This window comes from Lepidochelys kempii, chromosome 3 (assembly GCF_965140285.1).
Source record: "Lepidochelys kempii isolate rLepKem1 chromosome 3, rLepKem1.hap1, whole genome shotgun sequence".
NCBI classification, from domain to species: domain Eukaryota; kingdom Metazoa; phylum Chordata; order Testudines; family Cheloniidae; genus Lepidochelys; species Lepidochelys kempii.
In genome coordinates this window covers 158,385,367-158,529,545 of record NC_136382.1, presented here as the reverse complement: position 1 = coordinate 158,529,545, position 144,179 = coordinate 158,385,367, and the positions used below count along the sequence as shown (strand labels likewise).

At 46.1% G+C, this 144,179-nt stretch overlaps 1 protein-coding gene across 3 annotated transcripts; it reads right to left on the bottom strand.

Annotated features, from left to right (window-relative positions):
* Positions 1 to 30,577: 30,577 nt before the first annotated feature.
* Positions 30,578 to 142,911, bottom strand: ITPKB (inositol-trisphosphate 3-kinase B). Of its 3 annotated transcripts, none has more exons than XM_073338694.2 (8): positions 142,561 to 142,906; positions 138,168 to 140,186; positions 57,614 to 57,713; positions 56,627 to 56,840; positions 47,595 to 47,799; positions 38,404 to 38,505; positions 36,998 to 37,069; positions 30,578 to 33,665 (listed from the first exon to the last, which is right to left on the bottom strand). In XM_073338694.2, exons 2-8 carry the CDS (start codon positions 140,010 to 140,012, stop codon positions 33,450 to 33,452), a joined length of 2,754 nt encoding a protein of 917 aa, XP_073194795.1. In that variant the 5' UTR covers positions 140,013 to 140,186; positions 142,561 to 142,906; the 3' UTR covers positions 30,578 to 33,449. The 3 variants fall into 3 exon arrangements, with proteins under 3 accessions (XP_073194795.1, XP_073194793.1, XP_073194794.1); XM_073338692.2 differs by lacking the exon at positions 30,578 to 33,665 and adding an exon at positions 33,674 to 35,229 and having other exon boundaries at positions 142,561 to 142,911; XM_073338693.2 differs by lacking the exons at positions 30,578 to 33,665; positions 142,561 to 142,906 and adding exons at positions 33,674 to 35,229; positions 142,078 to 142,398.
* Positions 142,912 to 144,179: the final 1,268 nt, after the last annotated feature.

The following is a 144,179-nucleotide window of genomic DNA, read 5'->3' as shown; positions in this document are numbered from 1 at the left end:
GGCCCACCTGATGATCACTTTAGATAAGCTATTACCAGCTGGACAATGGGGTGGGAGGAGGTATTTTTTCATATTCTCTGTGTATATATAAAGTCTGCTGCAGTTTCCACGGCATGCATCTGATGAAGTGAGCTGTAGCTCACGAAAGCTCATGCTCAAATAAATTGGTTAGTCTCTAAGGTGCCACAAGTACTCCTTTTCTTTTTGCGAATACAGACTAACACGGCTGTTACTCTGAAACCAGTCCGAATACTGACACTGGTATTTTCAGCCCTGCAGCATGAGCCCCGTGAGCCTGAAACTCACTGCTGTGGCTCTTTTTTCTGTTGTGTAGACGTACCTTACGGTGCTACAGAAAATGGTGGTGGTGATTCCGTAGGCCATATTCTTTCCTGTGATTTAGTGCTTAACCAAAGCACCAGCACAGGGCTGTTTGAAATGCTGTTTTTCAGATGAGCTAACCTGGTCAGTGAAGGTCTCTTTTTTTGGTAGGAGTTTAGCCCCTTCTGTCCTAACCAAATTCCAGCTTGGGGAATAACATTTTGCCTCTTTGATTCTGCAGAATCTAGCTGGAAAATCTGTTTTTCCACCTCATATTCTAAGATGCTATCTACTCTTGCTGTGAGTGATTAATTGCTATGCTTCACCCCAGATGCGGCTGCATTTCAGTGATGGATGAAGCAGTCCCTCTGCAGTTTGAAAAGTTCTGTGGCTTCCTTCTGGATGCAAAATATTATATGAATATAAGATCGTTATTGTTAAAAATAATAATCTGGCTAATTTAATGCAACAACAGTGCAGACCAAAAAATAATAAAATAAACTCAAGCTGTGATGAAACTTCACAGGGAGAGAATGACAAACACGCCAGTCTTTTGCCTGGCAGATTATCTACAGGCATTCAGACAAGAAAATAGCACTGTTAGATGCAAAGTTTCAAGAAATTGAAGAAGCAGATGAGAATTAAGTAACAAACTCATCAAGTGTGCAGTAAGAATCTTATTTAATATCATGAGCTTCATCTGTTACAAGCTCTGCTCTCCTTTCTGTGGCTCTGCACCAGACACCTCTCTTTTCAGTGGCTGTCACCACTGAGGCTGTTTTACACCCCAGAAACGCCACTACTGCTGAGATCGGGACTGTTGCAATCTAAGCCTCCTTTTAGGCATCAGCTCCCCTCATTTGGTAGTTAACATCGTAAGGGCCCCAACAGAAAGGAAAAAGAGGCATTGGTCACATTTTTTGGCATGGGCCCAGAAAGTTCCAGGCTGGGCTGGTAAAGTTTGCATCAGCATTGAGTAGTAGTGAAACCCAAGTCTATGAAAGTGTCTTGCATCAGTGTTTCACTTAATTCAATATATTAAGCTGCATAAAAATAATTTCCCACTCAGGCAGAGATCTCTGTCTATGGTGCATTCTTCAGATGAGATTAACTGCTAGCGGAAGCACATTCCGTTGAGATGTGACAGCTGGGGTGGGGACATGTTCTGCACAACAGGACTGAGAATTAGCTGTGTTCGCTAATGTAACCAACTTCCTCCCTCGCATGTTTAATGGTGCTACAGAGTCCACAGCACACAAATTACCAAATCTGTTAGCACACCAGAGTCCCATGCTGATGTTAATAAGCAAACTTCCTGAATAATATAGCTCTACAGCCTACCTGCCGTGCTTAATATTATAGTTCTCCCTTGGTATCCAGATGTTCTTTGCAGCCAAAGGATTTTTCTGATACAGGAACATGTATTTTGTAGAACCAGACTGCCAGAGTTAGCCCTGATGTACTAACTGAAGCCAAACTGAGTATGTAAGGGTATGTCTACACTGCGTGGTAAATCTGGATTCACGTCACCCACACTTGCAAACCTGTTCTTTCCAGGCTCCCACTTGAGCAGCCACACTGCATTGCTATGCATGCCACATACTGGTGCAGCCATAATGTGGTGCACAGACACGAGTCAGGCACTCTGGCTTCTGGGGGTGTATCCCAGAGTTCTTAGCTCCCTGGCCAGCTATAGCCATTCTAGGACTTGATTCATGATGTATTGTGGGAGAACTTTTCTGTCCACCCCATGGCTCTTGACCCAAAGTACTCTTAACCTGCACTTGCAAAGTAAAATATCTACTATAAGTGACTTGGCTGTGTGAAACCTTTCAGTAAGAGCAGAAAAAAAATCAAATTCCAACCCCTGTCCCAAAATAATGGTTGTAACACTCATGGGATCTACTCCGGGATTATTGTTAAAGTAGCTCATTTTAATGTTAGCCCACTGTACATTTGATATGAAAATTTGCTACCAGAGCCAGGCCATGGATCCAGAACTGGTGAGTGACTGTCTCTGGGGGGGAGGGATAGCTCAGTGGTTTGAGCACTGGCCTGCTAAACCCAGGGTTGTGAGTTCAATCCTTGAGGGGGCCATTTAGGGATCAGGGCAAAAATTGGGGATTGGTCCTGCTTTGAGCAGGGGGTTGGACTAGATGATCTCCTGAGGTCCCTTCCAACCCTGATATTCTATTATTCTTGCTGTCATTTCCCCAAAGTAGGCTGGCAAAAACAATGTTCCTAAAATAATTGCTAGCTGTGAGACAATGGACTTCCCAAATTGCACTAGGGCTATCGGTAGGACTCGTGCCCATAGTTTATCCTCCACAAGAAGCAAATGAGCACATAGGTCACAGAGGTATCATTACACAGACTTTGTTGGCCACAGAGTCAGGTTCGTGGGCACCAACGTGGGAGGTACTAGCCGGATGCATGTTGCCAGGGTTTTGCAGAGACCAGGACTTCACCTTCATGGACAAGCAAGGATGTTATGCCCTCCAGAAGATGACATTATTATAAATGTAGCCTCTGTCCTCACAGTTATTCAAGAGACCCCCACATACCCTCTTCTGCCATGGTTTATGAAATGGTCCCTTGGCCTCAGAAGGCCTGGCAATGCAAAGATCAGTTAAATGCTCAGTAGCTGCAGGATGGCAGTGGATTGCACATTTGGCAGGAGGAAGTCATGCTGGTGCTATACGCAGTGCAACTGCTAGAGTCTCCTGGGACATCAGATGAAGTGAGCTGTAGCTCACAAAAGCCTATGCTCAAATAAATGGGTTGGTCTCTAAGGTGCCACATGTCCTCCTTTTCTTTTTCCAGATACAGACTAACACAGCTGCTACTCTGAAACATGACCCTTGAGTTTTCCTTACCCCTTCTGGAGCATTTTGCACATATGGGACTTGGTTGCACAGGAGCAGACTGTAGTACTGGGTAAATTCCACTGTTCCATGAACTGTTCATTGCTTGGGTCATGGGCCCAACAGTTCCTGAATTGTCCTTTGGGTGTATAAGCTGCAAGACATGGTAATGTGATGGGGACTGAGCACAGAATGTCCTGCTGCATTTCATCCTTTATTCTTTTCCTTCTCCCACATTGGTTGAGCATCCACTCCCCCAAGTTCCTAGTCCCTCAGCTCTGCCCAGTAGAGGTGGCAGGGCCTGCCAATGAAAGTGAAAGAGCAAATTATTGTCTGGCCATGATAAAAAAACAAACAAACAAGATTTCTACTATTGTTTAGGGGCTTTGTCACTGCACAGGAGGAGACTTTTTATCATTTGGTTTTATTTTATTCATCCTTTTTAAACTGTCCTTTTCAGAAGCTCCAGGAAACCATGACCCAAGGCAAGAAACATTATGGTAAGAAGAATAAAATTAATTACATTCATAAAAAAAAGTCTCATTAAATTATTTTCCCATGGCCAGGGGGAGGTATCCTGTGAAGGAATCGGTTACTAGCTTAGCTTTTACCATCCTTTCAGGCAGGGCAAGCACTGGAAGACGTTTGTGTGCTAGACGTACCTTAGTGGCAGCGAGGGCTTCCATTCCAGGCCCAGCGAAGGAACGCCATCCATCTATGCTAAGGAATTTTTGTCTGCATCTGGTAACTGACCAGCACGCCTACAAATGGAAGGGCTCATGAGCTACTGAGTCTGCCCTAATAAGTATGCCTGAACCTGGAATGTAATCGACACTCCTGAGTGAGAAGTTTGCATGCATCCTCAGTCAAGAATGGGTGAAAATTGGTGGCAAAATCAGTAAGATGCTAATGTAGGATGGAGACACGTTACATTGCTCCAATTTGGACTGATAATCCAGGAAGCCCAGGACATTTCAGCTGCACTGAGAGGTCGTCCCATTGTGGCTGGCTTATAAACAGAACCGTACATGCAAAAATATGAATCAGTGCTCTGTAAGGCTAATACCCCAACGTGTGCTTACAATCGAACAGCGTGGAGAGGAAGGGTTACATGCTGAATAGCTGTGTCTGAATGAGGAGGTTGCTTCTGGTTCCTAGAAGTCAAGTGGGAAGTTTGGGGACAGAAGGGCCAGGACACACAGGCCCAGGGGACTGTGGAATAGCACTGACAAACTCTTAGAATCTGAGCATGACATCCTGGGCTTCTGCCACCGCTACACTGCAAAGTTAGTGGGCTTGCACATGTGCTACAGGGGGACACAGACTCAGACCCATACCTCTGGGCGAGTCAGGGTTCCACTTGTGTCAGAGAGCTCTCTGTGTGGACGGTGCAGGGGTTTCGGCTGGAATAGAGTCAGAGCTGGGGTTCACTATGCAGTGTAGACACACCCGAACAGAATTAATTACTGACTGACATTTCCACACAATAGGTCACATCATCCAAGGCTTTGTCCATACAAGGTGTTTTGAAAACATTTCCCACCCTCACCAATATGGATGCAGCGCCACCAGTGATAGCAATGATGGGAGCCCTAGTGTAGACGAGTCCCCTACACCCACTAGTCTTGTTAATACCATGTCATTTAGATATGTGCTGAGTAGGGTTGCATGCTATGGTGTTAAAATGCCAGCAGCAATAGAAGCCCAGTGTGCCCTAGAGCTTCCAACATTGCTTCTGCCAGCAGAGCTGTACTGGTGTTAACAGCAGTTGGAACTTTTAGTGGGGAAAAGTCTCGTGTAGCTACAGCAAGGCGGCCTGTGGATGCTTGAAACATTTTACTGATGTGCGGCACAAACATGCTGGGATCTTTTCACCCATCACTGAAATGCAGCCACCTCTGAATGGGAATGTGGCAGCTGTTAACAGCACACAGCAACGTTACACACCACTGAGGAGAGAATTCTGTAAAGATTACTGCCACACACACTCTACTTGAGGCTACCTGGCAGCCTCGGCTATTGCAGAGTGCAGCTGCCTGCCTTAAAATAGGTCAGACTAGGAAGACACATAATGCTTCTGTACTCTGCACTGGCTGCCAGTGCACCTTCTGGTGTAATTCAAGGTACTAGTTACTGTCTATAAACTCCTCAGTTGTCTATTATCCCAGAGCTTGCTTTCCCCCCCATTCCTCACACTGATACCTGTGCTCAGAAAGTATGCCTGGCCTAAAGCTACCGTGTGGGGGTGCCAGGAGAACAGAGCACATCTTCAGGTAGGAATTGACTCCCGTTAGAAACACATCTGAGCCGAAGCCTGATCCTGTTCAGATAGACACCCTGCAAAATTGTCTTTGTTCAGTTTTCCTTCCTGCCCCCAATCTCCTATTTTCATCCTGGACTATTATTGTTCAGCTGGCTTCTCTGTGCTGCTCATTGGCCTGAGCAGTGCCCGTCTCAGCAGAGGCTTGGATGCTCACTCACAGACAAGGATGTTCCACATCACCAAGTTTGGATACCCTTGTTGCCCCATTTCTACTTCTGACAAGTGCCAACAAAGCCACCCTTTAGCTAAGTTAACATCAATTGAATACCCGACTCTTTATTTAGAGCAGGAGATTTCCGCTGCCCTCTGTGATCTCTAACATCAGGGGAGCCAAGCACAGAGCAGGCAACTGCTTTGGTGACTGGATCAAGGACCCAGAGAAGACCAAGGCCTTTATCCATTCCAAAGCAGTGCCACAGAAAAGCTGGTAAGGATCATTGTAGTTGACAGTCCCCAACTACATATACACAGGACTCTCCTAACAAGCAGCAATTCAAAATAATCACAGGAGTTCTGCTGCACAATATGATCAACGCTGCTCAGCTCTGGTGGTCTTGCCAAATAACCACAAACCAGGATTCTTTCCTACAGTGCTCAGAATGGATGGATCTGAAGTCAATGGACCATTAAAATAATCCAACAGGTATGCGGCGGGTGTCACGTATGCTAGAATCAGAACCTGGTCTGACCAGTGACCCACATGCAAAGCGGGGTATTTTTTTTTAATCACTTCCAAGGTGGAGTTGGAGGACCTGGTACATTGCACTTCCGCTCTGCAGAGGCTCAAGAAAATGCCCTGGGTTTGCAGTGTTGAATTTGTGCTTGTTTACACAGGTGCGGTCAGGAAAGTTACGACGAGCCAACTACAGCGTGAAGAAGTCAACATGTGCAAGTTAAAACACATTTACCCCTGAAAGAGAGCATCCTCAAATGAAGTTAAGTGCTTTTGGTTCACTGTAACTTAATCCTCCTCCAAGGAAGAGAGCTTCTACCTGGAAGTTAATGCGCTTTAACTTATTTACATTGACATCACCCCTTTAATTGATTTGCCTTAACTTTTCTGCATGTCTCAGGGAAACAAGCCAAAGAGAGCAATGAGACATATGGAGAAGTGTGAGGAAATATCATTATATGTCTAGTTGCCATAAGAAAAAGACCACGCAAGGAAGTAATTCTATGAGGAATCGAAGTCACAGAAGAATCATTTTGACAGTACACTCATAGAATCATAGAATATCAGGGTTGGAAGGGACCTCAGGAGGTCATCTAGTCCAACCCCCTGCTCAAAGCAGGACCAATCCACAATTAAATCATCCCAGCCAGAGCTTTGTCAAGCCTGACCTTAAAAACTTCTAAGGAAGGAGATTCTACCTCCTCCCGAGGTAACGCATTCCAGTGTTTCACCACCCTCTTAGTGAAAAAGTTTTCCTAATATCCAACCTAAACCTCCCCCACTGCAACTTGAGACCATTACTCCTTGTCCTGTCATCTTCTACCACTGAGAATAATCTAGAACCATCCTCTTTGGAACCCCCTTTCAGGTAGTGGAAAGCAGCTATCAAATCCCCCCCTCATTCTTCTCTTCTGCAGACTAAACAATCCCAGTTCCCTCAGCCTTTCCTCATAAGTCATGTGTTCCAGACCCCTAATCATTTTTGTTGCCCTTCGCTGGACTCTCTCCAATTTATCTACATCCTTCTTGTAGTGTGGGGCCCAAAACTGGACACAGTACTCCAGATGAGGCCTCACCAATGTCGAATAGAGGGGAACGATCACGTCCCTCTATCTGCTCGCTATGCCCCTACTTATACATCCCAAAATGCCATTGGCCTTCTTGGCAACAAGGGCACCCTGTTGACTCATATCCAGCTTCTCGTCCACTGTCACCCCTAGGTCCTTTTCCGCAGAACTGCTGCCTAGCCATTCGGTCCCTAGTCTGTAGTGATGCATTGGATTCTTCCGTCCTAAGTGCAGGACCCTGCACTTATCCTTGTTGAACCTCATCAGATTTCTTTTGGCCCAATCCTCCAATTTGTCTAGGTCCCTCTGTATCCTATCCCTACCTGCCACTATATCTACCACTCCTCATAGTTTAGTATCATCCGCAAATTTGCTGAGAGTGCAATCCACACCATCCTCCAGATCATTTATGAAGATATTGAATAAAACCGGCCCCAGGACCGACCCTTGGGGTACTCCACTTGATACCGGCTGCCAACTAGACATGGAGCCATTGATCACTACCCGCTGAGCCCGACAATCTAGCCAACTTTCTACCCACCTTATAATGCATTCATCCAGCCCATACTTCTTTAACTTGCTGACAAGAATACTGGGAGACCGTGTCGAAAGCTTTGCTAAAGTCAAGAAACAATACATCCACTGCTTTCCCTTCATCCACAGAACCAGTAATCTCATCATAGAAGGCGATTAGATTAGTCAGACATGACCTTCCCTTGGCGAATCCATGCTGACTGTTCCTGATCATGTAAGTGCTTCAGGATAGATTCCTTGAGGACCTGCTCCATGATTTTTCCGGGGACTGAGGTGAGGCTGACTGGCCTGTAGTTCCCAGGATCCTCCTTCTTCCCTTTTTTAAAGATTGGCACTACATTAGCCTTTTTCCAGTCATCCGGGACTTCCCCCATTCGTCACAAGTTTTCAAAGATAATGGCCAATGGCTCTGCAATCACAGCCACCAATTCCTTTAGCACTCTCGGATGCAACACATCCGGCCCCATGGACTTGTGCACGTCCAGCTTTTCTAAATAGTCCCTTACCACCTCTTTCTCCACAGAGGGCTGGCCATCTACTCCCCATGCTGTGTTGCCCCGCGCAGCAGTCTGGGAGCTGACCTTGTTCGTGAAGACAGAGGCAAAGAAAGCCTTGAGTACATTAGCTTTTTCCACATCCTCTGTGACTAGGTTGCCTCCCTCATTCAGTAAGGGGCCCACACTTTCCTTGGCTTTCTTCTTGTTGCCAACATACCTGAAGAAACCCTTCTTGTTACTCTTAACGTCTCTTGCTAGCTACAACTCCAGGTGTGATTTGGCCCTCCTGATTTCATTCCTACATGCCCAAGCAATATTTTTATACTCTTCCCTGGTCATCTGTCCAATCTTCCACTTCTTGTAAGCTTCTTTTTTATATTTAAGATCTGCAAGGATTTCACCGTTAAGCCAAGCTGGTCTCCTGCCATATTTACTATTCTTTCTACACATCGGGATGGTTTGTCCCTGTAACCTCAATAGGGATTCCTTGAAATACAGCCAGCTCTCCTGGACTCCTTTCCCCCTCATATTATTCCCCCAGAGGATCCTACCCATCAGTTCCCTGAGGGAGTCAAAGTCTGCTTTCCTGAAGTCCAGGGTCCGTATTCTGGTACTTACCTTTCTTCCCTGTGTCAGGATCCTGAACTCAACCAACTCATGGTCACTGCCTCCCAGATTCCCATCCCACTCAATGAATTGTCAATAATTAGTATATGCTAGTTAACTTTTATTGCTCTGTCCATTTGCAAAGGCAGTTTTGGTCCAGTCCCATTAAATATTACACAGTCTTCAGCACAATGAAGGCTGTGACAAAGATGCTGCAGAAGCTCTAACTTACAACTAGCATACCTCAGCTGACAGACAGAGGCACTTGTCTTTTGCGTTTCAGGGGATGACTCCATACATCTTTTATTTTTATGACACCTTTTATGATTGGGCATTTATTTAAATATCTAGAGGTGCATCCATCCCCAGGTCATTAGTGATCAAAAGCTGTTGCCATCTTGGTGTCAGTCCAGCTCTCAATGGAAGTGTTCACACCATAAAAAAAACACCAGCACTATGAACACCAACTGGAAAGCTTGGTGTCAGTCTCCAGAGAAAGGCCATGGCATGAAGAGATCCTTGAGAATGAGCCACCCTCCACATTTAGAGGCAATTGGGCAGGGGTAGGGGCGGGGCGGGGAGGAAGGATGTCTACAGGAAGGCTATATTGCTGTCGCACATGCTGTAGCTGTTCTGAAGATAAACAGAAAACTAGTTTCCTGGGCCCTCAGCCCACCACCACCGTCTGCCTGTCTCTTGACATATTACAACAGGATTAAAGCGGTGCTGTACTTGGAATCTAACTCTATGCCCACAACAGGGTCAGCATCCTGGAAGTCCATTTACAGGGACACAGTTAGACCCCACCCAAAGTTTGACTGGATCTCCTGACTTGGCTATAGTTGTATTTTAGATGGGGCCTTAAGAGAAGATGCTTTAAGTTGCTGTGCTCATTAGGTTTGTGCATTAGCAGAAAGGCCTGTTACAGTTTCCAGAGGGCTCAGCTCTTTTATTTAGCGTCATGTGGAGGCCAGCCTTCTCCTGTGGCCTACAGGACAGGCTATTTTGGCAGCAACTGCAGTCTGAAGCCCATGATCCTATTAGAATGACATCACTTGGGATGTCAAGCAGTCACCTGTGTTCAGTTGTATTACCTGAGCCATTTGTAAAGGAAATCAAGCCTTAACAGAGGCATCTCTGTTACTGTGGCAACAGTGTTGCCAGCTGGAATGAATGGGGTTAACCTGTGTGTGTGTGTGTGTGTGTGTGTGTGTGTGTGTGTGTGAGAGTGAGAGAGAGACACACACGGAGCGAGCATGAGCATGTCTGTTTGTGAAGTCATATTTAGATAGACTTGAGACATGCTGGAGGAACAGTGCGGGGTGGTTGTTAAAGTTGTCCGAGGCGTAAAGGCCGCCCTCCAGAGAAGAATGCAGGGCTCAGTGAACACTGAGCAGAACAGAGACTTGCTTACTGCAGCTGAGAGAAACTCTGGGTTCAGCAGCCAGAATGAAAATATAACTGATATACCCACGCTCATTTTTTGTTGTCACCACCACCACCACCACCAGGGCAGAGTCGGAATGTTTGCTTTAGCTCTGCCCATGCCATACCTGGCCAGTGGTGACAGCCAGACATTTTCCAGAACTGACATGAGTTCCCAGCACTAAATTTACACAGAAAAATTGTGTTGGGGGGGGAGGGGGAAGAGGGCTGAAAAGGATAAATTGAATAAATAAATAAATAACTCCACCGTATTTCTCTGTGTTCCTGAACAGGGTAAGGAAAGAAAACTTTTTGTTTCCAGTCTTTTTTAATTGTCTTATGAACCTGACAGAGCTTTTCAGGCATGCATGGTACCGCCCTTTACCAGACTTGGAGTCTAGGGAGCGCAGTTTCATAACCTAACTACTACATTTGAGCCATCACTTTTGTTCTTTGTTCTCGAGTCTTTGTTTGCCTGGGTACTGCAGCAAGCAAGCGCCTTTGTTTCTCCCCAGAAGGTCTTGTCTTGTCAGGGCCGGGGGGAGGAGCAGCAGAGTAAAAATAGACAAAAACAGGACCATAGATTCCACTGGGAAAACAAATAAATATGTCGCTAGGCCTGGAAGCTTGTCAGATAATCACTGTTAACTCCTCGAGTGGGAGCCTAAACTGCCTGATGCCTGTGCGTTTATTAATATTTTGTGGCAAGGAACAACAAAAAGGAGAAATCTTCTCCAAAGCACAGAGGTGCTGATGGCTGGCGAGTTTCACAGGCATGTCCCCATATCTGCGGCTGCCCCTCACGCTCCCCTTCTGCCATCTTCAATCCCCACTTTGGAGGCAGTACACAATAATAGCCGGTCTTTCTCTTCTCTAGCAAACATAGATCTCACCATGACAAGAGCTTGTTAATCCACATGCTTCAGGGCAAAAGCTGATCACCAAAAACTGCCAGGGAAACAAGATCCCCTCATTCTCCCATCACACCAACAAGAGCCATCTTCTGTATTTGGTATAGTATTGGGACATGATGGCTATTCCAATGGACCAGAGGCTGTAACTGCAATGCATGTGGGAGACCCACTAATGTCAACTGGAGCCGTGTGGAGGAGTTCCGGTCAGATATTAGCTTGCTGCAGCAGGCGCTCTCTCCCCCCACAAAAGGGTCCAATTCTTACTATTCTACAGAGACTAATATTCCTTGGCAGCCTGTGTGAAGTACTTTGCATTGGGAGAGGTGACGATTTGGTTCCCATGGGCCCCTGGGACAGCAGCAGCCTGCTTCAGTTCTTTGGCACCTCTAGTGACCTCTTTGGCTGAACAAGCAATAATGCTGAACTCCAGAGATTGTCCTATGGACCCCATTTCAGCCAGAGGACATTGGCTGGCAGAAGAGGGAGAAAGTGAGAGGACCCTTCTATGAACAGTCAGGCTACTCACTCTCTGTGTCATAGAATCATAGAATCATAGAATATCAGGGTTGGAAGGGACCCCAGAAGGTCATCTAGTCCAACCCCCTGCTCAAAGCAGGACCAATTCCCAGTTAAATCATCCCAGCCAGGGCTTTGTCAAGCCTGACCTTAAAAACCTCTAAGGAAGGAGATTCTACCACCTCCCTAGGTAATGCATTCCAGTGTTTCACCACCCTCTTAGTGAAAAAGTTTTTCCTAATATCCAATCTAAACCTCCCCCACTGCAACTTGAGACCATTACTCCTCGTTCTGTCATCTGCTACCATTGAGAACAGTCTAGAGCCATCCTCTTTGGAACCCCCTTTCAGGTAGTTGAAAGCAGCTATCAAATCCCCCCTCATTCTTCTCTTCTGCAGGCTAAACAATCCCAGCTCCCTCAGCCTCTCCTCATAACTCATGTGTTCCAGTCCCCTAATCATTTTTGTTGCCCTTCGCTGGACTCTCTCCAATTTATCCACATCCTTCTTGAAGTGTGGGGCCCAAAACTGGACACAGTACTCCAGATGAGGCCTCACCAATGTCGAATAGAGGGGAACGATCACGTCCCTCTATCTGCTCGCTATGCCCCTACTTATACATCCCAAAATGCCATTGGCCTTCTTGGCAACAAGGGCACACTGCTGACTCATATCCAGCTTCTCGTCCACTGTCACCCCTAGGTCCTTTTCCGCAGAACTGCTGCCTAGCCATTCGGTCCCTAGTCTGTAGCTGTGCATTGGGTTCTTCCGTCCTAAGTGCAGGACCCTGCACTTATCCTTATTGAACCTCATCAGATTCCTTTTGGCCCAATCTTCCAATTGGTCTAGGTCCTTCTGTATCCTATCCCTCCCCTCCAGCGTATCTACCACTCCTCCCAGTTTAGTATCATCCGCAAATTTGCTGAGAGTGCAATCCACACCATCCTCCAGATCATTTATGAAGATATTGAATAAAACCGGCCCCAGGACCGACCCTTGGGGCACTCCACTTGATACCGGCTGCCAACTAGACATGGAGCCATTGATTACTACCCGTTGAGCCCGACAATCTAGCCAGCTTTCTACCCACCTTATAGTGCATTCATCCAGCCCATACTTCCTTAACTTGCTGACAAGAATACTATGGGAGACCGTGTCAAAAGCTTTGCTAAAGTCAAGAAACAATACATCCACTGCTTTCCCTTCATCCACAGAACCAGTAATCTCATCGTAAAAGGCAATTAGATTAGTCAGGCATGACCTTCCCTTGGTGAATCCATGCTGGCTGTTCCTGATACTTTCCTCTCATGCAAGTGCTTCAGGATTGATTCTTTGAGGACCTGCTCCATGATTTTTCCAGGGACTGAGGTGAGGCTGACTGGCCTGTAGTTCCCAGGATCTTCCTTCTTCCCTTTTTTAAAGATTGGCACTACATTAGCCTTTTTCCAGTCATCCGGGACTTCCCCGGTTCGCCACGAGTTTTCAAAGATAATGGCCAGTGGCTCTGCAATCACAGCCGCCAATTCCTTCAGCACTCTCGGATGCAACTCGTCCGGCCCCATGGACTTGTGCATGTCCAGCTTTTCTAAATAGTCCCTAACCGCCTCTATCTCCACAGAGGGCTGGCCATCTCTTCCGCATTTTGTCATGGAGGTATTTGATATGTGGGATTTTTAAAAGATTTTTAAAGGGACTTTGTCAACTTTAAAATCATGATGGGTCACAGCGTATTACCTTTTCTTGGGCAAATGGTCCCACTGGCTTCAGTGGGACTATTCACATGAGCGAGAGGTGCTCATCTGAACAAGGGCTGCAGACTCAGGCCCACAGGTGTTGGGGTTTTTTTCTTTTACGCAAATGCTCCTACCTGTAACTAAGAGCATCTTCAGATTGTTAAAACTGAGGGAATTTTAAACAGCTAGTTTATGTTTCACCAGTTACACTGGTTGCTTCCTTTGTGGGGGTTTTTCAGCTCCAAAATTGAAAATAAACTCCTCAGTTTCACTTTTGTTTGTAGTTTAGTTTCCAGTCCAACCTCAACTTCCCATGCACTAACGTATTAGTTGTTTGGGATACAAAACTGCCTATGAATGTTTATTTTAAAACTTCTTTCCAGTGGATTTTATTATTGGGTTTTACAGAAATATTTTTATGGGTCTTGTGTTTTGTAAAAGCTTATTTTTGCAAAGCCTAAATTTTAGACCTAATTTGACATAACTATGTCCCTTTTGTTTTATTAATTAAATAGCCAGACTAGAACAGTCCCGTAGTTCATTCAGCCCAGTGTCCTGCCTCTGACAGTGGCTAATGCCTTAACTGTCAGAGGAAGATGTACGTCTCATATTGAGCAATTAGGAAGCACCCCCATTTTTAGTTTGTATGTATAACTTGATTATTCTAACTCCTACTAAGCTAAGTAAAATTTCTCCAAAGAGTCAGAGAAATCATAGAACTGGAAGGGACCTCAAGAAGTCATCTAGTCTAGTCCCCTGCACTCAAGGCAGGACTAAGTATTATCTAGACCATCCCTGAAAACGTGTGTGTCCAACCAGCTCTTAAAAATCCCCAATGATGAAGATTCCACAACCTCCCTAGGCAATTTATTCCAGTGCTGGACAGTTAGGAAGTTTTTCCTAATGTCCAACCTAAACCGCCCTAGCTACAATTTAAGCCCATTGCTTCTTGTCCTGTCCTCAGAGGTTAAGAATAACAATTTTTCTCCCTCCTCCTTGTATCAACCTTTTATGTACTTGAAAACTGTTATCTTGTCCCCTCTCAGTCTTCTCTTCTTCAGTCTAAACAAACCCAGTTTTTTCAATCTTCCCTGATAGGTCATGTTTTCTAGACCTTTAATCATTTTTGTTGCTCTTCTCTGGACTTTTTTCAGTTTGTCCACATCTTTCCTGAAATGTGGTGCCCAGAACTGGACAAAATACTCCAGTTGAGGCATAATCAGTACAGAGTAGAGTAGAAGAATTACTTCTCGTGTCTTACTTACAGTACTCCTGCTAATACATCCCAGAACAACGTTTGCTTTTTTTGCAACAGCATTATACTGTTGACTCATATTTAGTTTGTGAACCACTATGACCCCCAGATCCCTTTCCACAATGACTTCCTGGGCAGTCATTTCCCATTTTGTATGTGTGCAACTGATTGTTCCTTCCTAAGCGGAGTACTTTGCATTTGTCCTTATTGAATTTCCTCCTATTTACTTTAGACCATTTCGAATTTTAATCCTATCCTCCAAAGTACTTGCAACCCCTCCCAGCTTGGTATCATCCACAAATTTTATAAGTTTACTCTCTATGCCATTGTCTAAATCATTGATGAAGATATTGAACAGAATCAGGCCCAGAACCGATCCCTGCGGGACGCCACTTATTATGCCCTTCCAGCATGACTGTGAACCACTGATGACTACTCTCTGGGGATGATTTTCCAACCAGCTATGTACCCACCTGATAGTAGCGCATCATACAGCTTTTGCAGTGGCTTTCCAAAGCTGTTTGTGATAGCAACAACCAGCTCCTCTGCACAGCTTTGTGGTATCCAGACTAATTAAATACAGGTGCAAGCTAAAACACTGGTTACAACAATCTGTCACCTTACATTGTTGCCAGGCATATCTAGGCAACAGATATACAGCAACTCATATGGACTCCAAGTTAGCCCATGTTCATACACTCAGCTAATTAACCTGCTTAGTAATGGCATTAACAGGTTGCACAAATCATCTAATCATCAGTGTAAAATATTTCTGTACTGCCACAAGGCAAGTTTTTTTCTGACCCCAGTTGTGATTAACTTATGCCTTGAGCCAGGAGAAACGAGAAGCCTTGTAATTTTATCTTGTAACTGCACATGCTATTCTTATGCACATCCGTGTCCTAAGCCCTTTTTATATCTCACTAGGCAAGTCACACATGACAGAATGTCTTAGGAGTTATTAAAAGCTTTGCCAAGTTCAGACCCTTCTATTCCTCTCACATTCTAGGCTCTGTTTTCTTTTCCTCTGACTTCCTTCTAATTGAAAGCAGCTTTAGCCCTGGAAGACAGTTCTGAAAGGGCAGGAATAATTGTGTGTGCCTGTATCAGAAAGGCTCATTGGTGCCAGTTGGCAAAGGGTTCACTGCTCTGTGTCAGCAACTCTTCTCAGGCCTGACAAACTCACTACACTAAACACATAGTATTTATCTATAAAGAGCCACATGAGATCTTAAGTGAAAGCCAGGATCACGCTGATCGTTAATGTCATTGTGAAATGTATGTCCTGATGGAATTTAAAAGGTTATGTCTGTGCACTGAAAATATGGCCTTATAGCGGGTGTCAAGGTGGTACTCCACAGCAGAGGTGAAAAACTGGTCTCCTGCCAGACCAGGGAGCTGACTTCCAGCTAAGCACAAGCAAGTCTCTATCTCATTGGTGGGGGGAGGAGTAAGAAGGTGACTCAGTCTTGGGCACCCTGAGAAGCCAACAGAGTGCTCCAGGACACTGTACTGTCACCAATGGGAGAAAACAGAAGGTCCTTGACATTTCTGGTGGAATCCCCCTTGTCATAGTTTGGTGGCTGTGGCCCCTGCATCCTCATGTCCCCCCAGCCCATGCCCAGACACAGTTCCCGCTGTCCCTCTTTTTCTCCCCGCTCTCATCTTATTTCCATGTTGTCTGAGTTTCTTTCTCCAATTTTTGGCTCTTTTTCTTGTTTTGCTCCCCATCCTCCACCTACTGCTTCTAGCCCCACTCTCCTGCTCACCTGGGGCCATATGCTGCTAGGCTTACCAACTTTCTAGTCCCACAAAACTGAACACCCTCGCCCCGCCCTTTCCCCTAGGTCCCGCTCCTTCCCCACCCTTTCCCTGAGGTCCCGCCCCTGCTCACTACATTCCCCCTCCCTTGGTGGCTAGTTCTCCCCCACCCTCACTCACTTTCACTGGGCTGGGGCTGGGGCAGGGGGTTGGGGTGCGGGAGGGGATGAGGGCTCTAACTGGGGGGGTGGGCTCTGGGGTGGGGCCAGAAATGAGGGGTTCAGGGTGCGGGAGGAGGCTCCAGGCTGGGGCAGGGAGTTGGGGTGCAGAAGGGGGTGAGGGCTCTGGCTGGGGGTGCGGGCTCTGGGGTGGGGCTGGGGATGAGGGGTTTGGAGTGCATGAGGGGGTTCCAAGCTGGGGGGGGCAGAGGGATTTGGATTGTGGGAGGGGCTGCAGTTGAGGCAGGGGGTTGGGGTGTGGGAGGTGATGAGGGCTCTGGGGTGGGGCCGGGGATGAGGGGTTTGGGGTGCAGGAGGGTGCTCCAGGCTTGGGGGGCTCAGGGCTGGGGCAGGTGGTTGGGGCTCAGGGTTGGGGTGTGGGCTTATCTTGGGCGGCTCCCAATCAGCGGCACAGTGGGGGGGCTAGGGCAGGCTGCCTACCTGTCCTGGCACCACGCAGCACATGCCCCAGAAGCAGCCAGCAGGTCTGGGTCCTAGGCAGGGGGCCAGGAGACTCCACACAGTGCTCTTGCCTACAGGGACCGCCCACCCCAGCTCCCATTGGACTGCAGAGCCAGTACACGGGGTGGGGGCAGCGCACGGAGCCCCGTGGTCCCCCTGCTTAGGAGCTGGACCTGCTGGCCGCTTCCAGGGCACAGCATGGTGCCAGCCAGGACAGGTAGGGAATAGCCTGCCTTAGCACCGCAGCACCGCCGACCGGACTTTTAACCAACCCACATTGAAAACCGGACACCTGCCCACCATGCCCACCATGGACTATCCAACAGCAGCTCCATGGGGAGGTCAACATGCACATGCTCCTGTGACTGGGCTGAGGGTTGAAGTGAAGCAAAGCTTGGGCCGGCAGATTGAGCCTGAGCCTTGTACCCTTGAGGTGATGCTGTTGGCCACAGTGCTAGGTACTGTCACAGAGTAACACATCCCTGTGCTGCAGACAGACACAATTACTAGATAAATCTCACACCTGCAGACACCTGCAGAGGTAGGACAAGAAAACTGACCTTCAACTCCAAAAGCAGAGGTCTGTACATTTAGTCCCCTAAGTGACCTACTAATATTGTTAGTTATTTATGGGCCAGCCACCAGAAGACACCATGTCTCTCCCCCCTGGTGTACATCAGAGCAGGAGCAAGGCCTGCAACTTAACCCACATGATAGGGCATGGTCACAACGGGCATGGATTAGATCCAGTATCAATCAGCTTTCCTCAGCCCTCACTGCTGCTTTTCTGCCCTGTACCAACCCTGTCCCCCAATAAGTCCCACACAGACCTGCAGGCACAGCCTGTCCCACACCCAGCTCCTGAGGGCTCCTCTTGGCCTGCAGCCTCTCAGTGGTTCTTGACTAGCTGTGAGGCTGCTGCTTCCCCACAGAGTCTGGCCACCTCCTGGGTCAGGCTCCGTCCCCTGACCTGGCTAAGGAAAGGGATATGCAGTGAGGAGGGAGCAGATGGGAGTTGTAGTTCCTTGCTTAGCAGATCCATCACACATCAATGGCCCAGTGTGATAGGTGGGCACTGCACATTCTGCTCACTAAAAGCAGAGGTTCCCTCACATCCAGGTCACTCTGGCCCCGATCCCACCGAAACCAAGGGGAGGAGTTTTGCCATTGACTTTGACAGGACTGAGATTTGGCCCGATTAGTCAGTTCCACTGTAAAATCACTGAACCCCAAATTCACTCAGCTCCCATGGACTGCATTTAACTCCCCCACAGCTTTCACTTTCTATTCCACCAAGCTTTCCCCTTGGGGCAGAGGCCTGTGTACAGCAAAACCATCCTCAAGAAGCCACCACTAAGCCGGCATCAACCTTGCACATCCTCTCCCTTTAAAATGATGCCCTGACCCAACCCCCAGATGTTGTCAGCAAGTGGAGCGCATGCCAATTCCAGCCCTAACTTGTAGCTTTCGGAGATGGCTCTTTTTTCGTTTCAGATGAGGTTGGTTTAACTCTCGCATACATCACTGACAGGCCTTTAAACAAGAAATATTTGTATGTTTTTTGGGGAAAAAATTCATGAGAATAAAGGGCCTCCAAGCTTTCTGAATTCCCACAGACCATCCAGAGCTAACCATAGGGCTTCAGCAGTTGCCTTTGGAGGGATCATTTCCCTTAGGATCAGAACCTGAAAAAAATCACTCCTAACCTCAACACAACCTATTTATTGGCAGTACATGGGGGAGTTGGTATCTGAGAGAGAGACGAGGCTTTGGCTTTAGGGCGTATGCTTCTAAAGAAGCCAAAAGCTGCATCTGGATGGCATGGGAAAGGTGGAGAGGGGAGTGGGGAGGAGAGGAAGAAGGTAAGAGAAGAAAAAACATTGTTGTTTTTTTCCTTCTCTTGCACTTTCAGATGTTCAATGGCTGTTCATTTTCTGCCCCCTCACCCGCGTGTGGGATCTTTAGTCCTCCCTGCAGCAAATACCTTGGTCAGGTAGCGTAAGCCTCAGCAGACTGCAGTTCCAAGAGCATCTAAAGCTCTTTTTTCTTTCCATATCTGCCTCCGTTTGGTTCACTCCTGAAACATCTTATTTTAAAGTCAAGATTACAAATAGAACATATCGGTCGTTCTCATAATTAAAGCTATTGTAGGCCACCCACAAGGAGTTACCTCCCTTCAGGAGATCTGCTAGAGTGGGAACAATCACGCCAGCACCATGCAGAGCCAGTCACAGGAGAACTTTCTTTCCCACTCCCTTTTTATAATGCACAGATATAATGCTGGTGACAGGTGCTGCACAGACAGTGCCAGAGAGTAATGTCCTTTTGTTAGCCCGAGAGTTCCTCTTTGCTAAGGAGAGACACACATCGCGTTCTTTCACCCTCTCTCCCTCAGACCTTAATTTTGTTCCTTCTTATTTTCTTTTGAAAAGGAAGGATCTTGTTGCTTTCTGTGTTAATAGAATATTATATAGAAATCTATAATAATATATAAAGAAATACAGTATATTTCTAGGTTTCAGAGTAACAGCCGTGTTAGTCTGTATTCGCAAAAAGAAAAGGAGTACTTGTGGCATCTTAGAGACTAACCAATTTATTTGAGCATGAGCTTTCGTGAGCTCATGCTCAAATAAATTGGTTAGTCTCTAAGGTGCCACAAGTACTCCTTTTCTTTTAGTATATTTCTAGTTATCCAAAAGTAATCCTACTTACCCAGATCCACAGTATGTTGCCCACATTGGCTGAGACACTTCCATTTATCCACATGCCCAGTTTTGGATCTCCCCCAGGCCTGTCAGATAAACAGCAGGGTAACAAGAGGGGAATTCAGAGATTCCAAGTCTACCATTCAAATCAGCATTCAAAGCACATTAGTGAGGCAGTGTGATCTAACGGAGAAGACAAATTGAACTGGGAATCAGGAGACCTAGTTTTTCCCCCCAGCTTTACCACTGGTCTGCTGTGTGACCTGGGGCAAGTCGTTTAACCTCGCTGAACCTCTGTGTCACTTTCCACTCTTTGTCTGAGATTGTAAGTGCTTAGGGGCAAGGCCTCTCTCTGTGTGTTTGTACAGCATCTAGCACAATGGGGTTCTGATCTCACTTAGGGCCTCTAGGCATTACTGGAATAAATTACAGGAGACAGGACAAAGCACTAGAAAATTAAAAGCATCAATTGTGTCCTGGCAAAGGTGGCAGCGTTATGGAATAGCTCGGTGGTGCCCAACCTTATTACCCAGGAGGGCCACATAAATCTAAGCGCAACCTTGAGTGGGCCAAACAGATTCTACCTATTTTAATAAGCTTTAAAGTCACCTGTATTGATTTATATTTATATTTTAAACTGAAGCCTGAGCCCCACTGGCCGGGACTGACAGCTGGAGTCCAGCTGCCTCGGGTTGACAGCCAAAGCCCCATGAAATACTCTGGTGGGCCGTGTACAACCCATGGGCCCTAGGTTGGGCACCCCTGGATGAGATGATGCAAGAGGCTGATAGATACCTCCTCAGTTGTTTTCTCCAGTCCTTCCCATGATGGAATTTCAGCACACGCCTCTTAAGAAATTGCTCCATAATGAGCACAACTTTTAAAATGTTTCTTCTGGGTCCAACCTGACCTTCCACATTTCCCCATCACTAACGGAAACCTACCTCAACTTGCATTCCCTGGGCCCTTGCTAGGAACTTACACCAAATATTGTCCGGAGTTGACATTTGTGTTCCACAACCCTGTTGTTCGTTCCCCCTCCCCTCTACAGGGCTGGTTTCTGACTGGGATCAGAAGCAGAAGGGCCATGACACTACCAGGAAGGCTGAAATTTTCATTTTTAATACTTTTTTGACCCAAAAAACCCCATCAAATTTCTGGAGGAAGTGTCAGGTTTTAATTACATTTTTTCAGATATTTCCATAGCTTTGTTTCTGTTTTCAGTAGTCTGGTTGTTGTGGGAGGCAGCCGCCATTTTGTGTTCAGTTCAGAAGTAGCCTGACCCACTGGTGAGAGATACCATGCTCTTATGGAAATGTTGGTTCTTTTTCCTTGACTTAAAATTAAACAGTCAGACAGACAGACAGTAGGGCCCAGTTCCTCAAAGGGGTTTAGGCATCTAACTCCCACTGAAATCAATGGGAGTTAGGCACCTAAATACCTTTGAGGACCTGGGTCTAGCTACCTGCTGAATGAGTGAGGGCCTGTGTGTGTAAACACCAGTTCACAGCCCCATGCCTCTCTAGTGGCCCTCAATTGAAGCACTTACCGTGTACCCTTGTTGCCAAGAAAGCCAATGGCATTTTGGGCTGTATAAGTAGGGACATTGCCAGCAGATCGAGGGACATGATCATTCACCTCTATTTGACATTGGTGAGGCCTCATCTGGAGCACTGTGTCCAGTTTTAGGCCCCACACTACAAGAAGGATGTGAAAAAATTGGAACGCGTCCAGCAGAGTGCAACAAAAATGATTAGGGGACTGGAACACATGACTTATGAGGAGAGGCTGAGGGAACTGGGATTGTTTAGTCTGCGGAAGAGAAGAATGAGGGGGGATTTGAAAGCTGCTTTCAACTACCTGAAAGGGGGTTCCAAAGAGGATAGAGCTAGACTGTTCTCAGTGGTAGCAGATGAGAGAACAAGGAGTAATGGTCTCAAGTTGCAGTGGGGGAGGTTTAGGTTGGATATTAGGAAAAACTTTTTCACTAGGAGGGTGGTGAAACACTGGAATACGTTACCTAGGGAGGTGGTGGAATCTCCTTCCTGAGAAGTTTTTAAGGTCAGGCTTGACAAAGCCCTGGCTGGGATGATTTAATTGGGGATTGGTCCTGCTTTGAGCAGGGGGTTGGACTAGATGACCTCCTGAGGTTCTTTACAACCCTGATATTCTATGATTCTATGAAGATTAAAGAACATCTTGTAGGTTCTTGTGAGACCGGGAAGTCCAATCATCTCCGTTCACAAGAGTCACTGGCATGCCACATGTACTTAGATACTGTAAAGCTGTGTAAGGAGAATACCACTGTGGAGCCCACGGGTATCCCATGGGTAAAGGTCTGTGACAGGGTGAACTCACCCTGCACTGGACAGGGAAGGGTTAATTCCTCACTGTGGACAGGGAAGGGTTAATTCCTCACCACACCCCCACATCCTACCGGGCATGTTCCAGGTGTAGCAGCAGTATAAGAGGGAGCAGCCTGGCTCAATCTGGGCTGACCTCTGGAGAGGAATGATGCTCCTTGCTGGCTTCTGCCCAGAAACCACTGGAGCCCTGGGCCGGAGAAGCCAGAGGCGCCGAGGCCCGCACGGACACCCACCTACCTGCGGACACCTCAGGGAGGTCCGAGCTACAAGGAATTGCACCGGCCAAAGAACCCAGAGACACCAAAGATGCCCAGATCACAGACTGGAGTGACAACGTAGGAAGTAGCCCGGGCGGGATAAGCCATTGTCCCAAGGCCAGTCAGCGTCTTGCGGAGGGATCCCCACCGAACCAGTGGTGGGCTCACTCGCCACTGCAAGAGCCCTGGGATGGGATCCAATGGAGCATGGAGGGCCCGGGTCCCCCTACCTGGCCGCCACCCCACTTCCCCCCGGGTGGCAGCCCACACCTCCCGCCCCCCAAGCGGCCACTAGACCCTATAGCCCCGCCCAGAGGGCTACCCTACTGACTCTTTTCAAAGTAGCAGCCATGTTAGTCTGTATTCACAAAAAGAAAAGGAGGACTTGTGGCACCTTAGAGACTAACAAATTTATTTGAGCATAAGCTTTCGTGAGCTACAGCTCATTCATCAGATGCATTCCACATACAGACTCTGGCAGCTAGGCCATGTAACCGTGCCTAGAAGGTGACCCTATTGGCTCCAGCTGCTAGGCCATACAGCCCCACCTGGAGGGCAACTTTATAGACTCTGGCTGCTAGGCCATACAGCCATGCCTGGAGCGGTATCTCCATTGACTCGGGCCGCTAGACCTGGCTGCCAGTGAACCCAGTGGATCATTGATGACTCTGGCCACCAGCCGTTACTGCTCTGTAGCCTCGGAATATCTCTATTGACTTTGGCCATTGGACCTTACTGCCTTGCAAACCCCAGGGTACCCCTATCGACTCTGGCCGCTAGGCCTTGCTACCTGGCAGAGAAGGGCTACTCCCCCCCCCCCCCACGTCCCCGGACATGGGTCATGTGCCCCTATTGCCCTGTGGAGCAAGGCGATTCCATAGACTCCAGCCAGTGGGCCTTAAAGCCCTGCAGATCAGGCATCTCTATGGACTCCTTAGGTCTCATGGCCTGGAGATTGAGGGCAGCTTGAAGGACAGGGTGAACTCAGGACAATTGCTTCTTTTGATACAGTGAAGTACGTTCACAAAACCTGTGATGCAAAAATAGTCCCCCTGAGGGTGGAGGGAGAAGTGTAAGTCTGAAGATAAAACCTGCCTGTAGAAAATAGACACACCCACACAGATCAGCAGGTTGCTCAGACAATAAAGAAGACTAAAATAACCCCACCTTGTAAATCTGTGGAGCTTGGTGTTCAGAGAGCTCTGCACCAGCTGGGATCGCTCAGCCCGGCAGTGTCTGGGCTGCAAGCATAGTGCCTCAGTGCATCTTGAGCTAGGAAAAGGTGAGAGCGCAGCTGCGGCAGCCACTTGTCCCACAGGAAGGTCTCATACTTTCCTGCACCAGGTGTTGCCAAAGTGCAGCTCACAAGCGAAATGCACCCTGTGTTCTACATGTGGCCGCCACAGCTTTATCATGGAATATGGCCTGTGGGAGATGACAGGTCCTGACCTGCAGTACTGCCAACTCCAGGGGTTTAAACAAAAATTTGGAGTTTGGCTTAAAAAACCCAACATTAGAAAAACTTTTGGGGCTCTATTTGATTTCTGGTTTGAGCCCTTAGGCATCTCATTACAAGCTTTTTCTAGCCTTCATGACTGTAGAGAACTTCCTTTTTTAAAGAAAATGAAAGATGAGAGTCTCACATAGTCACATGACTCCAGGCCCTGGGGCTTTAAGAAACGCACCAAATAAATAGAGTGTGCTTTGCAATAAAATGGTGAGGGCTGGCACAACTGACACCACAATGCTTCAGCAGGACTGGAACAGATGAGGCCGTGCTCTGCTCCATATGATGTAGCCAGCAGGCTTCTGGGAAGCTGCCAGCATCACCATTAGTTGGGCAAAACAGCCTAGCTGCAGGGGAAGGACACCACCCTCCAGACTACTCAGAAGAGACCTTGACAAGCCCCATGTCAGAGCCAGATTCAGCCCGTTACAGACTGGAGGATGAGTTTGCCCAAGTAGCAGCCACCCATCATTTTGATCTACCCTTATTTTGCTACTGATGGGCTAGAAAGATCCACACATCACACAAACAGCATTTCAGAGACTAGAGAAAGTCAGGCTTCCAATCTGAGGCTGGACTAGAGTGCAGAGTCACAAAAGGAGGGAATACAAGTTATGAGCGCAAGAAGGTCACTCTGACCCCCATGTCTCAGATGGCTGTGGTAGCTCTACCAAGCTAGGTGTTGCACAGTAGACAGCAAGCTCCAGATAGAGTGGACGTTCTTGCTCTCTCTATTGCCTCCAACTGGTACAGCACAGCAAAACAGCATCACCTCCCAAAGTACAGCACATGTGTGCTCATCACAGCTCTAGCAGGAAGCGAGGCAGGATGGGGGTGGAGGTTGGTTTTGTACTAGGCAGAAGCTCTCTAGGGAAGCAGGAAGGTGCTCTCAGGATAATATCTATTCTAGTACAGTGCCTTGTTCAGAAGCAACTGTGAGTCCTTAAAAAGAAAAGGAGGACTTGTGGCACCTTAGAGACTAACCAATTTATTTGAGCATAAGCTTTCATGAGCTACAGCTCACTTCATCGGATGAGTCCTTGTCATTATCACATGATACCTTCCATTGTGGCCTCTGAGGCCAACTAATGTGCTTAAATTGAGTGGAAGGGAGCACCTCTATGGGCAGGAGGACAGCTTAGTATTGTTAGTCACTCAGGCCCAAATCCTCAGAGGTATTCAGGCTCCTAACGCCCATAGAAATCAATGGGAATTAAGCATCTAACGACCCTGGAGGATCTGGGCCTCAGCTCTTGGTCTCTTACAGAGCACTTAGCAGCTGTAATCACATTTGGCCATTACTACCCTAGTCAGGATATGAGCTGGGGCCTTGGCAGTTCCACCCTCCAATGCCAGCCCCTAAACCATCCATCCCCATCCCTTTATTTTATAGGACTTAAAATACCAAACTCATGCTCTCTCTCTTTGGAGGTTCACTCCTCTTAGCTGGCCACTCCAAAGGTGCTCTCTGGGCAATCCTAGCCCACTAGAGACTGCTCTCAAACCTGATATCGGGGGAGGGAAAGAACAGAATGGCGGTTGATGAGAGGGGAATGTGGAACATAGAAGGGAGAGCTGCTGACTAGATAGAGAATAGGAAAGTGGGAAGAGAAGGTGGGAGAAAGGCAATATACTGTTAGAATGAGAAATTCAGCCTCTCCCTTCCCCGAACTGGCAAAGGCCATCTGCCACTTTCCAGATATCTGAGAGCTTGTGTATAGCAGGTGTGGTTCATGCATTTCTGAGGAGGCTAGGACTCCTTTTAGTCCAGAACTATGAGTTTATCTCAGCCAGGTGAATTCCATCATCATTTCTTTCAGCCCAGGGCCCAGAGTAAGGGATGAATGTTTCAGATCACAATGCCTTGGTAGATATTTTTCATAGATTAATAGGAATGAAGCATTGCCATCTCTTGGCTTTACTGTGCAACAGCAGACATCTGGGAAGAGGTGTGCTTTAAGCCAGCAGGGATTATGGCTCACTGAAAACACATCATGGGTCAAAAATGCCATAGGCTGGTGGACGTTTGATTCTATTGCAGATGGGACAAAATGCCCAAGTCTATCCTACTCAGTTGGGAAAGTGATTATTTTTAACATGTGCTTTTGTAGGGTTTTTGCAGGGGGAGGCGGCAGAGGGTGGGGGGATGGAAATGGCGAAGAGTGCACTCCCCCAAGCCTCTGGTCTGCTGTGAGTGTTCCACCTCATCAGCCCAGTCATAAGAGGCTCAGGCCCACTGTCTGCCCCTTCCAGGATTGTCAACAAACCCAAACAAGCTGTCGCATAGGTGGACTAAGGTTCTGTTCCTTTGGCGGGCTTCTGTTAAGCTGCAGCCCCAACTAGGCTTACAGGCTAAAGTGGAGTAGTCTCACTAAAGGTTAGTCAGCAGCATCAGGCCCACCCTTTAGGCAGGGGCCAGCAGGCAGCAGTCACCCAAGGACCTCTTTCCTTTAGCCAGCCATCTTACCAGAAGCAGACAACTAGTGGTCTAGTCCCCCACCAACTTTGCTATTTCCCCCTCTTTTTCAGCTCCTCCCTCCATTTCTGTGTGACAAGGTGGGGCCACCTGTGCCCCCATTAACTCTGTGTTACCCAGTGTGCGGTTTATATACTCCAACACAGGGGGGAGTTGTGAAATGTGTCATGATAGCTCGGCACATTATTAGGAGGCCAGGGGAAGGAATACCACACTTCAGGCCAGACTTGCTGGCTCAAAACCAAAGAGCATAACTGTAGTGTTACCCCCATGCTGGTCACACATGCCAGGAACCAAAAGGTTAAATAATAAGGCTTTGCCAAGCTTGCTAAAGTCCTCGTATGGAAGGTGCCTTAGGAGCCCTAATCCCTCCGCTAAACAGTTAAGTGTCCTCCCGGCTTTACAGATCACAAAATGGAGACACAAAGGTTAAGGCCCTGTCCCATGTCGCCAAATGGCAGAGTCAGGAATAGCGCTCAGATCTCCCAACGCCTATGCTGACGCTGTCCGCTTGGTTTTAAACATCCTACCAGCACCTTAATGAAAAGGTCTGAATATTAAAATAATCTGAAAAACCCCTACATACCACATGTCTAAGGGTGTTTTCTTCCTGGCCGTGGCTGAAGGCTTTTGGTTGGGGCCACCACCCAAATCTGCTCAGACCCGCACCTTACCCCCATCCCTTTCTCTGTGCATGTGTGTGCCTAGGAGCAGCCAGCACTCAGCCCTTCTGAAAAGCCAAGTCAAGGCCCAGTGCTTTCCGATGGCAGCATGACGCCCACATTCAAGGCACTACTGACAAGCCATCAGAGTTCCCATCTCCCCACTCCAGCCACGCCCCAAAGAGAGAGGGGTTTCTGGGATAAGACTGATTACAGGCTGCACAATGCCATTCCTCACCAGGTACAGCAGCTGCACTGGAGACACAAGTGACTGATGACATTTCATCGAACAGTGGCTTGAGTGAAAGCATTAAAGGCACTGTAACCCACGCCTCAACCAAGGCACGAGGTGCCTCTATGCCACAATGCTTCGACCATCATGTCTACACATCAGTCCCTGAGGAATTTGCAGTGTTACACACCTTCTTGACAACTGTTTGAAATAGGCCATCCTGATTATCACTACAAACGTTTTTTTTTTCTCCTGATGATAATAGCCCACCTTAATTGATTAGTCTCCATACAGTTGGTATGGCAACACCCATTTTTTTCATCTTCTCTGTGTATATATATCTTCCACTGCATTCATCCGATGAAGTGAGCTGTAGCTCACAAAAGCTTTTGCCCAAATAAATTTGTTAGTCTCTAAGGTACCACAAGTACTCCTTGTTTTTTTAGCATGAGATGCTGGAGCAGCTGGTTCCTCCATGGGTAATTACAAGTGACAAGGTAAACGTCACCTTGTCAGCTTCAATATCCAAGTAAGATGCTGCTGACCAAGAGAGTCAGGGCTCTCTAGGCTATTCTACACTCTCAGTTTTCAGTTAGCCTGACTCAAGGCTCAGACAAGGCAGACCACCACAGATAAGCCCTGCATTTCCACGGGGAGGGGGGAGAGTGATTAACACATCCTAGTTATATCACTTAGCGCATCACTCACATTCTCACAAGATTTTAACATATATCACATGCTAACCTGCTATCTTCTCCCCCTTCTCTCTTACACTCTGAGTGAGTGCCTGGTGCCAGCCTCAGGCCTGTTCAAGAGCTGGGAGGAGAGGGTTTAAAAAGCATTTGTTTCAGCTTTCTAACTAGGGAGGGGGGCTAAGAGAGACTGTAAAATTTGCCGTTAGTGGAAATGTAGAGCAATACCCTCAGTTTACAAGAACGTACTCGATAAGTCTTCCCAAAAAGAAAAGGAGTACTTGTGGCACCTTAGAGACTAACCAATTTATTTGAGCATGAGCTTTCGTGAGCTACTGCTCACTTCATCGGATGCATACCGTGGAAACTGCAGAAGACATTATATACACACAGAGACCATGAAACAATACCTCCTCCCACCCCACTCTCCTGCTGGTAATAGCTTATCTAAAGTGATCATCAAGTTGGGCCATTTCCAGCACAAATCCAGGTTTTCTCACCCTCAGAGTGAGTTTGGGGGGGGGGGGGCTGGGAGGTGAGAAAACCTGGATTTGTGCTGGAAATGGCCCAACTTGATGATCACTTTAGATAAGCTATTACCAGCAGGAGAGTGGGGTGGGAGGAGGTATTGTTTCATGGTCTCTGTGTGTATATAATGTCTTCTGCAGTTTCCACGGTATGCATCCGATGAAGTGAGCCGTAGCTCACGAAAGCTCATGCTCAAATAAATTGGCTAGTCTCTAAGGTGCCACAAGTACTCCTTTTGTTTTTGCGAATACAGACTAACACGGCTGTTACTCTGAAACCTGAGATAAGTCTTCCAGTATACTAGCCCAGAATTTAACAAGGTGTATGAAGTGTTCAGGCAGGTTGGAGATTTGAGACTCAGAGGGCTGGAACGTCCATTTGGAGAATGCAACAGATCAAGGCAGACTACAGGTAGGCATGTTTTCTGCCCTGCCCTGCTCTAAACTGAAGCGTGGGCGTCAGATTTGTACGTAGTACTTTGCATTTTCAACTCCCGGTAAAGCTGCCAGCATTACCAATCTGACCTGAGTCAACCCCTCCCCTCCTTCAAAACAATCATGATGGAAAAAAATCTCTCACAATGTAGTAAAGCATAGATTTACGGTGTTTTATTTGCCATCTGGTTTGAGCCTTTAGGGTGCTCTTCACGTCCATTTCCAAGCTCCTCTCTACAACTATGAGGTCTAGAAAGTTTTTTTTTTAAATGAAAGCCGAGATTCTCACCTGTCTCCAGGAGCTACGGTTATAAATAGAGCATCAAATATCCCCAGACTTGCGATAAAGAGTTGGCAATACTGATATATTAGTAATTCTCAGGGTCTACATGATGTAGTTAAGTATTGTTATACCAGAGTTCACTCTATGGTGTGTTACACATAGTCTTACAAGTTTCTTCTTAGCATGCAAGCAAGTTTGCAGTTGGAATAGAATGCTGTGTTAATTTTCTGATACAATTTCCTTTGGGGACCTTGGCAACCAGCAAGGGAGTTTGAGCTCTCAGTCTTTTGAACTCAGTCCTTAAGGCAGAATTGCTTCCAGGGAACTGAGTATTGGTGTTTTGGCCAAGAGTCCTAAAAGGCAACAGCCTGCATGCTGTTTATGATCAACTCTATTCAAAGACTGGTGTATATCAAACAAGTTCTACTAAGGATACACCCAGACTCTACATCACTGATTTCTCCTCCAATGGGAACACTTGGCAGAGCAACAGTATTTTTACCACCATTGCCTAGATGGGGAAAGAGAAGGGGTAAGGGCTTTGTGTAAGGGCATTGCGATCTCCTAATGGATTGAGGTTGGAGCTAGGAGTCAGCAGATTGGGCAATCATCCTACTTCTGATGCTGACCACCTGGGAGACCCTGATCACTGGTGCCTCATCTACATAGAGAGGCTAGTTCTGCTTACCTACTGCAAATCGGTTGTGTGTGTATGTACAGAGGGGAAGTGAGAGGACAGACTGATGTGAACATGTTAGAGTATGTGGCCTACAAAGGAACGCTTGGTTATCCATGGTTTCTCCTTGTCCAAAGCAGAGATCAGAGACAAGGGTATAAAGAGGGGCTTGACAGGAGCCGCAACACATTGGGAAACAGCTTGAGTGGCGGTTTCTTTGATTAGGATCTTTCCAGACAAGCAATGCTGGGAGGTTGTGAGTGCAGTAGCCATTGTCCCTGACCATGGGCAAATGAAAGCTCTACTCCCCACAACCACAGACATCTGGCAGCCAAGATCCCTACAGGTTTGGTTTTGGTTTGCCTCCCAGATGAAGTCTGATTTCCCTTTCATGTAAGTTCTCCCCCACCCACCCCTAGTTTAGGATCCGATTCTCCTCTTACTTACACCCAGTTTTACCCCTGGTACAGGTGTATCCAGGGACAGAATCAGGCCCTTAATGAGCGGGTGCTCACAGCAGGACAGGTCCCCTTGAGTTACTCCAAGGTTTGATGACCTGGAATGAACTCTTCCTTTGCAACCAAACATAGCTGGTTTTCATATGCCTTTATTTGGAAGTTATAGGCTCTTTACAGGCACTGTGCGTTGGTGTTTCAGTACAGTTCAGATTTACTATGCATCACCCAATGACTGAGGGGGGCAGGGCGGGAGGAATACCTCACAGCAACAGTTCCAGCCTCCAGGTAGGCATAAGACATCTGGGGAAACAATGTGCTTCTTTCGAAGCCACAAAGCAAGGAATTGGGTTTACAAAACAGACTTTAAAATAATATACATATACAGGAGCAATGCAAAGCTAAACTGCAGCTAAAATTGGTACATATCTAGGCTGCTGCTCAAAGCCCTTTCTCCAAAGCTGGAAAAGGACATTTTAAAAACTAAAAAGACAGGGTTTTTAAAAAAAAAAAAAAAAAAGATTCCATGCATTAAGTCGTAGTGTTTTGTGCAATTAAGAAGGAATGAAAATAAATATAACTTAAAAACCTTTTCCATGACACTAATGGAATAGGGGCAAGTTCATAAGGCACTTCCACAGGGGCTACTCTATGCAGCATAGGAAACCTGGGCAAAAAGCTGAACAGTGCAACCATTTACAACTATATGCTCAGAACTACAGACCTGTGCCTGGTGAGATATGAACTGAGAAAGTCTGACGAGATTTTAATCTCCACGAGAGAGACTTGTGCACGGCTAGGGAACACCAGATGGCTGAGTGGGCCCCTCCCCTCCCCACACACACCTAGCGCCGCAGTGAGGGTACCTTCCTGACGCAGGAAAGTTGCACCCATCTAACTATTGCAGAGCGGGCTGATAGCATCGCTGTTGGGGAAAGAGATGAGACAATGGTCTTTCGGAGTTGGGGGTGGGGAGGAGAAAGGTTCATAACTTCTGCCAGACTCCTGGCTAGCTTGTATTATTCATGGAACAAAAGCTGCAGGATTGTTCATGACCCAAGCTCAATACTGTCCTTATGTCCTAAGTTCTGGAGAACTCCAAGCTCTCCAGGAAGAGCAAGAGGCACCAACAGCCTTCCCCTCCCACATCAATAGCTGACCTTTAGCAAGCTAGCTCTGCTAAAAGCATGCTGCTTAGTTCAAATGTTCCAGGAAGTTAAAAATTAGCCTCCACCCTAAATAGAGAACTGGTTGTTTTCACAAGCCTTGAAGCAGAAAGGCCACGTATACATCCAATTTAGGCAGAGCCAATTAGGGAACAATTTGTGAAAACCAGAGCTGGATTTAGTGAGCTACATGGGTAACAAAGGGGGGGGGGGTGAAATTGCCTTAAATCCCTTTGTCTTACCCAGTAAAACTGAGGTGATAACCTTGAAAGCTGCCTCCCTGCCCTAACCTCCTCCATATAGCCCTGCAGATATGAGAGCTCTCAACGCACACCACTAGGGGTAGGTTGTTTGCACATATGAAAGAACCCTTTTAGACCAATTAATGCAATTCTATTTGAGATGTAGCCAGGACTGGTTCTAAAAGAACCCATAAGTACGCCTGGCATTTGCTAATCGTAAGGGCTCGTAACAAGGATACTACAAAAGACGCTCAAAGGCATTGAAAAGTACTGGAGACCGCTCCCCCTGTGAACTCCCTTCTGACCCAGATTTACCAGGGGTTCCCATTCCCTTTTGTACACCTGGCAGTATTAACCTTACACAGCACGGAGGACTGCTTATCTGATTATTGCTAGGAAATATCCACCAACCCTGAAGCCTTTTTAAAGTTTCATAATGGTCCCATAGTCACTTTTGCTCTCCTTCAGCCTCATCTGAGGCTTCAAGCCACATGGTAGGCCACCATCCCAGCTTAGGAGGGTTGGCAGTTGCTCCTATAATGGGAGCAGGATCGCTGGAGACAGAAGAGTAATCTCTTCCTTGTTGTCTAGGTTCAGACTATTGGTTCCACAGCATTCTCAGCCAGTGCTGGCCTACAAGGTCTGAGCATCAGCCTCAGATCGTCACGTGCCAGCACACTGCCCTACTGCTAAATTGCTCAAAGGCGATTTCAATTCGAAGATAGGCCGATGGTAAACATCTACAGCTGACAACGCCAGCCCACCACAGTGGTTAGAGGGAAGCTCATCAACCAGCACAAAACAGGTTAGTAAGAGCCACAGTTATACTACACTTAGTTATTGACAAGAACAGACTTTGCAATTCCAATGGCCACTCAAAAATAACGGAACAATCACAAGTGGGTAACAAGGTTGCTCGAAGAGAGAGAGAAACCTAGATCTCCTAAGGAGTCTACACCTCTAGCTTCCTAGGACGAAGGACGTTATTAAATGTAACTAAACCTCTCCCAACCTGGTGTCCCTGCCTTCACCTTCTCCAGAACACTTAAAATGGCAATCTAAAAGCTATGGAGTCTTGCCGGCTTGGAGGATGGTGTGTTACCAGCACCAGCCACTAGAGGGCAGATGCTCCTTACAGATGAATACGTTCTGTCATTCGCTTAGCTGGAAGGGCTTTAATTACACAGTTCAGGAGCAACAGAACTCAGGGTTCGGACACCATCTTCGTTCAACTGGAGGGCATGTCAGCTGCACAACTGCTCACTACATAAGTTCTTGTTAAAGAGAGATGGACTAAGAACCAGAAATGCTATGGAAAGAGCATGCGTTCGCCTAGCCAACCAGACCACAGTTGCTTGCTGCTCAGGCGCCCGCGATGAGCAACACGATCTGCTCCCATCTACTGAGCAAAGCCAAGGCTTCAAGTTCAGCGTTTGTTCTGGCAGGCGATCTACATATGTACAAAAACTAAAAACCACCTTAAATAGGGAAGTGATAGCTTTAACATGGGCGGGGGGCTGGAAAGTGTCTTGTAGTGCAGTTCAGAAGAGTCAGTTTGAGGGGCGGGATGCTGGGTAGTGGTGGAATTGGACATATGGCTTTAATGCAGGTCCTCGCTCTGTGACAGTTCCATTAGGATCTTAATGAGGTTGTCCAGCCCCCAGAGGTAGCCATCCTCTCTGTTCCCTTCCACCCATGGCACGTTGTGCTGGAGGAATTGTCCCTCTGGCAGTGGTGTGGTTTTCCCAAAGTCGATCATCCAGACTTTGGCCTGTTCCTTTTGGTCGTGAATGAAGAGGAGGGAGCTCCCAATTACCTGCAGAGAGAAAAGACCCCAGTAGTCATGCTTCCAGTTTTAGACAGACACATATGCCAGTCAGGGTATTGCTGCTTTTGTGGTCCCACTCCCATTATCTAAAACTGCACCTGCAATATTTTACGCTCCAGTTTTTGCATGTGCAAAAACTTGGATTTGTGCACACCAGCTGCATTTGCACATGCAAATCAAACATCTAAACTCCCTGATTTACTCACAAGGCACGGATTTTGTGCATGCAAGAAGCTTTGCCGAAGAGAGGAGCATGAAACTTTGGGCATATAAAATTGCAGCTGCAAACTTCAGAAGCCAAGTGGAGGTTCGGAGGGGTGGGGGGAGGGAGTGGGAAGACATAGGGCTTGTCTTCATGGGGACCCTCAGGAAAGTTAAGACTAAAGGTATGAAGTTAATGAACATCAGTTAAAGCACATAAAACCACTGAGTGAACGCTGCCATTCAGAAGTAAAGTGGCCTTACTGGACCTTAATCCTCCTATTTCTAGAGTCTTCAAAGGAGGATAAAGATACAGCAAACGTAGGCCACTTTAAACGAGAGCATCCGCTCAGGAATTCATGTGCCTTCACTTACGCCCATTAATGTCATACTTGCATTTGATCTGTCTTAATTTTGGGGTGTCCCTGCATAGCCAAGCCCTTTGCATCAGCATTTAGAATAAAGCTCTTCACAAGCCAAGTTCCTTATGGATGATCAATGCCTGGAATTAAGCTACACTCACTGGGTCTGCATCCTATGCTATACAAACACTGCCTCAGCAATTGTGCTTAAATTCTTGAATACAAGTTTCACACAGACAAAATGTTCCCTCCCTGACTGATGCTTCATCCAGTAACACTCAGAAGAGAGCCTGGGATAGGTTTCACCAAGGCTCATGGCCCCTGTCAGTCTACCAGGAGGTGACAGGACAGTAGGGTAACAGCCATCCCTTCCGTGAGCTGCTGCCACCACTACAAGGGGCTGTTTCACACTCTGATAAGCCTGTAGACAATGAAACCCTGTCCGTCCTCAGTGTGTGCGCATGCATCTCTCCCACTGAATCCAACAAGCGTTTGGGAGGGCATCCGTGTGTAGAGTTTGGCTGTGTATTACTTTAAGAAAGCTTTCCTGAAGAAGGTAATCCTTCTGCTGCAGCTTCCCCTCCTGGAGGAATCCCTACCAGGACAGCCAAGGAGAAGGTGGAACAGAGCTCACACAAACTCATGCAGAGAAGGGCCCCCTTTGCACTTCTCCTTCCTTTAATACCTGGCCTTATTTCCAGTTTGGCCTGGTGCTGAATATCCACAGAGCTCACTGACTCCAGTGGGAGCTGTGGGTGCTCAGCGCTTCTGAAGAGCCTGTGATATTTGCTTCCCCTGCTGGGCCAAGACAGCCCAGGTATGCGGACTTTCAGATCCCACTGCCTGGCCTGCCTAAGGTGTTCCCCAAGGTTCTTACCCGGTGCTGGGTTTGAGTCAGTCTTTGCATCAATACTGTGTTTCAGTTGTGCACATGGATGCCTGGATCGCATTTCATAATCCTCACTGCATAGTTTTGCCTCACATAGCTTCTGCTTCCCCAGTTAAAAAAGAATTCAGTCAGCGCATAGGCCTCAATTCAGGAAAACACTCAAGTAAGCTTCCCACACAGAAGCCTTTTACAGAGTCAGGGCCATAATAATGTGTCTCCCAGGTACAGTAGTTTGATGGACTCTATACTGATTTGCACTATTGCTATTCATGGTAGCAACGGTTAGCGCAACCCCTACAGGAGCAGCGAAAGTGGGCACTTCAGCTAGCCCCTCGAATAAGGGCCTAGGAATGCAGATGAGACTTGGAAGCTAGCAGAGAAAGACTCACTCAATTGTAGGAAGCCGTTCTTGAACCATGAAAGGGACTGAAGAGCAATTTGTTAGCTGGAAGGGATCCTAACAGCAGAAATTAGACTAACAAGACCATCTGACCAGTCACCAGACTGGTCAGAAGATGTTCCATGTTAATCACCAGTTCAAGACAGCATGGGGGAAGTGCTGGAGCCTAGCCCGTCCCCTGAAGCAGTCCCCAGGAAAGAATAGTGATGTAGCTCTAGAAGAATTCAACCAATGTCAGCATTTCGAAACAGAAGTGCTACCGTGTTTGAAGCATCACCCATTTTAGGTCTGCCTATAGAAAAAAAGTTTTTAAATGGAAGCATGTAGCGTTTGCACAAGTTGTTATAAATTTACATTTGTGAGGAGGCTTTCTCCCTCAGTGCATTGGAGCTTTCCCAGAGAGGTCTGGGAATGAATGCATGTCGGAAGCACTCCTTTCCACTCTGATAGCCCCCCTTTGCCCTGAAGGACCAGTTTCGCTTTAAAGAAATTACTCCTGCATAACTGCTTCATTCTCATCTCTTTGGTAACTGAGTTCTGAAAAAGCCTGCTCTTCCCACTCTCCAGAGGAGAACCTCAGCAACAGAACTCAGCAAAATTCGGAGTTTCTATCCCATGGAAAATGCTGACTTTTCAATATTTATTTTAGTCCCAACCCAGACTGAAAAGTTGTTATTTTGAAGTTTCCTGTGGAATGGAAATTCCAAGAGATTTCCATTTGGAAATGTCAAAATCCTTTGTTTCAACATTGGCTCAAAAAACAAAACAACCCCCCCCCCCAAACCCTGACATTGCTGCAATCTAAAGGTTTAATTTTGGTTTGTTGAACTGACCCAAAATCCTTTGTTTCGAGTAATTTCAACATTTCAATTGCCCTGAGACTTGTGATGTAGGCACAAAAACATGTAGGGAAAAATATGGAAACTATTTTCTGACAGAAAGTAATTCTGACAGAAGATCCCTGACCAGCTCTTCCCAGCAAGCTCTATAAGTGCTGTTTTGAGATACCTCAAAGGATGCTGGGAGAGTATCTGAAAGCATGTTTGAATAGCTCATGATGATGGATGCCAACCATTATCTGGAATTTGCACTTATGTAGACTTTAGTACATATATATATGATAGAATAGCTAGAAATATTCCTGAAGTCATATATAAGCATAAGCATTCTGAACAAACATTTAAACATGAGCTCCTGGACTAATAAAAATTGATGGTCATACAATTTAAAGATAGCTGTCACTTAGTGTCAGATGTGACAAGGTTATATCAAAGTCGTAAGTCATATGATCTCCCTGCAGGTACTAAGCAGACAAACCTATGAAAATACACATTTGAGAATAAACTCAAGTTTTAGAAATGTATGAGTTCTAATATTGACTATATCCCTTTCTTGGACAGAAACTACACTGTATACATAGAGACAGATCTAGCTAAGCATCATCTCAAGGGAGAAAGGCAAGTTTTACCTCATGGCATTTAAAGAATGGCGATGTCTCCAGAGTTTCACGGATCCCCTTCAACCGATTAAGGTAACCGTTCTGGAATGATAAAGAAAATAAGCTATAAGCACTACTGCGAATTCAAGTCTTTTCAAGCAAGTCATTGGTAAGACTTAGAGAGGGGTGTGTTAGACTAGTAACCTAGCGAATTTCTGGAATCCTTCAAAATCCCCTTGCTAATCACACCAATGTTCCTGGTCTAATCCAAAAAGCAGGCTAAATTATAAATATTCAAATACATACAGTACTGGCTAACTGTGCTTCCAGCCCCTCTTCTAAGAGGAGTCAAATCAACTGCTCAAACTCTGGCTCTGGTGGGAGGTTGCAGAGGGGTGGACTTCAGGAGGTTAGCAGTTTGACTGATTAGATTCACCTCTCATTAGCCCTAGCCTTAAACAGTGTCAAAGTGGTTTGAAAGGACTCCCAAATCAGTCTGCGTACATAGGAGCAATTTGGCCAAACCAGAGCTGGGCAGCGTCATTTACAGATCCAAGAATAAACCCGTTAGCTAACATCAAAGTAAACAGGCAGGTATGAAATTGGCAGTGCTAAGAGTCAGGTCATTTAGAGTCATTCGCTAGTAGGCTTTATATGGTAGGGCCTAAAACGGAGCTAGTTTATCAAATTGCATATTTCACCCAGTCTATGTAAAACATTTACAGCTAACCAGCTAGTTCACCTAGCAATGCGCAGCAGCACCATTTGGCATGTGGAGGATACATGGGTTTGCAGCGCTCAGGCCCAGGAGAGGGATGGCTACAGACAAGATGTTCCCCTCCCGCCCCCCCACCCCCAGCGCCCCTGGATGGCTGGGACACTGGGCACCCTTACAGCCTGCCTTATGAGGCAGCCCACAGTATAGGAAGGAAATCTTCTCCAGCCAAGCATCCAGAGATCAGAGGTAAGAGAACAGATGGAAAGGTCCGGTCTTTCTTCACCAGCCCCAGCCAGTACTGTTGGGAGCCTGCAGCCTCTTCTCCATATCTACAGCAGACTTCCCCTCCCCTGGTTTAGCCTACCAAGCCTACCCTTCTGCGTCTGTCCTCCAGCAGTGGATGGTTTGGTAATCCTACTAGCTGCCTGATATAATCAGTTGCCTAGCGCAAAGTCTGAGTGTCGCCATTACAGCGAACAGCGTGTTCTCTCCTAGCCTCTGCTTACCCCTGCACCATCTCCAGGCTAGGAAGTGGTCTCTACTTTGCCCTTTTGGTGCTATTTTCCAATAGGCTCGGCACAGCAGCAGCAAGGTTAATTCTGTGGTCCTTGACATTAGGCAATGCACCAGCAAGGCAAGAGTCTAGAGGAGGAAGGAGCCCATCCTCGCACCTGGCAGGCATTTGGGCAATGTCGTCCTAATGCAACTGCTGACTCACCAAAATGTTACGGTTTCCTTTAGTGAATTCTCTGAAGGCCTCTGTGACCTGTTCCTTTGTTCTTGTCTTCTTGAAATCCCGGTTCACTGAGCCATCTTCTTTCTTAAAAAGGGAGAGAAATCCAGACACATTGTCATGAGAGCGGGCAGTTAGAGGTGACTTGTGTTTGAAACGCTGCTAGGCATGTCATGAACCAGAATGCAGACTGGCCTCCTTGAGGGCAAGGGGACAGGTGGCCAAGATTCAAGTAAGTGCCATGAAATAATAATAAATAATACCTACTCTTCCATAGTGCTTTTCAGCTAAAAGTGCTTTACAGTGGGAAGTAATATCACTATCCCTATTTTACAGATGGGAAAACAGAGGTACTGAGAAGTCACGCAGCAGGGCCAGTGACAGAGCCAGGATTTGAACCCAGGTCTCCCGAGTTCCAGTCTAGTGCTCTATTCTCTAGGGGGTAACAGTCCTCTGCTTATGGAGGGTCAGATGCAGTGGCTATTTGCCTTACTGAAGATGTCAGAAGATAGACTGACCTGCCATTCAGCTCTTGCAGCCAACTTCAGTATTGCCCATTACTTAATAAAGAATCTTAGCAGAAACTGCCCAGTGTCACAGAGACCTGCCAAGGCCACTAACGACATGGGCAAGTTACTGTCCAGGGACATAGCACTGACTGACCCCAAACGCAGGTCCTAGAAGTAAGTACCACTCATTTTTTTGCCATGTAGTTCCTGAATTTCTTCTCCCTGCTTTCTCTGACCAGAATGTTTAATAGCCAGTGGCTGCCTCTTACTGTATTCTTGCATCAAGAAGAAGCAAGCGTAAAAGTTGTGCTAGAAAACATCTGAGGATGGAGGGAAGGGATAGGTAGACATTTCCCAGAAGGGGACACAAAAATCCCTGGGTAGCCAGTCTGATTTGAAACACTAGGGCAGCTTTTGGATGGGAAGGCATAATGCAGGCTGCAGCAGTTCACACATAGGCCCTGGGCATACCCACTTTACTCCCTACTGAAAACTGCAAAAAATGGTGGGTCTGCAGGAAACCCAGGTCCCTGGCCCATTGATAATGGCCAAGAGTCATAAAAAACGCCTGCCTGTCAGCTTTTTATGATCACCTCTGTGTTCAAGGACCGGGTCACGCAGTGTAAAAACTCAGCAAGTTGTGCACACTCTTCCCTCCCACTCCAGTTGAGCAGCATTGCTATCTGAACATCTCACCTGCTCAGGCTGCACCCAGCCTAGCCCTCAAAGGGACCCAGCACACCCTCCCAGCTGAACCGGCCTGCTTTCATCTGCTCCTGCTCAGCAGAGGAAACAGCCAAATGGCTCAAGGCCAGATTCCCATCACTTGGCAGCGAGCGGTACTTTGCTCCAGGAAGGGTCCCCTTGAAGTCAGCTACTCCACATGAGCAAGGATGTCAGAATCTGCCCTGGAAGGATTTCTTTAAGCATCACTGTCAGACGAAGATCCACAGTGGAGGCTTTGTGACCTATGTAGGTTGACCATAGATTGAAGAGTCAGGTCAGGTCTATCATTAAATATCTTCTCTCCTCCCAAAAGCCACAGAGCAGGCAATAAAAGGAGTTGCAAGAAAAAAAAAAGATGCAGTGGTCATGAATAGGCATCTCTAGCTTTTACCCTTGACCTAAACAAAGTCTGATGTAGTGAAGAGGTAAGTGTTAGGCCTTTTTTCCTTAAATTTCTCACCATTGCTAGGAATGGTGCAGCTCCACAGTGGTAGGAGGTAGACAGATTGCCAGCATGTTTCTCATTCGGTCATCTAGGCCTGTTCTGAGTGAGGTGGCTGTGGGGCACCCATGGTTGAGCTAGTCTATTGAGATTATGGAATCCTCATCACTGGAGGCTTTTAAGAACAGGTTGGACAAATACCTGTGAGGGATGGTCTCAGTATACTAGGTCCTGCCTCCGTGCAGGGAGCTGGACTAGATGGCCTCTCAAAGTCCCTTCCAGCCCTACATTTCTGTGTTCTATCAATAGCAATGGTGGGAAATTTTAAGAGAAAAGACATAGCCCAAGAGATTACATCCCAGGATTAGAGTTAACCACGGTTAAGTGCTCAATTTAATGGAGCTCTGTGCACAGCATGACAGAAATAGCAAGATGCCTCTGCTCCAAGGAGCTTACAGGCTACCAGGCAGCACAGATACATGCAATGCCAGACTGACAGTAAGGCAAATGTCAGATGTCAGGCACCAGTAGTGAATCAGCACAATACCCTTGCATGTCTGCGTCAGCACACTTCCCAGTAGAACTTTGTCCCAAAAAGGCACTCTTCTCCTACTATTCTGTTTCCAAAGGTCTTAGGGAAGGAAGTATGCAAACATCTGGAAGTCAAAAGATTGGGGTTCCATTCCTGCTCTTCCATGGACTTCCTATGGGATCTTTGCCAAGTCGCTTAACCTGTCTCTGCTTCCATCCCTTAGCTACAAAATGGGGGTGATGAAGAGTCTCCCAAACAAATTAAGAAAGCTATTGTGATGCTAAATCACTTTGAGAGCCTCAGATGCTGTAGAAATGAAGAGCATAGATCAGGTTCTTTCATTGTTTGTTCAGATTCTATAAACCACTGGGTAACCAGAATTCCCTTTGGGACCCGCACTTCCTGGATGTAGAGGCTAGTTTTAAAGTGTGTCCTATACACACAGCTTTGTTTCCATAGTCTAGCGCTCCATGAAGGATGACTTGTTTGCCCACAACACTCTGAAAGGATGGGAGCCGGAAAGACATCCTGTTATGCTGGGGAAGATGAAGTAAGAATGAAGAACTGGATCAGAGGATGAGGGAAGGAACAGAGTACAATGAATATCCTGTCCTGTAGCTTTAGATGTCCTTATAAAGTCTTCCCAGGGGCGTTCCGAGTATTCAACTGAGCACCATTCCCACAGAGTAAGGTACTGACTGCGGACAAGACAGTAAACTCTGAAATCAATCAGAAATGGAAGGTGAAATATGTGTGTGTACAATGCATGAATTGTTGGGGTGTGTAGACTGATCACGTAAATCAGTGTGCCAAATTTAGTCAGTAAATGATATGCAAATGTAACCCACGATTATGCACATTATGTAAATGGCATTAAGCAATAGTAAAACCTATAACTATGGATGATGAACAATCTCTCTTGCTAAAGTATGCTCAGTGGAGTGGATCTGTGCGATGTTCCACCTGTGCAGGAAAACTGCTGTTTGTGTGCGTGCAATTGGGAGCCATTTATAATGCATAAAGCCCTATGTGGTTTGGGACATGACAGCCTGAGATCATCTCAGGGCCTGTGCACCGTTGCAGGTGGCCAAGATCAGAAAAGTCATGCTGACAGAATGTGTGCTCTGAGAGAGTGGGGAAGTACCTTCAGAGGACGTTTGCTTGCTCAGCAACTTGCTCCTTCTTGTTTTCCAGAGGGAGAGTTCCCTGGCTACTATGCATCAGTCATATGAGCCCTTATACCAAGGTTTGGAAACCTCCCCCCACCCTGCCCCTTGGAGATGACAGATACCAACCTGGAGAAGGGCTATCACACTAGTTTCACATGTAAACTCCAGTACAGCCTTGCACAAAGCACTCAAGAAAGGAGGTGTATGATTACGAGTGGAGTCTTACATGCAGCGAGAAATAAATGGAACTGTGGATGGGCTTTGAGATAAGGCATTAGCTCAGTTTCAGAAAAGCCAGCTAGAATATTTATAATGCTGCTCCTATAATTACTCCCCTCCTGAAGTTTTCTCTGAGTTGCCAGGCACTGCTGTGGTGTTTTCAATAGGCTTGATATTTACAGGTGTTTTAGCCCCAGGGAGTTAATCTTTACAAAGAAGAAATATAGAGCTGGTTGATGGGCCACAGCAACTGGGCTTTCCCTGCCACCACCCCCACTTTAGCACCAGTTTTAGCCTACAGTAACTTTCGCATTAAGGCTAACTTCTTCTGTGAAATCCTAGAACTTGCAGTCAGCAAGATCAGGTTGCCATGTTCTTTCTTGAAGGGTGTTTGGGTGGGATTTTCAGGAGCCTAAGGAAGTTAAGTCAATGGAGTTTGTGTGACTATATAAATGTGTATACATCAATACAGCAGTGCACTATGCAGAGCATATCCTTCTGAGAGTGACTAATGCCTCAGGGTAGTTTTAACTACCAGTAGAAATGGGATCCATCTTGAGGTTTACCCTGGTTATTTTGGTAAAATCTGGCATTCCTAGCTTTTTCAATGCAGGAAAGCACCACTGTCCCCACTGTAAAGACAAAGAAATGCAGAGCCGGTAAGTGACTTACGGTCACCCAGCAAGCTGGGGACGGAGCTAAGAATGGGACAGGAACTGGGTTCCCAAGTCCCAGTCTTGTGGTCTGCCTACTAGACTCCGTTGCCTTCCTTTTGAAACTTGATACATTGACTAAGGGTATGTCTTCACTACCCGCTGGATCGGCAGGCAGCGATTGATCCAGCGGGGTTCGATTTATCGTGTCTAGTCCTGTACCTGAGCACCACAAGAAGCACAGGCAGAGTCGACGGGGGGAGAGGCAGCAGTTGACTCACTGCGGTGAAGACACCACAGTAAGTCGATCTAAGTACGTCGACTTCAGCTACGTTATTCACGTAGCTGACGTTGCGTAACTTAGATCGATCCCCCACCCCCTAGTGTAGACCAGGGCTCAGGCTCTCTTCATGCAAATCTCCACCCCACAACACTCGGCCTATTGATACTGGCACACAATTCTCAGTTACTTCAGTGGGAGCTGCTCGTGCCGATCTGAAAACAAGATTTAGCACAAGATCTTCTATATCAAGATATCCACTACAGACAACTTAAAGACAATCCTGACAATCCTGTTTTTCCAGGAAGATGTCCATAGTGAGAAAGTAGGGAGGGAAAAAACAAGAACTGTCTCTCAGTAAAACTTTCCTAAGTTTCCCCATGAGGCTTCGATAGCAGCTTCAAGATACTGAATGCCTGTTCTCAGCAGGGGATGCTTATCCAGCTATGAAACAAGCAAAGTAATACAATTCAGCAACATTTGCTCTGTGTAACACTTCAGCTTATAGGCAGGGGAAAAGATCTATGCCAGTAACCAAAGTGAAATGTCAGTGCTATAGATTGGAGGGGGGGCGAAATCTAGGAACTGAGGAATTAAGGAGTATTACAGTAATTAGAGGCAAAAGACTCAATTAGATGAGTCCATCCCCTTGCGGTATCTCTATACATAATCCACGCATGCAGCCCAGAAAACTATGAACAGACAAATACACTTGATCTTAGCAAGAGGACAGAGAGAAGCAACAGACGAATCACCATGTGCAAGATTTAGTCCTAATTGATCCAGCTACTTTTTAGTTTTAGTCGGGGGTGAAAGTAACTGAGGCCACTTACCGGTACAGGGCGGGGCGGCTCCAGCCTCTGGAAGGGGCAGGGCCTCAGGTGGAAGGGGCGGGGCTGGGCGATCAGCATCCCCCAGCCAGCCCTTCCAGTCCGGCTGGCCTGTGCCGCCCAGGGCTCCCGTGTTGATTTAAAGGGCCGGGGCTCTGCACACCGCTGCTGCTACAGCGGCAGTGGCGTCTGGAGCCCCAGGCCCTTTTAAATCGCCAGCCCCAGGGCAGCTGCTCCCTTTGCGCCCCCTCCCCCACCCGTCGGCGGCTGGGGGGGCCAAAAGGGGTAGGATCATTAAAGCGCCAATGGGGGGGGGGCAGCAACATTAAAGCGCTGCAGCGGCAAAGGACCATCCCTGCCCCTTTTGCTTCCTCTGTCGGTGGCCCTGCCAGTACGGACCCTACCAGCAGGGCCGCCGACAGAGGAGGCAAAAGGGGCAGGGATGTTAAAGCGCTCCCACGGCAACGCTTTAATGTGGGCTGGGTACGGGCCGGTGTGGCTTCTTCCCGGTACACAGGACCGGCCCCTACCAGCTCACGTTCACCCCTGGTTTTAGATTCATAACGTACACCAGCCAAAGAGTGACAGTTACAGCAATGGGAAATGGGTGAAGGGTTGTTCAGATTAAGGGCTGATATAGGGAACTGTCTGAGTGGGTGGAGGGAGCAAAGAGGAGGGGATTTAGTGGTGTTTTGAAGAGGGCTGGGAAAATCAGTCAAATGGGACAGTTCTCCACAGCCAGTAAGAATCAGCCTCCAATAGAACTGGAGGGGAAGGGGGAAACTGAGCAGTGGTCAGAACTGGTGGAACAGATGAGGGAGTGTGGATTATGGCAAGACGATAAAGGTTTTGAAGGGGGAAGGTAGCCACTGGTGGAGGACTCTCAGGAGAGCAACTATGCTGCAGCACACCAACCATGCTGAAAAAATGATTATTCTTACTTTAGCCCCTTTCAGCAAGTCCCTGAGTTACACAGACAGATACAAATGCAATACCGCCCTCTGGTCATGAATCTTGTTGCATCAATTCAACCTCAGAAAGGCCCACTCTTCTCACAATGGGATCGCCTTCATTGCTCGGCATTTGTCCAATAAAAAACATTTGCTAGGAGCATGGGTTGAAGTGGTCCAGTCACAGCAGTTCAATAAGAAGGTGCTTTTCAATGGGGCACCGTCTTTGCACCAGAATGTATGCTTGCATTTAGCCCCCCATTTTCCAAGTCTCTCAACCTTGTGGTTGTGAAGCCCTCCCTAACGTAAATGGATGCAGTGACGCCTGCCCAGTTATGCAGACAGCCTGAAACAGCAGCTGTGAGAATGCTGACTGAGTTTTAAATCCGATGCCTAGTGACAATACAAATAATCTCTATGTCAGCCATTTTCCCGTTGATCAAAGAGTGTTAAGAAAACAGGGCTGTGATTACGAGGATCTCCACAGAATACTGAAGGAGCAGCTGGGGTTGCGGGTGTCAGTTGGAGCGAGTGCCACTACTCGTTTTAACCACCACTTACCATTTGTTTTAACCTCAGCTTGTTTTAATCAGTCTGACCACTGGTTAGTGGATCTGAACTCTTAATCCCTTCTGCCCTTCTCCCCAGTTCAAAGCAGGGTTTCCTTCATTTTAATTCAGTTCTACAGCTATTGGATGTTTATCTCTAGTAAAGGGTTTGAAAGCGCCTAAGACCCATTAACTTGCAATGAGACTTATGTTTCTAAGGCCTGATCTACACCTAAAAATGTGATCAATCTAGCGGCATCGCTAAAGGCTGTGAAAAATTTTGTGCCCTGTGCCACATAGTTAGAGTGACATAACCCCCACCGTAGAATTCTTCCATTAGCCTGGCTACCACCTTTTCGGAGAGGTGGATTACCCACACTGATTACCTACCCCTTCTGTTGAGGTAGGACGCATCTACACTACGGTGCTACGGCGGCACAGCTGCAGTGCTTTAGCTGTGCCGCTGTAGTGTGGACATACCCTCGGTCACTTAGGGCTTGTCTTCACTGCAAAGTTGTAACTTGTTCCCCATTCACACATACAAACCCTTCACTCGAGTGTGGTGCTTGTAAATCAAGTTGGCTGGCCCATAAGGGGGCTCAGGCTGCAGCTCGAGTTAGCACAACTCATTAGCTGTTCACATGACCATCCTGTAGTGTGGATGAAGGCTAGTTCCACCTATGTGCCACTAGTCCTCCAATGCCTTCCCATAATTCCTCTCCCCCACCCAACCGTCCTCATGAAGGGACAGACAAGCTCCTCCACAATTCACTGGGAGATAATTCATAGAGTGGCTCTGCTTAACTGCAGTGCCAAGAACTGTGGGACGGCCTCCAGAATTCTTAGACCCACACACGAGTGAGTGCAGCACCTGAGTGGACAAAGCAGCTCGCATGCTATTTTGCAGGGTGGCTGCTCTCACTCAAGCTAGGCTAAAATTGAGAGAAGTAACTCAAGCGTAGATAACTCAAGTTAATTCTGCAGTGAAGACACGTCCTTCAGCACTTTTGCAAGAGTTACCCATTGTGTTTAAATGAGAGACAGAGCATCCTGTTACGTGGGAGAAGAATCTCCATAGCCCCTGATAATGATCATGCCTTGATACTGCAATCTGAGATGGGCACAAACTAAAACCCACATTCTGGTTTGGATCAAGGTTTCAGCTCAGAACTTTAGCACGACCATTCCAGACACCAAAACAGACACCCTGAGCTTTGGTAAAGTTCAGCTCCATTTAGGCTTTTGCTTCCCTCCATTATAGAGACTGGCTCATGTACTAAAAGGATTGGATCATGTTTTTGTCTGGGGGAGAGGGGAGGAGAGGAACAATCTACTACAGTTGTAATTTCATAGATGCAATTAGGATCCCAGCCTCTGCATTCCAAGAAGTGCTGCAAAGTCAATTAGACAAGCTGCCTCTAGAGGGCAATTTTAAGCTGCTAGGATGTTACACAGCAACTATTACTCTAGGGCCTGGTCTACACTTACAAGTTGGGTCCACATAACTACGGCACTCAGGGACGTGAAAAATCCACACTCCTGAGCGCCATAGTTAAGCCGAACTAAGCCCCAGCATAGACACAGCTATGGCGATGGAAGAATTCTTCTGTCAATCTAGCTACTGCTATTTGGGAAGGTGGATTACCCACATAGACAGAAAAAATATCTTCCATCACTATAGGAAGGGTCTACACTACGGCGCTCCTGTGGCAAAGCTACATGGCCTCGCTTTTCAGTAGTTAGAGCTGCTAGCTCTCTAGTGCCATCAGGGACGGTGGCAGTCAGTGAAACACGAGTCAAATGTGCAGAGCTTTTACAGAGGACTTATTTGTCATGCAGACTTTCCCCAGTTTACTTGTGCCTTTATCACAACATTTCACTCCTCTCTTCTACAACCATATCTCGAGAGACCGGAAGGGGAAGGAGCAGAAACAAATGCTGCTTTGAATTTTCAGGTCACAGAGGTGGATCACGATTTTTTTAAAAATATCTCTAAAGTTTGGAACGGGCTCAGTTCTCTGTTATTGGGGCAAGTTAGGACCCAAAAGTTTAGTCAAAGCTTTGCCTGCTGTTTTGGGTGGAAAGAGCAGTTTTCCAAGGTTCCCCTCAGAAGCCATAAGATGGCATAGGACATCTTGAAATGCCATGAGCCTGGTTCAGAGAGATTGTTTTTTGTGCACATTTCACCAAGTTTGGCTACAGAAATTTCATGCTACTAATAGGGGTTGTAGGAACTTAATACTTCTCCCAGGCTAGTTTTCCCAAGAATCCTACCAGTGACCAGTGTTATGGCATGGAGATGGGTCAAGCAGACTCACCTTTATCCCCTCGATTCTGAATCCCAGTGTTGCTGTAGAACTAATGGTCTCCCTCCACTGCATGTATCGGGGCTTGGTTACTGCATGCAGGGCATTCTCCTCCTCGGTTGGGGCATTGGGATCTACTTCAATCATCTTCTGATACATGTCCTTCCGCAGGTTTGGCTTCTTTCTGGCCTTTGTTAGCTCTTCCTCCAAATACGTTCTGCAAAGGAGGCAGAAAGATTATTAGCAGTTGACGTTAATAGCACTGAGGAGGGACGGCACTCCTTACTAAGGGACTGATCCCCCAATATAGTCCGTAACAGGAAGTCCAAGTGCCTTCAACTCCCATTGACTTCACTTGGAAGCGAGGGCACTCAAGGTCCTCACAGGACTAAGACCTAAAAAGGCAGTGTCATACGGGCAATTTCCAAAGAACAAGAACCCCCAACACCTGGGGTTGCAATAAATGTGTATACAGGCCTCAGGCCATGTAACTCATGAACAGGTTCTGCAAACAAAAACTCAACATTAGCAACCTGAGACGCGGTACAGGAAAAGTCCATCTGCTACCTTCAGTTACACCAAGAAAGCAGATACTGAAGGCAAATGCAGCATACACAGAAAAGCTTTTTTATTTCCAGCACACCTGCCATCATTCAGAGCTCAGCCCACAGACAAACATTACAATTCAGGAGCAACCCCAAAATGGTCCAATTTATAACATGTTCCAAGGGCTGGCTCAGTAGGAGCTGCTCTGCCATTTGCAGAGAGGGGCCAAGAGAAACACAAGACACTTGTACTGCAGTAGTGCCTAGAGGCTACAGTCAGAATCAGAGCCCTGCTGTGTCAGGCACTGCATAGTTAGCAACAGTCCTTGCCCCAGAAAGCATGTACCTGAGATAACAGAAGATATCCAGGGAGTAGCTGCCTATAGAGAAATGTGAAGACATTAACCTACATAAGACTTGTTTAACTGATCCTGCACAGTTTAGTACCCCAACCTTTCACCCTGTTGCAAATACTTCAGACATTCTGAATTTACTCAGGATTCAAAATTAATATGGCTAAAATCAGATTAGTTCCTCCACTCAGCCTATCCTTGCGGCCCCACAGTTCCCTCCTGACAGGTATGAGTGGGCTATGGGGACTGAGGCAGGCCAGTAATACCTCTGCCAGATCTATTCCAACACAGCTACCCTCCTCTCACTGCGAAATATCTAACAGGACTCTGGTACATTAGATGGTGTCATCTTCTGATCAATGGGTAGAGTTTACATAACTGAGAGGTAACTCTATGGGGATTTGCTGAAGCAAGTCAAAGATATCAGGGAAACAGATGACCATGTTCGGTCCTGGATAAATACTGGATAAGCTTAGGATGCCGCTGATGTGGTATTTAAGAGCTGTAGGTTTTCTCCACCAACGGACCGGTCCTGTGAGGTAGTAAGCACCTCTCCTGTCCAAGTCCTGCCACATCTTCCTCTCCCTCATTCCAAAGATCAGCCTTCAGCTAAAACTGTCTGGGCCCTAGGGTGACCAGACAGCAAATGTGAAAAATCGGGACAGGGGGTGGTGGCAATATAAGAAAAAAGACCCAAAAATCAGGACTGTCCCTTTAAAATCGGGACATCTGGTCACCCTACTGGGCCCTCACCACTCCAGTTACTGTAACCTCTTCTGAGGCCCCCCACAACACCCCCTCCAGCCCATACAGAAACTCAGTCAGTGGGATCATTTTCCATGACCATTGATCTGGCCACTGCGCAACTGCATCAGGTTTTTGCAATCACCTTCAAGGCCCTACTTCCACTCAAGCCTCAGACCCTTAACGTGCACCAAATCAGTGTCATCAACGAGAGGGGGGAGGTTTTCTCTTTCACTCAACCCTTCTCCTCTGGAATAACTTAGGAGCAGATTACTCAAGGTTTGTCTTGGATAACCAGTTTGGAACGCTGAGCAAACCTAAACAAGGAGTTATTCTCCCGAGCTAAATGAAGCTTTCAAAATGTGCTCTGTCAACAGACCATGTGCCATGGAAACTGACACAATTCAAAAAGAGAGAGAGAGAAGTTGCTACATCCCAACATTTGACTGTTAACAGCATCTGATGTTCCCTTTGAAAATCAGCTGACATGCTTTGATTTTTGTTGAAGTCTGTCTTGTGCTTTTTGGTACATGACCCTTCCCCCTCACCGCACACCACGTTGTGCTGCAGCAAACAGGGTATTAAACAGGATGTTTTCATACAAAGCTGTTTCAAGATAGCTTAGTTCATCTGGCATTAGTCTGTTTCAGTTGGACTATCAAGGAGGCATAAACCTGTTCCCACTCCTGTAAAATGCAGAGCAGAGTGAAGAGGTGTAACTTTGAACAGGTCTGTAGGATTCATAATGAAAAACAATGAGACAACTGGGAGGGGTTGGAGTGTGTGTTCCTCCATTGGACATATATGTCCTTTTCCATAGATTTTTATTGTTCTGGGTCCCATTTATCTGAAATTCTGTTCTCTGAAGAAGACATACAGAGTGTTTATTACCCTTGCTGTGGATTTTGGCCAGTCATCTCACAGTGATAACTGTGATAAATCGGGGAATTGGCAACAAAGTCTTACAGCTGTTTTCAGTCAGCCTCCAGACAGATGTAAGCTGCCACTTCCTAGAGAAACCCGCGGGTGGAGAAAGGGCAGGCGCCTCTAGGACAGGGTGAAAATGCTGAGATAGGATCTGCTCAGTCACAAGCAACAGCTAAGACCTGCCTTTGGATAAGTCCCTCTCAGAACAAACACTTTTGCCATCATCTGTTGAACTAACAAGATCTGCTAAGGAATAAACTCTGTGCCGGGTTTGGCTTCTCCACTGCTCTTTATGAAGGCCCTGTTGTCACAGTTTACAGCACTGGTTTGGGCTCTATAGGTGGGCTTGGAAGGATTTGATTTTTATCTGCAAACGTCCAATTTCACTGTACACACACACACGCACAAAGTGACACAAAAAATCTTTCCATCAATGATCAACAACATTTATAGCTCGGCCAAGTAAAAAAACTGCCGCTTGAGAACGTACTAAAGTCTGATTTAAGGATATTTACTTCACATATTTTGACGTGTGATGTTGACAATTTGTGTTTTAATGGTTATGAAGGTTGAACTTTCTGTATCTCAATGTCTATTATCATGAAATAATTATTTCTAACACCTCCATTGTTGCTCTCCACCCCCGGCCCCAGCCCCAGAATTTCCCACCTCTGTGAAAATTTAAATAGCTAACAATAGAAAAAATGCTTACAAATACACATTGGTGATATTATCCATCGAAATTATAATACATACAAATCAAATTCTACCCCTTCCTCTGGTAGCAGAGACATTCAATAACCTTCACCATTTGCTGCTTCCTAAACAGAGGACTTGTTCATGATATCTGGCCTTAATCTTCCAACTCATGGTTCCCCCATCCTTCCCCCCAGGACTTGCCCCCAATGGTAAGTTTCACTCTAGAAACACATGTGAATCAGTATTTCACAAGCTATAATCCTCAAAGCCCACCTGAAGTAGTAAAGATTCTAAAAAAATCATTTAACCTACCCCGTGAAAATGCATCTCGCTCTGGGGCAGCCATTTAAGAGTTTAGGAGAGCAGATGGAAAGCCACCCAGTTGAAATGCAGCAGGAAATCAGGAAGGCAGAATGTAATTACCACAATGTGAATCTGGCCAGAACACAGAGGTTATTCATAAAGTCCAACCATATCTAATAGCTACAAGGGATCAAAACCTTGATTTTACATCTCCAGAATAGCAGAACAGGGCCTTCTAACACAATTGTAGGAAATTGCTTTGACACTGACTGAGCAAAAGCATCATCTACTGAAATTCCACTCCCTATAGCAGAGGTGGGCAAACTTTTTGGACCAAGGGCCACATCAGGGTATGGAAATTGTATGGCAGGCCATGAATGCTCATGAAATTGCAGGCTCTGGGGTGGGGCCAGAAATGAGGAGTGCAGGGTGCGGGAGGGGGCTCCGGGCTGGGACACTTGGGGTGGGGTGCAGCGGGGGGGGAGGAGGGCTCCAGATGGTGGTGCAGGCTCTGGGGTGGACTCGGGGATGATGGGTTTGGGGTGCAGGAGGGTGCTCCAGGTTGGAACCACGGGTTCGGAGGGCAGGAGGGAGATCAGGGCTGGGGAAGGAGGTTGGGGTACGGGGGTGTGTGGCTCAGGGGTGCAGGCTCCGGGAGGCACTTACCTCAAGCAGCTCCCAAAAGCAGTGGCATGTCCCCCCTCTGGCTCCTACATGGAGGTGCAGCCAGGCGGCTCTGCTGTGTGCTGCCCCATCTGCAGGCACCGCCCCTGCATCTCCCATTGGCCGTGGTTCCCAGCCAATGGGAGCTGCAGAGGCGGTGCTTAGGGCGGGGGCAGCATGTGGAGCAGAGCCCCCTGGCTGCCCCTATGCGTAGGAGCCGGAGGGAGGTCATGCCGCTGCTTCCGGGAGCCGCGCAGAGCAGCCCCCGACCCTGTGCCCTGGCTGGAGCGCTGGAGCGGGGCAAGCCCCAGACCCCGCTCCCCAGCGGGAGCTCGAGGGCCGGATTAAAATGGCTTGTGGGCCGGATGCGGCCTGTGGGCCATAGTTTGCCCACCTCTGCCCTATAGCATGGTTTTTGGAAGTCTCTCTGCCAGCTACTGTCTCAGTTCAATCCTGTTTTGTACTGGGATCCTGTCAGAGTCGAAGTAGTTTGGTATGGCAGATTGGATAAACCAGCAAGACACAATGAAGCAAATAACCCTGCTGTATCCCTTCACATCCAAAGACCAGTTACAACAAAGCTATTCTCTTAGGTAGCTAAGGACTAGCTCTCTGCAGATGGGCCATGCTTTCTTTCTGTTTTGCGTATGCCCAGGAAGTGGTGCTCAATGGGTGCTTTACTTCCACATCTCAAGTAGAACGCAAGGGGGCGTGTGCTAGAGAGAATATGTGGGACGGGGTTTATGCGTATTTCTCATGGGACCTTGCTAGGCTAGATTATATCTGTTTCAGAACCAAGGCATCTGATCACATGGCAGGACATTACCAGAGCCTCCTCTCTTTTAAAACCTCACCTGAAACGAAGTGGCGAAGGGCTGTGGCTTCAGTTAGCATGTGACTTTTGGGTGGGAGGAGGGAGTGGGCAGTATGGTCTGAAATACTCCCCCTCCGAGCATAGTGAGGAGTCCAGAGTCTCTTAATCTGTGGATACCCTTCCCTCCCCCTCTCAGTCTCCCCTAGGCTTTATCCATCACTTTATCCTGTGCCCCAACAAATTTGATTTTAGGTTGAAGGTAACTGGAGGAGGCCGCTGCCTTCCAAAGCAAGGTAATATTGCTTCTCACTTGGAAAGAAGAAGGGTGGTAAGGCGTAAACAAGCAGTCTCTTCCTGCACCCACAACATTGCATGGTTTGAGAGTAGCAGCTGTGTTAGTCTGTATCCGCAAAAAGAAAAGGAGGATTTGTGGCACCTTAGAGACTAACAAATTTATTTGAGCATAAACTTTCATGAGCTATAGCTCACTTCATCAGATGCATGCAGTAGGGAGTACACTATCTTCACAGCACTGCTAGAGTGGGAAAACCCACAGCTCCTGCTTGGCTGGGAATAGCCAACAGCTCAGCTCAGAGGAATGCTTTAACCTTCTGTGGTGCAACATATTTGAGGAGATAAGCCTGAACCAAAATCCCATTTCTGACAAGCCAGAGTATACGTCTCAATCCTTTGGTTTGGACCCTTGCTATCTAGATTCTGAAATCCTCTGCTAGCCACTGAACATTGTAAACTTCATGTAGCTGCAATTATGGGTATAAGCCTTATTTTGTATTGTGGTAACACCTAGGGACCCTGAGCAGCTATTGTGTTAGGAGCTGTACACAGCTGGAAGTAGACAGTTCTCTCTTTATTTTGCTAGCATGTGGAGGCCGCAGTCAGCAAGCCAGGTCCAGTACAGATGCAGCCACAGCACCGCAGCTGCCTAGCCACTGTGGAGATCCTGTCCCAGAGGCATTAAGAGTTGAAAATGCAATTTGCTTTCCTCATTGAGCCTCCATTGGTAAGCTTTAGTGTGCACCTTTTTGCACCATTATGTATATTTTAACACAAATGCTGTTTTGACTCCACTGTATTGCAGATCTCCCCTGAAAGTCAAGCTCTAGCTACCCGCTCGGCAATCACATACAGATGATTTTGCCTAATTCCACCCACTGATAACAGTGTGGCAAAGGGATATACAGCCCCTTTCACAACTTCCTGCACTGCTGTAGCCTCCTGGCTTGTCAACGACACCAGCACAGACCAGGCTTAGAGGTCTTACTGCCAGTGCAAGCAAATTTTAAGGAAATTATCTTCCGTAACCTCCTTGACGAGGATGTGCTCTTTTGGGCAAAGCATTGGTTAACCCTGCTCAGAATATTTTTCTACTTGTTCATGCAGTAACTTGAACTTCATTCCCCTTCTGTGAAGCAGAGGCCAAGCAAAACAGTGCAGCAGAACAGCCTGCCTCCTTTCAGAGATACAAAGAACAGCATATAGGCAGAGATACTAGGACAGTGGGTTTTCTTGTGGGGGCGTGTGAACAAGATTTAATTAAAAAGAAAAGGAGGACTTGTGGCACCTTAGAGACTAACCAATTTATTTGAGTATAAGCTTTCGTGAGCTACAGCTCACTTCATCGGATGCATACTGTGGAAAGTGTAGAAGATCTTTTTATACACACAAAGCATGAAAAAATACCTCCCCCCACCCCACTCTCCTGCTGGTAATAGCTTATCTAAAGTGATCACTCTCCTTACAATGTGTATGATAATCAAGTTGGGCCATTTCCAGCACAAATCCAGGTTTTCTCTCCCCCCCCACAAACCCACTCTCCTGCTGGTAATAGCTTATCTAAAGTGACCACTCTCCTTACAATGTGTATGATAATCAAGGTGGGCCATTTCCAGCACAAATCCAGGGTTTAACAAGAACGTCTGGGGGAGGGGGGGGTAGGAAAAAACAAGGGGAAATAGGTTACCTTGCATAATAACTTAGCCACTCCCAGTCTCTATTCAAGCCTAAGTTAATTGTATCCAATTTGCAAATGAATTCCAATTCAACAGTTAATTGTCAGCCCAGGGGACAGACCCACTCCCCATTTCCTTCAAGTTACACTTCAACCCTGCCTCTAGCTTGGAGACTGCCAGCATTCCATTACCTGCATTCCTCCCCCACCCCCTCTGGAGGGGAGTATGGGTTTTGTGTCTGGCAGTCTGACATGCCAGTTCATGTTTCACATCAGGAGTTCAAAAGGGGAAGAAGAAGAAGAAGGAAAAAAATAAATTCCTCTCTTCCCTCAGCTTTTCCAGAAAGCATAAGCATCTCTACCACATCTAAGCTTTAAGCTTGTCCTTCACGGGGATCTAAAATCCAAGCTGGCTAGTGGTTTATATCTGGCCTGAATCTGCATACTGGCTTTAGGTTTCAACATAAAAACTTAAGAACCTGATCCTGCAATGCTTGCCCATGTGTAATCCTTACTCATTCAAATAATCCCATTGAAGTCAACAGGACTAGTTCCATGATTAAGGTCTGCATAGCTAAGTGTTTGCAGGATTGAATTTTGATAGTTCGTATATGGGTTCCAAGAAAGACTAGTTTCAGAGTAACAGCCATGTTAGTCTGTATTCGCAAAAAGAAAAGGAGTACTTGTGGCACCTTAGAGACTAACCAATTTATTTGAGCATAAGCTTTCGTGAGCTACAGCTCACTTCATCGGATGCATACTGTGGAAACTGCAGAAGACATTATATACACAGAGACCATGAAACAATACCTCCTCCCACCCCACTCTCCTGCTGGTAATACTTTTCTTTTTAAGAAAGCCTAGGATACTTATGCTCACTCTTTGTGAAAGGCTTCAGGATTCACTGATGAAGGACAGAGTAGAATATTACATACTCATTTCAGAGTAGCAGCCGTGTTAGTCTGTATTCACAAAAAGAAAAGGAGCACTTGTGGCACCTTAGAGACTAACCAATTTATTTGAGCATGAGCTTTCATGAGCTACAGCTCACTTCATCAGATGCACTGTATCCCAAAGAGCATGCAAGAGCAGGTGAGAAGTAAGGGAAAGGATTAAAAGCTGTTTGAACTCAGATCTAAAGTGGAGAGTCTCAGGCAGAGATACAAGAAGGCTGACAGCTAGCACCAAGGCCTTCGCTGCAGCTTGAATGGGCTACAGCCACACATGGAGTACACATATGCCCCGATGTTTTCATTGGGGCATCTCCCAGAACATGAGCTGTCCTGATAGACCTTGTCTCAGCACGCTAGAATATACTTTGATAGTGTAAAACATTAGGTGGTAAATGCTGTTCTTCCTTCAGAGAGGGGTGCAACTCCCTGGTGCTCTTCACCACAGAGCCAGAGGCGGGTGTGCAACAGCACTGCTTGTGTTTTAGTCTAGGTGTGTGATGTCCAAGAAATGCTACCCCTGCCTGGACTTAAGGCAACTTGTGGTGGGAGCTCCCAAGCAGGGCTCTCTCACTGTGTCTCACCTCTTTTTAAAGCTGCTTCATTCAAGGATCTCTATTCTGACCCCTATACAACTCCTGAAATGTGCCCCCCCCCCTTAGATCAGTGCCCCTTGTGGCTGAGAGAGCAGGGCAAGGTACTGTCTCAAAAGTGCCACCCCCAGACCCCTGGAACAGAAATGGGCTACTAGTGCAGACTGATGCAACAGCCCCCTGCAGCTCCAAGCAATCCACTTTCACAGTACACTACAGTCACCAGCCTGTGACTGCAGGAGTCTGTTCCACCATTTCCCAGCCCAGGTTTCCTCTTGTGTCTCCCACCCACACCCGCTTGGCTTCCCTCTCTAGAGCCCTGGGCAATAGTCATCTATGGCCAGGTGAGCCTGTCAGAGTAGCCAGTTTGCTCTGGATAGTCTTTACTCGGGTATTATGTTGCTTTAAGCACTGGATTTGGATTCTTGAACTCAGGCTGCTCCTTTCTACTCAGTTACAAGCCAATGCACCTAGCAGCACTAACCTGACTCCCATCTTGCAGTCCATAACGCAGGGGGAGTCAAATTCAGCCAGCAGGTCTTCCATCTGATTGTACCGCTCCCCATCCTTCACCACGTCTCCATGGTAGGCAGGAACAAAGGGCTTAAGGACATCGTTCATCAAGCGGTCCAAGCACCGCTGCTCAGATTCACAGTGCTTCTTGAGTATCCTGCCATTGGCTGCAGCCTTGAAGCTACCTGAGAGACAAAAGGCAACACAGTGCTTACTCGGGTGCAGACCCTTCACAGAGGAAAGCAGGCAGATAGTCATGAAGCCTCAAGCCCCTGCTGACATCCCCACCCAGAACAATCAAGGCATAATGAACTGCTACTGAGTGTTACATAAGAAAAGGAGGACTTGTGGCACCTTAGAGACTAACCAATTTATTTGAGCATGAGCTTTCGTGAGCTACAGCTCACTTCATCGGATGCATCAGTATCAAAAGTTAACAGGATCTGACATGACAGACCTCAAGTGAGAGTCAAAGCTATATGTACTACTCTTACTACTCATTTGAGGGGACTCTATCACTCCTTTCCCGGCCCCCGAACCACTGCCTCTAATCATGGTAGCTTCCAGGGCCTGATGAAGGAGAGTAACACCCCCACACATGGCTAAGCGGCAGAGTTTGAACTTGGAACCTTCATCAGCCGAGCACAAACCTCTACTGCTTGAGTGACAGGAGTAACTCCAGCATCGGGCAGCAGGGATAACACTACACTTCACAAGCATGCCCACACTGGGATCTCCTTCATCTCCACATGATGCAATGTAGCATTTAGATCAGTCCCTCCCTCAAGGCCCTGCTTCCCCAGAGACAGATTCAAGGTGAGCACTTAATGAGTGTCACAGAGACAATTGAGGCCAACACAGCTGATTAACTGAACAATCAGGAGACTTCCCAAATCTTCATTAGTCTCACACCATGGAGGGTTCCCTTGATGACACGGCACAGCTCAACCTTCCATACCTGCATGCCCTGCTAGTTGAATCCAAGGATACTTTTTCTTGAAGGACATAACAAAGGGGGACCACTGCACCATATTTTTGATCTTCCGCCATGACTTGCTCTAAGGAAACAGAGAAAGGCATATAGTGGGTCAATTTTTTGCTGTTCATAAAGCTGGCTCAGAGAGCAAGTTTGTGGATTTTGGGGACCAGGGAAAAGAAAGACAACACTAAAGGGTGGAAGAGAAAGGAGCACAGGGAACACTGTTCCTCACCTTTCTCTTCTGCTCCTGTGCCAGGCTGGGCTAGTAGCAAATAAGTCACTGGATCTCAATTATCAATTCACATTGGCATAAATCAAGAGCGACTCCATTGAAGTGAATGGAATTTTAGTTTTACACGGATGAAAGCAGAATCAGGCTGACTGGCTCAGGAGAGTACCCATCTGCATTACGTACAGGAGAGTCACCTGCTATCCTCTCTCTATCTCTTAAATTTCCCCTTTAGGAGAGGACAGGCTGTCAGCTCATTTCTGGAGTGCACCCTGGACAGCTCATGAGTTAGAATTCTAGGAGTCCTAATAAGATTTTGCAGGTATGCCAGCTTTTATCAGGCTGGCAAAACTCCACTTCAGATCCACAAGCGAGAAGCCTATTTTTGTTCCCACTGGAAGACAGCTGCTTTGGTCATTAAGTACTGAGTCCGTGAGTGTCTGATTGATGAGCCAAACCCAAGGAGTCAGCACATTTGAGAAAACAGTTCGCTTCTGACATATGGTATTTGTTGTTAGATAGATTTATTAGTATAAATACTTGTGTGAACCAAGGCGGGGCTGTACTCAAACATAGGAAAGCCTCTTTCAAAGACGCAGTCTTTCCTGAAGAAAGTTGTTTTCCCTAGATTGTTCTGATGGAACACACAGCTAGTAAGAGGCAGAGATATTTCTTATCTCAATACCAGAAGGCTGTGCAAACAATCTGTGCAGGCTATATACAACAACAACAATGGAAAAATGCCTAATTGCACAAGATGAGACAACCGGTGCTTTTGTCCTGGCGTCTCGGGAGCAATTGAGTTCAGCTTGGAAGTGCACATTAAAGTTACCTTCATTTGCTCAACCTTAAAAATGCACGTAGGAGAGCAGCTAGCTCATTCTCTACAGTCTGGAGAACCAAGTTTCATTCCCTATCGGTCTGCAAGGGGTGAACGAGCAATCCAACATCCCCAGTCCTTACGGCATTTACTTGGGGTGAAGTCACAGGCCAGAGCCAGGCACCTAATATTGTAGCCAATGCATTTAGGGAGAGGGAATTGATCTGGGTACAGAAAACTGGTAAAAGTTTTTAATTTCCTAAGCCATCCTGCTGAAAGTCACCGTTGTATGAGTTTGGACCACTGCACACATCAAGGTTGCTAAGAGCAGCTGTATGAAGTCTTAGCAACAGAGAAACACAGATGTGGGGTGGCCACTTATCTGAAGCTCTGAACTCAGTTTTGAGACAGCAGGTTCTCTTACTATCTTGGTGTGATTTGATAGAGTGCAGGGCCATTGGCATTAGAAGTATTAACATTAAACCACAAGAAGCATGCACTAGATTATGCCATTTAAGCATGGACCCAAGGAAGGGGGAGTGTGAATCTGCTTTGCCTCCAGGGGTAGCCATATGCAAGAGAGAACAGGCTGCATCAGATTTTAGACTGACCTTACAAAGGGAGTAAGGGTGAGGTAGGGCCAGGTACCCTTAGAATCACAGAATCATAGACTTTAAGGTCAGAAGGGACCATTATAATTGTCTAGTCTGACCTCCTGCACAATGCAGACCACAGAATCTCTCCCACCTGTAACAAACCTGTAATCTCTCCCACTCCTGTAACAAACCCCTAACCTATGTCTGAGCTATTGAAGTCCTCAAATCGTGGTTTAAAGACTTCGAGGTGCAGAGAATCCTCCAGCAATTGACGTGTATCCCACGCTGCAGAGGAAGGCGAAAACCCCCCAGGGCCTCTTCCAATCTGCCCTGGAGGAAAATTCCTTTCTGAACCCAAATATGGCGATCAGCTAAACCCTGAGCATGTGAGCAAGACTCACCAGCCAGACACCCAGGAAAGCATTCTCTGTAGTAACTCAGATCCCACCCCATCTCACATCCCAACACAGGCAACTGGGCATATTTACCACTAATAGTCAAAGATCAATTAATTGCCAAAACTAGGCTATCCCATCATACCATCCCCTCCATAAACTTATCAAGCTTAGTCTTGAAGCCACCACTGCTTCCCTTGGAAGGCTGTTTCAGAACTTCACTCTGATGGTTAGAAACCTTCGTCTAATTTCAAGTCTAAACTTCCTGATGGCCAGTTTATATATGTTGTTCTTGTGTCCACACTGGTACTGAGCTTAAATAATTCCTCTCCCTCCCTGGTATTTATCCCTCTGATATATTTATAGAGAGCAATCCTATCTCCCCTCAGCCTTCTTTTGGTTAAGCTAAACAAGCCAAGCTCTTTGAGTGTCCCTTGTGGGACGTAGTGAGAGAGCAGTCCCTGCACTCCATGGGGTGTCAGGCTCTTGTATGGGATGCACAATGGAGGGAGGGGACAGGGAGGAGGACAGGGAGATGGGTGTACCATCTCTCCTGCCAGAGTGCATGGATTGGTCACTAACCCTCCAAGTAGTTATTGGGGAATCAGGGGTGTCAGTCTGGTCCTGGGCTTGTTTATAAACCAAACGTTTGTCAAGGAAGCTTCCAAACCATTAAGATCACCAGGGTCCTTGGTCTCTTTTGCACTTTGCTGTTCAGGATTTAATTATTCAAGCTGCAGCTTTGTCAGGTTGGATCAAGAATGCAGAAGGCAGCTCCCTACTTGACATGTGGATGAATGCTTTCTTTCCAAGTAAAATGCCAGAAGTTGTGTGCTTTGGCTGTTCTTTGTTCTCTCTTGGCAGAGTGCACAGGGGCTTTCCCCCTCCTTTTGTTTTCAAAATAGTAACATTGAGTTCTGATTGTCACTGATTGATTGATTGATTGATTTAAAAAAGGACTCCAGTCTGCAAGTTAGGCTTCAGATCAATGCGACCCAACTTGTCTAAAATAAAAGGGGGAATCCTCCCACCAAGGCAGAAACATAAGTCACTCAGTCCCAGGATACAAGCCAAGGCAATGATTGTTCTCGAGCCAAGATTTTGTTTTTCGGTGCTTAGAGGTTTATAGCAAAAGCCTTGATGGATTTCAAAGCATGAGCTAAACGATGCCAAGTGACTCCTGGAGTATCCCAATGCCTTCCCCAGCAGAGGCTTTGAGAGATATCCAGATAAGTCTTGCTCTGTCAATTCTGTCTGATTTCTTCCCTTACACCAGAACAGAAGGCCTTATTAGCAAAGAAAATAGAGTTCTCACAACTCTGGGATGGGCTAAACCCCTGCCCCTGGCAACTGTTTAACCTGTTGTGCTAACTAGCGGGCACTGAACCGACAGAGTGCACTTTCTATTCAGTTAAGCAAGATAGGGACCTAATGGCCAGCTGAACCAGGGTCCAGTGTTGCCTGTCCTCAGCATGTCTACAAAGCACAGCACATTCCTGCTACTTTACATCCCCAGGAAATGGTTCAGATGCAAATCTAGGACAGGTGTTTGCAAGCCACACTTAAGTGCACAACCTGTTTTTAGAGTTACTGCTTTTCCAGCAGGCTTGCACATACTACACAGTACCTCAAAACCTGCCAAGCAGTCAGACCCTTCATCCAATCAAGGAGGTGCCACGATGGGGGGAAGAACCTAAAGTGTTACTGAGTGGCCTTGTATTTCAGGGGCGGAGATGTTTACTTGGAGCGGCTGTGCAGAGGATTTTGAGTAGAGTGGCAATGTTTGTATCAAGCTGCAGAAGTCAGCTCTTGTTAAATTCAGATGACCTTGGTGAAGCAGGAGTATACTTGTGTGCCTATTGTTAGGATATAGATATTCAGGCCTGTCTATAAAGGCCTATACTCTTAAGAATTTAGGTGTATTCTTATCACTTAGCTAGTTACAGAGGTATAAAAGAAAGAATCAAAATCACTGTCTGCTGGTGTAAGGGCCTTCTCTTACTGTGACAGTCTGAGGCCCTGTTCTCAGGTTAACATCTCTGGCTAAGCAGCAGAGGCAGCCATAAGCTGGGAAGCGACTGGTCACATCCTCACATTCCAAACTAGTCACATTGAAATAAGGCAATATGGAGCTGTTGGAAAGGTGATTTGATCTATCACCTCCAGAGAAAGGGAAGAGCCTAGAGGATATAAAAGGAAGTTTAGTTTGATAGTTTTCTGTTTGGTAAGAACTCACTTATCAATAGACACAGCTGGGAAACCCTTATGTCTTTATAGATGTAGTTGTGAAATCCTCACTTCTGTATTGTTTTGTTATTATAGTTCCCACTTTGCTATTGTTTATTTGCATGGTCTCTGTCTGGTTCTGTGATTGTTTCTGTCTGCTGTATAATTAATTTTGCTGGGTGTAAACTAATTAAGATGGTGGGATATAATTGGTTAAATAATCATGTTACAATACGTTAGGATTGGTTAGTTAAATTTCAGTAAAATGATAGGTTTAGGTAAAGCTATACAAGTTTTACTATATAGTCTGCAGTCAATCAGGAAGCAAGGGGGAAATGGGAACGGAATGGGGTGGGAAAATTGGAGTCATGTTTTGCTGGGGGGGGGATGGAAACAGGGACACAGGTAAGGCTCTGTAGTGTCAGAGCTGGGAAGGGGAACACTAAGGAAGGAAACTGGAATCATGCTTGCTGGAAGTTCACCCCAATAAACATCGAATTGTTTGCACCTTTAGACTTTGGGTATTGTTGCTCTCTGTTCACGTGAGAAGGACCAGGGAAGTAAGTGGGTGAAGGAATAAGCCCCCGAACATCTGTGACTTGCTAGAGTTTTCTATGGGGATATTTGGGAAATTTCAGGCCATGATTTGCAGCGTTTCTAGTGTGTGGAAATAAGCAGCCTGTTATAGCTTCAGCTTATCAAATACCATGTGACGTACCCAATGTCACAGTCCACCCCACTCCTCAGGAGCCATTTCTACCTGGTTTCTCAGAGGCAGAAATTCACTTGAGGTCTCCCAGTGGTGACAAGGGCAGTGTAAGAACCTATACAGAGTAGAATAGAAAGGTGAAGTGACTTGTCAAGTCCCCAAAAGAACTAAGAGCTAGAAGGTGAACTCAGGAGTTCCTAACTCCCAGTCCTGTGCTCGGACCCCTAGAGCAACCTCTTTAGTTTACATCCTTAATAAGTCTTTGCATTCTGCTATCAGGTTGGTGCTGGTTCTCCCTCATCTTCCTCAGGTATTTTCCAAACACCATACATTAGCCCACCATGCCTCTCTCTTGTTGGATAGTTCTACCAAGGAATAGTCGTTTGGATCGTTTCAAGCATATCCTCAAGACTAGAGAAGACAGGGTGTGCTTAGTCTCTATTCCTTTGGGAGCCATCTTTATTTTATATTTGGCCTGTGATAAGCACTTCCCAGCTTTACAAGGAAAAGTTTGCTTCACCAATAGAGATCTCTTGTGCCATCAGCCCAAGGCCTTCAGTGTATTATTCGCAGCCCAGGATGCCAGAGCAGTTTGTTTTGCTGGCTAGCTCACACAGAGCTCATTTGATTGGTTAGGTGAAAAACAAGTGTTTGGCTTCTCTGTTACTGTAGTGGTTAACAAGTAAGAATTTTTGCCAGGGACAACTGCCCTACTGAACTGGGGAGCTGCCTGACACTTCTGTCCACTGTAAAATGAGATCTAACATCTCCTGGAGGAGACACGGATTATTTTACTCTGTCAAGATTCACTGTGACCACAAACCTTTCCATGGCCCCAGAAACCACAAACTTTCCCACTCGGGGGGTTACTCTCCCAGCCTACTTTTCACCCCACAGCTTTCCCCTTCCCTATTCCAATCTCCCACATGGCTCCAGGCTTCTCTGCCTAGGTACACAGCGTCCTCATCCAAAACACATCCTGACACAAGGGGGGCTCCAGGCCCTTGGAGTGCCCAAGCATTCCCCCCAACACACACACACACTCCTGCTGGCACCCGCGAATGGGAACACAGCAGTCCAGGCAACAAGGTTTTTTAAACAGGCCCTTTGGTGAGGCGTTCCGTGGAAGAGCATCACCTCCAAGCTTTAATGTAACTGTTTTATTTGTACTTCAAGAACTTATTCTGAGCTAGGTATCAGATCAAGCCTACAGTTACCTGTGTAGGTCAGACTGCATATGTAGTTACTAGGGGGGTGTTACTTGCAGGTGGTTGCACAGATATTCAGAGTAAATTATTCTTTGGACCACCGGGAACCGGCCTATTTGGAAGACTCATGTGGTGTTATAGCGTAGTGAAGTGTCAGTTGGTCCACAAGATGGTGGTTTTGGTGAAGTTATGCATGTGTCTGACCATTTCAGGAAGGCTTGTATGCACTGCAGTCAATGGCACTACGCATGGTTAAAATGAAGCACATGTTTAAGTTCTTTGCATGATCGGGGTCTATGACATGCACAGCGATGCTGCATGTATGGTGTCCTTAGGTGAGGTTTGGAAGAGCCAGTTCTCCAGTTAATGGTGCAAGGGTTAATTTAATATAACTTTGCAGCACCACTAGAGAGTGCATAAGTGGGGCAGCTAGGGAAGGTGTTATAAATGTAGTGTTCTCTCAGTGCATCTAATCTGTTTTAACAGCAGCAGCAAATGCAGAGGGATTAGCTATTTTGTGCTAAACTATTCAGCAGTGATGAAAAAATATTCAGTGAAGAGCCCCCTGGGGCAGGCTAAGACACTTATGTGGCAGTGAGGCTAAATATTACAGCTATAGAAGTAAACTCTGTAGACTTACTTCTGCAAGAACTCTTAGTAGCTGCAGATTCGCTACATCTTCCTCTGTCCCAATAAGGGAGTAGCTACTGACTAACTTTCGTCTGTGCATCTTTGGACGTTAGTTTGGGGCCAGTCCGGCTAAGTGCCCTACATGGGGAGGAGAGGCAGCTCAATGCCTTGCAGGGTCAGACGTTTAATTCTAGTGCTCCCTTTTGGCATATGGGGGAGGAAGGTAGAGAAAACACTGATTTATCTACTGTGTTTACGTTACTTATCGGGAGGCTGAGACAGGCTGTGGGTTTCCCCTATCTGTCAACAGAGCTTCTATGGAAAAACCAGACAAGAACTCAGTGCCAACCCAGAAGTTTAGAGGAAATATTTTGATTCATTAAAATAAACAAAATGTGACTGATGAGATTGAGGTTTGCTGTATATTTGCACTATCGCAGATGGCTCTCTTTTAAACAGGTGGGGCATGACTGGTCAAAGGAGTTGCACCTTCTGAGACCTTCCTTCCCTCTCCCTTTCCTGGTACAGATTTTGAAGGGGTTTAATTGATATTATTTCCCTTACAGATTGCTTTGTGAGTGACTTCCCCTTACTCTGTACTGAGCCAGAGATCTGTGGCAACCAGGTTAATTAGCTGCAATTATGGCATCCAACAGTTTTATAGGGCCAATTGTTCCTGCAAATTGCTTGAGTCAGGCTTGTACTGAATTATTTCTTTATTGTTATTTAATACGAGCACATTATGTTAGCCAAGACTGAAGTCTACCTCAGGCTTGGAAGAGGATGAGCGTCCTGGGGCACCTTCAGTCAGTGATTACTCCGTATCCTAAAAACGACGTCACTCCAGTTAGAACTTGAAAGAGTCTGGAGTCAGAACAGACTGAGGGAGATGTCAAGAGGCAGTCTTTGGAGGAGGCTGTGATCCACAGTCCAGTGCAGTGGTGTTGAGCAGCCGCTGTTTCCACTCACTTCATTGGAGCTATAGATGCTCAGCTCTTCTGAAAACTCAGGCCCTAATTATATTGCATTCATATTGGAAAGAGTGAATGGATAAGGGGAGTCAAGGGCAGAGGAAGGGATAGAACCCAGGTTCCTAACTCCACTTCCAGACACTCCCTCCCCATTTAGGATTTGACAGTTTACCCTCTAGGTTTTCATTTTCACAAGTAGACACGGCAGGAGGGTGTGAACTTGAGTAACTTCTAAACTTGAGTAACTTCTAAAATCCATGCAAGAAATTGGTACTGAGTTTTACGTTTGCTGGGCAAGAAAGCTAACTAGTTCCTAGACAGAGCTTGGCAAACGTATGAACAGGATTACATACAGTCGTGCTGCCAGCCAGAGCAGAGGCCTGGACTCAGTGATCCAGGAGGCCCCTTCCAGTCCTACGTCCCTGTGTGCGGCACGTTAACAGTCAACAATCCCCAGCATTTATTGAAAAACTGTCCATGGCCACCCATGCATTTAATGAAGTCCTTAAAATGACCACTGCAAGCCATTCACTTCTCGTGCAATGCTTGAAAGACTGCAGTGTCTGCAAAACCTACCGAGAACTCTGTCCCCTGCACTCCCTTCACCCACCCCCACCAGCCTCCCAGTCCCTTAGGCTTGCTAGGAGTCACAGTGTGCAATGTTCAAAATACCCTCAAGGGATTGGTGCACACCTGCAGTGCAGCAAGTCTCTCTGCCCCATAGACTTAAAGTGAAAGCATCAGTCCCACCAAAAAGGGAACTCTAGCCACAGGGGTTGCTTGGTTGCACTGTGACAAGTCACACAAAGTTCAGTGTCTTTCAGCAGAACCTGGAAGTGCTTTTGGGACAGGTGGGGAGCGGGGAGAGGAGGGTTCAGTTAACCACATTTCAGGTTTAAAGGTTAGCAATTTGCTTCCAGAACCTACTGTCTTGTCTCACAATAGAGAAAGGCAGATTTTGCACAACACTCAGCAGAGTACTAAAAAAAGGAGAAAAGGAGTACTTGTGGCACCTTAGAGACTAACCAATTTATTAGAGCATAAGCTTTCGTGAGCTACAGCTCACTTCCTCAGATGCATATCGTGGAAACTGCAGCCAACTAACTAATTGGTTAGTCTCTAAGGTGCCACAAGTACTCCTTTTCTTTTTGCGAATACAGACTAACACGGCTGTTACTCTGAAACCTGTCAAAAAAAGGAGAGAGTGTTTGCCCACAATGTTCACGGTATGTCAGCCTGTTCTGAGGCCATGGTACACGCAGCCAAGGGAAAAAGAGGCCATTTAGTTTTCCATGTTTAAAAGAATGAATATGTTTTCTTTCAGTCTTTAAAAAGTAGTTAAGGTTTCCCTAGTGATGATTGTTTCCCTTCATGAGGGAAAACCTTTTACCTCCTGAAGCGATAAGAAGGACAGCTTTATTCATTGTATAAGATGCTGATGTGCCGATTGCCACAGCACAACCTGTATGCAAGCCCGGGCAGGCAGATGCTTCCGGCTGAATAGCTCATTTCTGCAACCAACTTTGCAAACCTGTCTTCAGAGCACTGGAATGTTCTGGCACACCAGTGAGCAAAACAGTGCTGATCTAAAGAGACTTTAAATAGAAGACCTGAAGGAACCTGTAACAGAGCTCAGTTGTGCTCCTTCCTTTCAGAGTGGAGAATTTGCTATTCCTTCTTCCCAATTGCAGGGAAAGAAGAGAGACAGTGATCTTATGACTTCTCTGGTTCCATCATCAGACCATTCCTACTCTCCATCGGCTTCCATATTGGACATCCAGTTGGTCCAATCAGCAACTTTGCTGTCCGCTGCCACTGTGAGAGCCACAAAAAGAGCCAACACCCTCACCTCACTGGAAAAGAAAAGGCAATGAACTGTCCTTGAGATCTTCAGCAGTTGACACTCCGTATTATACCCATTGTCCCGCATCTAGGAACCCCCCATTCCTGTGTCTCTTGCTGGTATAGATGCACTGGCTTGAGACGGGTTTATTTGCTAGAGCACTAGCTCTAACATAATGGACATAACAACATAAAGGAAAGGCTTTGGATCTTTTTTTGTCTAGTCAAATAAGCATTTAATTTATGCATATGAGGGATTCAACCTCAGCAGTTCTTTCAAAATCTGGTCCTAAGCAAATGCCAGTCCAGTTCTTACACTGCAAGCATCACTATGGTATATGCAAAGCAAAGATACTCTTATGACTAGTGCCCAATTTTGCACAAAGGATGGTCAGTGGTTAAGGCATTGGCCTGGGACTCTGGAAACCCAGGTTCAAATCGCTGTTCCACCACAGACTCCCTGTATGACCTTGGGCAAGTCACCCTACGCCTCAGTTCCCCCTCTGTAACAGGGAGATGATAGCTGAGCCCGACCTTACAGGGTTGATGTGGGGACAAATACATTAAAGATTGCGAAGTGATCAGATACTATGGTACCGTACCTAGGATAGATCTCACCACATCTCCCAGAGAGTCCATCGTCACACACAGAGACTTGGTACTGCATGGATATGGTAGTGTGTGTATTATTTCTGTGAAGTTAGACGCTATGCTTTTTCAGAATCAGTATAATTCTACATAACAAGGGCTTGTTCACCCTGTCAAGCTGCCCTACAGGGCCAATGAGCTTGAGTACCAACCTTAGAGCAGCCTGTTAAGAGCCAGGACACAAACCCCAAATTGGTTATGAGTTCTACACTTAGATTTTTCCAACCAATCATCAAGTGTAAACTCCTCAGGCACTATAACAGCCTTAAAATGGAGTCACGGACAGTCCCCTTGGGTACTATGATCTGTCTCGCCACCCAGGTGAGTCTGCTTTTGTGATAAATGGTCCCTTACACCACTAATCACAGCAATATTTAGGTTACTTCCAGTGCCAAAGGATCAGTCACTTACCCTAGGTCAATTGCACCTTAGATCTCACACCAAAGACACTTCTAGCCAATACAGATTTATTAATAGGAAAAAGAAACAAGCAAGTTATTTACAAGGTTAAAGCAGGTAAACATACATACACAAATGAGTTACAATCTTAAATATCCAAAGTAATAGAAGTGTCTATGCTAAGCAAGCTCTATGTGGCTAAGCACTAGGGATCTTTTGCTTATGCCTAGTAATCCTGGCCCCCCAGAGTCCAAGCAGCATAAAGATACAGCTCCTCCTTGTTAGGTGTTTTTATTCCCTTCCCCCTTCTGCACTGAGCTGCAAACTCAGCGGATGGGAGGAATTCACTTGCAAGACTCAGCTTCATAGGGGTGGGGACGAGGGCGGTAGAGTAAACAACTAGTCTTTTATCCTCTAATATTCCACTCTAGTCAGTCTGGTGTCGATAGGCCTTCCTTGTCAGGCAGGACATCACACCATCTATTGGAGACCAGCTTTTCACACTAACTAATGTCTCCCTCCTGTCTGGTGATTTACACCGTTACAAAGGCTTATAATGCAAATGCTCAGATATTACTTTACAATCTGGGATACAGATTGTCTAAAAGAGATTAATGCAGCAGCAACTCACAAGTATTCAATGAAGTCCAAACATATTCTGATAATTCTAATATCTGTTTGAACAATGCTAACACATAGGTGAGCCAGACTGATTTCATCTATGGATTTGTCAGTGTTCAACTGAGGCATGGAGATCTTGACATGATCTAGCACCTGATCTCCCAGCATCACAACCCCAACACAAAAATGGCATAGGAAGGAGTGTCACCGAGGCTCCTGAATACACCTCAGGGTCCCCCTATCCTTGACAAGGCAGCAATAACTAACTTTTCTTTTCCCTTCATATGGATGATCTCCCTGTCAAACTCCTGTAGAACTAGACTCCAGCATAATAGTCTCAAATTGGTCCCTTTGGCTCAGTGCAATCATATTAGCCGTGAGTGGCCCATTAGAACCTTACATTTTCTATTATACAGAGAAGGCTTAAGTTGCATAATAGCCCAAACTATGGCATAGCACCCCACTTGATGACAGCACAGTTCTGTTCAGTGCGGGAGGAGGGTTAGTTTTTTACTCAAGGCAATGAGATGCCTCTTCCCCCCACCCCATCCTACATTAGCACTGCACCTAACCCAATCTTAGAAGCATCAGTTCACAGCACAAAGGGTTTGCTGAAATCAAGGCTGACCAAAACTGGCTCTTTAAGGACATAAAAGAGGCTTTGTCTAAAGCCCTTTTCACAGGCCCGGCTTCCCCTTTTTTTAAGGTCTGTTATGGAGGCCAGAACATCACTAAACCCCTTTACAAACCTTCGGCAACAGTTGGCCAGATTGATAAAGGATTAGACTTGCTTCTTGGTTTGTGGGGCAGGCCAATTCCAAATGGCTTCTGATTTAAAGGATCAGGGCAAACAAACCCACTGCCCACCCAGTGCCCTAAATAAAGATAGCCCCCTTCTTGAATGACCTTGGCTTCTTGCATTATCTCAGACACCTTGACAGCGAGGTTGGCTTCTCTAAGCCTCTATAATTCAATTCCTGCATGGTTCTGATGGTCTTGCCTAGAGTCATTAACAAAAAGGCAATTCGTCTACACAGGCCATGCCAAAGGTCTGTAAACCCTGCAGCTCCTTATTGACAAACCTCTGTAAAGTAACCCCTGCATAAATTAACCCAAAAGGCATAATCTTAAACTCATATAAACCAGATTCCTCTACGAAAGCAGATTTTTCCGGTGCATCAGCATATAAGGTCATTTGCCTATATAAAGTAGTCAAATCCAGAGTACTTATAAATTTTCACCCCCACAATACATCTAGTAAATCCTCTATCCAGGAGGATAAGGGGTAAGGATAAGGCTGGGTGATGATATTCACCCATCTAAAATCAACAGAAAATCTCACGATTGTATCCCTTTTTAGGTGCCATCATAATAGGAGATGCCCAGGGGCTTTCTGATTTAGAGATCACTCATGTCTAGCATGCTCTCCACTTCCTCCTGAATTTTTCTTTGCATTTCACCTTTAGCATGGTCTGCTCTGCTGGAGCAGGGTGTGGCCCATTAGTTTTAATGGAATGCACTATTTTGTTAGTTAAACCTGGTCGGTTGGAAAATACCTGCCTGTGGTATTTCAGGAGGGCCAACATTTCCTGCTTTTGGGTTGGGTTCAAACCCTTCCAAATCTCGATGCTCTAAGGAAGAGATTTGCTCTGGACTCTCCCTGACCAAATCAAATAAAGGGGCAGTAAATGTTTCCTCATCAGCACAGCAAATCATATTCACCACCATCTCTTTCTTATATGGTAAGATTTCAGTCATTAGACATGTACTATCTGCACAGCTCCCACCCACACCAGGGGGTGTCGTTACATCCTAAGTGATCTCATTCTCTCTATCACCTCAAAAGGTCCTTCCCAACAATCATGCATCTTGTTTTTCATCACTGAAATCAACACTAGCACCAAGTCACACAGATCGAAAGACCTTTCTCCAGCATGCCTGGCAGACCAAGCTTTCCGAGACACCTGACTCAATTCAAGCTGCTGATGCACTAAGTCTATTGAAGCTCTTACGTTCTCTTTAAAACAAGTGACATGCTCCCCTACATTAAGGTGTTCCCTCACCTGTCTCCCATGAAGGAGGTCAAAGGGGGCAAACCCTGTAAACTCTTTGGGTATACTCCTGTATGCAAATAACAAATAAGGGAGTGACATGTTCCACTCATTCTCTTCCCAGGTAACAAACATCTTCAGCATAGACTTCAATGTCCCATTGAATCTTTCTACCAGACTGTTAATCTCTGGATAATAGATGGTGGCCTTTATATGCCTCGCTCCACACAACTCCCATAACTTTTTGAAAACTACAGACATGAAATTTACACCACGGTCGGATAAGGTTTCCCTGCTAAAAACAGTGATTAGGGGCAGTAGCCATAGCTTCAGCTTCTATATTAGCTAGTGCTGTGGATTCAGGGTAGCTAGTGTCCACCACAACCAGTATATACTTCTTTCCATTCCTAAAAGGATTGGGTAGTGGTCCCATGATAACTAGAGACACTCTGGCAAACACCTCCTTAAGGATGGACAAAAGTTGCAAAGGTGCCTTGCAGGGTCCCTTTAACCTCTTATGCTTCTGACATAAGAAGATTCTAACACTTTTTTACTGTCTCAAACACATGAGGCCAAGAGAAATTCTGTTGGAGCCTATCACAGGTTCTTTCCACTCCTAAGTGTCATGCAAAGGGCAATCACTTGGAGCTAAGATCAAGTCTAGTAACTGTTCCTAAAATCAAGTGTAAGTAGTCTCTTAGCCTATCCAAGGCTGTGATTAAGTGCCGTGTTTTTGGTCTTTTGGCCTCGAAATGAAAACCTTGTCTGTTTCTCTTGGACCTTGAAGTTGAAGAAAAAGAAAAAAAAAGACTCGCCTTCATGCTGGGGGAGGGGGTCTTTTGTCTTCTTCAGTGTTCAACTCTACTCAGTCCGGTATCGATGAGCCTTCCCAGCCAGGCAGGACATAACACAGCCTGTTGGAGACCAGCATTTCACACTAATTCATGTCTCTCTCCTGTCTGGTGATTTACACCAGAGGTTTACAGTGCAAATGCTCAAATAGTACTTTACAATATGGGATACTGGTGTTATCAGTGAGATTAATGCAGCAACTCACGGATATTCAGCAGAGGCTACACACAATTTTATGATTGTAATATCTATTTTAACAGGGCTAAGGTGAACCAGACTGTTTTCAGCGATGTATTTGTCAGTGGTCAGCTGAGACATGGGGACCTTGGCATGAGCTGGCCTGTCAGTGTCACACTGACACTGGTTTGTCAGTGTCACACAAGATATAAGCCGCTCCCATTAACCTCAGTGGGAGCGGTCTCCATCTGGAGGAGGAGGAACAGCTTCTCCATGAGCCCACCCTCCCAGATCTTTACTCCTAACACAGCACCGTGCTCTGCCTTCTTAGCTATTCCTGCTGACCTATGAAGGCTGCTGCAGTAGCCCTGAAGCTATTTGTGGAATCTAGTAACATCTGTTTAGATCACTTAAAAATATTCCAGCATATTGGGGGATGGCAGCATGCAAGGCAGCTAGACTCGTTCTTCATGCCGCCCATGCAGGAAAGAAGAAAACAGGCTGAAAAAAATGCAGCCATGAGAGGATGAGTTCTCTGGTATAACTAAAGATTAGAAGGAGATATAGCAGTTGAGGGAGCAGGCAGAGTATATACATTATCCTCAGCATTTCTGTTACTGCGTGTTTACAGTCCAAGCCTCTGCTTCCTCGCTGTAAAATGAGAACAACGATGCTTCCCGCATTTACAAGTCGCTTTGAGTAGGTCAACACGGCCTCTTGGAACCCCTCGGAGCAAGCCTTGAGGCCGGCCTGGGTTGACAGGCTTGTGCTAGCGTGCTAAAAATCGCTGTGCGGCCAGCACTTTGAAGCTGGGGCTCAGCCTCGGAAGGCCGCCCCACGCCGCTGGCTTCAGCGCCTACACCGCAGCCCGAGCCGCAACTTCACAGTGCGGTCTGCACAGCTACTATTGGAGTGGTAGCGTGAGCCCCCTAGCCCAAGTCCGTCAGGCGGGGTTGACAGGCTCACTCCCATGGGTTCCCAACGCCGTGTAGACGTGCCCTTTGAGATCCACGGATGGGGAGCATCACGGAATATGATTGAATTTTACAGACAACCAGTCTCAATCTTAGGTTTTTCACACTACAGTGATAAAGCCTCAATACTTCCCCACTTCATAGTAGGAGAAACAGAAGCAGAGAAGTTATTTACCCAGGGCTTTACAGAAAGTTGAGGGCAAAGCTGGGATTAGAACTCAGAATTTACTGAGCCGCAGACCCATGAGTACATCTCCATTATATATTTCCTCCCGAGAGAGCCCTTTCTTTAAAGTAACAGCTGAAAACTTCCTAATATGGATTAGTCATAACTGGCCTTCCAGTAAAGCTGGTTGAATTATTAATTGAAAAAGAGTTAGACAAGTTTAGCCTATTTCTGTTTGGGAACCAATCCAGATTTCAGTGAATGTATTTGTCATTCATTAAGTATACACTAATTCCTTTGGCCAGGCAGTTCTCAGCCCAAGAGTCAGAGTAGTTCATGAACAGCCACTCGCTATTTTAGGCGGCCATCCACATACTGAAGTCACATGGTTTTTCTGCTCCCTCAATGGATGGCAAGCTTTAAACTATTTGAACTCTATCAATCATAAATACCCTTGCTGGCAGACAGAACTCCACACTCCAAGCAGCTATCCCCCCAAAAATCCGGGAGACCTGCAGCCCATTGGTGTGAAGTGCTCGTGAATAGTAAGCAAGGCACAGAGCAGCTATTCACTTCAGACAGCTCCGTTTCACACACTTGACAAATGCAACACATTCTCCTGGGGCCCGACCCAACACCACTCATGCTAACGGAATCTATGCCCTGGGCTTTGATGAAGCAGCATTAGGGCTCTGGAGACTTGTTTGATTTCTTTACAACAGCAGCCCTGTGCACTACATCCCCTGTTTCTCCATCTCCAAGTTTGACTTCAGTTCAGCAACTGCCTCTGCTGTAGTCTTTCTAGCTTGGCATTAAAAAGCATGAGCCAGAGACTAGTGCTGATCCACAGAACAGCCTGAAAGTGCTGAAGCAATATTGATTTCCCCATTTCCCATTGTCATTTTATCTGCCCCGCAAGGGTACTTCTTACCCCCCCAGCCTCATGCAAATCAACCAGTAACTCAACCCCTGGCCACTCGGCTAGTATAGACTCTGAACTGGAATTACAGTGGGTTACCATCTGAGTTTTGAGAACAGAACTCATCCCTTCTTGCTGGGGAAATGGTTATTTCAGCTCCAGTCATATCTGTGACTAGAATATCTGAACGAAAACATCCAGCTGGTATGCAATTTCAATAGCCCAAAAAGAGTCTTAAGGGCTGCAGTTTGAAAGCCATATGATATTCAGCTCTTAAAAAGCCACCCGGAAAGTTTCTAGGTGGGTGGCAACTCCAACAGAGAACAGGTTCATGGTAAGAAGCCTATCTGGAGTACGAGAGACACCTGTGCACTTGGAGGCGAGATAGCTAGCAACATGGTCAGCTGTGGGGAAATGCTCGATGTTACTGCTTTGTACTGTACATGTGGACACTGCTGCCATGACCAGGAGAAAGCATACAGGTGTTTATCAAGTGTACAAGTGATCACAGTAAATGAAATGATAAGAGAGTCAGAAGTACATCTTAAGACATTTTGTATGTCTCTCTCATTTTGTAGCAGGTGGATTTTAATGGGCTAGTTTGTTTAACCCAAAAGACTACTACTTTACAGATTCCTTAGCGATATTTGGTCATTACCATGGAAGATGAGAAAGCCAGTAGGCAGAAGAGTAGGACTTGGAGTTCTGTGCTGGCTTCATATTCACTTCTGGGTGCAGTTCAAAGTGTTGCCTACTAGCTATAAAGGCATAAGTGGCTGGGAATTTAGGTAGTAGGAGAAACTCTCTCCCTGTGTATCACCATAGCAGTTATCCCTGGTACTGAAGTCCCCAAGGTAGGGCATTCTTGGTGGATTGCCGTCAACTTTGGAGCTTACTCCTAGTCCCAGGCCTAAATTGGGCAATTTTTAAGGCATGATGATACAAGATGTCTGTTTAGTCTGGCGCTGCAAAAGGCAGAGATGATGTTGGCCAATGGAGGAGCTGACTGATTTGTAGCATGTTGATTAGCATGATAAAATAGTGAATAGTATTCAAGAAGTTTGTAAATAAGTGGTGTATTGTTTTCCCTATGCTTGGTGGTGGTTTTAACAATGTTATTAAATTACTTAACTTTGCTTTAAAGCTACTTACATGCTATTGAGTGCAAAAGCTCCAAATCCTGCTGAAATAGCCGCAAAATCAAAACCTTCTAGAAACCCTGTTTGGAAGGCATACTCAACAAGAGAATTGTTGTTACAATGCACTCCGGAACCCCACAACAACTCAAAATGGAAGTACAATATTTTGATTTAAAAGTATATTTACATTCAAGATATTTTGTGCAGTTCATCCCCATTTAACCAGGCAAGTCCATTGCACTATTTGCCTTTAGCTAAATTTCATTCTATAAAGTACATATAATTCCCAAACAGACTGAGAAATACCGAATAAGCGTTTTCAATGATTCACGCTTTTTTGGGGAAAAGGGAACTTTTACAGCATTTGCTCTGCTGTGAATCACAAGTTTACTTTAATCACATTTGCTTAGAACAAGCAGTTCAGTCACAAGGCCATGTGTTCACCCACATGCATTGAGTACTTGGAGTGTAAGAAACACATTTTTAAGAGACGCGGATTATGAATTTCACAGACATGACTGAACCCTATGAATAAGTAATGCTGAAGGGCCCTGACCTCTCAATTCCCTTCAAGTCAGCTTAGCTCTTTGGTTTATATTTGGAGTTATGAGTTCATGTTTGGACAGCACTTTGAAGATTTAAAGTGCTATTTAAAGTTTAATTGTTTCTCCCACATAGGAATAGCAACAGCAAATGCTTTGACAAGTGGAGTTAAAACTCTCCACTTCCATGGTAGCTTCTGTAAATCAGAGCCTCTGCCCAACAGCTATTTTGTAACGCAAAGTAGTGGTCTTATAAGAACAGGGCACATGGGAGAGATGAGTATGGCCATGGAAGGGGGACAAAGGCCAAGGTGACAAATGGTTATGGATCACTCTGGCCGGAGGCCATCAATAGGGTATGTACATTGTGCCAAGCTCAAAGTTTATTTTTCTCATAAGCTAAAGCCTCCCCTCCCCTCACTGAATACTGAGCACCAACGTAGGTGAATAACTTGTCATTTCCAGATGTATTCCCAGACAGATGTTTAATCCTGCCCTGACATCAGGGCCAGATTAAATTTTTGTGGGCCCAGCGCCAAACATATTTGTGGGCTCCCACTGGAAAAATAGGGCATGTGATGGAGGGCAGTCCGCAGAGCGAGGGGCCAGTTGGCGGCGATGAGGCGCAGCCCAGCAGGAGTGGCCCCACTCAGCCCAGCACAAGGGCACTGTTTACAAACCCACAACTGCTAGATGCACACTGGCCCCTCCAGCCCTGAGCTGCCAGCATGCCCTTTCCACACTGCTCCCCTGCCCAGCGCCCCCTCGCCCAGAGACTTCCCCCACAGATCCCTGTGCCCAGTGCCCCCTCGCCCAGAGACCTCCCCCACAGATCCCAATGCCTCCGGACCCGCTATGCCCAGCACCCCCTGCCCAGAGACTCCTCCCACTGACCTCCCACCACAACTGCCCAGCACCCTGCACACCATACCCACTACCCAGCTTCCCCACCCATAGAGCCCCTACTGTCCAGCACCCCCTTCACAGTCCCACCATCACAGCTGTACAGTGCCCCATATTCCTGAGGGAATTCTGCATCAAATTCTGTGCATAATATTTTAAAATTCTGCACTTTTTTTTTTATATATAATAAATAAATGTGGAAGCTCCACCATGGCAGTGGGGAGCAAAGGCCATTGGCTGCATGGAGGTGGGAGAATACCCTGCAGCCTCCCCTGCCCCCTGGGACAGGGACTCGGCAGTGAGGCTGAACCTTACCCTGACACAGCACAAGGGCCATGCCTGCCACAGAAACACCCTGGGGCCCTGCCCCTTTTGCGCCAGGCACACAGGTTGTGGGCAGGGAGGCTCAGCCTGGCAGGAGGATCCAAGTGCAGAGGGACTTAGTGTGGGGGGATCCAGATGGGGGTAAGATGGTTCGGTGTGGGGCAGTCTGGGTGCAGGCAGCTCAGTGGGGGATCTGGATGCATAGGGAGGTTCCAGGTGCAGGGGCAATGGGAGTCTGCAGGGGGGAACCAAGTGAAAGTGGTTGGAGCTCAATGGCGGGGGGGAGAGTCTGGGTGCAGGGGAGGTGGGGTTCATTTGGGTGGGGGGTCCAGGTGTAGGTGGTTGTAGCTCAGTGGGGAGGGTGTCGGGGGGGGGGCTCATCAGGGTGGTACAGATGCAGGGGAGGTTGGGGCTTGTCAGGGTGAGGGTTTGATGGGCCTGCTTAACAGGGGAGCCCCAGCTGCTGCCAAGAGGATCCGCATGCTGGGCCCCCACTTCCCCTATCCCCTTCTCCTCCCCATCCATGCCCCTTCCTTCCCCTCTGCCTCTTTCCCCCTGTCCCCGCTTCCCCCATCCCCTACTCTTCCCCATCCCTGCCCCTTCCCCACTGCCCCATCTCCTCCCCATTCCCCCCTTTCCTTCCCCCCTGCCTCCACTTCCCCATCCCCTTCTCTTCCCCATCCCATGTGCCTTCCCCACTGCTCCATCTCCTCCCCAGGCTTGGAGGGTAGGGGGAAAACTGCTCCCCAGCACAAGCCAGCAGAGTGGGCTGGGGCTGGGTCGCTCCACTTTCTGCCGCCCGGTGATTGCAGGGCGGGCCCGACCCAACACTCACGGGGTGGCAGGAAGTGGAGTGACCCAGCCCCAGCCCGCTCTGCTCCCCTGGCTCCCAGCCTTGGGACTGGGGGTGGGGCGGACTGCCCCCCAGCACTGACCGGCGGCACAGCTGGGAGCTGGCGGAGCGGAGGGCTGGGGCCGGGTCACTCCACTTCCCACCACTCAGTGAGTGCAGAGCGCGCCGGACCCCTACTGCAGTCCCCTGGGACGTTGCTCAGTGGAAGGGTGGAGTGGGAGCGGGGCTGAGGCAGAGCAGGGGTGGGAAGAGGCAGGGCTAGGGTGGAGCAGAGGAGGGAAGAGGAGGGGTGGAGCAGGGGTGGGGGCAGCTTTCCTGGCCAGCTCAGCCGGCTGGGGAATCGGGCTGGCCAGGGCCCCTTCTGACTCTGGGCCCGGCGCCATGGTAAACCTGGCACTGCCTAACATAGCCATGTAAGTGGAGCTAAGTAGAAGGGCAGCATTGGCCCCTCATTTGGCAATGGAACCATCTACCTGTGCAGGGAGACCTATGAAGTATCAAGCATACTCAGCTCTGGAAAAGAGTGGCACACATGTCTGGAGCCTTGCCAGCCCCAACTACATGGATGCCTTCTTGTCTCATGACTGGGCAGGAGCCAGTCTTCACCCTAGTTTCCTTGAACATTAGGTTGCATTCTTGCCCTGCTCTGCACAGTGCGGGGGTTGGGGGAAGAGAGAGAGACATTCCCTGTACACTCTTCCCGCAGTAAGGCCACTGTGCAATACAGAGGACAGTTTGGTCCCAGACATGCTGGACTCTTGCAGGAATGGGCAGCCTACTCTGTGTCAGCCTGACTTGCTCCCTGGATTCCTCTTCTACTCTCAGAGAGGAAAGTATCTCTGCTCCCTGGATTCCTCTTCTACTCTCAGAGAGGAAAGTATCTCAGTGACATCTAAATAGATTGGCAGGTTGCAGAAATGGGCAGCATTTCAATGAGACATTTACAAGGAAACCTGGACAACTGACAACAATCACTGCTTCTTCACGACTGCCAGAGACTAAGACTCAAATGGGTATTACATTGAGGCTTGGCCCAGTGTCTGCTATGTTGTATTAATTCGCAGAAAGCATCCATTTGACCATTCAGTCAGACCCTTCTAGAAATCCTTCAGAGACAATAATGGTCAGGTATAGGTGTGACACTGCACCCCATAATCTTCATAAAGATATTATGATATGATTATGGCATAACTATGATGTATTTTATGCAAAATAGGTCATGTAACATATCACTGAAAAGGTTATGATTTACTGAATAGGATTACCCTACTTGTATGCACGTATCAGTTTTGTATCTGAAGTTAGGACTATTGTCTATGTATCTATTTCAAATGTGCTTACACATGGGGAACACCTGCCAGGCAGAATGCACTCAGTCTAGATGGGTGGCTGGGAAGGGCCCATTCAGGTTAAAGGGCCATTACGAGAAAACAACAGGCCTTGGAAGAAGCTTTGGAAGAAGCTTATCTCCCCCCGCCCCCCCGGATGCTACAAACAGCCTCTGACTCGTGGTTCCTATGACACTACAGGCACATGTGACCAGGTCACCTGGTACTGGACACCATCTTGGGATTCCAGTATTTTTCTAGGTTTCAGAGTGGTAGCTGTGTTAGTCTGTATCAGCAAAAACAACAAGGAGTCCTTGTGGCACCTTAAGCCCATGAAAGCTTATGCCCAAATAAATTTGTTAGTCTCTAAGGTGCCACAAGGACTCCTCAATATTTTTCCACTGACTGGAGTGGGAACCAAGCTTTGAAACAAAGGGTTCCTGCCATATGCAAAAGCTATATAAGGCAGGGGAGTGACATCATCATGGTACTTCACGGACTCCCCACCCAGACAGATTCCTCAAAACACCTGAGGAACAAAGACCGAACTGAGGGGAAGTGCTGGATGCAGGCTAAAGGGATTTTTAGCCAGTGAATGAAACACCTGGGGATTCCATGCTGTAAGTTAGTGCAGATTGCCTCTTAAGAGCCTGCAACCTGCTTGCATCATCATTTAGGGTGAGAATTTGCTATTCATATCGGATCTATGTAGTATATTAAGTTTAGTTTGCATGTTTTATTTATTTGCTAGGTAATCTGCTTTGATCTGTTTGCTATCTCTTATAATCACTTAAAATCTATCTTTTGTAGTTAATAAACTTGTTTTTGTTTTTTCTAAAACCAGTGTGTGGAAATCATAACTTGGGGCAGAAATCTGTTGTAAATTTCCTCTCCATATTGAGGGAGGGGGCGAATTTCATGACCTTACACTGTACAGTTCTCTGTGCAGCGCAAGACGGTATCAGTTTGGGTTTACATTCCAGAGAGGAGGTGCGTGCCTTAGGAACTGGGAGGTGCCCTAGCTGTGCCTCCCCATGCAGAGCTGATCACAGCATCTGTATGTAACTGCAGCTGGGTGTGTCCCTACCTATATGTGTACTGGTAAAGGGCAGGCTGGAGCCTGGGAGAGGGCTGGTGGGTCGGGGGGCTCAGTGGTACCCCAGTTCCAGGGGAACCCGTCACAATAGGGGCCAACCCAAGAAAATATATCTGAAGCTCTGTTCCTAAGTGGCCTGATTTTCAGAGAGTGCAGAGCACCCAGAAGTTCCCATTGACTTCAACAAGTCTCTGGAAGCTCAGCACTCTCTGGAAATCTACATCATTTATCTAAGTACCTAAAGATAAGCATTGCTTCTAGAGCCGAGGTACCCATTTATTTCTGAGGTGCTTGATCAGGAGTTTTCACCTCAGCAGAAACTAAAGCCATGATACCTTACTTTGGGAGGGTCCCCAATTCCCAGATTGCAGCTGGAATTAGAGGTGAACCTGTGACTTTTTGTACCAGTTATCACATACAACCATCAAAGGTGAATGTAGAAGTTCTACATGCACAACTGATAGATTATTGAGCCTCTCAATCTAAGCCTAATTTTTCCCGTGCTACGTACCACCTGAATCAAAGACATGCAAGTGAGAGAAACACTAGAACATACAGCAGTCACATTCCCACTCTGTCTAACTGTAGAGTGTATCTGAATTTTACTAGGAGCCAAGTAAATACATCTATGAGTAACATGCAATTTTTCTGGACCCATGTTCCATCTCAGAAGACACAGATCCTTTGATTCTCCTCCACCTTTTCAGGTGTAGTACACAGCAACAGGGGCCTCATAGAAGTCGAGAAAATTGGTTGAGGAAGCCTATTTCACAGGAGTTTATTTTTCTCCAGACAAAATGTACAGTTCACTCAAGTGAGTGAAGAGATGCTTAGTGCCAAGAACAGTATATCTGCAGACCTCCCCATTGCCCTGCTAAATGGGAGCAGGGTTGAAAGATTAAGTGCTGGTGGAAGGTGTATAACTGGATATAGGATGTCAGTTTCCAGGAATGTTCAAGTAGCACAGTATGTGTTGTGGAAGTACAAGCTTCTCCATACGGGCTTGGTAACATGGCTCATCACAGACCTGCAGGGATCACCTCTTGACCAGGGTTTGAGCAGATCAGTCTTTGGCACCCCTGGTGGCACTCTTGGGGCAGGCAGTTAGAACCAATTGTAATGTTGGTTGCAACGTAGACATCTGTCTGCTAGAAAGAACTCATTTTAGATCAGTTTCCATAAGAGTTGCCTTTCACATTCACGCCTAACCAGGGCTGAATTTGAACCTGAGGCCAGGTGAAGGATTCTGTTACATTGCCTACCCTCTCGCTTTCCAGCTGTATTTTGTGCTGAACAGAAAAAATGCACAAAGCATATCAGACACTCCCTTTTATGAACAGCCATTTATACAGACTCTTCTTTTCAGTACACATTAATCAGAAACTGCATTTGTAGTCATGTGGTATCAAAGTCTTAGCATATCAGAATTTGTATTTTTCCATAAGCCATTTAATTACAGGGTTTGAAGGGCTGACATCTCACATGGTTTGCCAGTAACTACCATAGCACCCCCAGTTTACATGTACAGCAACTTCACATTACTGGGGCTAGATCCTCAGCTAGTGTAAGCTATCATATCTCCACTGAGTTCATTTGAGTTACCTCAGTTTACACCAGCTGAGGATCTGGAGCTCATGGTCATTTTTATATAAACCTATTTGCTCCCAAAGCCTTTTATACCAGCACATTCTTGGAAGTGGGTTTAGTTAACTCAGTGGAGAGAGTTGTTAGAGGAACTTAGTTGAAGAGTCAGAAGGACTGATCCTCCATCAGCTCCGTATGTTGAGTGGACACCAAGGATCTTTGGGACTAGAGTGGAGAGACATTTCCATGAGTGGCAGACACACCAAGTGCTCCTTGAGCTACAAAAGCAGAAACACTTACGTAGAGTCATATCAGAAGTGGTCAGATCTCAGGGACAGCCTCGTATCAGTTTGTTCTTTGTTTAATTTATCCTTTAGAGCTGAAGATGTCCCTCAAACACACACACAGAGGACATTTGTTTATTTGGGAGTCTTCAAAATGTCACATCCAGGGTTAAGACTAGAATCCTTGATGCAGTTTACTGTTTGGAACAGCGACTGTTCAAATGGGCATGTTGCTCAGCATACACATTAGTATTATAGAAATCAATGGCAAAAAGCTACATTAACAGGTTCAGGTTGCTTGGTGGTAGGTTGCCCCCTTACAAAATGCTGAGCTAAGCAAAACTCAAACTTCTGAAAACCTGGAATTGCCCAGTTAAGGTTGCCCTTGCAACCTTCACTCTGCCCTCTTTCAGCAATGCTCCAGTATGCCCTGCTAACACACATACCTTTATTCTGACAACTCCATAGCTGATGAAGTGTACAAGATCTTCACCTCCTTTTATAACCCATTTTCTCTCACCCACAGGACTCCATCTAACACTGTTAAAGGACCAAAAAAAGTGGGGGGCGGGGGAAGTTATCCACATCACCTTCCCTCTCCTCCCCTGCAGCTGGCAGAATGGGAATTATCTGAATACACTCCAGGTGCAGTCAGTGTGTTAGGTGTACCTATTCTAAATGGTGGAGACAATAGTTGGGCCTCCTGGGTAAAGGTTTCAGAGTGGTAGACATGTTGATCTGTATCAGCAAAAAGAACGAGGAGTACTTGTGGCACCTTAGAGACTAACAAATTTATTTGAGCTTAAGCTTCCGTGGGCAAAAACCCACTTCAAGCTTATGCTCAAATAAATTTATTCTACTACTACATGCCACAAGAGGCCACAGCAATGGTTCCCTTAACCCACCCAGGAATATTGTTAATCTATCCAACTATATTCTTAGCCCAGCAGAAGAATCTGTCCTATCTCAGGGCCTCTCCTTCTGCCCCTCCACCCCCACGAACATGATACAGTTTTGTGGTGACCTAGAATCCTATTTTCGACGCCTCCAACTCAAGGAACATTTCCAGCACACCTCTGAACAATATACTAATCCACAGAGACCTTCCTACCAACACTACAAAAACAAGGATTCTGGGTGGACTCCTCCTGAAGGTCGAAACAACAGACTGGACTTCTACACAGAGTGCTTCCGCCGACGTGCACAGGCTGAAATTGTGGAAAAAGCAGCATCACTTGCCCCATAACCTCAGCCGTGCAGAACGCAATGCCATCCACAGCCTCAGAAACAACTCTGACATCATAATCAAAAAGGCTGACAAAGGAGGTGCTGTCGTCATCATGAATAGGTCAGAATATGAACAAGAGGCTGCTAGGCAGCTCTCCAACACCACTTTCTACAAGTCATTACCCTCTGATCCCACTGAGGTTTACCAAAAGAAACTACAACATTTGTTCAAAAAACTCCCTGAAAAAGCACAAGAACAAATCCGCACAGACACACCCCTGGAACCCTGACCTGGGGTATTCTATCTGCTACCCAAGATCCATAAACCTGGAAATCCTGGAAGCCCCATCATCTCAGGCATTGGCACCCTGACAGCAGGATTGTCTGGCTATGTAGACTCCCTCCTCAAGTCCTACGCTACCAGTACTCCCAGCTATCTTCGAGACACCACTGAGTTCCTGAGGGAAACTACAATTCATCGGTGATCTTCCTGAAAACACCATCCTGGCCACTATGGATGCAGAAGCTCTCTACACCAACATTCCACACAAAGATGGACTACAAGCCGTCAGGAACAGTATCCCCGATAATGTCACGGCAAACCTGGTGACTGAACTTTGTGACTTTGTCCTCACCCATAACTATTTCACATTTGGGGACAATGTATACCTTCAAATCAGCGGCACTGCTATGGGTACCCACATGGCCCCACAGTATGCCAACATTTTTATGGCTGATTTAGAACAACGCTTCCTCAGCTCTCGTCCCCTAAAGCCCCTACTCTACTTGCGCTATATTGATGACATCTTCATCATCTGGACCCATGGAAAAGAAGCCCTTGAGGAATTCCACCATGATTTCAAGAATTTCCATCAACCTCAGCCTGGACCAGTCATAGAATCATAGAATCAGAGAATATCAGGGTTGGAAGGGACCTCAGGAGGTCATCTAGTCCAACCCCCTGCTCAAAGCAGGACCAATCCCCAATCAAATCATCCCAGCCAGGGCTTTGTCAAGCCTGACCTTAAAAACTTCTCAGGAAGGAGATTCCACCACCTCCCTAGGTAACGCATTCCAGTGTTTCACCACCCTCCTAGTGAAAAAGTTTTTCCTAATATCCAACCTAAACTTCCCCCACTGCAACTTGAGACCATTACTCCTTGTTCTCTCATCTGCTACCACTGAGAACAGTCTAGGTCCTTGGAACCCCCTTTCAGGCAGTTGAAAGCAGCTATCAAATCCCCCCTCATTCTTCTCTTCCGGAGACTAAACAATCCCAGTTCCCTCAGCCGCTCCTCATAAGTCATGTGTTCCAGTCCCCTAATCATTTTTGTTGCCCTCCGCTGGACTCTTTCCAATTTTTCCACATCCTTCTTGTAGTGTGGGGCCCAAAACTGGACACAGTACTCCAGATGAGGCCTCACCAACCATTGTTGAATAGAGGGGAATGATCACGCCCCTTGATCTGCTGGCAATGCCCCTTCTTATACATCCCAAAATGCCATTGGCCTTCTTGGCAACAAGGGCACACTGTTGACTCATATCCAGCTTCTCGTCCACTGTAACCCCTAGGTCCTTTTCTGCGGAACTGCTGCCTAGCCATTTGGTCCCTAGTCTGCAGCGGTGCATGGGATTCTTCCATCCTAAGTGCAGGACTCTGCATTTGTCCTTGTTGAACCTCATCAGATTTCTTTTGGCCCAATCCTCCAATTTGTCTAGATCACTCTGTATCCTATCCCTACCCTCCAGAGTATCTACCTCTCCTCCCAGTTAAGTGTCATCTGCAAACTTGCTGAGGGTGCAATCCACACCATCCTCCAGATCATTTATGAAGATATTGAACAAAACCGGCCCCAGGACTGACCCTTGGGGCACTCCCCTTGATACTGGCTGCCAACTAGACATGGAGCCATTGTTCACTACCCATTGAGCCCAACAATCTAGCGAACTTTCTACCCACCTTATAGTCCATTCATCCAGCCCATACTTCTTTAACTTGCTGGCAAGAATACTGTGGGAGACAGTGTCAAAAGCTTTGCTAAAGTCAAGGAACAACACGTCCACTGCTTTCCCTTCATCCACAGAACCAGTTATCTTGTCATAGAAGGCAATTAGATTAGTCAGGCATGATTTGCCCTTGGTGAATCCATGCTGACTGTTCCTGATCACTTTCCTCTCCTCTAAGTGCTTCAAAATTGATTCCTTGAGGACCTGCTCCATGATTTTTCCAGGGACTGAAAAGAGATCCACACAAGAGATCCACTTCCTGGACACTACGGTGCTAATAAGCGATGGTCACATAAACACCACCTTATACCAGAAACCTACTGATCGTTATTCCTACCTACATGCCTCCAGCTTTCACCCAGACCACACCACACGATCCATCGTCTACAGCCAAGCTCTACGATACAACCGCATTTGCTCCAACCCCTCAGACAGAGACAAACACCTACAAGATCTCTATCAAGCATTCTTACAACTACAATACCCACCTGCTGAAGTGAAGAAACAAACTGACAGAGCCAGAAGAGTACCCAGAAGTCACCTACTACAGGACAGGCCCAACAATGAAAATAACAGAACGCCACTAGCCATCACCTTCAGCCCCCAACTAAAACCTCTCCAACGCATCATCAAGGATCTACAACCTATCCTGAAGGAGGACCCATCACTCTCACAAATCTTGGGAGACAGGCCAGTCCTTGCTTACAGACAGCCCCCCAACCTGAAGCAAATACTCACCAGCAACCACAAACCACACAACAAAACCCACTAACCCAGGAACCTATCCTTGCAACAAAGCCCGTTGCCAACTGTGTCCACACATCTATTCAGGGGACACCATCACAGGGCCTAATCACATCAGCCACACTTTCAGAGGCTCGTTCACCTGCACATCTACCAATGTGATATATGCCATCATGTGCCAGCAATGCCCCTCTGCCATGTACATTGGTCAAACTGGACAGTCTCTACGTAAAAGAATAAATAGACACAAATCAGACGTCAAGAATTATAACATTCATAAACCAATCGGAGAACACTTCAATCTCTCTGGTCACTCGATTACAGACCTAAAAGTCGCAATATTACAATAAAAAGACTTCAAAAACAGACTCCAACGAGAGATTGCTGAATTGGAATTAATTTGCAAACTGGATACAATTAACTTAGGCTTGAATAGAGACTGGGAGTGGATGGGTCATTGCACAAAGTAAAACTATTTCGCCATGTTTATTCCCCCACCCCCCACTGTACCTCAGACGTTCTTGTTAACTGCTATAAATGGCCCACCTTGATTATCACTACAAAAAGGTTCCCCACCCACCCACCCCACTCTCCTGCTGGTAATAGCTCATCTTAAGTGATCACTCTCCTTACAGTGTGTATGATAACACCCATTTTTTCATGTTCTGTGTGTATATAAATCTCCTCACTGTATTTTCCACTGAATGCATCCGATGAAGTGAGCTGTAGCTCACGAAAGCTTATGCTCAAATAAATTGGTTAGTCTCTAAGGTGCCACACGTACTCCTTTTCTTTTTATCCACTCCTTAGTACCTCTCAGTTAAACAGTACAAGGTAAAATAAGGAAACTTTTTTTGGGGGGGGGGAACTCTGTAACTTGGGAACCCCTAGTCACTTGATCCCAAATTTGGATCACTAATGCTACTACTCTGTGCTTCCATGAGGCACACCAAACTTCCAAGCAATTTGGGTAACCGTTCAGACTTTAAAGCATTTACAAGAGTCGAGCTTTAAATCATATAAAATGTCAGGAATGGAAACCCTCTAGCCCTGTTTCTGTCTGGGCACATGCACCGTGTAAAACATGTACATTTTCTTAAATAGCGTTCTCAGTTTGGGTGCCCCAGAGATTTAATGGGGACAATGCACTACCTTGGCTAAAACTCTACAGATGGACTATTTTGATTCACATCACATCAATAGTTTGATCTCTAGCTCTGCGCAAAACACCCATCTGGAAACTTTCTGAAAAATGGGTATTTTTTCAGGGCTTCTATTACTGCAATCCCTAGCTCAAATGACCCCAAGTTTCAGTCTCTAGTCCTACCCTGCACCCTCCTGAGACACACCAAATTTCAAAGGACTCTGAATAAGCACCTCAATTTTAGAGGACTTAGAAAGATCAACCTTTAAACAGAGGTCATGTGGAAACCCTACCTCTAGTGGAGAAGTGTCATGACCACATGGGAAGACATCCACACAAATAGGCAAGTAAAACAGTTATCCTTGCTGAACAAGGGGAGGGCAGTAATGATATTCAGATGTGGTCAGAGAGCTGTGGTTTCCCTTTAAATTGACAAATATGGCAGATGAGTAGGCAGCACACAGCCGTGGGGAAGGCAGGAGGGGCAGGGCTGGGAGAGGAAATTGAGACAAGCCAAGATGATTCTCGAGTTGCTGGCAAATTGGCAAGAGGGTTTCCTGTACTTCTCTTACTTTGCCTTTCAAGGCAACCTGTCTGCTTTGGGTTGTCAATTCCAACTACTCAGCTAGGCTCCAATGCATTTTAAATACAGTGACGAGCCCACAGATTCTGGTCTCCATGGAGCAAAAAGGAACACTGTCAAAACTGACCAACCCAAAACATAACTAAAATTGTTCTGAACACCGATGACTAGTTTCAGCTGAACCCACACTGATGCACAGAGATATAGCCAAAAAGACAATCGGAGAACTTAACCCTAAACACGTAAGGAACTTTAAAGAAAATCACTCTGTATGCAGCTTCTATGTAAGAGAGTAGAATCTAAAGGGCAGATGCCCATAACCACCACCCAAAAACTCTTCCCCAAAAAAGCCACTGATTCCTGTATGCAGTGTCCCAGCAAGGCCAGGTGAAGGGGACAATGATAAGTACTTCAGCACGTTCAGGTTAAAAAAAAAAAAGACTGAGAAAACTCAGAAAGGAATTTACTGCTTTAACTCATGTTTACAGTGTTCCACTGGGTGCTAAGGAGGAAGTGGTTTCTGTAACCCAAAGGGGAAATGCTCATCTGAAACAGGAAAATGGAACTTTCTTTTGAGCATTAATAATGGAAAACTGTCTGCAGGGCTGCTTACATAACTGCTGGCCAGTGCGAAGAGAAGATTACAGGAAAATGTTACCATTCTGGAGTAAGCCCATTATGGATCACCTTTAATAAAGATTCTGCTGGGGCCAGATTCTGTCCTTAGTGACACCTATGCAACCTTACTGATGTAGGAGTACATGAAGCTAGGATGTAGCACTGCAATTGGAAATTGGATCAAGTGCTGCTATTTCTTTGGTGTAGATCTGGAGTAACTCCACTGGCTTCAAATTTACATAAGTGTAAGAGAGCAGTATGGATATTGACAGAATTAAGGGCCAAGTTACAGACTAGAATCCAGCCCACTCTCCCATAGTTGCTTTGACTCTGCTGGAAGAAAGAAATTTGTGGCTCTTGGCCTACAGGTATAGCAGGAGAGTGATGCAGATGCAGAAAGCTATGTTTCATCTATTAGGAATGAGGTGGGGAACGTTTAATCATCTTCTCCACTTTTCTCCTTATCTACTCTTATTTTTTTCACGTGTCTCAGCAATAAATATTGGAGTGAAACTTTAGGCCTGATCAGGTATTTTTAAAAGAGATTCCTTCTAAAATAAGCAGCTGATCAACATGTACTGAGTAGGGTCTGAGTGAAAGGGGCTAGCAGTCATCACTGGAATGCTCTGCCAAACAGAGAGCTACCTTGTAGATCAGTCAGTGAGAGAGCAGAGTGTTGACCATGGAAAGGGCTGAACACACAGCGGCTGCTCCGCAGTGCGGATGGTGAGACTTCTCTTTCGTTAAAGAGAACGGAACATAGCAAGCTTTGAATACTGACTATTCACTTAAGCTTGGCCAAAACTAGAGCGCCAGTTTCAGCAAATGAAGTGACAAGTTATTTTCACCATTTCCAAAAGTTAAATATGATTTACGCACCCTCAAACCTTTCTGCTTGTTCTGAGGAGCTACAAGAGTATTCGGGGGAACTTAACAAATATGATTCAGGTGTTCTCTTACAAAATAACAAAGAGCATTTTTGCCACTTAAAACACAAGACATGACTGACCTTAGACTACTTAAAAACAGGGATGTCTCCCATCTCCAACAGAAATTCCAATGTCTCAAAGCAGCCATTACTTCTGGGACTATGGTACACCAGCCAAGAAGCCAGAGTTCTTGGAGTGAAGGAGTCATTAAAGTTAGGAGAAGCTTCTGCCAGTACTGGAATTCATCCATTTATTATATGAAACCTCATCAGCGGCAGTGAGTTGTCCCATCTCTGTTCACCCCCTGACGAGATGCTGGAATGGAGACCTCTCCCTCTGCAAAGGCAGCTGCTGCCTGGCACACTTTCCCGTTAGATATCATTGTTTGGACAGGTGGGAAGGAAAACAGGGACTGGATGACTTTATACTCTCTGTGCTCACAGCCAGTAACGATGACTGTCTCTAACCAGTACAAGAACAGCATTCTTAGCTTTCTGTGGTTTCAGACACAAAGTGATACAAGATTGCTTTTAGGGGTGCATGTGAAGGAATACTTAGCCCCAATAAAAATGTTAATTTCAATGTTTTGGAACAAGAGAGAGAGGATTAGACTAAAGTATATTAAGCAATTTGGGGAAGGACCCTATCTTTTGTACAGCACCTGGCACAATGAAGGTCTGATCCTTACTGGAAGCACCTAAAGGCCACAACCATTATTGGATCTGCATTCTGCCTGGGACACACTGCCTACATGGAGACAATGTGAAAGAGCCCAAATATTAGTAAGAGGCAAACAAAACTTACAATGCATGGCCAAACCAGAACTGGACTTTGTTTCTTTACTCCAAACTGAAACAAGAGATTCGATGCTGTCAGAAAGCCCATACTTGATGGGCAAAGTTCCCCTTTCAGAGGGCAACCCTGCTTATGTCTCTATACAGCCAAGGGATTTTACAACTGCAGTTGGAGCATTTTTTGGAGGCTCATAATAGCTTCTAAAAGGCACCCTCACTGTTTCCAGCTTCCTGTTGCATAAACTTTACTACAAGACAATATAAATAAGTCTTCAATATTTGTTTATGTTTGATGCTGTACAGCAGGACCTGTGTTATTAGCCTGAAAATAGGAAGTGCTGTCGCAGCTTTGAAGAAGCAGAGTGTTTTTCCTATATTGATATTAGCACAGTGGCCAAGTGCCAGCCCTTCTGTTCTGCTTGAAGGCTGGTGAAATTCTTTGTGAAGCTCATAAATTACTGCTTTGTTAGCACACAGCAGGCTACTGTGATACCAGAAAGCCCTGGTATTTCCCTGTTCTCAGCCACCACACTGGGAGGGGGCGGGGGATGCTCAATGTTGCACTTCATCACTGTACTGAAACTGACAGGCAAGCCTGCCTATTAAAGAGTAGTGTGGTGGTTAGTTGCTAAGATACCACATGACGTGCAACCAGGCTTCGCTTCTTCATTTTTCCATTACACTGTGTTGGTTGGAGCTTGCAGAACAGGAGGAGTCTCTCTCAAGGGAGCTAACTAGAGATCAGCAAGAGATGTGAGAGCCTGCAGGGCATACCACATGAATTTACATTACATTTAAATTAGAAGGTATAACAGAGCCAGAAACTGTTCCATTTCGTACTAGAAGATAATGGGGGCTCCAGTTATTGTCTGCACACACACCATCACTACACATTGAGTACCAGTAAACACTAAACACTAAATTGACCAGTGTCAAGATGAGGTGCAAACATAACAGACATAATCCATACTCCCAACTTGGCTTTTTACAGTGTCTGGAAGGGCAAGTTATGACTAATACTGGGATGAAGTGGAACGGGAGGGCGGCAAAATACAAGTAGTGGAGTTAGACACTGTGACGCTGGTCCCTACATTTGACTGTAGGCAGTTAGCCAGGGTGCATCAGCTGACCTCAAAGGTCGGGAAAACGACTAAGGAGAGCAATTATCTGAAGCAAAGTCAACCCTAGCCATACAGAACTTTAGAAACATAGATGGCTAGATTCTGTGCTGTGCCTCTCAGGGTACAGACCACAGGACTCTGAATCCAAGGGGATTCGGCTTTAAGCTGCCTTTGCACTTCCTGAGGTATGGGCTGCTCCAGAACTGGTGCAGTTCCTGGCACAATCAGATCAAGCCCAAGGGCTACATTTGCTTGCAGGAAGAGCTGGGCAGAAAACCATCCTGAGAAAACCTTTGTGATTTTGAATTTTTTTCCCCTGTTTTGCATCAGGATGAAACCAAGACCTTTCTAAGTTTCACCAAAAAAAAAAAGCAGACCTGACCCCCCACCCCAGGGTTAGGGGACTCACCCGGGAAGTGGGGTCTCCCACATCCCAAGCGAGCACTCTTGGCTTGCTCTGGAAGAGAGATGGATGGACAAACAAGCATACACCCTTCCATCCCACACCTGAGACCTTTCCCAACTAAAGTTTTATCCAAGTCCTGACCGGCTCTACTTACAGACACCCACGTGACTTCCTGTGTGCTCCTCTAAAGAGGAGCCAAAGCACCAACTGATTCAGCCACTCCCCCCCCCTCCACTCATCTGCTTCCTTCCCAACCCCAGTCATGCCCCCCCATGCCACGATTCATGCAAAAGGATGCCATAGAGCTGGTTAAGTCAACCCCTGTATTGAGGAATTCCCCAGGAGGCCAGAGCAGTGTAAGGAGCTGCAGTGAGAAACAGAATCTGTTCCTAATTGCCTTAGATTGTGCCCAGAAACAAGCTGTCCCTTATCAGTTCATTGTCTGGTTGTCAACTCTTCAAGGCAAGGGCACTTTCTTCCGGGGTTTGCTCTACCAGGATAGAAGTAAGACAGGGAGCCAGAAAGGAGTCTCTGGTTCACTGTTGTGCTATTCTCTGTATAGTAAGCAACAGCTGCAGCCAGCACCCACTGTAGCTTCCAAGGTTTCAGAGTAGCAGCCGTGTTAGTCTGTATTCGCAAAAAGAAAAGGAGTACTTGTGGCACCTTAGAGATGAACACATTTATCTGAGCTTATATATTTATATAAGCTGTAGCTCACGAAAGCTTATGCTCAAATAAATTTGTTCGTCTCTAAAGTGCCACAAGTCCTCCTTTTCTTTTTTTGTAGCTTCTAAGATATCTGAGTGTGTCCTACATAACAGGTAGGAAAAACAAGACTATTTATCCAGGCTGTTTTCATAGCCTATGATGTTTTAACATACTTCAAGCAGGGACACTAGAACTAGAGGTGCTGGGGGAGGGGGGTAGCAGGACCCCCTGGCTTGAAGTAATAATAACAAACCATGCATTTGGTTGCTTTGTTCCCTGGTCTTTCGCACCCCCACGATAAAAACTGTTCCAGCGCCGGATGGCAAGAGAATGTTACCTGCTAAAACTAGCTTCCCTTCCCTCCTCTGATCTTCCCCAGCAAATCCCTGTCTGAAAGGAGGGGAGCCCTTTTCCAGAGCTGGTTTAAAGAAAGCAGCAGTTCTGCACATTTAAAATGTTTGGAAGTATTCGGCCTTCTACACTTTTCTAAAGAGAGAGGCAAAACCACAGCCACACCACACATCCTGAGAGGAGAGTATATAGCTTATTGGATCTTGGTGCTCATGAAGCAAAGAGCCAGAGCCAAGCATAATACATGCAGAGACAGTCCAGGCTTCCCCAGAACACAACCAGTGCAATTCAGACATTAGTTCTGGACTGCTACCAGAGATTGCAGTTTTAGTGAACAAGTGTTTACTAGGAACTAGGCTGAAACCATCACTCATTTGTGGCCCAAGCCAGCTCTGAATCCAAGGGCCAAGCTCATCCATTGTGTAAAGCCACTGGCTACAGTAATCCGATGCATCCAATGAAGGGAGCTGTAGCGCAAATAAATTTGTTAGTCTCTAAGGTGCCACAAGTCCTCCTTTCCTTTTTGCGGATACAGACTAACACGGCTGCTACTCTGAAACCTGGCTACAGTAAGTTACACAAGATATTAGTTTGCTCCAAGCCTCTAGAGATGGACAGCTTGCTATGCTACCGAGCCAGTATTCTGATGAGCATGGGCAATTCTAAATTATTCTTCATTTACAAAGAACAGTCACTCACCTGCTCTAAGTACAACTGAAAATCCAAGAGGCTGGAGAATGCCCCCTTAAAGTCATAGTCTTGCACTTCTCCCTTTGGTACAGTTTCATCAGATTTGGCCTAGAGTTATTCCTTCCTCTCTACCCCAGAAGAGCTGCTGTACTGTCATAAATAACACGACTCGCACCTCCATACGGCCCACAGCCTGGAAGTGGTAAATGCCATCATTGCTGCAGCAGACTTTTTGCTCTGCAGATTTAATTCGCCCCGTTACTTTTAGATAAAACAGAACTATGATGAGAGCCCAGCTGAGACTGGAATGCCGTTGCACTAGGCACTGTACAAACACAGTCAGAAAATCCTCCTTCCTGTCCCTAAGACAGACAAATGGTGGGAGAACAAAAGTATTAATTCAACAATCCTGAGTTACAATGTAAAGAAACAGCCCTTTCTGCAGAACACGGGGCATTTTAGGTCTGTGACTCCAGAAAGGCCACTTAATCTGATAGACATTTGGGCCAAGATTTCCAGGAGTAACCAGTAATTTGGGGTGTCCAACTCGACACCTTAAGCACCCAACCTCTTTAAAGTGAGGCTGATTAGCTGTTTCTGAAGATCTGGCCCTTTAAGATCTCACAGTGAGTACCCAAAAATTCAGACAGCTACAAAGTCACTAGTTATTTTTGAACATTTGTCCCAAAAGGTTTTATTGTCTGCACTGTGAACAACATGGTTGTACTGTCACATTATAGCATTGGCCACGATTGGAGCAATCATATATGGGATGTTATAACCTGGTGATATATCTAACAACAGAGGGTTAGATAAAACACATCCTTCTAAAGAATGAGAATCAGGTATTTACAGGAAAGAAGTTCCACCGACTCTTGTCACATGTAAAGTAGTAGATTTTAAAAGCTACAAATGGAAAGCTGCATTTGCATTTTTTGCATGACACTGATTTGAATCCTCTGTATAAACATCAAGACTCCTTGCATAAAAAAACAGGAAGCTAATGGCAAAAAAGCCATTTTCCCCCACCATTATACCTGCAAAGATTATGTTCCCTTGAGAAATTCTGCTTTCTTCCTCCCAGATCAGGCAATGATATTCAAACAGCAACGGGCCAATGGAGGCCAAATGATGTTGCTTCCTGCTAGCATAAATAAGATGCATTGTCAATTAATGATAGCAGCCTAGGCAACTGTCCCCAGATATCATACACCACAAAAAAGTCAAGTATCTTAACCCCCTGCTCAAAGTTGAGCAATAGTAGGACAAAGTCAAGAACAGGAGGAACCTGATCATTGTTTAATTCAGTTCTCTTGGATGAACGGGAATGATAGAGCGAGACAGACATATTGCTCTAAGTATTAGACCAGAATAATACTTGTTTTAGAGGTAAGCATGCTGACCATTTCCTAGGCCAGAGACACTGGAGTTGTCCAGGTATTCTTTTAGTTACTGATAGCTGACTTGGTATACAAAGAAGAACTGCCACATGCATTGCCCATGTAGGACAACTGCAATTTATGTAGCAGTAATTTCTATTCAGAGGAAAATAGACACATATGTAAATTTCATGGCTACATATATTTGTGATTAAAAGTGGTGTGTAAATGCATATGCAAGTTAGGTGCAGCCCTCAAACAATCTGGCTATCGACTAACATGTCCCAGAGTGTTGCAAAGTTTGGACACCCCTAGTGTGGAGTTACCAAGAAGTATGGAATGCAAGGACCTCTCCCTCTGAAAGCCTTAGGGAAATGTAGCAATCCCCCATCCTCAGCAAAGTGGCACCAATGGCGTTAAATAGAGCCATGAGCAATGGGACCAGAGTTAAAACCCAAGGAGTCATGAGCTAAAGTCGGAATATTTTTTAAACTTGAATATTGGTGCCTAGATACTGAGGTGATGGATGCCCTAGAAAGGCATAAAACAGGGTTTATAACATGAGTAAATGTTTGCTTAACATGGTCCAGACATCTTATAGGCACTTTATATACTATTGTGGAAGGACTAGAACAGATACCTTCCTGTCACATACAATGGCATAGGGGATAAGGTGTCAGCAGATGCCAGAACTCTCATCCAATTCAGTCTATAAGTGGCTGTATGACTTCCACGTAGTTAAGTTCAATCACACTGGAAGGTAGATGTGTATGTGTCAGAAATGGTGTCTTGCTAATGAACTGAGGTATCCAAAATAGCCAGGGTGTTGGAAGTACTAATGAAAAAGGTGTTGGATTTAGAGTTGTGTTTGAGGTGTTAATTTGTGCTGTACACCCTGTAGATCACAGAGAACTGTTAGAGAGACTATTCAATGGGAACTGGTTGACTTCAGAGAGATTGCTAACTAAGAAAGGTTTCAGAGTAACAGCCGTGTTAGTCTGTATTCGCAAAAAGAAAAGGAGTACTTGTGGCACTTTAGAGACTAACCAATTTATTTGAGCATGAGCTTTCGTGAGCTACAGCTCACTTCATCGGATGCATACCGTGGAAACTGCAGAAGACATTATATACACACAGAGACCATGAAACAATACCTCCTCCCACCCCACTGTCCTGCTGGTAATAGCTTAGCTAAAGTGATCATCAAGTTGGGCCATTTCCAGCACAAATCCAGGTTTTCTCACCCTCCGCCCCCCCCCCCCCCCCACAAACTCACTCTCCTGCTGGTAATAGCCCATCCAAAGTGACCACTCTCTTCACAATGTGTATGATAATCAAAGTGGGCCATTTCCTGCACAAATCCAGGTTCTCTCACTCCCTCACCCCCCTCCAAAAACCTGTGAGAAAACCTGGATTTGTGCTGGAAATGGCCCACCTTGATTATCATGCACATTGTAGGGAGAGTGGTCACTTTGGATAAGCTATTACCAGCAGGAGACTGAGTTTGTGTGTGTGGTTTTTGGAGGGGGGTGAGGGAGTGAGAGAACCTGGATTTGTGCAAGAAATGGCCCACCTTGATTATCATACACATTATGAAGAGAGTGGTCACTTTGGATGGGCTATTACCAGCAGGAGAGTGAGTTTGGGGGGGGGGGGGGACGGGGACGGTGAGAAAACCTGGATTTGTGCTGGAAATGGCCCACCTTGATTATCATGCACATTGTAGGGAGAGTGGTCACTTTGGATAAGCTATTACCAGCAGGAGACTGAGTTTGTGTGTGTGGTTTTTGGAGGGGGGTGAGGGAGTGAGAGAACCTGGATTTGTGCAAGAAATGGCCCACCTTGATTATCATACACATTATGAAGAGAGTGGTCACTTTGGATGGGCTATTACCAGCAGGAGAGTGAGTTGGGGGGGGGGGGGGGGGGACGGTGAGAAAACCTGGATTTGTGCTGGAAATGGCCCAACTTGATGATCACTTTAGCTAAGCTATTACCAGCAGGACAGTGGGGTGGGAGGAGGTATTGTTTCATGGTCTCTGTGTGTATATAATGTCTTCTGCAGTTTCCACGGTATGCATCCGATGAAGTGAGCTGTAGCTCACGAAAGCTCATGCTCAAATAAATTGGTTAGTCTCTAAGGTGCCACAAGTACTCCTTTTCTTTTTTCTAACTAAGAAAGGGTCATCTGTAACATCTGGAAAAGAAGCAGCACTGTAGCAAACAGTTAACAGAATTAGAAATAAACTGCTCATGTAGAAGGGATGGAGATGTTCATGTACAGTTCGAACTGCTTCCAAGGATAGGAACAGAAGTGTTAACAGAATCAAGACTGGACAAAATCACCAGGGAAACTGCTGCAGTATTTTTGCTACACAGTAATAAGAGCTGGGATTTGGGATTAACACTAGAATTCACTCAGGAGAAAGTGTTCTTTTTTGCAAATGGAAAGTTTTGGAGAGAGCGACACAGGTAATGCTATTGGGTGGAATAAACATTGGCTTTTCCTTCACAACCCTGCTGCTTCCCTAGACAGGAAGGGGTACAATATCCAAATAAGTTACCTAGCTGAAGTAACTGATATTGAGACCTGGGTTTAATGAGTCAGTTCTAGGTCTGTTTGGTTCTGCTTCCTACGCCTTCCAACTGGAGTCAATTAAAAACATGTATTCAGACGGGTCTGCCCTTTACATGTAGGCCCTGCTCTGCAATCCAGTTGATTCCCAGCATTGCGCTGGGAGTCATGAGACCTGGGCTGTATTCCCAGACTGGCATGGAGCCCTGAGCTATTCACTTAACTGTTCTGCCTCAGTTATCCCATTGCAAAGAATAGTGCTTATTTACCTCTGTGCGCTGCTTTGAGCTCTAGGCGTAAAGAAGGCTGGATACGTGCAAAATATTATATAGAGCAAGATTCTCAACTGCACCAGAGAGCCCTACTAGCCAATACCCGTTCAGAGAGTTAACAGGTTATTGTCACTGAAATAGCCACCGCTAAGGTTGACAGATCAACAGGGCAGCCATACTTTGAAATCCTTCAGGGACAGAGCCCCACATATGACTGCAGCCTTTTTTTTTGGGAGCAGAGTTCAGTATCCATCTAGTCTTGTATCCCATTCCAAAAGTGATTAGTATCAGCTGTTTAAAAGGAAGGTTCAAAACACCTTGCAGTAGATAGGTATATAAGAGTGTGCCCATGAGGAGAATTTTGTCCTGACACTCTTTAGATAGTGATTGGCTTATTCCCTGAAACAGGAGTTTATATTCTTTCCAGAACTCTGTTGTTATTTTTTTTCCTGGGAGTTTGCTCAGTCGTTGCTGTAACTAACCTGAAGTTGTGGTCTTGACACAGGAAACACTTGCTGAAGTTTTCTGACTTGTGCTGTGCAGGAGGTCAGACTAGATGATCACAATGGCCCCCTTCTGGCCTTAAACTCTAGCTTCTCTTCTGAGTGACCTGTCATAGCATTCTGTTTGTGGGACATCAGTGTTTGTTTGTAGATACTACTGTTGTTTGTTACTTGAATTACAGTACTATCTACAAGCTCCAACCAAGACTGGGGCACCACTGTGCATTGCACCAGATGCCAGTTCCTGCCCCAACCAGCTCATCTAAATAGACAAAACAGTAAGAACTATCCCCACTTTATGCTGGAAACTCAGAAACAGATTAAATGACTTGCCCAGGGTCATCCTGGCAGTCTGCTTTTTGGTTCTGCTACAGACCCAGATCTCCCTACTCCATCTTACAATTGCCTGTAACTGTAACACATGCAATTCAGGCAGGCTGATGTCTGAACGACTCCCAGATTCCCACTCTGTCCATATCCGTATGCAGACAGCATGTGCTGCATTATCACTTTGGCACACTCTTTCCTTCCTTGGCGAGACAGACCAAAACTAAACTTTTCCATTGAGATGGATAAACAGAAAGACTTTGCCTATTCCCCTGTAGGGAAGTTTAGCCCAGAAAGTCACATGAACACAGCTGCATGCAGGATGAAGTACTAACATGCCTTCAGCTACTGGACATGTATGAAAGCTTTCTGTAAGAGATCAGCCAATAAGCCACATATTTCGGGCCAAGTTCTGCCCTATGGGTGTGACTCCATCAATAGGAGTTCTGCCCTTTTGTATTAAGGCCTAGTCTGAGCCCTTCTCAAGTGTACAGTGAATATTTTGTCAGTAAAGCCCCCATTTTATACCTCACCCCTCCAACCTAGTTTCCATCACCCCAAAAGTCTCCTCCTGAAGTGCTACATTGCTTTCATATACTGACCCATATAGATTGTGCCCAAGAGCCCTGGGATATTATAAGATTGGTACATAAATTCCAGGGATGCTGAAACGATATAGTGGGGGTGCTGAGAGCCATTGAACCAAACAGTAAACCCTGGATATAATGTAAACCACTTCATGCCGGGGGTGCGGCAGCACTCTGAGCACCCTTAGTTCCAGCACCTATAATAAATTCTATTTATGGGATAGACCACCCCCCTCGCCAAGCCTTCTGGAACTAATGCCAGAAGTCCTCCAAACACAGATATTTCGATATTTCACAGGATGTACGAGCAAAAAGTGAGTGGTTTGTCTTAAAGGGAGAACCCCCACACCCCAGGGATTTACTGACAGTCATTTTTGGCTCTTATTGCAATAAATCCATTCAGCAGTCTGTCAAAATACCAGGAGAGAGAATGCTGAGCCAAGCCTGTCCATGAAAAAAAAAAAAAAAAGAGTGCGTCCTCTGACCAGATTTTAGTTTTTCAATTCTGTTTAGAGGCAATAAATGTGGTAGCACAGACCAATGAGAGCACTGGTTAATCGTACATAAGTCTTTAACCTCATGTAATTCAAAGCCCTGCACAGTTTCTCTCCCTCCCCCAAAGTAAGCACCGGTCTATTCTGCTAAAAGCTTCCAGAAATAAGAGTAAACCTACATGCAGCCCCCTTCAGACTTCAAAGAACTTGGTAAATGTTAACAAGTTAGTCCTCATCAACCTAAGACAAGTACAGCGCACATCACCCCTGTTTTATGGATGGGGAAATGAAGACAGACCGTGCGTCTCCACAGCAAGCAGCAGTGAGTCTGAGAGCCCAGGTCGACAGACTCAGGCTTGCGGGGTTCAGGCTACCGGCTGAAAATAACTGCGTCGAGGTTGTGGCTTGGGCTAGAGCTCTGGAGCTCCAAATCCCTCCCTAGGTTTCAGAACCCATGTGTCAGGAGACAATATCTGGCGCAGGGAGCCAGATCCAGCTCTGAGGAACAGGAGCTACCACTGCAGGGTGAGCACAGGGCAGGTTTGCTCTCCAGCCCTTCCCCGCCTCCACCCTCAGAGCCTCCCCTCCACACTACTGTGGTGCCAGGGCAAAGGGTGCTGCTGGTAGTGGCTGGTGCCCCTTGGCAGTTCCGTATTGTGCACCCATTGAATCAGGAGGCTCCTCCCTCCCCCTACGATAAACTGTAGTCAGTTATCGTGGATTGTGTAATCTAGCCCACCGAGAGACACTCGTCTTGAGCAGCAGCACGAGCAGCCACCTGGTAACATACAGGAGGATCCAGAATAGCCAGAGCATGGACATTTGTAAGAAGCATCTCCAGAGCGTTTGTGAATGCAATCAAGTTTGAAGCAGGCTACTGCAGGTTCATGGATGCAGTCTGAATTCCGAACAAGGCTAAGTGTGAATATTTGTGTGCATCGAGTCAGACAGGTTATACAATTACTCTGCAGCACATTGGTGACTGATACATTTTTGAAATTTCAACAGGAAGGATTTCCCTTTTGTGTCCTCTTCATCCCCTCCTCAGTTATTTCAGTTCAATAGTTATTGTGGAGACACAGTTTATATAATGTAACTGGTGCCACCCTGACTCATCAGAGGGGATAAAACCCTTAAGAGAGACCAGACTGAATAACAGGTTTCTGATTAAGGGACATAATAAACAATAGCAGCATCTCTGTGAAAGACACAGGAAGCTTTTCAGCTAACAGGCTGCAGAAAGACATCATGGCTGCTGTTTCTTCACAAAGAGAGTTCTTGGACGTTAGAAAGGTACAGTACACAAGACAACACTTTCAGTTTCAGGAGCCTGTGGCAACTCCTTTAGCTGGGAGTAAGTACCAGACTCTCACCCTCGATGCAGACCACAAACAGAGGGAGACATGAGCATATGCATTTAGCCAATAGCCAGCAGATTCTATTTGCATGAAGAAATAAAGCTGTGCAGAACTGTATACCCACACCACGTGTATCTTGTTACAGATTAGCTAGTGTTAGAGAATCACTGACAAGGATCCTGAAGCCAGGATTTGACCTCACTGTTCTGGTGTGGGTTTGCTCTGTCTTTTAAGCCTTCCTTTCCACTGCTGAGATTTAACATCTGCTATTTCTATGGGACCCCCTGAAACTTCTTAGCAGCAGTTTAACAGACAGCTATTTAGCACAGTGAGGGTTTTAAACTACAAGACAGCCACGTTAATTTTAGCTCCATTCCGCAGACTAGTGGGAGAAGTGGGAAAGGGAGAATTGGCCACCAGTTAAGGAGTATTTTAAAGAACACTAGAGTAAGAAATGGAGAAGTGTTTAGAATTTTAATTCAATTAAAACAGCATTATATCAATCCACAAACAGTGGGTGACGTCCTGGTCCCATTGAAGTCAATGAGAATTTTGCCACTGACTAAAACAGGGTCACGTTTCAGCCAGTAGTTTTAGATTTAAACTTAGTCTAGATCTGTTTCTTTCAAATTAACCTTCACTTTCACATACACGTTGCCAACACAGAAAGACATTGGCTGGTTTGGAAAGGCCCCTTTGTTCATTTGTCAGAACCACACTTAGTTTATAACTTTTAGCTATATAGAAGGAATATTCAAGGCTCAAGCAGTTCAGCCAACAGCTAAGCAATCAGCAGACGAAATCCATGGCAAACAAAGCTATAGCTTCTTTGGGAGGGGGAGAAGCTTTTTCTTAAATCATTCCTCATGGCCAAGAGTCTTCTTTATCGTTTCTCTAACTTGAAGTTTACTTTAGCATCTTTAATAATTGATAACAATAAGCACTATTATGAGTGTATTTAATTATCAGCTGCAAAACAGCAGCCACAATAGCACTAAGGCTCTTGAATCCAACTTTCAAGACAAGTACAATCTCTACCCCCAGAAGTTTTGACAGTTCTAGAAACAATTGACCATATAAACAATACTTTGATGTTATCACTTTTGGCCATCAGGAAATAGTCCGCTGGTTTCCCCCTTTGGGCTGTATGGTATTAGCATCCGCCCCACCGCCCAAGAATTTTTAACCAAAACTTTGGTGTATTGTGAGGCATGTATCTGCACAGACCCAGCTGTGAGCTTTGTTGGTATAGTCCAGCTGAAAGAAGATCTTGATTAGCAAGCAACTCTCTAGTTCGTATCTCCTCCTCCACCCCTTAACAGCAACACACCTGCAGAAATCATTAGATTGCTGAGCTATTTAGTGAAACAAAAATTCTTATCGTAGACAATAAAAAATGTGCAACTGGACCACACATAAAAGCACCTCCCCTACAAAGACATTAGATTAGATTAGATTAGATGCTAGCACTGCCAAGTACTTTAGAGCTGGGATAAACTGGCAATCAGTATTTTGATTCTCTCATACTGAGGCTGTATTTTCCATTGTGGGCATTCTCCTTCTTCCTTCTTTTCAAGTGGAGTAAAGGCTTGTCTACACTTGAAAATTAATTTGGATTAAGGGGGTAAATTTGAAGTGCAAGAGTTATTCCTGCATATCTCAACGTGTGGACACTCTTTTTCTGCAATAAGAATAGTTATTCTTGAATATTCTGAATTATTCCTGAATCACTATTGCCGAATAAATTCATGCATAGAGCAGCACCAAGAAGTGTTTGGCTACCACAGTGATGAGAAAAGTATCAGTGCCAGGACTGCTAGACAGTGGCCTTGGAGAAACCTTTTCTGCCACAGCAGGTTCATCCTATCCTCACAAAGCCACACAGTCATCCTCTGGCTTCAGTTTGTTTCTTGCCCCCTACACAGTAAGGTTCTTCTAGGCCTGGTAGGGATTCAGGGCCCAGACAACAGAACGTTCAAAGATTTAGCCCCTTATATTGATGAAAAGCTGTATTTTTCCATTCTATGTTGTTCCTCCCCAAGCCTACAAGTCACACCGAAGGTTGACTCCTGCTGCACAGGACACAGCACTAGATCTAGATATACTGATTCAATCAGAAATTAACTCAAGGAAGCCCTATAGCTTGTGTTGCACAGGAAGTAAGACCTAGAGGATCACAATTGTCCCTTCTAGCCTTATGAATCTCTAGCAAGAATGTCACTGGTTTCACCCCTTCTGGAGGAGCCCAGGACTACCCCAAGCCCTGATCTCAGACAAAGGAGAATATTGCTCCCTTCACAGTAAACTGCATCTGCCTCCTTAATCACTGTGGCAAAGGGTCATTTCTCTGCCCTCCTCCTCGAGTAACCAACTCCTATCAGCCCTTGACTTTCCCTTTGACTTTGGGGTTCGCTTGCTCTTTGCCCTTGCTGCCAGTGGGACAGTCACACACTATCACTGTCAAGACGGGCTTCATTTCCCTCGTGGCTTTTTCCACTGTTTAGCTGCTAGGGATGGGCAAATGGAACCCCAAATTTCCCAGACAGCGGACATACCAGCTATGTAAATATGGCTGAATATTTCTGACCGATTTCCATGCAGTGACTGACAGTGGCCGTCAGGAGCTAGGAGAACTGATTAGGATAGAAGGCAAATCTCTCTCTCCACTGCCCAGCTACCAGAGCCTCTTACCTTGGCCTGGTCTGGTGGGCCATGTACCATTGGGCCTACCAGCCAGCTCTCCAAAACACAGGGGAAAAGAGATGGGGAGTAAAAGGCTATTAGCCTCCTGCAGAAGATGACTACAGCTGGAATGAGGACGGAAGCTCGTGGCCTGCTGGAGAAGGGAAGCATTAGGGAAGGGCTGCAGGTCTGGGACCATGGGTGGCTGTTACTTGGATCAGATAATGTTCATACTGTGGGGATGGAAAGCTAGGACATTCCTCTGCTATATGGCACCTGAATGCACTGCAGAATGCACCCCCTGCTCAGCTGAATCCATGCACGTGGCCATTTATTTTCTACTGAGCTACTACCCTACCTAGCTGCCCCCAAAAGGCCCTCAATCAGTACAAAGGCTTTTCACAACGATGGTTCAGCTAATCTCAGCCGCTACCAAGGGGAAAAAAATCTCTGGTTCTCATGCTGGTAAAACCCCAAATGAGGTCGATGTGGAGGAGGAGGTGAAAGGACTGTGCAAGATCTGTGCACCAAGCAAGCAGTGATAATGGTGCCAATGCTAACCTGTAACAGGAGCAAGCAAAGGAGCTGCAGGGTTGTTGCTCAGAGTGTGTGACAAAGATTCTTTTTTTTTTTTTTTTTTTAAGAAAGTCTTTTTTATCACGAGTGATTAAATCATATCGGGGAAACAGCTTTGCCTCCTTATGAATGAGTATGTCATGAATCTGTATACAGAAAATAGCCAGAAGCAGTCACACAGCCCTGCGGATGGGATTAAAGTACAATACACTAAGGGACAGATTTTCAAAAGGTACCGAGCATCCTCTCCATCTATTGATTTCAGTGGGAACAGTGGGTGCTCAGCACTCCTGATGATCAGACCCTTATCTTCCTTTGTAATCCTGCCCTTGAGCAGTCGGACCCATATTTCTTTTGTTTACATGAATCTCATTCTCCTCTCGTATTTACGTAATATAGAGAGCACCATCCACCATAGTGTCTAGATGCTGTTGAGCACCTGCCACTCCCCAGTAACTTGTCCTGATGACTCCCTACCTTAGACCAAAATCCCCATGCCAGTTGCTCCGCTCCATTGCTGCTGTCTCTCCCTTGAGCCCCTTGCACAGGTATCCAGCCTTCCATGGCACCTTCCTGTATCCAGCAGCACCCAAAATGTGGAGTGCCACAGGGGAAAGCACCACCAGCTGCGTGTCCCTCCTTTGCTCACACCCGGCCCGTAGTGCTCTGAAAACTGGTCCAGACCGTGTGCCAAAAGGTTTGTGCTTCTCAGGGGGCATTTCATTAAGCTATGGGACGGTTTTCAAGGAGGTTTCCTGGATCTACTGTAAATGGCTATTGCTGTTAATCAATTTTACTGCTTAGTCACCTCTGTCCTTCCAACCTGTGCCAAGTTAGAACTGTTATTTCACAGCACGTACTGTACTGAGTAGCCAGTTCCTGTAAACTGTCTGCTCCACTACAAACTGAATCACACATTGTTTTCTGAATTCTCTCGCTCTCTGTTTGACTGAAAGGAACTGGCTTTACAGTCACTTACAAATGAGAAATAGGAAAAAAAGAGTGAAATGTCATTTTAAGGGCTAGTATATGTGACTGAATGTGCTCCTGGGAAACTGGAGAGTTAGCCTGGGGGTGAGCACAGGACTGTGCTCCAGGACTCTAATCCCAGCACTGACACTGTCTGTAGCTCATACAGGCCAACATTTTCCCAAGTGGCCACTAATTTGGAGTAGCTCAAATTCCAGGTGTTCAATCGGTGGTACACACTCAATTCCAGCTGAAATCAATCGCAGCTGCACATCACCTCCAACAAATCAGGCCCTTTGTGTCTCTAGTTAGGTACAAAAAATAGAGGTACCCCAAATCAGTGGACACTTTAGAAAATGTTGACCTGCTTGATTTCTATGCCTTGATTTCCCCAGCTGTAAAATGGGAGAAATTGATGCTCGCTTAAATTGTCCAACAAGGATGATGTAAGGTAGTTAACATTTAGTTAGTGCTGTTAACATTGGGAACAGAATCATGTTAGCTCTAACCATGTGTTTGGTACTGGCAAAATTTTTCTACCACTTGGTAATGTGCTGCCAATATTTTAATACAAGTTTTCAATCAAAATGTCTCCACCTTGGCCTGTGATAATCCCCATGTATCAGGGTTTACATGCTCATGGAGAGGAGGAACAAGAGATTGAAGGGGTCTGCTCATTTGTTTTCTCATGTAAACAAAAGTGTTTACTCATAACTGTAATTACGAAGAGAGGCATCACCACAGGGCAAACAAACTTACATCAAGCTGTATGTCACCGGAAAAGCTTATACTTTGTTCCTTTAGAAAAATAAAAAATCTGCCAAGCATATCAATAGTATAATGGAGTGTTTGACTTGTGTGATTTGTAAGTGGGGTTGGGGGAAAACTGAAGATCTTATTGGGGGACCCTGGGGGATCCTTCCCTGGAAATTAAAAAAATCCAAGTTTTCTGCGTATTAGTATTGTGGTAGAGCTAAGTGTAACCAGGAATCTGTGCCGCACTGGTGCATTTCAGAGGCAATGTATTTGCTCTTCAAAAGCATTTTTATGAATTTCCAGAGACAAAAATCAATTCTGGTAGATCCAGTGGGGGGTGATTGTCAGTGGCTGGGAAATCACTTCAATTTAGGGATGGAATTTTAACAAGGAGTACCTGGGAGCCCCCAAGGACCTCCTCCAACAAATCACTGGTGCCACTGATTTGTTGTCTATATCTGAGGCATCAACTCACTGGGGAAAGCAATTCTCAGAAAAAAATCCAACTCCAGCAAAGCTGTGCTAGATTCCTGCTAGCAACAACCATGTTTAATACAATGGTGGTTAGCAAACACCTGATTTCCATGTGTACAAGAACTAAAAGTGCTATGTATCAGTGCAGTTTTTTATTGCTTCTTTCTTTGACCCTGGTGGGTGAGGAATGGGGTGATGTCAGTTCCTTTACACAGTACTCCTGACAGTTCCCATCCACTCCCCAGCTATCAATGATGAAGTTAGGCTGAAGGAACAGCTTAGTTGAATGTCTGTGCCAGACGAACCCTCAGCCTGAGATATGCATTGCTATAATCATGGGGTTAGTAAGCAAGTCCTATCACATCTCTGCTGGAAACTAGATATTGGCCCAAGCTCCAAAGTTAGGGTCCAGGTGAGAACTTTTCCAAAGTCAGATGTGCACTGTTGTCTTAGTCCATTATAGAAACAGGGGCCAGTTACCAAATGTGGATCAAGTCCCAAACTTCCTCAAAGTTTGGAGTTGTTTGGACCCAGGTGTTTAGTTCAGCCCACTACAGAGATACGAGCCAGCTGCCAAATGGGGATTTGGAATTGAATTTCCCCCAAAGAGTGTTTGGAACCTATAGCTCCTCCTGCTTTTGGCAGGTTTGCTCAGATGCACTGTCGGCTCTTTGGCAAATAGTCCATGTTTTCCTTAAACACGTTCATATGACCACTTTCCCCACTATGCCTGTTGGCCCAGCTAGCCCACATCTTCCAAATCTTGCTGAGACAAAAGGCCCTAGGATGGGTGTCTGGTTTGTAATGAAACATGCAGGCAGGACATTCTGCCTGGCTGTGGGTTCTTTAATGAAAGCCTCATACACTGTTGCTAACCACTGGGCTGACCCAAGACTGGATATTTGAATGTGGAGGCTTTTTTGTTTTGTCGGTATAAGCTAATAGATCTGGACTGTCAGTTTAAACATTTGCCAGATCTTTCCAGCACCCACAGGGAACAGCTGTTTTCCCTTTGGCCTCAGTTATTACAGAATCCTGGGATGCTTGTCATTTTAATTTAAAAAAAAAAGCAAAAGCAAAGTTCACAGTGGTCCAAATCCTGGAGTCCTCATTCATTTTCTGCTTAGTCCCTACTCAGACAAAACTCCCAGGGACTTCAATGGGAGTCTTGCTTGAGTAAGGACTGAGGGGAAAAATTATGAGGACTTCAGAATTTGGTCCACTGGGTACTAACAGTGCCCACATTGCACTTAGGAACTGGTCAGAACATTCGACTCAATGGGCCAGCAGCTGGTGTGTGTGTGAGAAAGAGACACATCCTCCTCTGTGCCTGAGCCACAAGGAATATGGGTTTGTTATAGACACCCTCCCATCCCATACTACTTTCTAGCCTGACCTGTTAGCTAAAGCTATAGCGACTCATGCTTTTAGCTCTGGAGGTTGCTAGTTCAATTCCTTGTGTTGGCCAAAATGGTGACAATCACATATTTGTGTGTATGTGTCTGTCTCTGTTAGTATGTGGTGGTATATGCATTCTACAACGTGTATACCATTTGTATGCATGTGTGTGTGCTAGTCAGTCTCCTATCTCTTGCTCCTGCAGCATATTAGCCAGCTGTGTGAGGAAAGAGAGGCCGTGCCATGAAAGAACATTGATCTCCTGTAACAGAAAGCAATGTTCTGTTTCATTTTTTCATACCCTCTCATTCCACCTCAAGTTGTTTACAATTAACCACACTCATAAAAGGCTCTTCCGCCAGCATGTTACTGCACTTCAGGTCAGTTCAAAAAGGCTGCAAGAGAAATGCAAATCCGAAGAGGAAACCCGTACACCCCAGTTTCTGGTTTGCATAGAGATGTTTTTATCAGTTCTAACGTGCTTGCCTTGGCAAGCTGCCCTCAGAAGGAGGAAATGTTGTAGAGCCCTGTCTTCTCTTGCATTAGAGGGTATGGGTATGCTACCCTCCCCTGGCATGCCAGCCAATGGATGCATTTTCTTTCATACACTGTTGTAATGTGCACACTTACTCCCAGTGATGTAGAAAGCTAATGCAGTTCCTGCCAGTAGTAGATCCCTGGAAAGAAAAGGGACTTAACCCACTGGCCTCTGCTGCAATTATTTTTTGGAAGTGGCTCCTGAAAAGAAGGGAGGCATAGAGCCAGAGCTAGCCAGAGCACAAGCTGATGGAGATGATAATTGTGACCAGTTGTACAGACTCCCAACCCCAGCTAGGCACAGAAGGGGTTAAACCCCGGCTATGGAGTGAGTACCTGCCTCACCTTGGAAAAAGTGCAGGGCTGCCTATCATTGTGGGACTGTAGGGTTGCCAACCATCCAGGATTGGTTTGGAGTCTTCAGGAATTAAAGATTAATCTTTAATTAAAGATTATGTCATGTGATGAAATCTCCAGGAATACATCCAACCCCAATTGGCAACCCTAGGTGGGAGGGCTAGGGGACAGTAGGGAGCAGGAAATAAAGGAGGCAACAATCAGAGACGAGCTCTGTGATACAGGCAAAATGGGTGAATGTGCATGAGTAGCAAAAGGTTTGGTAAGTGATTGTGTGGGCAGGTCTGACTGCAGGTTGGTGGGGGTGGGTGGGAGGGGTGGCAAGTGGCTGGGGTTGCCCAGGTAGCAGAGCTCCAAGTTCTGACGTTTCTGGCTGTCTTCCTGACGGGAAGAAATAGAATCTCTCTCCAATCACAGAAGAGAATTTAAGTAGGAAGCCCTGGAACGCAGGGTGAAACAGAGGCCTTCTGGGCTGCTTTGGGGGCTACTCCTGGTGAGAGGGGGCGAGACCCGTTTGGCAGGAATGGGTTTTGCTGGACCCCGGAAGCATAAGTTTGCCTGAACCCTGTTAAAGAGGGAGACCGTGTAGTGTGAACTTAAATTTCATTTCCCGAGACCATGGATCTCTGATAGCCGTAGGGCCTTACTGCAGGCACTATTTTATGTCCACTGTTCCAAGGTGCTGGGCAGATTACCCCAAGCCAGGAGAACAGCAGTGAGGTAAGGTAGCAAACACAGGGAACTCCTGTGCCCTGAGAGCAGAAGGCGCTGTTGCTGTAACCCTTCTTTGTCTAACTGTCCAATATAATCTATGCTGCCCTCTGCGACTCCTTATTGCTCTGCTCATCACTGGCAGGCTCTGAGGGGCCTGACCCATTCTGCCACTTGATTACCCTGGCACACAATACCAACACACTCACAGAGGTGTGGAATAAATGAGTTAATGTTTGAAAAGCACTGAGTGGTATTACTGAGCTGTAAAGTCCTGCTCATGTCCCCCAGGCCTGGCCCACAACATGCAGTTGTTCCAATCCAGGCATCTCCTGACTGCCAACTTCAACTGTGTGGAGACGTGAATGAAAAAATAAAGCCAAGTCCCTTGGTTGAGACTCACCAAACACATTTTCTCTTGTTCCCTGCAGCAGGATTTGAACCCAAGGAGTTGGGAGGGTAACGTTGTACAGTGTACAGACTAGCTCAGGCCCCAGTCCAGCAAAGCTTGCACTTTGTAGTATATGGGGCGCCCCACTGAAGTCACACATGCTTAAGTGCTTTCTTGGACCAGGGCTTTACTGTAGAAGCTAAGCAATTGTAGTAGCATGACTGTCAGGACTGGGTTTCTATAAAAAAAATTCAAATATGACCAATACTAATGGACAAATAGCCAGTCTCACTTGACCTTCCCTAGGGAACAGCCAAGCAGTCATAACTCAGTACAGCTTTTGAAAGGGGCCCTGAAATATCTTGGCATGAAGAAGCACTGTACACATTGACACGACAGTTGTTGTGATTGACCCACACTTTACTCACATGATCACTGAACACAACACTTATTCTCTCTGAACTTTGTTGACCAAGCCATCCTACCCTTCCCACACCCACCCCAGCCCTGTTGGCTTTCTTCTTTGGAAGTTAAAGTACTCAGTTAAACCAATGAGGCTTTAAATAACACACCAAGACTATGAAAATCAGCTTTGCTGAAATGTCAGGCTACTGATTAGTCAGAATCAATAGACACACACAAAGTTAATTTCATTTGAATATGCTATAGTAGTATGACTGCTTGGACAGTGCACAAATAATCATTTCCATTTAAGCCACTCCTTAGACCTAACCACAATTAGCCCCATATAAGTACATTTCAGGTCTGATTCATTCCTTCTTGCTTAATAAAATTAATTAAAAAAATACCTCCCATACATCAAATGTCTTTCCCCCTCCCCTTCCCCAACAGAGGCAAGCTGTGCACTTTATACCAAATGTCAGATCACTTTGTTTTTTCCACGTTTCTCTTATTTTCTGTTGTGATAAAGCATCACCGTGGCACAGCCTATCTAGTCACAACGGCAGGAAAAGGGTGGGGTTTTGTAACTGAACTGAGCAGTTACTTATTTATGTAAGTTGGAGACTCTGGGCCAGATCCTCCGCCAGTGCAAACTGGGGGAGCTCCACTGGAGTTAATGAAATGATGGCCATTTACACCAGCAGAAGATCTGTCCTCCAGAGCATATCAATGCAGACCCATTCAAGCCACCTCTTCTATGCTGACGGTCACAAAATAATCATTCCAATAACGCCGTAAACTCTACAGGATGCCTCCATGAGCACACAGCTTTCTACGCTGGATCAGACCATTGGTTTGTCAAGGCCAGAATTCTGCTTCCTACCGTATCTAACACCTACCAGCCTGGCCTGCTTAGTTGGTAATCCATGATACTCTTACTCTCAGGGAGTCCCACTTTGTATCACTCTAGCAGTATAAAGGGCCCTTAAAGTGGGCATAAATTACAGTTACTTTAAGGCCCCTTTACACTGCCAGAGTGAAGTAAAGGCACCTTAATGTAAATGAGAATCAGACTCATAATCTTTGTCAGCAGTAGTGCCATGCTATCCCTGCAGTGTGGAAATTCTGAACTGAAACATGACATGATTACAAATCATAGCCTGCATAACTATAAAGGTAAAGTTCAGAGATGCTGCTACTCTTTTTTAAAAATCCAGCCAGTTTTTGACTCTATGACAGCCTGCAGCAGTGAGTTCCACAGGCTGGCTATACACAAAACAAAGAAGTGTTTTTTGTCAGAGGTCTAAACTTACTCACTTTCAATTTCATTGAGCGGCCCTTTTTCTTGTACTACGGGGCAGGGTAAGTAGGAAGGAAGTACTGATAAGTTTTCACAATAAACCTTAAATATTTCATTCAAGCCCCATTTCAGACTTCTTTCCAGGCTAATTTGTAATCCTACTTCGTGCAATCTCTCCCATGTAAATCCTACATTGGCTCTAATCATCTTCATTATCTGGACCTTTTCAATTTCAGCCCAGGGGTTGCAATGTACGGGTGGACGGAGAAAGCCAGGTTTCAATCAAAATAAACTTGAAATACCATTGCAACGATCACACACATGTCTTGTGGGTTTGGTGATCTCCCTAAAATGTAACCATCCACCAGGGTGACATCTCAAATCCCAAATCTGAGATGATTTATTTAAACATTTAATGGTGACAGTGGAAAGAGAGAGGGGGCAGCCTTTGCGTTTCTCCCTGTGGGTATTGCAAGGAGATGGCAAAGGTACTTTACAGTCTCAGAGGTTACCACATGCCCCTGGGATACCCAATGCCTGCCTGCATATCTGCCAGAATGTGAGCACATGGAAGAGAACTAAAGTGTAGCTAAGATCTGTTTAGAATAAGTTACTATATACAAATAATGTCTTATTAGCTTATCAGCTCCCTGGGCCTGATTCTCCATTGCTCAGCACCTTTTGTTTGCACTGGTGTAGAGTAAGTGTGAACCACTACCAAATCACAATGGAAATGATTGACACTCATTGTTCATTACTGTCAATGACTATACCAAGTATACCAATGGAGAATCAAACACTCTGTGTCTAAGTCATTTACTGACAAATATGGCTTTATACAGTTAGCCATGCATTGCCCAACTCAGCAAGCTGGACTCTATACAGCCTAGTGCATCATATCAACAAAATTGTCAGCTGAGGACTGTCTATCTGATGCCCCTGTATTACAGGGATTGACGTAAGAGGCAGAAAGAATACAACTAGTGTCTAGAGTTTGCAAAGTTCAGCAATTAGAAGTCCGCTCTTGACTTCTAAACTGATCGTCTTTCTTCTGGAATTCTTGAGAAGGAATAAATATGGAGAACACACGACTTCATGTTATTAATTTTTCTGTCTCACTGCTCTTCAAGCTAGGGGATATGCTACCTCGTGAGAACGAGGTACCTTGGAAAAAGGACTAAGCAAAGGATGCTATCGTTTATCTGAACCCAGGCATGACATCTGTTTGGCAATGTCACAGTCACTAGATTTGAAAGCAATCAGCTTCCACTTAAATAATAAGTGATGCATGTTCAACAAAGCTCCAGTAGTGTGGGAAGCTTTCAGAAATTACAACCACAGTGAAAAATTTGCTGCTTACTTGTGTGTATTTTCAGATGCATTTATATTTTTCCTCAAGTTAATGGGGAAGATTGAATTAAGGTTTAATTAGGTTCCTCATAATTCAGCCCGTTTCCCCTCTCAGTGTGCTACCAACTTCCAATGACAGAAGGATATTCTCAGATTTTAATCCATGTGTATTGATGGCATCAAATTTGCAGGGACAGATTTAAGGATAAGTGCCCACTGGGCAAAGGAACAGGGGACTGGGGCCTAATTGTAGAATCTGGGATTGGGAGCTGGTCAGAGAGAGCCGTGCGGAGCAGAGCAAAGCTGCAGGGAGACAGACTGGCCAAAGCAAGTGGGAAGCTGCAGTCCCCTATCCCAAGCCTGGACTGTGATTGGGCCACAAAATCCCCTCCTCTCTCTCCTGCAGTAGGACTCATTGCTGTCCCTCCAGCTCACAGGATTCTCCCACAAGCCCAGGGGTGGGCTAGTAGCTCAGAAATTATCAGCAGCCCTCAAAAGTGTAGCACACCTCCCCCTCCCTTTACCAGAACCTTTTTTGAAGGATTGAGTATATTAAACCCATGTGTACTAGTAAACCAAGGGCAGTTCAGGTGCAATCGTAGGACCTTCTCAAATGATATGGGCCAGATTTTTCAGAGTTAGAGGTGCACAGATATTTGTATGTGCTTAGCTTGTGCATCCAAATCTCAGACGTGTGCATGCTGAAGCAGGTATTCACATGTCTAGGCGGTCAGTTATACAGCTCCATGCATGGATCACTTTGTGCACAGAAAATCCAATGCCATTTGTGTACATTAATTTATTGTAACCTTTTGATACCAGCTGTCATTAAATAATTTTAAAATCCAACTGTCTTGGCCTCTGTTGTTGCTGTTCTCCCTGGGTAACTTTCTCTGGGTATAATCTTGTGCAGTAGTTCTGCCCTACTCTACTCATGTTTTCCAGTGTCTATTTCCCTTCAATTGAATTTCTTATTCCCTTCCTCCCTTTCTGTCCCTTTCCATCCATGAAATCCCCTCCTTGTTCACTCTTCTAGGCAATCACTTCCTCAGTTGCTCACTCTTTGTCTACATTCCCCTCACTCCCTTCCCCCTCCACAGCCTACTCACACTTGTCACTCAGGTACTACCATAAACACACATACACACCCCCACATGCTGACTGGGCCCAATCACACAGATGCCTTGACTGAACTTGCCTGCCCGCTCAAACATGCAAACCTAAAGCACCCACTCACTTCCCCTCCCTTCCCCCAACTACACACCCCTGCACCCACTCACTCTCTGCCCCCTCCCACAGCCCCACCCCCACTCACTCACTGCCCTCCACAGCTCACTCACTGTTCCCTTACAGTCCTACACCCGCTCACTCACTGCCCCCCCGCAGCCCTACACCCGCTCACTCACTGCCCTTCACAACGCTACACCCGCTCACACACGGCCTTCCACAGCCCTACACCCACTCACTCACTGACCCCCACAGCCCTACACCCACTCACTCACTGACCCCCACAGCCCTACACCTGCTAACTCACTGACCCCCGCAGCCCTACACCCACTCACTCACTGCCCCCCCGCAGCCCTACACCCACTCACTCACTGCCCCCCTTACAGTCCTACACCCTCCCACTCACTGCCCTCCACAGTTCTATACCCACTCACTCACTGCCCCCCACAGCCCTACACCTGCTCACTCACTGCCCTCCTTAGAGTCCTACACCCACTCACTCACTGCCCTCGCTCACTCACCCGATTACACTCCTACACCCACTCTCTCTGCTGTGTTCCCTAACAGCCATATACCCACTCTCTCACTGACCCCCCCAGCCCTACAGCTGTTCACTCATTGCCTTCCCCATACACCCACTCTCTCACTGCCTCCCCACAGTGATACCCCTCCTCTCTGCGCCCCTACCCATGCACACTGCTATCCCTGGAGCCTCCGAGGGGCTGAGTGAAGGAATCGCTACAGAACATCTGCAAAAACAGCATATTGGCCTATGAAGGGGAGAGCTGCAGCCAGGATTCACGGGACCCACCATTAGTAGCAGCAGATTCCCAAATGGCTTAATGGTTCCCCCTGCATTCTGTCTGCACTCCCTGCTGGCTCGCCCTTTTTACTTCCCTTCTCAACCTGCCCTTCCCCTCAGCTCCCCTCTTGCTGCACATCTGCCCCCTTGGCCCTCCCTGCTGATCTCCTTCTTTCCCATCCCAGATTGCACTCTCTCTTTCCAGAGCTGCCCCAGCTCTCCTGTTGCAGGTTTCCCCATTCCATCCTCTGTGTTGACCCATTTTCCCCAGGCTCCCTACTTAGCACTGCAACCCTTTGCTGCACCTAACAGGCAGGGGCCCATTTAACATTTGTCTACTTACTACATCACTGTTGCCCAATCTATAGATTATGTATTAATTATTTATACATTATAATTAATTAAATTGATTACTTAAGAATTCTGTGCCAAAGGTCATAGACCCAAAGTCTTATGCTAACTGCTGAAGCTAATGTCTTACACCTTCCATTAAACCCTCCCTTGCACTTCTACCATATACAGTCCTGTAAAGACCTATTTAAATGCACTGTCTTAATCTGCTATCAGGACTATGTTCTGGGGTCCATGGAAAGTAGCATTGGCCCCATAACAATGTAACCTGATGAATTCAAAGGTTATGGATCTAGACCATTCTCTCCTGCTAACCTGAACTACATGGTACAAGGAGGTCTAACATGTAACCTGAGAAGTGTCTCCGCATCCTTTTTTTAAACATTGGCTGCCCTCTAATGTTTAATTTTGGGGGCTCATTCTGTATCTATCTATTCCTGCAGGACCATTCAAATGCCATGTAAATGATTTGGCATCAATACAGAACCATATTGTCAAGGAACACATCACAGTTCTTTGGCCTTCTGCTGAACTTAATATTGATTCTGCTTTCACTGAAGTACATGGGGAATTTTGACAGTCATTTAAAGGAAAGCAAGACTGGGTCCTTTTTCATGACATCATCATCACATTGGGTCATTACATTGTGACACAACGAGACAGTGCTCTGGGACAAACAATAAAAGGTGGCAAGTACAGCTGGTCAAAAAATGTCCATTGAAACTGTTTTTTGACAGAAAATTGGGTTATTAACTAAAATGTGTGTGTGCTGTGTCTGCTTTCCACTGAAAATTTTGCTTTTTTTATTGAAAAAACAAACACCTGAAAACTGAAATATTTCAATCTAGAAATACTGCTGTGGTGCCATATAGGAGTTGTAGTTGTAGTTCCCAATTCTGCTCTACACTCCTCCTAGTACCAAGAGGGGAGACCATAGTGTATCATGGGAGATGTAGTCTGACCAGGGATCCCAGGTTATAGAGAAGAATGGGATCATGAGGCACCCAAACTACAACTTCCATGTGGCACTGTGCTCAGCACTTCCAAATCAAAATACTTCAATTTTAGGCTAAAACATTTTGGTTTTAGGCCAACATTCTTCAGGTTAGGATGAATATTGGGTGTATTCAAATCTCCACTGGAAAAAAAAAATCAGTGGATTTTTTTTTTCAATTTTTTTCAAACCAACTCTAGTGGAAACTCTTTCTGGAGTGCACAAAAGGGCCACAGAAAACAATTCAATGCCAAAGGCTCATTGACGCTAGGAACCAACTGAACGGATGAGCCATGAAAAAGGTTGATGAATGTTTAAAGCCAAACATGATAAAACCTTGGAGAACAGATTGTAAAGAAAAGTTCAGCCCCCAAGTGATGGGCAAGATGGGATCTAAAAGGTTTCTAACATCTCTGATTTCTATAAGAAAGATGAAAGAGAAAGAGTCAGGGAGAGGGAGGAATGGAAAGAAGGGAAAGAGAAAAAGGAGTGAGATAGACAAAGGAATGCGAAGGGCGAAGATGATCAGAGAAAGGACAGTAGATGTATTTCAAATACTTTTTTCAAAGTCCTACGCAATAAATAAATCAACCTGTGGTGGATGGGTACTTTCAACATTTCTGGTTTCATTTAAAAGTTGAACTGAGGGGATGGGTCATTCTGTTCTCAACTTGTAAAAGATGAAAGCAACTGCAGGTGTCACTAAGGTATATGGCCAGCCCCAGCTTCATTATTAAGAACAGGGGGAAAGAATTCAGTTATATTGCATCCCTCTACTAGTAGCAAAATGGCATCTCTCTATTCTAGCTCTCCCTCTCTTTCCCCCTGCCCCAGTGAACCTAGGTTCTCTAGTCTACAGCACTGCAATTGACAACAGACACAAGAGAATCCATCAAAAAGCTATGTTCCCACCTTTGTTATATTACATGGGGCCTTCGTCCTCTATAGTGACCAACTGATCTGGGCCTCATTTAACCACATGGATGGCAATGGGAGTCTTTCCAAAAAAAATCCGGTTGCAAGACTCTCAGTGCCTTCAGTGGGCTTTGGATCAGGCCCAAAGTACATCATGTAAACAATCAATAAGCAATGCTCCATTTGACTATAGAGACCCCCTTAACAGTAAAAAACCTGCTCTGGTTTGGGAAAAGGAAACTACAGTAATTTCAAAATAGCCTGCTGCACTTTTACAAACCATCTCAAACCATTTTTTTCCATTGATCTGATGATACTGGTTACTCAAACAGCTTCTCAAACTACTTCCTGTTCCACAGGAGAGCTCAGCAATTATGTTGAGAGAGAGAGAGAGAAAGAGAGAGAGAAAATGCTGAATTCTAACTTCATTTTGAAATGACCGGAAATAGCTAAGGAGGAGAGTTCTTATTTCTGGTCTACAAATGTGTCTGTGAATTTACTGGTGAAGAAAGATGCTGGATTGATAGCCCTGAAGTCTAAGCTCCTCTAGTATATCACAGGCAACCTTCCCTTACGCAGCCCTGCCAAGGCACCTCATCCCCAAACTAGAGACATCTACTCTAGGAATAAGGAGATAGTTCAGTTTTCATAGCCCACTCCATCCTTGGCCTTTCTCTGCTGAGACTGTCAAAGGGAGCTCAATCATGTCAGCTGTGATGGTGGATTTTGTGTTGTGGTCATCTGTCCAGACTAACACCTGGACTGGCACCATCTGCTCTCATCACATAAACCATCAATCCTCATTTGGTTTTTACAGATCAAACTGGGGAGTCTTTATTCAATCAAAATTTCCACTGAAGTTAATGAGAGATTTGACTACATAACGATTTCAGTGTCAGAAACAGTGTCGGGGTGGTCATGCCTAGTGGTTAGAGCCAGGAGTCAGACCCAGAATCAGGAGTCCAAAGCAAAGTAGGATCAAGGCAAGAGTAGGGTTGAGAACAAGGCCGGAGCAAGATGAAGGCTGGAGCAGGACTAGGAACTGGGCTGGAGCAGGCTAAGGTTTGTGGAATCTGTTACCACTATCAGGCAGAGGAGAGTTCCACGCCATGAAGTGATGCTGAGCAGACTGAAGTGCTGTTTGTCTTGTGAGGCTTATATACCCCCCCCCCCCCCGAGTCACTAGCCCAGCTCCAGGCTTGTGGATTGGCTGGAGCCTAGCACAAGAATGACTCATGACCTTAAAGAGCAAGGTGGGCGAGGTAATATCTTTTATTGGACTAACTTCTGTGGGTGAGAGAAACAAGCTGGTACCCACCCCCACACAGGGTCCCCAGAGCTCAGGCTCCACCCCGAGCCCAAATGTATACACAGCAATTCTACAGCCCCTCAGCCTGAGCCCTGCAAGCCTGAGTCAGCTGACCCAAATCAACCGCAGGTGTTTAATTGCTATGTAGAAGTACGCCTGAGTCTGCTTTCTGTTTCTGGATCAATAGAGGAACAAGATATTTTAATTTATTTTTATATACTTTTCTTGGTTATTGATGTTATCTTTTTCTTGTTATTAGAGGGCATGTCTACATGTTTACAACCCCACAGCCCAAGCACCGTGAGCCCAAGTCAGCTGACACAGGCAAGACATGAGTGTTAAATTGCAATGTAAACATACCCTTAATGTTCAGGTTGTTCCACAGCTGAACGCGTCAAGTTTTGGGCACGAGGCAACTCAGAGACATTTCCTATTTCTCATTAACATGAACACCCTGAACCAACCCACCTAACCCTCCATTTTCATGCCTTTCATACACTGGGACATATTCATCCCTGGTATAAGCCCTCTGTACTTAGTGCACCTATACCAGAAATAAATTTGGCCCAATGTCATTACGGTGCTTCAACATGAAGTGAAATAATGTTCTATAATCCCAGTTACCCAAGCATGGATAGTTTGAGGTTCATATAACTCAGGGGAGCCAGTCAGTAGGCTTTGCAGTCTGTGGTCTTCTGAGTCAACTTCTCTCAGTGGCAGAAGACAGATCGCTCAGTAAAGAGCATGGGCCAAATTTGGCAGCCAGAGGTGTGGGTGCTTGTTCTATCGAGGTCAACAGGAACTGTGTATGCATCTGAAGACAGATTCAGATTCAGCCCTACAGTCTACAGGGAGCTACACACGCTATATATGAGCCAATATATTTCTAGATTGAGTGTGAAATTTGAGGCTGTTAATTACCCAGTATGAAATTTAGTATATTTTGAGGGTTGGAAGGGATTAGCAGGTATTTTCAGAAGTATGGAATTTTCAGGGGTATTATACCTAACATGTAAGGCTTGTGCAGCCATGCTTTGAAGATGGTAAGTGTTATCACAGTGTTAGTATTTGCCAATGTTCACTTCTGACATCCTCATTCTGCTCAATAAATGTTGTCACTTAGTAATAGTGTTCATTATTTGTTTTGTAACGTGTGTTTTGTTACAGCCGGCTAAGCTGTTTAAACTGGCTTGCCATTTAATTCCCAAATAAGTTATTTCATTGCATAGTGTAGATGGTAAATGTTATGCAATCATATATTTTTGGATACTATCCAGTAAACTTATTTCCCAAGTTAATTTTATATCCTGGAAATGTTCTAATTGTGTTTATTAGGCAGTGCTAATCTATCCATGTGCTGCTGACCTGCAAAAGAACACATGCATGTAATATAGAATGGGTACGATTTTCTTCATAGTTCTACTAGTGCAAATCCGTCAAAGTCAGCATAACAGATGGTGTACCTGAGAACATAATTTGGTCCATTGACTTTAAAGGTGTTACACCTAATGTTGATTACTTTGATTTGTGGATTATTACAACTAAAAATTTCAAGAGGCTCCAGAAAGATATTGAAAAGGAAAGGAGAAAGAAAGTCCTTATCTTAGAATGTAGCAAGGATGTATGCCCATCCATTATTAATGAAAGAGGCAAACAATACAGGTTTTCAATTCAAGTGGAAAAAATATTTCAATCCATTTAACCATCCAAAGTCCTCTAGTACAGTTAGAAAACAGAGCCATAAGAATCTGTCCAATGCCTTTGTAGCATTCAATTGTATGGCAGTTATAGGATGTTTAGATAACCCTGCTTGATATTTTCTGAGTATTGTCAGTGCCTCATCTTGCCTGTAAATAAAACTGTGCTTGATCTTCAGAGATCATTGTGCAGGTGCAATTGTTTAGTTTGAAAGTCAAGATTTTTGCTAAAATCTTGCAATCTGCATCAAGGAGAGATATTGGCCAACAACCTCTGTGCTGGTTTCCTGTGTTTGGATTAATATAATTAGAGCTGCTTTCCTATCTCCTGGTAGCTGCTGGCATCAAAGAGCTCTGAATGCACCTTTATCAGTATCTGGGCCACCTATGAGGTTTTATGCACAGATTGCTCTCTCTCTCTCGCTGAGAATACTGTGCTATTCTATCAGGATATTAAACATATTCAGAGCAGAGTTAGTGTAGTGTAGTGGGTGCAGTGTAAAAATACATGCATTCTGTTTACCCTATACCTTGCACCCCTGGGTAGCACCATTAAAATTGCACCATTAAAACGCACAGTCAACCTGGAACTCGTTGCCAGGAAAAGTTGTGAAGGCCAAAAGTATGACTGGCTTCAAAAAAGAATTAGACAAGTTCATGGCGTATAGGTCCTTAAGTGGCTAATAGCCAGAATGGTCAGGGAATGCAACCCCTTGCCCTGGGTGTCCCTAGGCCTCTGACTGTCAGAAGCTAGGACTGGCGGAGAGAGGAGGGATCACTCGATAATTTCCCTGTTCTGTTCATTCCCTCTGGGGCACCTGCATTGGCCACTGTCGGAACACAGGATATTGGGCTAGGTGGACGATTGGTCTGACCCAATATGGCCATTTTTATGTTCTTAAGGAAAGATTTCGATTTTAAAGATTTTATGTGAAAATCAACTTGAAATCCATCTAGCCTTTGGTCTAGGATTTGTTTGGTGCTAGTTCTTCTGTTAACCATATTTGTCCACCTATCTCCATATTTTGTCCAAGAGATAATGTTGTGTAAGTTCCACATAGTTATCAGAATCAAGCTGATTCCACTATCTCTGCCCCCAGGCGCATGTACCAACAGGAAGGCAGGCTGTTTTACTGAGCATTGGGGCATGCAGCTGGGGGTTTCTTTATCTTGTTTGTTTTTATTATTGTCAGCAAAGTCTGCTTAGTAGGTAGGTGTGGCTTGCTTTATGGCCTTTCACCCCAGTCAGTGGAATTCTTGGCAGACAGAAGAAGCCATTTCAACTGTAGTGTTGCCAACTCTTGAGATTTAATCAGGAGTCTCATTATATTTGGTGTTTTCCATAAATTCCCAGATGATTAGTTGAGAATCTCAGCTTTTATTTTTTTTTAAAAAGCAAAGTTTCTAGCCCTCATGGCTATGGATAAAAAGCCTGAAAATGTGACCCTATGTCCAACCTAAAGGCTCAAAACCCCCAAAACAAATAAAATGAACCCCATAATTATTATTTCTTTTTAAAATCTCATATGAGTTTTTAGGCCTGACTTGTGATTTTTGAAAGACTTCGGGTTGGCAAGACTGCAATCGTAATGCTGCTGTCTAGAGAGCTACAGAGCTGTTACTGGGCTGAGCCACGAAGCTTGGCAAAACGCTGGCCTTGATTATGCTGCAGCCCTTTAATGCAGAATCCACCCCTATAAAGGGGCCAGTTCTGCGTGTTCCCTTCCTCCCACTTAATGGGATCCCTGAGATAGCATAGAGCTAGCACAATTTACTAGCCCATCATTGCCTCCCACTACCAACATGGAGGCATGTCAGCACTAGGGTCACTGCCAGAATGCTACTGGACTCTGCTATTCTCAGTTGCTTCATTGGTTCCTTTGTTTGGTGCTCTGGCTCACCTATGAGGTTTATGCACAGATGCATACTGAATATTGCACTAGTCTATCAGGATACTTAAAATATTCAGAGCAGGGTTAGTGTAGTGTAGTGGGTGCAGTGTAAAATCACCTGCAACCTGGCCACACTATACCTTGCACCCACCATTAAAATTGCACTGGTGCACAAAAATGCTTACAAACTTTCCTAGTAGAGACAGTCCCAAGTACATTACTGCAGAGAGGGTTATTTTACTGATTTATATCAAGTAAAGGCTGCTGCTAAAACCTTAACATTACCACACAATAGCCTCCTGTTTCTTCTATTTGCCCAAATCCCCCTGAAAAGATGAGTCTAGGGGGCCAGATCTCAGCTGGTATAAATCCCCTTCCCTGCATTGATGTCACCAAGTGATTTACACCAGGTGAGGGAACAGCCCAACCCATACAAGTAGTGCAGAAAGGGCAGCAGTGATGAGAGAGCTCTGTGACACTTCTTCATATAGCACATGCGTGTGCTCATGTCTCTCTCTCTCTCTTTCTTTGTAGCTGGAACCTATGCAGTTTATACAAGCCATGGTGAAGTTGCAGCTAGCTGCCTGCCACTGAGTTTCCCCTTTCCTGAATCTGTTGAATGAGTCTAGTGTGAAGCTCTGGAGGAGTGAAAGTCTGCCACTCAGCCCTACAAATTCAGGCCTAGCCCTACAAATTCAGGCCTTTCTGAAGATTTTCAGATCAGATTTCAGGGCCCCCGTGAGTTTAGATTATTTTTCTAAATGAGCCACGGCAGTGCACCTTCCAGAGAAGCTGCCACGCCAGTTATGTAAAGCCCTTGCTGCTCCTATTCATTTGATACCACAGGTTTCAGTTTGAATCACAGCAAAGTGTGGTTGACCTCAGATTAAACTATAGACCTTGTTCATGCCATTAGAGCTAAATAAGGGTTTGTCAGCACTGCCATGAGGCACCTCTGTCTTGCTCAGGGTTTGTCGCGAACTCTGGGCCAGAGACAAGGGGACAGATTCTGTGCTGCCCCTCTTAAGAATCACAGCACAGAAGACACAGCCCAGGAGACTGGGGATAGGGGTGCAAACATGGCTCTGCTACATCACCTCTAATTCTGGGCAACTCCAGGCTCTGCAGCCCAGAATAACCAGAGCACTTTGTGCTTGGCCATTCCCCCAACACACAGACACCACCCTCCCGCCCAGTTACGCCTCCAACTTCTTCCTCTGCAGGGGGCTGCACAGGAGGGCAGCACAGAGCTGCCTATATCAGCCCTACACCAACCCACACTGGGGAAATTCCCCAAGAAGCCATTCTAGCCCCTTGATGCCTCCAGATCATATACAGATTGTGGCCCCACAAATACATCTTCAATTTAAAACCAGCCCCCTCAGGGAAATTGGGTGGCAGGAAGGGGGCCTGGGCCTGCTCCCACAGAAGTATTGAAAATGTTGCCATTGACTTCAATGGAAACTTAATTGGGCCCCAGGTTTGTAATGAGATCCAGAGGCTTGATTCTCCACAGCCAGGCACCTTGTGAAGTAATTTACACCAGTGCAACATGAGTGTAAATGCAACCATTCTGATTTGATAGGGTTTTACTCCCACCCCATATCAGGATTGCCAATTTTGGCTGGACATATTCCTGGAGGTTTCATCACATGACATAATCTTTAATTAAAGATTAATCTTTAATTCCTGGAGGGTTGGCAACCCTACAGCCTGTACTCACTTTTTAGCAGGTAAAGAAACAGGCTGAACCACTTCCAAGAGGCTGATCCTGCAAGGTCTCAATACCTGATCACACACTTTGGATCTGGATCCAGATTTAAACTGCTGTAAAGATCTGGTGCCCAATTTATCAGTTCTGGCCAAGATATGCTCAGTGGCAAAATTGAGAGGGAAGGCAAAGGTGGCTTTATGCCTTTCTGCTTCTCATTTATTCTTGGCCCAGCCTTTAGCATAAATCAGAGAAGCTTTAGGGCTACTCTGACTTACTCTCTGGGCTGCCTCTGACTCCAACAGCTATTCCATCAGCTGAGAGTAAGAGAAGCACAGCAGTGATTGGCCATGCCCTCTCTCCTGAAGGCACATGACTGAGGGAATTACAGAGAGGTTGGCATAAAACTGTTATTCTGGCTCTATGCCACCTGGTGAAATCCCTTTGCTGTCTCCAGTAGCCAGTTCCACATTGGCTACTCTTCATTCTGTGAGTAGTTCTACTTTGGCTTTCAGAAGTTTATCTTGCATAGAGTGTCTACACACAAAGTTGTATCTTTTTAGCTAAATCAATTTAACTTCACACTTGTTGTTAAACTGGCGCAACTTCTGTGTGCAGACCAGGCCTTTGAGATCCTTGCATTAAAAGCTTTATATAGGGACTGACAAAGATAAATTCTCTAGGGTGAATGTTCAAATTGGTATGTGCAGATTTAGTAGCATCCTTTGTCAAAGGGCACAACAGCATTACAGCAAAGGTCCAAAAGATTTTAGTAAACACACTGTGAGATGCGCTGTTTGGTGCCATTTCCATGAAATATTGCTGTGATCTTGAATAATGAGACTGGCTCAGATGGAGAGAACTGCTCCAGTGGGAGGCACTTAAAGGAAAGTGAACTGTAGCACATCACTTATTTCTAAGTTTGGATAGAGTTGAGAGGAGACATATGCTGAAATGAAGGGAAAGTTTGGGCAATGAACAGTCTTTAAACCTTTCATGTACTGAGCATTTTGTTTAAAGGAGCACCGTGCTTGCACGCTGGAAGACCCGAGTTCAGATGGCGAGTTAGGCAAAAATTTTCAGCCAAAACTTTTTTTTTTGGGTGAGAGGGAGGCAAATAATGCAGATTTGGGGGAACCAAAACTCATGTTGAATTTTCCAAATTGTTTCAGTCAAAAAAAGAAACAAACAAAACAATCCAAATGACTTTTCATTTCAAATTATATTTCAATTTTATTTTTAAATATTTAGTTTATCCCAAAAGGTTTTTTTTTCAACTTTTTGGTTTTCCAAAAATGTTCTTAAAAAATTGTTTCATGTTGACTTGAAACAATTTCGGTTTTATTTTTTGGAATGGTCAGCAAACCAAAAAGTCAGTTATTTGCACAGCTCTTTCCAAATGCCCATGCACCCCTCAAGTGAAAATAAGTCTGTCTAATGGGTCTTTTATTCCTAGTCCCCTTTTGTGCCCCTCCCCAAACTCATGGCAGTTGAGCCATGCCCTGCTCCAGAGAAGCCCAGGGCTCAGGTAGCTCAGACACTGCTGTCTGTACACCGGCAACTCCAGACTGATGTATGGGAGAAGGCTGCACAGTGACTGCCTGGCTCAGGGCTAAGCTATTAAACCCCTCCAGCACGGTCTTGACTGGCAAACAGGGTGTGTTTTTCAATCATGTTAGCTCAGTCAAGTTAGCTTAACCCCTTTTGGCTCCCCCCTTTTGGGTATGTCTACACAGCAAAGGGGCGGGGGTGCTTGCAGCTGGGGTAGGCATACCTGCATTAGCTTGAATCTAGCGAGCTCAAATAACAATAGCAGTGAAGAAGCAGTGACATAGACTCTGGTACAGTATGCACCCACGGCTGCACTGAAGCCTCTGCCGCCATGTTTTCGCTTCTATTGATAGCTGCGCTAGCTAGCGTGGGTTTGCCTACCTGAGCTGCAATCATACCCTCAATTGCAATGTAGATATACCCTCAGGTCTGGTCTACACTCCAGAGTTAGGGCAACGCACGGCAGCTTACGTTGACCTAAGTATGGAAGGGTCTACACTTAAATTTCGCTCCTGCTGACGTGACTGCCTCACTACACCGCAACTCCATCTCCACGAGCGGCGTAGAGTCACGGTCAATGTAATTAGGTCGAAGCAGTGTCAGTGTAGACACTGTGTTGCTTACACGGACTGTTACTGGCTTTCAGGACCCGTCCCATAATGCCCCACACTGATAGTATAATCAGTACAAGCGTCCCAAGTGAGGACGCACATCACCGCCACAGGAGCAAAGTGTAGACATGCACAAGTGATGTAATTACTGCGGCGGCTGTATGCCAATGTAAGTTAGCTTGACTTAATTTTGTAGTGTAGACATGGCCTTAGATTAGGCCTTGGGAAGATGCACCAATATAGTGTAAGGAGTTGATATACATTGATACAGTTAAGCCAGGCCAATCCCTGTGTAGCCCTCTGACTGCAGTTTAAATGTGACTTTTTTCTGGTTTAGTTTGTGGGCAGTTTACATTTAAAATGCTGCATCGGTGCAGCTGTACCGATGCAGCTGCATCACTGTAGCACTTAAGTGAAGACACTCCTACACTGGGAGAGAGCTCTCCTGTCGGCTCCCCAGTTAATCCACCTCCCCAAGAGGCAGTAGCTATGTTCATAGGAGAAGCTCTCCCGCTGACATAGCACTGTCTACACTGGAGGGGTTAGGTCGGCATAACTATATCACTCAAGGTATGGATTTTTCACACCCCTGAGCAATGTAGTTATACCGACATAGGTCTGTTGTGTAGACCTGACCTAAGTCAACTGAGAGCAGGTTTAAGCTAGGCTGAAACAAGTCATTCTGAAATCCAAATAGATGTGTCCATAGAGGTGCTTGGACCTGTGTAACTATATTGACTTAAAAACAGATATAAATAAGCCAGTGTAATTTTCCCATGTAGACAAGGCACAAAACAAGACCAGCCAGCAGAGCTTCAGATGTTTTTGCTAGCTTCTTATTGTATGCTAAAGAGGCTTTTCAATTGTGTTTAACTCAACTGAAAAGCAGTGTTGTGAGCACTAGGTTCACTTTGTTAGTTTTGCAAATGAGTGAGGTTCATCTCAGCTCTGTTAAAAACACAGGCGAAAAAAACCTAAGCTTTGCCAAGTAGAAAGAGGGCAAAACTGATTAAGAACAGAATTGTATTTACAAGTCCCTAGGAGAAAATTACAAACAATGAAACTGGGGAAAAAGTACTTGACAGTGTTTTGTCAAATCATAGGTTTTACATATATTGTGCAGCCTTTTAAAATGTTACAATAATTTAGGCAGGTGCAAGTCAATTTCTGAAATCTCTTTTCTCTATTTGTTCTCTTCCTTTTTATCTTCACCCTGCCCTCTGATAGCAAGGGGTGTCCCTGCAGCTCAAGCCTAGCATGATGGGCCTTTAGCACTATGGCAATACATCGCTGAAGCGATAATAATTAACAATTTTCCTGTAGCTGCTTAAACACACTAGCAATTGCATTCCCTAGTACCTCCTCGTACTGTGACCACAAGCCTTGCTTTGAATGCATGAACAGTCATGACAGCCAGTGATTGTCCCAAGCTGCAATATGAGATATGTATTTTGAACATCTACTCATAGGTGAGGGGTACTTGGAGCTGGATTTTTTGGCTTGGTCCATTATAAAAGTAGGGGTTGCCTCTGTAATTCAGCACCAGATCATGTTGAGGTTCCAAATCAGGGCCTGATTTTACTCTCACTTCCATTGTTGTAAATCAGATGTAACTCTATGGATGTCTATGAGCCTGATTCAGCATTGACATGCACCTTGGGCAGTCATTTGCACCAGTGCAAAATGAGTGCACAGTAGGTGTAAAATGTTACCATTTGCATTTGGGAGAATTTAGCACCCCCCTTGCATTCACTCTGCACTGGTATTAATGACTACAGAAGGGGCATAGCATGGCATGGCATGGTATAAAACTGGTGCGAGAGAAAAATCAGGTCCACTGTTTCAAAGTTCAGACAGTTGTGTGAATCAGGGGAGCTTATTTGGGCTTGTCTCTAATTACATCCCTTGCTCAGCACATTTGAACTTGTCCCCAGTAAGGATTTAGTTGGAGTTTCTTATTTAAGTTCTATGCCAACCTGCCATTGGATTTTCCACTTGACATTATTAAAAGATTATGTTGTTTGTCTCATTATCATTTATCCATCCTGTTAGGTTTCCCATTCTGGTCAGACTAGAGAAGATTAAAAGAATAAATAAAGATGCAATCATAATTCAGGCTCTGTCCCTATTATTGTTTAAAATTATTACTTGGGATACGTAAATTTTGCTAACTCTTAGAATCTGGAATTTATTAAAGGAAGCATTAGGCATTACAACATATCATTGGATTAGACGGTCCTGATTCAGCTACAGCTGTGGAAGAAATACATAACAGGAGATCCTGCAGAATTATACATATTCAGACTTAGGTCATCAATTGCCATAGAGAAGATAAAAACAAATGTAGCTGAGCCTGGAAAGAATGCTGCTAAAATGGAAGAACATTTAATGTGAGTGGTTTAGGATGCAATAACTTTGACTCTAATTTAACAAAATCCACCAGCATAAAACATACCAACAGAGATTGCAGATTTATCTTTCTGGTCTGCAGATCACTGGGAAAGTCATCCTGTCTCTCCCCCCTTGGCACACAGCTTCAGGTCTGAACACTCTACAGTGTGTTAAATATAAACTGCCAGTGATAGAAACTACATTATAATTTCCATATAGGGTTCCAAATGGACACCCCAGTAAAACCCATCCCACTCACAATAAGCCCCCCATGCCAGGGCTTGTGGGATGGACCTTGTAAGACAACTATGATTGTCCTATACTCTCCTTGCAATGGGGGAATTCTCCTCTGGCCACCTAATGGCCAAGCCATGTACAAGGACTGTAGAAGGAGGGAGACTCCTCCCACAGTGCCTTGATCTCGTCTCTTTTTTGGTGTGGGCATCGACCCCTTTGCCACGGTATCCAAGTGCCCCTTTAACAGTTCCGGGGGGGGGGGGGGGGGAGTGTGTTACTTGGTTCTGTTATGTCTTCCTGCATATGCATTGTCTAAGCAAGGACAAAGGGTAGGGCAAACAGTTCAGGTTTTCTGAATCTGAATTCTCAGGAAAACGGCCAAGTGAGGGGGCTGACGGGGCAAGCTCATGCTTACTAAGGCAGGTGAAGATGCTGGGCCAAATCCTGTGTTGACTTCCGCTCTGCGCAACTCCATTAATAAAACCTGCCCCATTACTGATACCATGCAAAGGTGAGAGAGTCAGAGCTGCCACATGGTCTTTGCAGTCCTGACAACAAGCTACTCCTGTTATTGTTGGGTCTGATAGGCCAGTCTTTTCTGCAGGCCAAGCACACCCACTCAGGCTGATGGGAGTTTTCCTTCAGTAAGGACTGCCGGATAAGACCCACTGTGTTTGGTAACATCTAAGGGCCTGGTTTCAAGAGGTGCAGAGCACCCACTACTCCAGCAGAAGTCGAGGGGTGAAATCCTGAGCAAAACTTCTATTGGCTTCAGTGGGGCCAGGACTTCACACAATGGCAATCGTAGGTGCTCAACACTTTGAAAATCAGACCTCAAGGGCAGGGAACAGCTAAAAGTATACTTCAAATCCAACTCCAGAGACTATGTTTGTCTTTTCTGGGAGATAAGGGATGCTTTCCCATAGCTTAAAGTCCCCAATCGTACTGATTGTTAATGCCGTTCCCATTCTGTAGTGCTCCTCAGACTCAGACTACTGTACTATTTACAAGAAAGAAGTTTCAAGCAGCAAGTACAGACATAGAATCTCAGGGTTGGAAGGGACCTCAGGAGATCATCTAGTCCAACCCACTGCTCAAAGCAGGACCAATCCCCAATTTTTGCCCCAGATCCCTAAATGGCCCCCTCAAGGACTGAACTCACAACCCTAGCTTTAGCAAGCTAATGCTCAAACCACTGAGCTATCCCTCCCCCTAGTTCTCCCAAAATCATCTCTGTGTTTTGATCAGCAACAAATCTTAGATCTGAAAGAAAGGACTGAATGTTTCTTTAGTAGACTGTCTCATTTTCCCTGTGTAATAATAAAAAATGTTTTTACTATAAAATCTTCTTTTCTTTCATAACAGAAATGTATGATAGCATCGAAAATAACCTTTGTAGCCGGAGGAAGAATGATAACATGAGTCTGAACAACATTCAGATGTTTCAGATTTTAATTGTGCACATCTACAAAAAACTACATGAGGACAGAAAGCACTGGTGCTCACCAGTAATCGTACCTTGCACTTTTCTAGAACCTTTTGTCTGAGGATCTCAAAGAGCTTTGCAAACATCCATTAAAGTCACACTGCAGCCCTGTGTGCTAGGTAAATAGTGTCACACACATATTGTAGAAGGGAAAAGGTACACGGAAGTAGGGATCTACATATTCAAAACTAATTTGGGGTGCCTCCATTTATGGTGCCCAACTTGACACTGGGAGCCTAATTTTCAGAGTTTCTGAATACCCGCAGGACAGTTGAAGCCAACAGGAATTGCTGGGTGCTCAGCACTATTGAAAATCAGGCTACTTATTTAGTTGCCTAAATAGAGATTTAAGAACCTAACTGTAGGCATCCACATTTGAAGCTCATGGACATAATACTTAAATAGCTTCTTGAATTACTCGTAACCACTGTGCAGGCTGTGGAGAGAAAAGTCTATTTGTGCTTTTACATAATTTGGCTGGCATAGGGTACAATTTTCAAAAGCACCTAGTGCTATTTTCAAAAATGACTTTGGCACTTATGAGCCTAAATGTCACTAAAAATCAATAGAGCTTAGTTTCCTAAGTGTTTAGATCACTTTTGAAAATGGGAATTAGGTTCCTAAGTCACTCAGGCACTTCTGAAAATGTCACCCATATTTTATTTTTGCAGTGTTTATTAAATATTAACATATTTCTTAGGAAGCTTTAGCTGGGTTCCATTTAATAAAAACAGATGAGAATAACTTCAGTTATTCAGTAATAACCAGTTCACTTACTGGTATGGATAAAAAGTGAGCTCTAATTATCGTACACGACTAATCTTAGCTGAAGTGAGCTTTAATACCAGAAATAGGTGCCAACATACTCAAGAAGTGCCACGCAATGATTGAAAGTGAGTGCTGAGCTCATGTTATCTTTTCATGTAAATCTGTCCTAACTTGTCATAGAAATAACATGGAAAACATGACACAGGTCCTGGCTGCAGTTTGGTTGTTTTTAATCACTTTATGGTTCTGTAAAGATGTAGACAAAACTGTGAAAAGTCTCCACAAATTTAGTGAGCTTAAATGTTGGGGTATCCAAGCTGAGTCATTTCACAGATGCTAGGTACCTACAACTCCAACAGGCATCAGTGGGATATGTGGGTGGCTGGCCTGCAGTGTGTCAAGCTGGGCACCCAAAATGAGTGGACTGTTTTGAAAAGCTGGTTCCTAATCATCCTTCGGGCACCAGGGGTCACAAAACTGTGCAACACAGAATTCGAATCCCAAATAAAGAGATCTCGGAAACCTCCCCAGCTTTCTTTTATGAATGTTTTCGGCCTGGAATTGCTCAAAACCACCAGAGTGAATGAATGTGCTGGTAAACACATGCCTATAATAAAAGGGTGTAATATGTGCCATATAATCCCTATGCTATAGGACATGGAGGGGGGTGAATGCAGTAAAAATCCTCCTCCATTGGCTCAAAAACTGCTGAAGAGAAGGGAGCCAAAATGGTATCATCCACCTTCTTATAGAAGCGCTTCCACCGCACCACAATGCATTTGGGGGTATGCAGGATGAGAGAACAAGGTCAGATGGGAACCGTGTGGCAGGGGGCTCTGCATAGCATCATCCCCAGCAAGCCCTGTGAGGAAATACTTGCTATTACACAGCTACTTCCTCATTAAAATGACATATCGGATGGGAATGAAAACATGGAATTTGATTGATTTATTTTATGGGAGCAAATCAGGAGTGCTTCTGTCAGACAATGCTTTGGAACACCCTAGAGAGAAGGCAAGGGGTCTGCCTGGTGCCTGGCTGGAGCTTGGCACAGCTACATTGTCTCATGTCAGAAATATTTTACAGTCACTGCCAGTCAGGCACACAAATAAATATATTCCCCTTGCTGCAGTAATCACATATGCACTTTCCAAAAGCTTTCACTATTTAGCTCACGTTAATGGAAACTCCATACTTCTAGGCCAGTGGCGATTACACGATGCTTGTTGAGAGAGCCAGAGTTCTTGAACTTGCTGCAAGTTTTGTGATTGCAACACTTCAGGGTTCAGAGTCCCTCAGTTTCTGCATTAGTGCCGGGGAAGGCTAGGAAGAAGAATGCTTAAGGCAGTGGGGGGCAAACTTTTTGGCCTGAGGGCCGCATCGGGTTTCTGAAATTGTACGGAGGGCCGGTTAAGGGAGGCTGTGCCTCCCCAAACAGCCAGGCGTGGCCCGGCCCCCACCCACTGACAGCCCCCCCAGGACTTCTGCCCCATCCAACCCTACCATTCCCTGACGGCCCCCTGCCCTCTGTCCCCTGACCTCCCCCAGACCCCCCACCCCGTCCAACCACCCCTTCTCCTTGACCGCCCCTGGTCACCCCACCCCTAAGTGCCCCTGCTACCCCATCCAACCCCCCCTCCTTCCTGACTGCCCCCCCCGGATCCCCTGCCCCATCCACCCCCCCACTCCCTGTCCCCTGACTGCCCCCTTCTGCCCCATCCAACCCCTCCTCTCCTTCCTGACTGCCCCCCAGGACCCCTGCTCCCATTCAATCACCTATTCCCCACCCTCTGACCGCCCCGACCCCTATCCACACCCCCGCTCCCGACCACCCCCCCGAACTCCCCTGCCCTCTTATCCAACCTCCCCCCCCACCCCCTTACCACACTGCCTGGAGCACTGGTGGCTGGTGGTGTGGCTGCACCAGGACAGGCAGCCGCGCCGCACAGCACAGAGCACCGGGTCAGGCCAGGCTCTGCAGCTGCACTGCCCCAGGAGCTCGCAGCCCCACTGCCCAGAGCATTGCACCAGCGAAGCAGTGAGCTGAGGCTGCAGGGGAGGGGCCGGGAACTAGCCTCCCGGGCCAGGAGCTCAGGAGCCAGACAGGACAGTCCCGATGTGGCCCGCAGGCCGTAGTTTGCCCACCTCTGGCTTAAGGGCATCTTATGCTACTTTTTCCGGGAGGGGTGGGGGGTGGGTTTAAAGCCTTTGTTTTCTTAACGGAAATAGTTACAGGATGTTCTGACAAACTAAGTGTTGCTTCTCTCCGGCTGCTGAGTTATTGAGGAATCAAGGATTTTGCTTGGATAGCAGCGACTCACCATAGTGATCAGATAGTAAGCAATAACACGTTGCACCAGTCTTTTGCTTAAGAGTCAGAGTGGAGAATTAACCAGCTAAGGGGGCCAGGTCACCTGCTGCAAGACATGAGTAATTCCACTGACTGCAGCAGGAGTTACTCAGATCCTGTGGCAGGAGAATAGGGCTCCTGTTGGAAAGAAACACGTGCAGGGCCATATTCTCCACTGAAGGCAATGGGAGTTACATCTACCCTGTGACAGGAGGATCAGGTGCCTAATGAGGGTGAAATCCTCTGCAGGGGTCTGATCATCCACTCTGCTGTATGTGCAGCTGCATTGTCTCCAATGGGGAGTTGAATGGGCACAGCTGCTGGGATAGTAAGCCCCTCTCCCCACCTCCTAAGCAAAGAGCCTATGTGACAAAAGAAAGGAATCCTTCCCAATATGCAAAGCACTGGCATGTCTATGGGGGTGGCTGCTAGACAACCCCCAGACTGGAGTAGCAGCTGGGTTGCAGGTCATGTGGACCCACTGGCCACACTCCCTCTCCTTCCCCAGCCTGCCCACAGTCGCACTGCCGGCCCAGAAACTCTGTGGAGCACACTGGGTTTCAGATTCCCCTGGACAGGCTCTTCCTCCTACATTGCTTAAGAAGTGCAATCACTCTGCTGCCTTTCGAGCCTTGCAAGCTGGTACAAATGGGGGTGGGGTTTCCCCCAAGCAACTATCTGCAGCCCAGTAAAAACCACAGTGCCTGAAACCCGCGCACAGTTTACACTTTATTTAAACCTTGGGAGGAGTTACTATAAAAAAAGGTCTAATTTGCTTATTGTCATTTCACTGAGAATCACTAACACACTCCTTAATAATATTTTCTGTCTCAATCTTCTCTAACACCATTCATCCTGCAGGGCCCCACTGCATTTTACATACAGGCAGTTTACTGAGTAGACTGAAACAGGAGAGGTAGGTCTCTCCTCATCAGTTGGGCGGGGGGGAGGAGGAGGGGAGTGGCAAAGAGATCTGTGGAGGTACCTAACTATAGAGTTATACAGAAAATATCATTCCTAAATGTGTCGTGTCTCTAAAGGAGGTGACTAACCTATCCACATTCTTCATGCAAAACAATTTAATGTTCCCAATCATTCACAGGATTATTGTCTGATTAGCTGGCTTGATAGTGGAGATTGCAAAATACACTTAGACAGCAGCATATCTGCAACATCAACACAGGATGAGTTCTGAAGTCCAGCTGAAGGAAGTTGTCTGCCCCACCATACAAAGAACACAAAGAGGAACAACAATAGACAGCCGGACATCCCAGATAGCTTTTCTAGCCAGATAGACACCAGAAAGGAAGGGCAGAAGTGAGCCTGTTGTTTACTGAATCTGTAAACACCCAGCATGAAGCATACAACCCCCGAACATACCTCCAGTGAGAACCACTTTCCGGTTGCTCATTGCTACCTCCTTTTCAGGTGCTGTAACCTTTCCCACCCACACAAATATCACTAATTGCAGATGCACATACTCAGGCCCAGCTGGTATAATTCAACACAATGCCACTGATGAGCTCAACTGATTTACATCAGCTGAGGATTTGGCCACTAGGGTTTATCTTGTCAGAAAAATGTTAGTATCATCTGTAGTCGGAATTCCTTATGCATGATCCTTCGCTGTATATTTCATTTCCAGACAGTTACTCTTTGTCGAATAGAAATTGGTAAACCCATGAAAACAAATGTGTGTACAACCAGAGACCATTCAAGTGGCCCTTTTCTGTTGTCATTATGGATTCTCAAATGTTTGCAGTGCGAACACAGAGTTGGGGGTTGGGCATGTTTAGTTAATCAAGGATCTGCACAAAACAACACGGGATTACCAGACATTTGCTCATAATCCTCGTGAGAAGTTCACTATAAATGGCAAAGCAGGGGATCAAAGCCACAGTGGAACTTCATGCTATAGTAGGGAATCCCCACGTAGGCTGCAACCCAGCAACTATTATGGGGATTAGCCAAGCAAAAAGAAATGCTGGCTAACCTCCCCCAGATTTTCAGGAGACTCTTTGGGCTAGATTCTGGTCTCACTTAGAGTGGAAAAGGACCTAGGGGTGACAGTGGACGAGAAGCTGGATATGAGTCAGCAGTGTGCCCTTGTTGCCAAGAAGGCCAATGGCATTTTGGGATGTATAAGTAGGGGCATAGCGAGCAGATCGAGGGACGTGATCGTTTCCCTCTATTCGACATTGGTGAGGCCTCATCTGGAGTACTGTGTCCAGTTTTGGGCCCCACACTTCAAGAAGGATGTGGATAAATTGGAGAGAGTCCAGCGAAGGGCAACAAAAATGATTAGGGGACTGGAACACATGAGTTATGAGGAGAGGCTGAGGGAGCTGGGATTGTTTAGCCTGCAGAAGAGAAGAATGAGGGGGGATTTGATAGCTGCTTTCAACTACCTGAAAGGGGGTTCCAAAGAGGATGGCTCTAGACTGTTCTCAATGGTAGCAGATGACAGAACAAGGAGTAATGGTCTCAAGTTGCAGTGGGGGAGGTTTAGATTGGATATTAGGAAAAACTTTTTCACTAAGAGGGTGGTGAAACACTGGAATGCGTTACCTAGGGAGGTGGTAGAATCTCCTTCCTTAGAGGTTTTTAAGGTCAGGCTTGACAAAGCCCTGGCTGGGATGATTTAACTGGGAATTGGTCCTGCTTCGAGCAGGGGGTTGGACTAGATGACCTTCTGGGGTCCCTTCCAACCCTGATATTCTATGATTCTATGATTCTATGGAGTAATCCCACTGAAGTCAATCGAGTTACTCTGGTGTTCCACCAGATTTAGATCAGAATCTGACCCTTTGATAATACAAATTAATCTTACCTATGCTAGCAAACTCACTGCTAGACCACTGGGCCTGACCAAAGTCCGCTGAAGTCAATAGGGGTCTTTCCATTGACTTCAAAGAGCTTTGAATCAGGCCCATTGTCAGCAGTGAGTCCTGCTGAAACAGCTTAGAAAACCACTTGTCCACAAGTAAGGATGAAACAAAGCTTTTTTTGCCACTTTTGCACAGAAATTAGTTTTGAGACTCAAGGAAGCTGGTTTTGTCCCGTTCACACTAGCACTCAACTATCTGCAGCACAGGTTCAGCAGGACTTATTGCTGATCACAGTTGTCAGTGATGGACAATGATTACTAAAACTAATATGCACAGAACAAAAATTTGTCAGCTAGAGGAATATCACAAAACAAGGAGCCCAGAGAGTGATTAAAGGATCTAAATATGTCGAACTATTTGAAAACATTAAGAGTTACAGCATTTGCCAACAGTGTTTCTGCCCAGCTGCTTCTCTGCCCTCCACAGAATTGGGCCTGGATCCTTGCTATGAGAAGAAAAAAGCAGCCAAAAAAGGTGTTTTTCATTTATGTTTCAGCCTGATAGTTGTTCACAAACCACATAGTATCCTTTTTTGAGGGCTTGATCCTTCTATTCAGTTTATGTTCTACTGTACTCATACCACTGCCGTCAACAGGAGTTTCACTACCATATGCCTAAGGCTGTTTAAACATAATGGACCGAATCATGAGGAATGCTCCAGATCTCGCATTAGAGTTAGAGAGCCCTCACATCTCCCATTAGAGTTAATGAGAGTTGTGGGCGCTTTCAGGATTTGACAGTTTAAAGGCTTTGGTCCTAAATGTTAAAGCAATTAGTGGATCAGTCCCAGCTACATTAAAGACCGAATTTCGATCTCTGAAACACTGTGACGTTGCTCCTTTGGGACAATTCACCTCACAAAGCTCAGGACGAAGCATGTGAGAGCTAAGGAAAAAGCATGCTTTGTCCAGAGGATCCAACAATCTTTTAGAGAAGATCAGGTGAATCCAGAGTCTGACCATCTTTAGGAAATGCTGCAAAACCTTCCTCTTTGAAAAGGCCTTTCCACCCTCGCAAGAATGACACTCACAACACTCGCACCTCCCCCTTACCCAAAAAACCCCAAGCAACCCCAAACCAACCAAATAAACCCCAAAATAAACCAACCTCAAATAAACATATAAAATAAATTAATAACAAATGTTAAATGCTACTCTGAGCAAAGTTTTTACTCCAAAAATGGAGACATGCCAGAGAGTCCATGAAATGTATTAGAGATTTCATTATTGCTATTCACTTTATGTGAAAGGTTTGCAAATGCCACATTGGTGGGCAGCAGGATGGATAGATAGATAAATAGATAGATAGATAGAAATTCTGAAGAGGAAATGTGCAAGTGAATCAGGGCAAACTCCTCAAAAGTTACACTAGTGTAAAACTGGTGCCGGTGAGAAGAACCACATCATAGTCTGAAATTAAAAGAATAATAAATAGTTCTACGTAAATTCTCTGCAACCAGGCTTGCAGTCCTTGGTTAGGAGTTTTGCCTAAGTACTACAGGATTGGGCATTCCATTGGGTTGTGCAAGATCTCTCCTAAAAGCAGTTGATGACCATCAACATATTGTTACCAGTGATGGGTTTTGTGTGTGTGTGTGTGAGATAGAGAGAGAGAAAGTTTCTCTTAAATGACTGCAAGCATCTTCTAAACACCTACCAATCAATATAATCTCAGCCAGGACAGAAAGAGTTTGACTCTGGCTTTGTCTTTCATCAGAGTTTAATAAGCACACAGGCTTTGTGGTTAATAATGATGGCTAATGAGGCAGCACCCCAGCTGAGATAAAGAAGGGCTACTGGCAGGTCTTTTACTATAATTGCCAGGGTGATGATGCATTAGAAGAGTGGTTCCCAAAGGATCTGGGGCAACAGTATCCATTTACCAGACCTCAGCTACCCCAGTCAGTGGGCCCTGCCCGTCATTTACCTGTCCGCAGCCTAACGCAGTCTGGCATGGTGAGCAGCCAAGTTCCAGGATGGGGGAGCGAGGACACAGGAGAAGCTAGTGGGTGGGCTACGGTTAGGGAGGCTGGCCCTGGTCCCAGGCCCAGCATTGAGAGAAGGAGCCATGGTGGAGTCTGGGGTACCAGTACTAGAGCCAACACTGGGGACCACAACCCCAGGGAAGCTGCTTTGGGCTGGACTTACCACTCTGGGTTTGTGCTGGTCCAGGGTCTGCAGGAAGGGCGGGGCCTGATCCAAGGTGCGTTCGGGGTCGCTGGAGATGTCCTCCTCGGACTCTTCCCAGGATGAGGAGAAACCAGTGGAAGAAGCCGAAGAGGAAGACAGCTTCCTGATGGGCATGTTCACTTGGGGGCTCTCCCCGGCCTCCTCCTCCTGACCCCCTAGGTCAGTAATGATGACAGCAGGGATGCTGCTTCCGCAGCAGCCCTCCCCCAGGGGTTTCCCCTTTTGTTCTGTGGATGCCACTGTCACCAGCAGCTGATGGTCTCCAGGGTGGTCCTGCTGCAGCCGGGCACAGGCTTGATCCACTGCTCCCAAGGAGCTCCCAGGCACTGGGCGCAGCTCCTCCGCAGAGCCAGCCCAGGCCAGCAGACTCCTGAGCTCCCCCCAGCAGCCAGTCCTGGGGGGGCAATGCTGTTCTTCACCCCTCCCTTGCTCCGGGGCAGTTGAAGTGTCCAAGCCCCTTGATCCACAGTTCTCGCTCCCCTCCTCTGTTGATGCAGAACCCTGAGTTTCTAGGGACACTCTGTCCTGCTCCATGATCCCTGAGCCCTGCGCGCTGTGGGTCCCCTCTCCTCGCTCCATCACCCCTGAGCCCTGCGTGCTGTGGGTCCCAACTCCTTGCTCCATCACCCCTGAGCCCTGCGTGCTGTGGGTCCCAACTCCTTGCTCCATCACCCCTGAGCCCTGCGTGCTGTGGGTCCCAACTCCTTGCTCCATCACCCCTGAGCCCTGCGTGCTGTGGGTCCCGGCTCCTGGCTTCATCATCCCAGAGCCCTGCATGCTGTGGGTCCCGGCTCCTGGCTCCAACACCCCTGAGCTCTGCGCTCCACTGGACTCACTCCTCCTCTCCAATTCTTCCGAGCCCTGCGCTGTGTGAACCCTCTTCCTGCTCTCCATCACTTCTGAGTTCTGTGCCCTAGAGGACCCGCTCCACTTCCCCCACTCCTCTGGTCCCTCCTGTTGGCAGGATCCTCTCCACTTCCCCCTCTCCTCCGGTCCCTCCTGTTCGCAGGACCCGCTCCTCTTTTCCGTCTCCTCCGCTCCCAGCGCCCTGGGCACCCCACCGCCCCTCTCCATCTCCTCTGTGCAACGTGCTCCAAGAGTGCTGCTCCCCCTCTCCGTCTCCCTGGCAATCTGCGCCCCACAGAGCCCACCCCCCCTCTCCGTCTCTCCGGAAACCTGCGCTCTGGTGGGCTCATGCCCCCTCTCCATCTCTCCGGGATCCTGCGCTACGCGGCCCCAAATCCTCCTCTCCACCTCCGGCCAGGGAAAGGGGCTTCTCGGGTCCTTGTCCTCCTCCTTCCTGGGCGCTTCCTGTGGGGCTCCGCCGGGGGGCCGGCTGCGGCGGGGCGGGATGGGGGACGGCGATCTCCTGCCCAGCCGCGGGCTCTTGAGGTGCAGGGTGGCGGAGCTGTGCGCCTGGATGTGCGCCTCGAAGAGCCCCACTCTCTGGTTCACCTGCACGTTCTGCAGCTCCCGCTGGCGGGGCCGCGCCAGCTCTTCCCTTCCCAGCCAGCTCGGGCTGCTGGGCAGCCTGCCGCCCCCGGGAGTCCCGGCGCTCCCCGGCTCCTCTGGCGGCGGCTGCTCCCCCTGGGGAAAGAGGAAGGCCGAGCTCCTCCGGGGGCAGCTGGGGCTCCCAGCGCCCGGGCTGAGCGTGGCCAGCGGGCAGCAGCTGCCGTGCCGCTCCGGGACCTGCAGCACCTGCCCCAAGGGGGGAGGCGTCTTGCTCCGGCTACCGCCGCTCTTCACCTCGTTGCTGCTATTCATCATCACCAGGCTATTGAGCGCATAGCAGTACACAGCCATAGTACTGAGCCCGGGCGCTCGCGGGGGAAGCCGCCTCCTCCTTCTCCTCCTGGGTCAGCCTCTGCCGGGCAGCCGGGGTCCTCCCTGGGCCGGGGGCAGCACCATCGCCTGGGAAGCCGCAGGGGGGCAGAGGAGCTGGCCTGGCCCTTGCCCAAAGCTCCATAAACAAATCAGCTGGAGAGGAGAGAGAGAGCCATGAGCCTGGAGCCAGGAGCAACAGCGCTATGGGCATGGGACAAGGCACAGACTCGGCCCATGAGCAAAGGGTAAGTGACTGTGGTGTGGTTTGCTGTGGCCCTCCGCGTGCTAGGAGTCGATTATGTACATATATATCTACTGCCTCTGTGTGTGTGTATGCCTCAGGGCCTGAATCCACTTACTGTGTATGTGTGTCTCACTCTATCTGAGTGTATCCCCACCTGTGTCTATTTGCTCAGTCCCTGTGCATATCTGTAGCTTTGTGTATGTTAGGTGTGTCTCTCTGCAAGGCATGGAGTATGCCAAATATACCTATGTATACTACTTCAGGTGTGTATTTGTATGTCTCTTCATCTGGTTACATCTGTTCCTGTCTACTTCATTGTTTGGAGGGGTTTCTGGCTGACTCTGTACAACTTCTGCCTGTGTATTTCTACTGCCTTGTGCATGTGTTACCTGCATTTGTGTGCACGCTACATCTATTCACATTAGCTGATCAAAATTCTTCTGTCAAAACTGATTTTCAATGGAAAACTGGAACTTCAACTAAACAAAATCTTTCACAGAAATGTCTGCTTTCTGTGGAAAAATTCAACTTTTTGTTAAAAACACACACTTCTTGTAGTTCACCTGCCTCATGGCTCCTATCTCCTCTTGGCTCCCTCTCCATCCACACTACATCTCTCAGGATGGACTGGCTCAGCAAGTGGGCAAACTATTGTGTCTCAGGAGAGGCGCGCAGCCTGGCCAAGGAGCCCAGCCTATAGAAGAGAATGGGGGCATGAAGCACTCAAACTACAACTCCCATACAGCACCACAAGAGAATTTCTAAATAACAATTTTCAAGTTTTGACTAAAAGATTTTGGCTTAAATATGCGTAAGTACTGGTGTGCCTTTGTCTATGCTGTGGGTATGTGTGTATATGTCTGTCCCCATATGACATGAAGATCAAATTAGGTTCTCCTTAGAGAATGTGTTTCTTTTCAGTGTAAGTGTGGATAGGTCTATATGCCTTTGTGTGGTTTTGTTTACTATGCATCCATATGTCTGCTGTTGGCTCTCTGTGTTTGTGTGCATCTGCATGGCTTTGTGCAGTTTCATGTATGTTAGATCTAGATGTGTTTACCCTGTGTCTGTCCCCACTGTGTGGTATAAGATTGTGTATGCATCTCTTGAATTAGTCTTACATATACTCTTGGGCACGCATGTCCAGTTTGTGTTCCCTGTATAGACATCTGGATGGGTGTGTGCTGCAGCTCTGTGTGCTTTTGTGTGTATGTGATTCTTCCTGCGTGGGTGACCCTCTGTCCATGTGTCTTCATCTGTTTATATTAGCTCGGTGCCTCTCTTTGTACATGTATGTTTGTATGTATAGCTAGAATTACGCCTTCTTTTCCCTTTGGAGCATTTGAATTCTATGTATGAAAGATATGCATGAGTGTGTTGTGTGTAAGCGTCAATGTTTATTTATATGCACGTGTGCATACACAAGCTGTAGATGTAAATGTACTGTGTGCAACTGTATGTCCGTGTATATTTCTGTGTGTCCTTGTGACTCTATCTGCTAAATGCCTTTGTCTTGCGTATTAATATTAATTAAAAGGCATCTATTCGCTCCGGGGTATAATTTGCAGCGGTGTGCGTGTACAGCGGGGTATACAGGTGCCTATGCATCTCTAGAATTACAGCCTGCTGCTCGCACTGGCTCACGTTGTGACAATGTGCAAACGGGTGAGTGTCCAGGTGTGTGCAGATGTCGTGTGTGTGTACATGCCCATCTCTCTCGGAGCGTTCAGGAGAAATACATTTGAACGCCCCTATCCTGCTATGTAGTGGGAGAGCAAACCGAGAGCCCTTCATACTCACGTCCTGGCCGGAGATGCACTGTAAGGCGGACGGCTGAGTGGTTTTGCTGACAGCTTGCTTTCTCCTCCCTGGAGAGAACTCCAGAGCGCACACGAGCCTATTTGTATTTTTCTTGTAACCAGTTCACAGGTTTCACAGAAAATGATCTAACTGCCTTTTGCCACCACCATCTTTTCAAACAGGCATTTGCTGCTACCGCTCCGCTTGCCCGAAAAGGCAGGTATTTTGCTCCTGCCTGCAGCATAATGCACGAGCTAATGCCAGGGGGTGAAAATACTACAGTTACTCACTAAAGAGTGAAGAAGGCGGCTTGAAATGGCATTTGCATAGAGGCACGTTTGAGAAACATTGTGAAACGTGTGCGACTTTTTTTTTTTCCATGATCCAACCCCCCTGCCCTGCTGTTCTTCCCAGATAAAGAAAAATCCGCTTAATCGAGAGAAAGCCAAGGGGAAAAAATCGAATTAAACAGTCCACCCTTACCTGGTAGATCAGGGACTCATGCAGACTTCACAGTCCTGTTAGTTCACATCCCCTTGAAACACCCGCAGGAACTGAGACCCACACAAAATGCTCCAGAAATCATTTCCTCATCCAGATCAGGATTTTAAAATGTAGCCGTCTATATTCTATAGGAGAGGGGTTTTAAAAAATGGGCTAGTTTCTTTTTTGTTGACTCGTGGGGGCTTGCCTTCACCGGTCTGTTGTTTTGCTAATTGATGATCCTTTCCCCGCCAACCGCGCGATCAGCCTTGTCCCTTTCAGCTTTGCAGTTTCTTGAATGTTTGTTCAATGTGCGATTAAAAGCGAGCGAGCGGGCGAGCGAGGAGGGGCGGGGAGTAGGAAGGCAGGAAGGAAGTTGTGAGCCTGTCTGGGGTTGAACTCAGCGGAACAAGTTTCATTTTTTTCTTCTTCTTTTTTTTTTTTTTCCTTTCCTTTCTATTGCTTGGCAGGACCGCGGGAGGGAAACACTAAAAAAAAAAAAAAAAGTTTCCATTGTTAACTAGCAAAAAAAAAAAAAGGTTTCTACTTCTGTGGGTTAAAGATACACGATCCATTTTCCAACCTCAGCTTGATCTTGCTATGTATATCACTTGCTGCACTATTTTAAACCCTCAACTTCAGTTCCTTTTTCACAAAGAAGATCCCTGGGTCATTGCCTAACCCACACATGGGCTGCTGTTTGCATCTAATACACACCCTGCTGAGCTTCCAAAGCTCAGGAGGCAGTCCTAAGATAGATACCAGAAATAGTAATATTGTAAGAAGCTTCAGAACAAGGTGGGTTCAAATTAATTCTCTAACCTAAGTAGCATATTTTATAACCGTAGCTTTCAGGATTCTAATGCCAGTACTTGGAGGGTTAGATGCACCTCTGTGCAGAGGGCCTGCTCATGGCCAGTGTGTTTAAGGCCATTTCAGTTCTACCTACATCCTGTTTTGGAGCCTTAAGTGGTGCCTAGGGTTGTGTTGTAGTGTCCTTCGGCACAGGGGTACATTTCTCCCAAAGTGAGGACGTGACTTGGACTGGATGCTCCCCTGCCCCTTGTTGGTTATTTGCATCCGTACAAAGAGGGTGCAAACCACTACCTTTCCAATGGGGTACCTACTTTGCCCTGATGGAAATGACTAAAGACGCAGGGCAATGGAGAATCAGAATCCGTAGGGTAGATCCTCTGCTGATGTAAACTATCATAGCTCTGCAGTAACTTCACTTAGCTTAGGATCTGCCCCCTGTATTTCTGTAGGATTGCATCCTAAAGGAGGGTCTAAAAGGAATCATGGAATATCAGGGTTGGAGGGGACCTCAGGAGGTCATAGAATATAGAATCACAGGGTTGGAAGGGACCTCAGGAGGTCATCTAGTCCAACCCCCTGCTCAAAGTAGGGCAAATCCCCAATTTTTGCCCCCATCCCTAAATGGCCCCCTCAAGGATTGAACTCACAACCCTGGGTTTAGCAGGCCAATGCTCAAACCACTCAGCTATCCCTCCCCCAAAAGCTGTGGTTCCTGATGGGAGATATGTGATACAGCTATCCCACACAGCTCCTGCAGGGCTTAAGCACAACTCCCATTTCGCAGCAAGAACGGGCTCTTGGCT

Excerpts from the sequence above, each read along its gene's own strand:
- ITPKB (XM_073338692.2), bottom strand. The coding sequence starts at position 140,012 with ATGGCTGTGTACTGCTATGCGCTCAATAGCCTGGTGATGATGAATAGC. Across the intron at positions 37,070-38,403 it reads AAGGAAACCGTAACATTTTG|AACGGTTACCTTAATCGGTT; the intron begins GTGAGTCAGCAG and ends TTATCATTCCAG. Across the intron at positions 35,230-36,997 it reads CATTCTTTAAATGCCATGAG|AAGCTATGTGAGGCAAAACT; the intron begins GTAAAACTTGCC and ends CTGGGGAAGCAG.